Here is a 141,416-nt window from a genome sequence, read left to right on the forward strand (position 1 = left end):
CTAAGCTTGATAAGTTTATGGAAGGGATAGTATGATGGGAGAGCTTAATTTTGGCAATTGATCTTTGATTATCTGCAGATAAGTATGCCCAGTGGTCTGTGATGGGATGTTGGATGGGATGGGATCTGAGTTACTGCAGAGAATTCTTTCCTGAGTGCTGGCTGGTGAGTCTTGCCCACATGCTCAGGGTCTAGCTGATCACCATATTTGGGGTCGGGAAGGAATTTTCCTCTGGGGCAGATTGGCAGAGACCCTGGAGGTTTTTCGCCTTCCTCTGCAGCATGGGGCATGGGTCACTTGCTGGTGGATTCTCTGCAGCTTGAAGTCTTCAAACCACAATTTGAAGACTTCAATAACTCGGACATAGGTTAGGGGGTTGTTATAGAAGTGCATGGGTAGGGTTCTGTGGCCTGCTTTGTGCAGGAGGTCAGACTAGATGATTATATTGGTCCCTTCTGACCCTAAAGTCTATGAGTCTATGAGGGGGAAAGGGTTCTATTCCTGCTATTTCCCAATCCCAAAGGCAAAAGGGAGCCTAAGACCCATTTTGGACCTGTGTCACCTCAACAAATATCTTAAGAAGTTGAAGTTTTCCATGGTCTCTCTAGTCGCCATCGTTCTCTACTTAGATCCAGGACACTGATATGTTGCCCTCAACTTTCATATTTCCATTTTCCAGGGCACAGGCGTTTTCTCTGCTTCATAGTGGGCCGGTACCATTTCCAATTCATTGCATTACCCTTTGGCCTCTCATCTTCCCTGAGAGTATTCACAAACTGCATGGCACCCGTGGCCGCTTACCTGAGGCGTTGAGGTGTACAGGTTTATCCATATCTCAACGACTGGCTCATCAGAGGAAGGTCTCAAGCCCAGGTGCAAAGCTGCCTCAGTCTGGTGCGCTCCATCTGTCATGATCTGGGTCTATTAATTAACTAAAATAAATCGACTCTTACCCCTGTGCCACATATAGAGTTCATAGGAGTAATATTCTACTCTGTGCTGGCCAGAGTCTCTCCCGAAGGCCTATTTCCAATCTGTCCTACCTGATCTCTCACATGAGGGCCCACCTTCTTACTACCAACTGCATGTGCCTCAAATTGTTAGGCTACATAGCAGCTTGTACTTATGTGGTACAGCACATACAGCTTCATCTCAGACCCCTGCAAGCATGCTTGGCATCGGTCTACGTCCCCAACAGACATGATGTGGATCACATTCGGTCATCTCTGGAGTGGTGGTTGGAGTAATCAGAGTTCCTTTTGCAGCCCCATCACCGACGGTGAATCTGGTCTTTGATACTTTGGACCTGGGTTCAGGAGCTCACCTTGGCGATCTCAGCACACAGGGTCTCTGGTTGTAAGACAATCGCTCTCTCCACATAAACGTCAGAGACTTCAGAGCTCTTTGGTTGTGGGACTTTTGTGTGCAGCATGCCATTCATCTCGTAGCCTTGCACCTTCCGAGGGCCAGGACCGTGTTAGCAGATTGCCTCAGCAGGACCTTCGCATCTCGCCACGAGTGGTCGCTCCATCCAGAATTGGTCAGCATGATCTTCCAAAGGTGTGGGACTCCCCAAGTGGACTTATTCGCATCCAGGCAAAACAGGAAGTGCCATGTCTTCTGCTTGATTCGCTGGATTGACAGAGGCTTCCTGTTCAATGCCTTCCTGTTCCTTTCGTCAAAGGAGCTCTGCTGTACGTCTTTCTGCCAGTACCATTAATTCACAGTGCCCTCATGAAGATCAAGCAGGACAAGGTGAAGGTAATCCTGATAGCTCCGGCTTGGCCTTGCCAGCACTGCTTTGGCATGCTGTGTAGCTCTCGGTAGCAGCTCCACTACAGCTACTGCTCTGGACAGGGGCGGCTCCAGGCCCCAGCACGCCAAGCATGTGCTTGGGGCGGCATGCCACGGGAGGCACTCTGCCGGTTGCCAGGAGGGCAGCAGGCAGGCAGCCTTCGGCGGCATGCCTGCGGAGGGTCCACTGGTCCCAAGGCTTCAGTGGACCTCCCGGGACCAGTGGACCCTCCGCAGGCATGCCTGCAGGAGGTCCACCGGAGCCGCAGGACCGGCGACCAGCAGAGCGCCTCCTGCGGCATGCCACCGTGCTTGGAGTGGCGAAATGTCTAGAGCCGCCCTTGGCTCTAGACAGACTTGTCTTCCCAGAACCACAGCCAGCTATTGAACCTGAATCTACCAGGTCTGCATCTGATGGCTTGGCTGCTGCATGGTCGAATGTGGAAGAGCAGGCATGCTCGGCCCGCATTCAATGGGTCCTGATGGGTAGCAGAAAACCCTCCACCAGGGTTACCTACCTGGCCAAGTGGAAGTGGTTTACATATTGGGCCTCGGACCAAAATCTTCGGCCCAAACAGGCCTCACTCCAGTTGATTACTGCATTACCTTATGCACCTCAAGCTCCAGGGCCTGTCTCTTTTGTCAAAGTCCACTTGGTAGCTATTTCAGCCTTCCACCCTCCAATTCAGGGCCGATCAGTCTTTGCTCATGACATGACGGTCTAGTTTCTAAAAAGTCTGGAGCGGCCCTATCCTCAAGTCCTTGACACTGGCCCACTTGTGACCTGAACCTTGTGCCGTCCAGGCTCACAGGTCCCCTCTTCGAGCCGTTAGCTTCTTGCTCCCTTCTGCTGCTCTCATGGAAGGTCTCCTTTCTGGTGGCGATAACATCAGCCCGTAGGGTGTTTGAAATTAGAGCACTAACCTGGGAGCCGCCCTACACAGTGTTGTATAAGGACAAGATTCAACTGTGGCCACATCTGGCTTTTCTGTCCAAGGTAGTTTTGCAGTTTCATACTAACCAGGATATAGTTTTACCAATCTTCTTCCCAAAACCCCGTAAGTCAGACTAGGAGCATAGACTACATCTCTGAACATCAGGAGAGCGCTAGCATTTTTATATTGAAAGGACTAAGCTGTTCCGTAAGTAGATGCAGCTCTTCATCGTGGTGGTGGACAGAATGAATGGCCTTCCTGTGTCTGCCCAGATAATCCGTGGATCACCACCTGCATCCGATATTGCTGTGAACAGGCAAAGGTGCCACCGCCGGTGACTGTAATTGCCCATTCAACCAGAGTGCAAGCCTCGTCAGCAGCCTTCCTGGCTCAGGTGCCAATTCAAGATATCTGCAGGGCTGCTACCTGGTCATCCATCCATATGTTCATGTCCCATTGCGTGATCACCAAGCAGGCCCAGGATGATGCTGGCTTCGGTAAAGCAATATTGCAAATTGCACAGCCGTGAACCCTGAGACGACCTCCAGGGATACTGCTTGTGAGTCACCTAGAATGGAATCAACATGAGCGAGCACTTGAAAAATAAAAAATGTGTTGCTCATGTCCATTCCATTACCCACTCTCCTACTCCTTTGTGGGATTTACCGGCAGGAAGTAACGAAGAGGATATGGAGCCGGTTGCACTTCATATATCGGCATGTGAGCATGGGGCTCTAGAGGGTGCCAGAGCCAGCTCTATGGATACTGCTAAGGCTAAAAAAATCCAATAATGGTGCACATAGGCACGTACACAGCTAGAATGGAATGGACATGAGCAACGCATCTCAAAGAACAGTAGTTACAAAAGGTAGATAAGTGTTTTGTTTTCCCCGAGCTACTTCCTATCACAGTCTGGTCGGGCTTGGTAATCAAAATTCCTCTATCTCACAGGGATACTCAGAAGCCAGCAATCCTAACAGCTCCTCAGGATACTTGTCTGATGGCAATCCCAGCAGCACCTCAGGGTCCTCCTCTGGGGGAAGGGGTTGACATTGCTCAGTTTGTGCTGGAGGCCAGTGGCAAGGCAGAGGTGTCTGACTCCTCTGGTTCTGCCCCACCTGAGCCAGAGGCCTCTTATACTTCCTGTCTTGCCTCTCAGCTTATGGCGTGAAGGGTGGGCTTGGCCTGGCTCTGCGCCCCAAGGGACAGAGAACAGTCCCTCTCTGGCTCAGAGGGAGGCCACTCCGCCTCACTACAGTCTCACTGCCATCACAATGAATTCATGCAGTTCCACTGGACTGAGTCTAAGCCAACCACATCATTGGCTTAGATGCTGGTAGTGTGTGTGTATTTTCAACAGAGAGTACTTATGGAGTGGGCGGTTGAAGGACAAACTGCTGAATTACAGTTGTGTTATCTTACTTGGCGAAGTTTCACCTTTTGGAGATGCCTTCCTTGTTTACATTTGTTGGCACCATCACATGCTTGGCAATAATGCACTCTACAGGCTGTCATGCTGCCCAGACTCCCAGTGAGACAGTCCAAGCTAATTCCAGTAGAGGTAGCCCTATGGCAGCCACCTCTGGACCAGATGTGTAACAAAACCTCCCAGGCATGATTATTCAGGGAAGAAGAAGGAAAAAACGTGGCAGCCCTGCTTTCCCTGTGTTAAACAGTTGAAAATACACAGTGGCAGCCTCCTAATGGCCATCCTGTCACTATGTGAAATACTCCCCTTGGCTTGGTCCTTTGTGTTCATGCTTCTCAGCACTGCTTCCTACTCATACAAATCAACAGCAACTGAGCACAAAGCACAGAGCTTTCAACTCCTCTTGTCCTTCATCATCTGTGATTGACACTAGTCATGTCCACATCGAATTGTGATATCACCAAGAGTTACCAGGGCAAGCTCAGAGCAAGTCACTCATGTAGTGGTTTATGTCATTGGGAGCTGCTGAAATCTCCCTTCAAACTATGCATCTGCTGAACTCATGTACTATCTAGGCTGATCCCTGGTATGCCTCCTAATCCACAAATAATAAACTCTTCCTATTACACGTTTCCTCTGTAGATCTCAAAGCACTCTGCAAAGGAGGATCTGCTTTCTGCCCAAAGCTCCCAAACAAAGGGCTTCTGCCAGACCATATCCTTTTTCCAGGCACCTTTCTTGTAGGAAGATTTCCATGCAGGGAAGATGTCCTTCTTCTGCTCCCAGACTGACTCTACCTACTGAATTTCAGCCAACCCCACCGCCAACTGTTGGGAAGGTCACTGAAATCAGCCATAAAGGCTGGGGCAGTTCTGGGTATTCCACATCAAATTCCTTCCTGCACCTTGGCCCTTAGACTTCCAGCTGACAGCCTGGCTATCAGGAACAGACCAATTCCCAGAGGTAAAAATCCCAGGTTAGCTGACCACAAAGGTCATCTGTTTTGTTTTCACACACCACCACTCAGACAGCAGAGCTGGGGATTTAATTCTGGTACTTCCTGGTCCACAAATGAACATGGGGCTTTCACCTGAACCTAGACCAGGGATAAGCAACCTATAGAACATGAGCCAAAGGCAGCATACAAGCTGATTTTCAGTGGCACTCACACTGCCCGGGTTCTGGCCACTGGTCCAGGGGGCTCTGCATTTTAATTTAATTTTAAATTAAGCTTAAACATTTTAAAAACCTTGTTTACTTTACATACAACAATAGTTTAGTTATAGACTTACAAAAAGAGACCACCTAAAAACATTAAAATATATTACTGGCATGCTAAACCTTAAATTAGAGTGAATAAATGAAGTCTTAGCACACCACTTCTGAAAGGTTGTCGACCCCTGACCTAGACCATTGCATCCTCAACATGCAGATCTGCTGTAGAAAGTTCTGCCGCACCACCCATTCATCCTTCAGGCTACCTTATGGGAAATCAGATTGCCTCTGTGGACCTGAAGAATGTGTATGATCACATCCCCATCCTCCCAGCCCACTGGTAGCAGCTCCACTTTGCTCGGGGCAACTTACACTTCTTCTGCCTCTGTTTAGGCCTACCCTTATAGTCCTCATAGCTAATTTACATCAGCAGGGTATTCACATTAACCTCTCATTGATTCAAGCCTCTTCAGCCCAACCTAGATTCAGTCTAGGGACAGTAGCCTATTGTACTGTTGGTTCCACATCAACTAAGAGAAGTCATTTCCTTTCCTCCCAGATTATCCTACATTTAGGCATTAGGATGGAATCTTGTCAGCCTGGTCCTTCCTCTTAGAGGACAGAAACTAGTGTCTTCCAAGATCACATCCTCTTCCATACCTTGGTCAGACACATTCTGAAGCTGCTGGGTTGCTTTGCAGCCTGTCTGGATCTGGACTCATGGGCTGGTTTTCACTGGCACATCTTACACCACTTTCTGCTTGAGAGATAGCACTCTACCCTCCATGGAGGATCTCTTCCTTATCTCTATTGTGGCAGCTCTTCCCCCTCCACAATGATGTAGGCCTGAGCGTCTCAACACTATTAGCATGACCACAGTTGCCAAGCTTGAGTAATCTGTCAGTCTAGGTGGGGTTGCCCTCCCACCCTTTGTCACCAAACTTGAATGTCAGTGCTCCAGAGCTCCTCCGCGTCCTTCTTCTAGTGATGGTCTCTATCTGAATTCCACCTGTGGATGTACACCATGCACCTGAGGCCAGAATTTTTTAGTAAGGGTGATGGTGTCCCCAAGGTGCAACCTGTATTGAGGGACTGCTGAGCCCACCAAACCCACCAACCTTGGTTGCCTCTCATACTATGATGCTAATGTCTTGCTACAAGCCTCTGACAGGCACAGCACTTACACAGCCATCCACAGACAGGGACATACCCAACTGTGTTACTGAATGAGCTCTGAGCCACTCAAGAACCAATATTAGAGAGGTTCCAGCCAATACCCCCATAGTCCCTGTCTTCCACCCCAGAACTGTACCATCTTGCACTGGTCAGAAGCCTAGCCAGTGTAAGCTCGTTACCTAGTTCACCAATTCTTCATCGGAAAGTGGACATGCACCAGCCTTTGTAATCTGAGCTGATATTTCCCAAGCACTTCAGACAAACTCACTGGTAAGGATGTAACATTAAAATAAGTTTATTAACAACAAAATTGATTTTAATTGATTATAAGTGCTAAGCCTAAAGGTCAGAGATAATAAGAAAACAGGAAAATAAAAAGTAAACACACATTCTAAATCCTAAACTATTAGTATAAGCAAGAGTTGAAATAAACAGCCTTTCTCACCCTGACAGATGGTACAAGCAAGTTACAGTTCCTCAATACACAGACTGGACCCTTTGCCAGCCTGGGACCAAACTCCATCAGTTCAAAGTCTTTTTCTTCCAGACCTGCTTCTGGAGAAGAGGGGAAAGAGAGGCCAAGTGATCATGTCACTTTCTCTCCTTTTATACCTTCTTCCAGGTGCTTGAAAGATCCTTGCTGTGATGTGCGGGTCAGTCAATTCCCACTGGTCAGTCTCCATTGCCTTCTTTGAGAAGTATCTGGGATAATGGATTGTATGTTGATGGGCCATTTACAACCATCTGGCCAGTGATGGCTACTACTTTGTTGTAACTGAATGGCTGACTGTGGGTGATCCCAAGCTCACAACATATTTTTGTAACACATATAGCAATACTTCATAACTTCATATATAATGATAGCACATACAATCCAACAGGATGTTACCGTTCAACACATCAAGACTTTTAAAATTATACAGGTCTGTCACATCTTACATGCTTTTAACGTGCGATTTCAGCTTTACGTGGTCAGCAAAAACAAAAAAAAACAACAAAAAAAGAGAAAAATAACAATTTAATACTGTACCTGTAGTGTGGGCGATTCCACCCACCATTCAACTCAATGTAATTTTGACTATATGCGGTTTTCGCTTTACGCGCTAACCATGGAACCAAACCCCCGTGTAAGATGAGACTCGCCTGTACTTCACAAGGCACACTTTGCACAAAACATATCATAATCATATGACAGTAGTGAATATGGGGGGTTCAAGGATGCTACTTTGAGGTACATAGTGTCATAGTAAGCAGTGTCCATTGGTCCGCACATACATAGTTGATCTCCTCATGCTCCCAACCAAAGGTATGAAGGGCAGTGTGGATCAACGCCTCTCCAGTTCCTTCTCTCTCCCATGCAGCCTGAGTCAGAATCCTGTGTCCACTTCGATCTCCCTCTACTGTAATATGTGTGAATATAATTTGTAAAAATGTTTACTACTTTCAATAATTTAGACTGTTTGTAGTTTTTGTAATATTGATATAGTTAGATTAGTTTGCCTCACCCCGGACAACTTCCCTCTGTGGAGAGGCACTAGTCCGAGAGGCACCAGTCCAAGAGTCCCTAGGTTCAAGAACTGTCTGTTGCCCCAGTTCCTTCTCCGTCAGTGACAAACACCAGAGCTGCCTCTATTGCCTTGGGGAGGCTCACATCACGACCAAGTGCCACGTCTTCCCTTCCCAAACTCATGAGGGACAAGAACTCTGCCTGTAGAAGCCCCTCATGGAGCTGGGTATGAGGTCCCATTCGGATCCAGGCCCAGGCGATCCCCTTGTACAGCAGTCTCAGACTGCAAGCAGCACCTCTCCAAGCATGAATTCTAGAATAGAGAGTAAGACTATAAAACCCTCTCACAGGAGAAGAGGATATGATCATAGGCATAAGGCCAGGTCCCTGTCCAGATCTGCCTCTAAGAAAAGGGATCTTTTCCCACCTCGGTCCAAGCTGGGTGAATCCTTGCACATGGGTCCAAAAGAGGTCCACACAAACCTTCCATTCAAGAAGTCAAAGCACGAAGGAAGAAGGATCTGATGGTACCAATTCAGGCTCCATCCCACAAGCCAAAAGACTGGTACTTGCAGATCCCATCTGGAAGCTCCATTCTGAACCCCCATTTGATGGTTCTGACATACTCCCTGTGGAATCCTCTGCATACTCAACCATCAGATGCCCACCAGTCTCCTCAATAGCTCCCCAAAATGCCAGGAAGCACCAAACGCTTTACCTTGCCAGAGGATATTTTAATTCTATCCTACCCACAGTCTCCTCTTTTACCAGGCCTGGCTCTCCTTGGACACATCCTTATGCCCAAAGAAACCACCTTGAGAGGAAGAAGAATGCTCTCCTACTGCATCCACAACTCAGAACATCCTCCCACTGGTACTGACAGTGCTGCCACTAGAGCAGGAACCAATTATTTCATGGAGAGTATCAGATGATCCAGATGTACTTACACCTTGAGGGAAACAAGTCCAGACAGAACCACAGGAGATAATGGAATTGTCCACCTCCTTCAGAATATGGCTACCCAGTGGACCATTGGTACCGTATGCTTTGGAGCCCTCCCCCACTAGCCAGTCCTCCCTTACTAGACCCCATCAGATTGTACAGCAGACATCCCAAATCCATACAAGAAGCACCTCTCCCAGTCAATATCAACCAGATTCATTGGAGTTTGAGGAGGAAGAAGTTGACCTTGACACTGTTCCACTGGTTCTGACAGCTGTGTCATCCTCTTCACCAGATAAGGTGGTTGTTCCATCATCCCCCTCCCCAGCCAATGGCCACAAGTAGTACAAGGAGATATTACAGAAGCCAGCAACCAAGTGTTGGTTACAGAACACACAATATGGTTTACTGGACATCCTCCAGCCTTTTGGCTCTTCTAGGGTAGCTCTTCTGTTAATCAAGTCATTTTGGAACCTGCCAGATCTTGCCTTTTGTGCCCCTCCCTTAAAGAGGACTGAAAAACTATATTTTGTGCCCACTAAAGGGACAAAGTTTTTATTAACTCATCCATTGCCCAATTCTCGAGTGGTGCAAGCAATTTCAGAAAGGTTGAGGACAAAGCATCTTAAGACTACTCCCACAGACATGGGTGCTAGACACCTCAACCCTTCTGAGAGGAAAATATTTTCATTGGCTAGTCTCCAATTCAGAGTTCCTAATTACCAGACACTGTTAGCAAAATAAGATTTCCTGAATTTTTCTAAATGTTAACACTTTAAGGACAAACTTACTCAGGAAGACAGGGCCCAGTTCCAAGTCCTCATTGATGAAGGCAGAGTGGTGGCCAAGACATCACTCCAAGGAGAAGTAGACACAGCTGCCACTGGAGCCTTCACTACAGTGGTAATCGTGAGCGTGAATTGTGGTTGCAATCTTCTGGACCTCCCTGAATACCATCAAGGACCTTCTCTCCGATGAGTCTGTGATGGGTTGGATCATAAGAACATAAGAATGGCAGTACTGGGTCAGACCAAAGGTCCATCTAGCCCAGTATCCTGTCTACCGACAGTGGCCAATGCCAGGTGCCCCAGAGGGAGTGGACCTAACAGGCAATGATCAAGTGATCTCTCTCCTGCCACCCATTTCCATCCTCTGACAAACAGAGGCTAGGGACACCATTCCTTACCCATCCTGACTAATAGCCATTTATGGACTTAACCACCATGAATTTATCCAGTTCCCTTTTAAACACTGTTACAGTCCTACCCTTCACAACCTCCTCAGGTAAGGAGTTCCACAAGTTGACTGTGTGCTGCGTGAAGAAGAACTTCCTTTTATTTGTTTTAAACCTGCTGCCTATTAATTTCATTTGGTGACCCCTAGTTCTTGTATTATGGGAATAAGTAAATAACTTTTCCTTATCCACTTTCTCCACATCTCTCATGATTTTATATACCTCTATCAAACCCCCCCTCAGTCTCCTCTCTTCCAATCTCTCATATGGGACCCATTCCAAACCCCTAATCATTTTAGTTGCCCTTTTCTGAACCTTTTCTAATGCCAGTATATCTTTTTTGAGATGAAGAGACCACATCTGTACGCAGTATTCAAGATGTGGGCATACCATGGATTTATATAAGGGCAATAATATATTCTCAGTCTTATTTTCTATCCCCTTTTTAATGATTGCTAAAATCCTGTTTGCTTTTTTGACCGCCTCTGCACACTGCGTGGACATCTTCAGAGAACTATCCATGATGACTCCAAGATCTTTTTCCTGACTTGTTGTAGCTAAATTAGCCCCCATCCTATCGTATGTATAGTTGAGGTTATTTTTTCCAATGTGCATTACTTTACATTTATCCACATTAAATATCATTTGCCATTTTATTGCCGAATCACTTAGTTTTGTGAAATCTTTTTGAAGTTCATCACAGTCTGCTTTGATCTTAACTATCTTGAGCAGTTTAGTATCATCTGCAAACTTTGCCACCTCACTGTTTGCGCCTTTCTCCAAATCATTTATGAGTAAGTTGAATAGGATTGGTCGGAGGACTGACCCTTGGGGAACACCACTAGTTACCCCTCTCTATTCTGAGAATTTACCATTAATTCCTACCCTTTGTTCCCTGTCTTTTAACCAGTTCTCAATCCATGAAAGGACCTTCCCGTTTATCCCATGACAGCTTAATTTACGTAAGAGCCTTTGGTGAGGGACTTTGTAAAAGGCTTTCTGGAAATCTAAGTACATTACGTCCACTGGATCCCCCTTGTCCACATGTTTGTTGACCCTTTCAAGGAACTCTAATAGATTAGTAAGACACGATTTCTATTTACAGAAACCATGTTGACTATTGCTCAACAGTTTATGCTTTTCTATGTGTCTGAAAATAATTCTTAACTATTGTTTCGACTAATTTGCCCGGTACTGACGTTAGACTTACCGGTCTGTAATTGCCGGGATCACCTCTAGAGCCCTTTTTAAATATTGGTGTTAAATTAGCTAACTTCCAGTTACTGGGTACAGAAGCAGATTTAAAGGACAGTTTACAAACCTTAGCTAATAGTTCCGCAATTTCACATTTGAGTTCTTTCAGAACTGTTGGGTGAATGCCATCTGGTCCCGGTGACTTGTTAATGTTGAGTTTATCAATTAATTCCAAAACCTCCTCTAGTGACACTTCAATCTGTGACAGTTCCTCAGATTTGTCACCTACAAAAGCCGGCTCAGGTTTGGGAATCTCCCAAACATCCTCAGCCATGAAGACTGAAGCAAAGAATCCATTTAGTTTCTCTGCAATGACTTTATCGTCTGTAAGCGCTCCTTTTGTATCTCGATCATCAAGGGGCCGCACTGGTTGTTTAGCAGGCTTCCTGCTTCTGATGTACTTAAAAAACATTTTGTTATTACCTTTGGAGTTTTTGGCTAGCCGTTCTTCAAACTCCTCTTTGGCTTTTCTTATTACATTCTTGTACTTAATTTGGGAGGAAGGATAACTCAGTGGCTGGAGCATTGGCCTGTTAAACCTAGGGTTGTGAGTTCAATCCTTGAGGGGGCCACTTTGGGATCTGGGGCAAAAATCAGTACTTGGTCCTGCTAGGGAAGGCAGGGGGCTGGACTCAATGACCTTTCAAGGTCCCCTCCAGATCTAGGAGATAGGTATATCTCCAATTATCCTATCCTGGCAAAGTTTATGCTCCTTTCTATTTGCCTCACTAGGATTTGACATCCACTTTTTAAAAAAAATTATCTCTCACTGCTTCTTTTACATGGTGGTTAAGCCACCGTGATACTTTTTTAGTTCTTTTACTGTGTTTCTTAATTTGGGGTATACATTGAATTTGGGCCTCTATTATGGTGTCTTTAAAAAGCGCCCATGCAGCTTGCAGGGATTTCATTAGTCACTGTACTTTTTAACTTCTGTTTAACTAACCCCCTCATTTTTGCATAGTTCCCCCTTTTGAAATTAAATGCCACAGTGTGGGGCTGTTGAGATGTTCTTCCCACCACAGGGATGTTGAATGTTATTGTATTATGGTCACTATTTCCAAGTGGTCCTGTTATAGTTACCTCTTGGACCAGCTCCTGCGCTCCACTCAGGATTAAATCTAGAGTTGCCTCTCCCCTTGTGGGTTCCCATACCAGCTGCTCCATGATGCAGTCATTTAAGGTATTGAGAAATTTTATCTCTGCATTTCATCCTGAAGTGAAATGTTCCCAGTTAATATGGGGATAATTGAAATCCCCCACTATTATTAAGTTCTTAATTTTGATAGCCTCTCTAATTTCCCTTAGCATTTCATCATGACTATTACTGTCCTGGTCAGGTGGTTGATAATAGATCCCTAATGTTATATTCTTATTAGAGTATGAAATATCTATCCATAGAGATTCTATGGAACATGTGGATTCGCTTAAGATTGTTATTTCATTTGAATCTACATTTTCATTCACATATAGTGCTACTCCCTCCCCGCACGACCTGTTCTGTCCTTACGATATATTTTGTACCCCAGAATGATTGTGTCCCATTGATTCCTCTCAGTCCACCAGGTTTCTGTGATGCCTATTATATCAATATCCTCCTTTATCACAAAGCACTCTAGTTCACCCATCTTATTATTTAGACTTCTATCATTTGTGTACAAGCACTTTAAAAACTTGTCACTGTTTATTTGTCTGTGTCAGAATCTTTTTTATGTGACTGTTTATCATCTGATCTGGCCCTTACATTATCCTCTTCCATCCTCTGCTCCTGACTATAACCTGGAGATTCTATCTAAGAGAAGTCTGTGTCCGATCCACATGCTCCTCTGCAGCAGTTGGCTTTCCTCCTTCTCCTAGTTTAAAAACTGCTCTACAACCTTTTTAATGTTTAGTGCCAGCAGTCTGGTTCCACTTTGGTTTAGGTGGAGCCCATCTCTCCTGTATAATCATAGAATCATAGAATATCAGGGTTGGAAGGGACCTCAGGAGGTCATCTAGTCCAATTCCCTGCTCAAAGCAGGACCAATTCCCAACTAAATCATCCCAGCCAGGACTTTTTCAAGCCTGACCTTAAAAACCTCTAAGAAAGGAGATTCCACCACCTCCCTAGGTAACCCATTCCAGTGTTTCACCACTCTCCGAGTGAAAAAGTTTTTTCTAATATCCAACCTAAACCTCCCCCACTGCAACTTGAGACCATTACTCCTTGTTCTGTCATCAGGTACCACTGAGAACAGTCTAGATCCATCCTCTTTGGAACCCTCTTTCAGGTAGTTGAAAGCAGCTATCAAATCCCCCCTCATTCTTCTCTTCTGCAGACTAAACAATCCCAGTTCCCTCAGCCTCTCCTCATAAGTCATGTGCTCCAGCCCCCTAATCATTTTTGTTGCCCTCCGCTGGACTCTTTCCAATTTTTCCACATCCTTCTTGTAGTGTGGGGCCCAAAACTGGACACAGTACTCCAGATTAGGCCTCACCAATGTCAAATAGAGGGGAATGATCACGTCCCTCGATCTGCTCGCAATGCCCCTACTTATACAGCCCAAAATGCCGTTAGCCTTCTCGGCAACAAGGACACACTGTTGACTCATATCCAGCTTCTCGTCCACTGTAAAGCCTAGGTCCTTTTCTGCAGAACTGCTTCCTAGCCATTCAGTCCCTAGTCTGTAACAGTGAATGGGATTCTTCTATCCTAAGTGCAGGTCTCTGCACTTGTCCTTGTTGAACTTCATCAAGTTTCTTTTGGCCCAGTCCTCTAATTTATCTAGGTCCCTCTGTATCCTATCCCTACCCTCCAGCGTATCTACCACTCCTCCAAGTTTAGTGTCATCTGCAAACTTGCTGAGAGTGCAGTCCACGCCATCCTCCAGATCATTAATGAAGATCTTGAACAAAACCGGCCCCAGGACAGACCCTTGGGGCACTCCACTTGAAACTGGCTGCCAACTAGACATGGAGCCATTGATTGCTACCCATTGAGCCCGATGATCTAGCCAGCTTTCTTATCCACCTTATAGTCCAATCATCCAGCTCATACTTCTTTAACTTGCTGGCAAGAATACTGTGGGAGACTGTGTCAAAAGCTTTGCTAAAGTCAAGGAATAACACATCCACTGCTTTCCCCTCATCCACAGACCCAGTTATCTCCTCATAGAAGGCAATTAGGTTAGTCAGGCATGACTTGCCCTTGGTGAATCCATGCTGACTGTTCCTGATCACTTTCCTCTCCTCTAAGTGCTTCAGAATTGATTCCTTGAGGACCTGCTCCATGATTTTTCCAGGGACTGAGGTGAAGCTAACTGGCCTGTAGTTCCCCAGATCCTCCTTCTTCCCTTTTTTAAAGATGGGCACTACAGTAGCCTTTTTCCAGTCATCCAGGAACTCCCCTATTCGCGATGAGTTTTCAAAGATAATGGCCAATGGCCCTGCAATCACATCCGCCAACTCCTTTAGCACCCTCGGATGCAACGCATCCGGCCCCATGGACTTGTGCTCGTCCAACTTTTCTAAACAGTCCTGAACCACTTCTTTCTCCACACAGGGCTGGTCACCTCCTCCCCATACTGTGCTGTCAAGTGCAGCAGTCTGGGAGCTGACCTTGTTCGTGAAGACAGAGGCAAAAAAAGCATTGAGTACATTAGCTTTTTCCACATCCTCTGTCACTAGGTTGCCTCCCTCATTCAGTAAGGGGCCCACACTTTCCTTGACTTTCTTCTTGTTGCTAACATACCTGAAGAAACCCTTCTTGTTACTCTTAACATCTCTTGCTAGCTGCAACTCCAAGTGTGATTTGGCCTTTCTGTTTCACTCCTCCCTGGTCATTTGTCCAAACTTCCACTTCTTGTAAGCTTCTTTTTTGTTTTTAAGATCAGCAAGGATTTCACTGTTAAGCCAAGCTGGTCGCCTGCCATATTTACTATTCTTCCTACACATCGGGATGTTTTTTTCCTGCAACCTCAATAAGAATTCTTTAAAATACAGCCAGCTCTCCTGGACTCCTTTTCCCCTCATGTTATTTTCCCAGGGGATCCTACCCATCATTTCCCTGAGGGAATCAAAGTCTGCTTTTCTGAAGTCCAGGGTCCGTATTCTGCTGCTCTCCTTTCTTCCTTGTGTCAGGATCCTGAACCCGACCATCTCAAAGTCACTGCCTCCCAGGTTCCTGTCTACTTTTGCTTCCCCTACTAACTGTTCTCTGTTTGTGAGCAGAAATTTCCTGGATTGTCTGTGCACCGCTGTATTACTCTCCCAGCAGATATCAGGGTGATTAAAGTCTCCCATGAGAACCAGCACCTGCAATCTAGTAACTTCTGCTAGTTGCCAGAAGAAAGTCTCGTCCACCTCATCCTCCTGGTCTGGTGGTCTATAGCAGACTCCCACCACGACATCACCCTTGTTGCTCACACTTCTAAACTTAATCCAGAGACTCTCAGGTTTTTGTGCAGTTTCATACCGGAGCTCTGAGCAGTCACACTGCTCTCTTACATACAATGCAACTCCCCCACCTTTTGTGCCCTGCCTGTCCTTCCTGAACAGTTTATATCCATCCATGACAGTATTCCAGTCATATGAGATATCCCACCAAGTCTCTGTTATTCCAATCACATCGTACTTTCTTGACTGTGCCAGGACTTCCAGTTCTCCCTGCTTGTTTCCCAGGCTTCTTGCATTTGTGTATAGGCACTTAAGATAACTTGCTGGTTGTCCCGTTTTCTCGATCTGAGACAGGATTCCTCCCCTCTTGCACTCTCCTGCTCATGCTTCCTCCCGGTATCCCACTTCCGCACTTACCTCAGGGCTTTGGTCTCCTTCCCCCGTTGAACCTAGTTTAAAGCCCTCCTGTCATGGTATAATCCCCACTCTGAACCTTAGCATCCAAAAGATGGGGTACCAGCATGAATTCCTCTAAGCTTAATTAGCAGCTTAGAACCTGTAGCGCTTCCACCAACCAGGAATTCCAGTGCCTGGTACACTCTGGTCCCCCAAAAAAACCTTGCCCGGGGACCCCCCAAGACCCAGACCCTCTGGATCTTAACACAAGGAAAGTAAACCCTTTCCCTCACCGTTGCCTCTCCCAGGCTTCCCCTCCCTGGGTTACCCTGGAAGATCACTGTATGATTCAAACTCCTTGAATCACAAAACAGAGAGGACAATTCACCTTCCTCCCTCCTTCTCTTTCCCCCTTCCAGATTCTCCCTGAGAGAGGAAGTAATCCTAACACAGAGAGAAATTAACTTTTCTCTCCCCCTTCCCTCCTTTCTCCCCACCAATTCCCTGGTGGATCCAGACCCAGTCCCCTGGGGTCTCACCAAAATAAAAAAAAATCAGGTTCTTAAACAAGAAAAGCTTTTAATTAAAGACACAAAAACAGTAAAAATTATCTTTGTAAATGTAAAATAGAATATGTACAGGGTCTTTCAGCTACAGACACTGGGAATACTCTCCCAGCCTAAGTATATCAGTACAAATTAAAATCCTTTCAGCAAAATACCAATTTGAACTCCTTTCAGCCAAATGCACATTTGCAAATAAAGAAAACAAACATAAGCCTAACTCGCTTTATCTATCTAGTATTCACTATTCTGAATCTATAAGAACTTGTATCGGAGAGATTGGAGAGAAACCTGGTTGCACGTCTGGTCCCTCTGAGCCCACAGAGTGAACAACAACCAAACACTAACAGCACACACAAAAACTTCCCTCCCTCAAGATTTGAAAGTATCCTGTCCCCTGATTGGTCCTCTGGTCAGGTGACAGCCAGGCTCACTGTTCTTGTTAACCCTTTCCAGGCAAAGAGATATGAAGCATTTTTGTTCTATTAACTCTTACTTATCTGTTTATGACACCTCCTCACTAGGTTTGCCAGCCTACTTGCGAAGATGCTCTTCCCTCTCTTCATTAGGTGGAGCCCGTCTCTGCCTAGCACTCCTCCTTCTTGGAACACCATCCCATGGTCAAAGAATCCAAAGCCTTCTCTCCGACACCACTTGCGTAGCCATTCGTTGACTTCCACAATTCGACGATCCCTACCCACACCTTTTCCCTGCACAGGGAGGATGGATGAGAACACCACTTGCTCCCTCCATCCCAAAAGTTTCCCCAGTTCCTAATGAATGTAAGCCCCTCCTCTCTACACCATCGTCTCATTCACGCATTGGGGCTCTGGAGCTCTGCCTGCCTACCTGGCCCTGCGTGTGGAACTGGGAGCATTTCTGAGAGTGCCACCATAGAGGTCCTGGATTTCAGTCTCTTCCCTCTCACCTTCCCTTCCCTATGTCATTGGTACCTACATGTACCATGACCACCGGCTCCTCCACAGCACTACACATCAGTCTGTCTAGATGCCTTGAGAGATCCGCAACCTTCACATCAGGCAGGCAAGTCACCATACGGTTCTCCCGGTCATCACAAACCCACTTATCTACGTTTCTAATGATCGAATCTCCCATTACTAACACCTGCCTTTTCCTAGCAACTGGAGTTCCCTCCCCCGGAGAGGTAACCTCAGTGCGAGAGGCAACCCCAGCACCATCTGGAAGGAGGGTCCCAACTATGGAAAGGTTTCCCTCTGCTCCCGTTGACTGCCCGGATTCCCTGGGCCTTTCATCCTCCTCAACAGCGCAGGCGCTGTCTGACCAGAGGTGGGACAATTCTACAGTGTCCTGGAAAGCCACATCAACATACCTCTCTGCCTCTCTTAGCTCCTCCAGTTCTGCCACCCTGGCCTCCAAAGTCCATACATGGTCTCTGAGGGCCAAGGGCTCATTGCACCGAATGCACACATACGCCACCTGCCCACAGGGCAGGTAATCATACATGCTACACTCAATGCAATAAACTGGATAGCCCCCACTCCGCTGCTGGGCTTCTGCCTGCATTGTCTCCTAGTTAATGAAAGGGTTGTTTAAAGCAAGACGTTTTTGAATGTAGTTTGGTTTATAGGTTTTACGGGGACTAAAGGGAAACAGATAGAACCTGCAAGGGACCCCCGGTTCCTTCCCGCTCCCCTTCCAGACTCCCTTGCAAAACTCCCTGTTAGCAGCTCCTGTTTGCAAATCACAGAAACCCCCTTGGGAGCTGCCACCTGATGTGCCAAGACTACCTCTGCTCCTGTTTTCCCTGCCAGCTCAGGACTCCAGCACCTGTCCTGCTGAGCCAGACACTCCCGTCTGCTCCAACAAAGACCCAGGGTCTGAATTACTTGCCCCAAAGCTGCAGGTTTACCTGAAAGCAGCTAACAGAAGTGTTCTTGTCTTTAACACCCAGATGCTCAACTCCCAGTGATGTCTGAACTCAAATAAATCCGTTTTACCCTGTACAAAGCTTATTCAGAGTAAACTCATAAATTGTTCGCCCTCTATAACACTGATAGAGAGAGATGCACAATTGTTTGCTCCCCCAAGTATTAATACATACTCTGAGTTAATTAATAAGTAAAAAGTGATTTTATTAAATACAGAAAGTAGGATTTAAGTGATTCCAAGTAGTAACAGACAGAACAAAGTAAGTCACCAAACAAAATAAAATAAAACGCGCAAATCTATGTCTAGTCAAACTGAATACAGATAATCTCACCCTCAGAGATGCTTCAGTAATTTTTTTCCTCAGACTGGACACCTTCCAGGCCTGGGCAAAATTCTTGCCCCTGGTACAGCTCTTGTCCCAGCTTAGGTGGTAGCTAGGGGATTCTTCATGAGGGCTCCTCTCTCCTTGTTCTTTTCCACCCTTTTATATATCTTTTGCATAAGGCGAGAATCCTTTTGTCCCTCTCTGAGTTCCCACTTCCTCCTTCTCAATGGAAAGACAGCAGGTTAAAGATGGATTCCAGTTCAGGTGACATGATCATATCACTGCAAGACTTCTTTACCCACTCGCCAGCACACACATATAGAGGAAGACTTACAGGTAAAACACAGCCATTTGCAGACAATAGTCCTAGTTAATGGGAGTCATCAAGATCCCAAACCACCATTAATGGCCCACACTTTACCTAATTACAACAGGCCCTCAGAGTTATATTTCATATTTCTAGTTTCAGATACAAGAGTGGTACATTTATAGAAATAGGATGATTACACTTAGTAGATTATAAGCTTTGTAATGATACCTTACGAGAGACCTCTTGCATGAAGCATATTTCAGTTACATTATATTCACTTATTATTAAATTTTTATAAAACCATATAGACTGCACAACATCACAGAGTCTAACCTTTTTCAAGAAAAGACCGATGAGTCTCTATACTCCCTTAAAGACTCTAGTCTTGGACAACTTTCTTCCCCCTGGACATTTACTCCGCTGCCCTGAAGAGGCGACATAAGCAGCAAATCTATAGACCCAGACCTCCCTCTCAGGCATTCTATCATCAGCACCCTTATGAACCCCAACCCCCTCTGCAAAAGCCTAAGGGTTCAAAAACCCAGATATGTGGCTTCTTCTACCGCTACAATCAATGTCTGGCCTCACCCACTGTCCAAGGCATTCTTTTGATGGTACGCTTGATGACTGCATACCGATATTGATGGCATACCTTATTGCCCGCCCAAAAAACTTTGGTGGCTGCCACCACTGGAGGGCAATAACAACAGACAAGTGAGTACTAGACATCATGCACCAAGTCTACACCATTGAGTTTCTCACCTTCTCACCCCAAACCCCCTTCCTAGGGCCTTTCCAGGGACCAATCTCGCACAAAGATTTTTCATCTAGAAGTAAGTTCTCTACTCCAGAAATGGGCCAGAGAACCCTCAGCACTAAAGAAAGGGGTCCTACTCCCCATATTTCTTAGTCTCCCAAAAATCCTGTGTACAGAGACCAAGTCTCGATCTATGCCAACTAAATGTATTCACCCAAAAATTAAAATTCACCATGGTCACATTGGCATTAAAAATTCCTCCCAGTGCTCGGCAGAAGATGGGAATGACTTGGCTGAGTCACTCCCATGTCTGCCCAGGAGCCCTGACTGACCTCACCGAGGTCGGCTAAAAGAGCACCCAGGAGTACGATGATGATGGCTACCAGTTGTAATGCACCGTCTGCTGCTAAAAGGCAATGAGCTGCTGCTGTGTAGCAATGCAGTCCCATATCTGCCAGCACCCAGGAGACTTATGGTGACAGTCCATGCTTGCAGTGGTATGGCGTCTGCACAGGTAACCCAGGAAAAAAGGCGCAAAACAATTGTCTGCCATTGCTTTCACGGAGGGAGCGGGGGGGGGGGGAGGCGGGGGCTGATGACATGTACCCAGAATCACCCGCGACACTGTTTTTGCCCCATCAGGCATTGGGATCTCAACCCAGAATTCCAATGGGCGGCAGAGACTGCAGGAACTGTGGGATAGCTACCCACAGCACAATGCTCCGGAAGTCAATGCTAGCCTCAGTACAGTACCGACTTTATGCACTTAGAGCATTTTGGGGGGGGACACACACAATTGACTGTATAAAAATGGATTTCTTAAAAACTGACTTCTATTAATTCGACTTAATTTCGTAGTGTAGACATAGTTATTAAGTGAGCTATTATCAGCAGGAGAAAAAAAATTTTGTAGTGATAATCAGGAAGGGTTTTTAAAAAATTCTTTTGTTCAATACTCCAACAAAGAACTTCAAAAATAGACTCCGAGAAACTGCAGAATTGGGGAATTAATTTGCAAACTAGACACCATTAAATTAGGCTTGAATAAAGACTGGGAGTGGATGGGTCATTATACAAAGTAAAAACTGTTTCCCCATGCTATTTTCCCCCTACTGTTACTCACTCCTTCTTGTCAACTGTTGGAAATGGGCCATCCTGATTATCACTGCAGTAGTTTTTTTCTCCTGCTAATAATAGCTCACCTTAATTAATTACTCCTGTTACAATTGGTATGGCAACACCCATTTTTTCATGTTCTCTGTCTACATAGATCTTCCTACTGTATTTTCCACTGCATGCATCCAATGAAGTGGGTTTTAGCACACAAAAGCTTATGCTCAAATAAATTCGTTAGTCTCTAAGGTGCCACAAGTACTCTTTAAGAGCAGCAAAGAATCCTGTGGCACCTTACAGACTAACAGACGTATTGGAGCATGAGCTTTTGTGGGTGAATACCCACTGTGTCGGATGCATGTAGTAGAAATTTCCAGGGGCAGGTATATATATGCAAGCAAGCTAGAGATAACAAGGTTAGTTCAGTCAGGGAGGATGAGGCCCTGTTCTAGCAGCTGAGGTGTGAAAACCAAGGGAGGAGAAACTGGTTTTGTAGTTGGCAAGCCATTCACAGTCTTTGTTTAATCCTGAGCTGATGGTGTCAAATTTGAAGATGAACTGCAAACCTCCCTTGGTTTTCACACCTCAACTGCTAGAACAGGGCCTCATCCTCCCTGATTGAACTAACCTTGTTATGTCTAGCTTGCTTGCATATATATACACCTGCCCCTTGAAATTTCCACTACATGCATCTGACCGAGTGGGTATTCACCCACGGAAGCTCATGCTCCAAAACGTCTGTTAGTCTATAAGGTGCCACAGGATTTTTGCTGCTTTTACAGATCCAGACTAACACTGGTACCCCTCTGATACTTGACAAGTACGCCTTGTTCTTTTTGCTGATACAGACTAACAGGGCTACCACTCTGAAAACTGTAGGCTGTAGGGCAGCTATCCTACAGTGGAGCTCTCTCAACAGATCTGGGGGGAAGGTGAGCTGAAGACATCCTGGGTCCCTGATCAGTACCTCGTGCTGCCCTACTTCCTTCTTGGCATTGTTTTAAATGTCCTGCTGTCTGGCTGCTTTCCCTGCCACATGTACAAAGGGAGCGTCCGGCTTACAAGGGGCGAGGCGGCTAGGACCAGCAGAGATGCTGGCCGGCGTGCTCGCTCTTTGAACGTTGGGATATCCTCCGGCTGCCAAAAGGTGTTTGCACCGGTAGGACGTGTCTTTGCGGTCACAGCAAAGGGGAAGAGCTGCAGGCCTTTGGGAAGGGGGTTTTCTTTGCACAAGGTCGTTAACCGGTGCAGACAGTCCCCCAGGTCTCGGCGTGACACGGGACTGTGGTGATTTAAACAGTTCGTGCAGACACACCCCTCGACGCCAGAGTTAACCCCGGGCGCTGGCTGAGCCTGGGCCGCTGCCTCTTCCCGCGCGGCGGCCCGGCTCCCCCGCCCGCTCCTTGGGGCTCGGCTGCCCCAGCCCGAGCAGGCGCTAAGCGCTGCCTCAGTCCCCGTCTCTCTCGAGACAGCTGGGGGCGCGCGCGCTGCAGGGGTCGTGTCGCCTCTCGGGAGCGCGCGCGGGCGACGGCTGCGCAGGACGGCGGTTGGCGCGCGCTGTCTCAGTGTCAGGCCCCGCGGGCAGCACTGAGGGAGCCGAAGCGGGGGACGCTCGCGGCCACCACTGGAGGCCCCCCCGCCACTTCGCCCGCTCCGCGCGTTCCCGATTTGTTTTGTTTGGGGCTGCCCTGTGCGGGCCGATTCCCGCCTCGCTGTGCGCCTGCGCTCTGTGCCTCGGCGCTGATTGGCCGTCAGCTCAGGGTGTTTCTGAGTGAAGGGCCGGGCTGGCTTTGGAACGGTGCTCGGGGGCTTCGATTGGCTACGGTGCGACTGTGCCCGCCCCCTCCCCTGTCTGCCCCGGGTTTCCCAGCGCCGCCATTAGAGGGGTCGCTTTGTGTCCGCCGAGTCTGCCGGTGAGTAGCCCCCCGGCCCCGCGGAGGGGTGGGTGCCCCGGGGAGCCGGGCCGGGCCGCTGTTGCTGGGAGGGTCGGACGAGCGCTTATCGGCTGCGTGGGGGGAGGGGCAGGCAGCGGCCCCCTGGTGCCTCGCGCCGCCGGCCTAGTGCCCGGACCGGGCGGGCCGGGCCGGGCCGGGACCTGGAGCTGAGCAGGCTCCGGCGTGGGGCGTCCCGGCGCGGGCAGCAGCTCTCAGCTGTCAGCGGGGCGACCGGGCATTGGAGGAGCTGCGGGTAGCGAATGCAGCGCCCTGTTCCCGCCCGAGCTGGTCAGAGACCGCCCGGCCCAGGGACTGCGCTTTGCAGCACAGCAGCCTGCAGTGACAGCGGTGGGGGATCCCATCTGCCTCCAAGGCTGGGCTGGGGACAGGCCGCGCTCTAGAAGTGGAAGAGCCCCATTCACTTCTCTGGGTAAACTCCCTGACCGCAGCATGTTGCTGGTCTTGTCCCGGGTCAGTCACACCCAGAGACGAGCAGGAAAGCGGCAGAGTTGAGTGAAACGAGACGTAGAAGGAAGCGCCGCCTGAATGCCACTGACAGTGCGGTTTGTAACCCCTCACTACCTCTCTCATCTGTAGCATTTGTGTATTGGGAGGGATAAAAGACTGAACCTGCTGGTATCCAGTATTTGAGAGGCCTTTGAGAGGAAGTGATACATGATACCCCCTGATGGATTGCAGTGTTGTTCATGCTAGACACTAACAATCATGGACTCGGTAAAGACACCGGGTTTATGGCTCACTACAACAAACTGTAACCTACCAACCCTTCTTTGTCCTGCAATTACAGAGGTGTTAACTGCCTACTTCACCTTGAGCAGCCTCTGGAAAAATGCATCAACTCCTTAAACTGAATGCTATTCCACTTTCTATTTAGCTGACACTCTGAGTACCTTTCCCCGACCGGAAGAAGAGTTCTGTGTAAATTTGAAAGCTTGTCTCCCTCTCAATGGTAGACGTTGGTCCAATAATATTATTTCATCCACCTTATTTCCCTAAGGTTGATGCTGTTCGATGTTGCTGACAGATTTAACAAAATCAGCATGGGCCCTGTGAAAGTGTAGTCGCTTGGGGTAGCACAACCACCAAAAATATCAGTAGCCTCTCTGTCATAAATCCTAAATAAAACTGATGAGGACTTAAGGAATTTCTTAACACCAGCTGCCTTAACACCATTTTCACCACTGTCTTTGCCAGTACAAGGAGATTTTAAATCCAATGGTAGCTCTCTTAATTGCCACTGTTGGGATGGTTTCTTGAGCATTGGCCCAACTCTTCACGGTGGCGTGGCATCTAGTTGATTATGTTTCCAAAAGAAAAGCTCTCATCCATGTTGGAATGTGTTTAGAGACTGTTAGAAGCTATGGTTCAAATCCTAGAATAGAAGGCACCATTCCTTGTGCGTTCTCCATCTCATTGGAGAAAAAAACTTTTTCTTTGGTGAGGTTTCAAAATCTAAACCTTTATCTTCTCTCCTCTCCCACCTAAAAAGTAGTGGAGGCTGTAAATTCTATAACCAGAGAAAATTGGACTGTTCCAAAGTGGAAGCATTCTGGATTTATTAGCCTGTCCACCCCTCTGGACTGTGTTCTTGGTTGAAACCTTATGTATGTTCTTGTAGACAAGAGAACAGAACAGTGAACACATTTTTAGCTGGTGCAAATTGGCATAGGTCCATTTAAATCAACAGAGCAGTGAGAGTTTACATCAGTTGGGAATCTATTGACTATGGCCTTTTCCACATCTGCAGCTTGGGAACACAAACTCTGTCATAGTTGACCCTGCTCAGAACAAATTTCCTATGTGATAACTGCTCATTGGCAACAAATCTATAAGTCATGGAGACCTGCTTGTCATCAGGGAGGAGATGTTTAGCTAACACCCAACCACAAGCATCACATTTATTTCTGCTCTGTGACTCTCAGCTCACCTATATCAGCATTTCACGTGCAAGTTTGTGTAGTCAGGCATCTGACATAGCTGCTAACCTTCATTCTAGGTTAACAAGCATGTGAGTTGTCGCTCATAGCAGGCTTCTTAAACACACCCAATTTGCGTGTTTAAGAAGGCATGTAGTGTTTATTTTTACTAAAAATACACAATGTTTTCTTCATTTTCCCTCTCTTCTAACAAAAAAAAATCCTTTGGCAAGCATATCTTTACTGTATGGAAAAAGATACTTAAATATTGATGTTTTATAAATAGGGCCCTACCAAATTCACGGACATGAAAACATGTCATGGACTGTGAAATCTGGTCTTGTGTGCTTTTACCATATACTATGTAGATTTCATGAAGGAGACCAATGTTTCTCAAATTGTGGGTCCTGACACAAAAGGGGGGGGGGGGGCGTATCATGTCACAGTATTGCCACCCTTACTTCAGCACTGCCTTCAGAGCTGGGCAGCCAGAGAAGGCGGCTGTTGGCCAGATGCCCAGCTCTGTAGGCAATACCCAACCACCACCAGCAGTAGAGAAGTACGATACCTTGCCACCCTTACTTCTGTGCTGCTGCTTTTAGAGCTGGGTGGCTGGGGAGTGGCGACTGCTGACTGCCGGCTCAGCTCCACAGGCAGCAGTGCAGAAGTAAGGGTGGCTGACTATTTATTTATTTACACACGCTCTCTCTCTCTCTCTCACTCTCACTCTAAGTTTTAAACAAACAATTTAATACTGTACACAGCAGTGATGATTGTGAAGCTTGGTTGGGGTGGTGAAGTTAGAGGGTGGAATAGAGTGGCATATTTCCCAGGGAATGCCTTACTGCTAAATGATGAGCTAGCATTTCGCTGAGACCTCAGGGGTTAACACGTTGTTAATGTAGCCTCATACTCTACAAGACAGCACGAATGGAGAGAGGGGAGACAGCATGGCAGACCGAGATGCACACCCTGTGTGTGGGAGAGAGAAAGAGATGTGCATTGCCCTTTTAAGTACATTGACACCACATTCTAAATACATTACCTTTAAAAGATCAGGAAGTTGAGACTGCAGCTGTCTTCTCCCTGCTCTGTATGGAGAAGGGGTAAGTGGGGGGAGGGGGACACCCTGACATTAGTTTCCCTCTCCTGCGCAGGAAGCAGGAGGCTCTGGGGAACAGTTCCAAGGCAGAGGGCAGGAGACAGCTGAACTGCTGGCAGTTGGTAGCCTGCTGGGCAGCTGCTGCACAGGGAACTTAGGGGAGAAGGGAGCTGATGAGGATGCTGCCGATCTGCCCTGGTTCCAAGCCCCCACCAGCCACCTGCAACAGGCTGCTCTTTCTGCAAGCAGTGGACAAAGCAGGCAGCTGCCAAACAATGTTATAAGGGAGCATTCTGCAACGAGCATATTCCCTAATCAGCAACGTAACAACGTTAACCAGGACGACTTTAATTGAGGCGTTACAGTACCATGCCATCCTTACTCCCTTAGCTGCCCAGCTTTAAAGCAGTGCCACCACCAGCAGCAGCGAAGAACTAAGAGAAACAGTACCACAGTTTCCCCTCCTCCACGATAACCTTGTGATTTCCCCTCCTTCTCCCCAAACTCCTTTTTGAGTCAGGAGCCCTACAATTACAACACATGAAATTTCAGATGCCTTTTTTCTTTTTTTTTTGCTTGAGGCAGCAAAAATGGTAGAGCCAGCCCTGTGGCACAGCAGCGGGTGCATGCTCAAAATTTTTTTACTGATGGGATGCGTGATCAAAAAAGTTTGGAGACCACTGGTCTAGGGTTTAACAATCTCTTGCTCCTGAAGTTGTCATAAGTGTTATGCATCCAGGGAGCCGTGATGAGTTGGAGTTGGGTATTGCCATTACAACACCTATTTTGATCTGTTTAACTTATCTTCACTCACTAATGAACTGTAAAGGGAGAGCCATCCAGTTCCCTTCCACCAGAAGGATGGCTGTTAGAAGATATGATCCAAGGGTATTGGAGAATAAAGTGGAAGGTCTCAGTAAATCAAGGATGCACAGGACATAAAACTCTTTTCCCACCCTACATTCTGTAGTTCCATGGAGATAACCCAGTAAGAGTACACTGTAAATATATACTCTAGCTTTTACAATTTCTCATAATTATTCTTAAAAGTTATTCCTAAGTATATAACCACTAGTGCAATTCAGGAAAATGCAGAGTTAGGTTTTTTTTCGTAATTTAGACAAATATGGGAGCTGTTTCAGTCTTTAGGGTATAATTTTTTTCACATTTTCCTTTTTGGTTGAAACTATGATGGCTGTTGCTGATGTCTTTTATTGTCTGTTTACAAGTGACCTAAGATGTCCTCTTATAACCTTTTGAGAGAGAGAATATAAGTAAAAAATTTCTTTACATAAAAAAAAAAAATATGAGTGTTAGTGGATTATGTCAAGAACACGCACACTTGTTAGTATTAAAAAAAAACCTCTATAAAATGTTATGCAGTTAGCATGAATTTAACAGTCCTATTTCTCACTTGTAAACATCTCTCCCTGATACATAGTATTAGTGATAAAAATCTCCCTTCAAGTGTCAGTAGTATATCAAATTTTGAGTGACGTATGTATTCCAGTATCCATCTTTTGCCCATAACTTCAAGTGTTTCCATAACAAATTTTCCGTTATACTAGCTTTAAGCTTCTGACCCAAACATACAATAAACTTCAAGTTGAGACACTGACTTTTGAACTCAGGATATTGTGCCCTCCAAAAGTCTCCAGCCATAGCAAAGATTAGGATTCTAGTTCGTGAACTATAGCTAAAACTGTTTGAAAACAGTCCTCATATGGGTCAAGTGGTTTTGTGCTCCAATCCAGAGGACAAAAAATACCAGTGCTGTTTTTAAACAGCCATGGAAGCAGAAACTTCTGCTCTGTGCTGAACCTTTAGAGTTCTAGAGCAGTTCCTCAGCATGGTTATAATATTACCTGTAACTTCCTGATGCAAGTGCTGGAGGAACCGACTAGGGGCCATGCTCCTCTTGACCTGCTGCTTACAAACAGGGAAGAATTGTTAGGAAAAGTAAAAGTGGGTGACAACCTAGTCAGCAATGACCATGAGATGGTTAAGTTCAGGATCCTGAACAAAGGAGAGTAGCAAAATACAGACCTTGAACTTCAGAAAAGCAAACTTAGACTCCCTTGGGGAACTGATGGGCAGGATCCTCTGGGAGGCTAATATGAGGGGAGGAAAGAAGTCCAGGAGAGCTGGCTGTATTTTAACGAAGCCTTATTGAGGGCACAGGAACAAACCATCCTGAAGTGCAGAAAGAATAGTAAATTTGGCAGGCGACGTGCTTGATTTGGCTTAGCTTAGCTTAGCTTGAAATCTTAAACTTAAAAAGGAAGCTTACGAGAAGTGGAAATTTGAGCAGATTACTAGGGAGGAGTATAAACATATTGCTAGAGCATGCAAGAGTGTAATCAGGATGGCCAGGCACAATTGGGGTTGCAGCTAGCAAGGGATGTGAAGGGGAACAAGAAGGGTTTCTACAGGTATGTTAGCAACAAGAAGGTGATCAGGGAAAGTGTGGGCCCTTTACTGAATGGGGGAGGCAACCTAGTGACCGAGGATGTGGAAAAAGCTAATGTACACAATGCTTTTTTTGTTGGCCACTGTCTTCACTAACAAGGTCAGCTCCCAGACTACTGCACTGGGCAGCCCAGTATGGGGAGAAGGTGACCGGCTGTCTATGGAGAAAGAAGTGGTTCAGCACTATTTAGAAAAGCTGGATGAGTACAAGTCCTTGGGCCTGGATATGCTGCATCCGAGGGTGCTAAAGGAGTTGGTGGATATGATTGCAGAGCCATTGGCTGTTATCTTTGAAAACCCAATGGCCATCGGGGCAGGTCCCGGGTAATTGGAAAAAGGCTAATGTCGTGCCCATCTTTAAAAAAGGGAAGAAATAGAACCTGGGGAACTACCATTCAGTCCCTGGCAAAATCAAGGAATCCATTTTGAAGCACTTGGAGGAGAGGAAGGTGATTAGGAACAGTCTATGTGGATTCACCAAGGACAGGTCATGCCTGACCAACCTAATTGCCTTCTATGATGAGATAACTGGTTCTGTGGATATGGGGAAAGGGGTGGATGTGATATATCTTGACTTTACCAAAGCTTTTGATACAGTCTCTGACAGTATTCTTGCCAGCAAGTTATAGTAGTATGGATTGAATGAATGGACAATAAGGTAGATAGAAAGCTGGCCAGATTGTGAGGCTCAATGAGTAGTGATCAATGGCTCGATGTCTAGTTGGCAGCCGGTATCAAGTGGAGTGCCTCAAGGGTCAGTCCTGGAGCCAGTTTTGTTCAACATCTTTATTAATGGTCTGGACGATGGGATTAATTGCACCCTCAGCAAGTTCACAGATGACAGTAAGCTGTGGGGAGAACTTTATGTGCTGGAGTGAAGGTAGAGTCCAGAGTGACCTAGACAAACTGGAGGATTGGGCCAAAAGAAATCTGATGAGGTTCAACAAGGACAAGTGCAGAGTCCTGCACTTAGGAAGAAAGAATCCCATGCACCTGTACAGGCTGGGACTAACTGGCTAAGCAGCAGTTCTGCAGAAAAGCACCTGGGGATCACAGTGGACAAGAAGCTGGTTATGAGTCAGCAGTGTGCTCTCATTGCCAAGAAGGCCAGTGGCATATTGGGCTGTATAAGTAGGAGCATTGCCAGCAAATTGAGGGAAGTGATTATTCTCCTGTATTTGACATTGGCGAGGCCACATCTGGAGTATTGTGTCCAGTTTTGGTCCCCACGTTACAAGAAGGATGTGGAAAAATTGGAAAGAGTCCAGCAGAGGGCAATAAAAATGATTAGGGGGCTGGGGCACACATGACTTACGAGGAGACGCTGAGGGAACTGGGATTATTTAGTTTGCAGAAAAGACGAATGAGGGGGGTTTTAATAGCAGCCTTCAACTACCTGAAGGGAGGTTCCAAAGAGGATGGAGCTAGGCTGTTCTCAGTAATAGAACAAGAAGCTATGGTCTCAAGTTGCAGTGGGGAAGGTCTAGGTTGGATATTATTAAACACTATTTCACTAGGAGGGTGGTGAAGCACTGGAATGGGTTCCCTAGGGAGCTGATGGAATCTCCATCCTTATAAGTTTTTAAGGCCTGGCTTGACAAAGCCTTGGCTGGGATAATTTAGTTGGTGTTGGTCCTGCTTTGAGCAGGGTGAACTAGATGACCTCCTGAGGTCTCTTCCAACCATAATATTCTATGTAACGGAATTGTACATAATGCTATAACCATGTTTAGATATTATTTTAATCACTGGCATCCCTAGCATGGAGAGGGCCAGAAAGGTTTAATGCTGCTGTACCTGGCTCTGGTCATCAAATTAGAAATAATGGATAACACCAATTAGGTTTTGATAAGTTATCTTCTCATCCAATAGAAGTGATCTGTAGAGTCCTGCAAATCTGTGTTTATCCGCCTTATATTCACTGATATCTGCATCCGTGGATGCAGTTATCTGTGGACTATGTTTGCGGATTGGATGCGGATACAGATTTTGTATCCATGTAGCGCTCTAGTGATCTGTTGCTGAGCTGCTTCTCTAGAATTCAGAAGATTAGAGGATGGATGGAAATAGAGAAACTGGAGTTTATGGTGTTTTTTGCGGGGGTAGGGAGTGGGGGAGATAACGCTGAGAGAACTCGCTTGGACTCGGTGATCCAGGGAGGTCCTTTCTAGTCCTAAATTAAGATGCAAAAGCCTAGTAGAGACAAGGTATGGATAGTTTTTTAGCTTCATAAAGCTAGTTGAGATTATCAGTGCCTTGTAAAAGCAGCAAAGAATCCTGTGGCACCTTATAGACTAACAGACGTTTTGGAGCATGAGCTTTCGTGGGTGAATACCCACTTCGTCAGATGCATGTAGTGGAAATTTGCAGGGGCAGGTATATATATGCAAGCAAACTAGAGATAATGAGGTTAGTACAATCAGGGAGGATGAGGCCCTGTTCTAGCAGTTGAGGTGTGAAAACCAAGGGAGGAGAAACTGGTTTTGTAGTTGGCAAGCCATTCACAGTCTTTGTTTAATCCTGAGCTGATGGTGTCTAATTTGCAGATGAACTGAAGCTCAGCAGTTTCTCTTTGAAGTCTGGTCCTGAAGTTTTTTTTGTTTCAGGATGGCCACCTTAAGGTCTGCTATAGTGTGGCCAGGGAGGTTGAAGTGTTCTCCTACAGGTTTTTGTATATGCCATTCCTAATATCTGATCTGTGTCCACTTCTCCTTTTCCCCAGAGGCTGTCCTGTTTGGCCGATATACATAGCAGAAGGGCATTGCTGGCATATAATGGCGTATATTACATTGGTGGACGTGCAGGTGAATGAACCGGTGATGGTGTGGCTGATCTGGTTAGGTCCTGTGATGGTGTCGCTGGTGTAGATATGTGTGCAGAGTTGGCATCAAGGTTTGTTGCATGGATTGGTTCCTGAGCTAGAGTTACTATGGTGCGGTGTGCAGTTACTGGTGCGACTGTTTCAAGTTGGCAGGTCCTCTGTGGGCGAGGACTGGCCTGCCACCCAAGGCTTGTGAAAGTGTGGGATCATTGTCCAGGATGGGTTGTAGATGGAGGGGTTTTAGCTGGGAACTGTATGTGATGGCCAGTGGAGTCCTGTTGGTTTCTTTCTTGGGTTTGTCTTGCAGTAGGGGGCTTCTGGGTAAACGTCTGGCTCTGTTGATCTGTTTCCTTATTTCCTCGTTCGGGTATTGTAGTTTTGAGAATGCTTGGTGGAGATTTTGTAGGTGTTGGTCTCTGTCTGAGGGGTTAGAGCAGATGCAGTTGTAACTCAGTGCTTGGCTGTAGACAATGGATCGTGTGATGTGCCCAGGATGGAAGCTGGAGGCATGAAGGTAGGCATAGCGGTCGGTAGGTTTTCGGTATAAGATGGTGTTAATGTGACCATCACGTATTTGCACCGTGGTGTCTAGGAAGTGGACCTCCCATATAGATTGGTCCAGGCTGAGGTTGATGGTGGGTGGAAGCTGTTGAAATCGTGGTGGAATTTTTCCAGAGTCTCCTTCCCATGGGTCCAGATGATGAAGATGTCATCAATGTAGCATAGGTAGAGAAGGGGCATGAGTGGACGAGAGCTGAGGAAGCATTGTTCCAGGTCGGCCATAACAATATTGGCATATTGTGGGGCCATGCGGGTGCCCATAGCGGTGCCAATGATATGGAGATATATATTGTCATCAAATTTGAAGTAGTTGTGTGTGAGGATAAAGGCACAGAGCTCAGCAACCAGTTGTGCTGTGGCATCATCAGGGATACTGTTCCTGACAGCTTGTATTCCGTCTGTGTGTGGGATGTTTGTCTACATCCATGGTGGCTAGGATAGTGTTTTCTGGAAGGTCACCAATGCATTGTAGTTTCCTCAGGAAATCAGTGGTGTTATGGAGATAGCTGGGAGTGCTAGTGGCATAGGCTCTGAGTAGAGAGTCCACATATCCAGACAGTCCTTCATTGAGAGTGCCAATGCCCGAGATGATGGGGCATCCAGGATTTCCAGGTTTGTGGATCTTGGGTAGTAGATAGAATAACCCTGGTCGGGGCTCTAAGGGTATGTTGATTTTTTCCGGTCTTAGTGTAGGGAGTGTCCTGAGTAGATGGTGCAGTTTCTTAGTGTATTCCTCAGTGGGATCTGAGGGAAGGGACTTGTAGAATTTGGTATTGGAGAGTTGTCTGGTGGCCTATTTTGGTAGTCAGACCTGTTCATGATGACAACAGCACCTCCTTTATCAACCTCTTTGATGGTAATGTCAGGGTGGTTTCTGAGGCTGTAGATGGCATTGCGTTCTGCACGACTTAGATTATGAGGCCTTGTGTCCAATATGAACTTACATCGAGAAAGCTTCCTTGAGTTAGCGATCTCAGTGTACACCGACAGGTTTTTTGCAGTGAAGATTAGCGTATGTGTAATCACAAATACAGCATTTAACCTGTATGTCCTGATTTTAGTTACTACTGCTGTTAATGCTATTGGGACTCAGATGTCCAAATTTTGGTTACGTTTGGTTACATTTTCATTTCAGTGCTGTATCGCTCAGATTTACAATGAAGCTCCTTCTGTAGTATTTTGTATGTTTCTTCAAGTGCTTACTCATGTCGATTCCATTCTAGGTGTGTGCACACTCACGTGTGTGGCCGCTGGAGATTTTTGCCTTAGTGGTACCTGTAGGGCCAGCTGTGGCACCCTCTAGAGTGCTGAACTCACGCCATGGTATGTCAGGCAACACTGGCCCTACGCCCCCTCAGTTCCTTCTTACTGCCCATGATGGTCAGTCGGAGCACCTCTCTTGCTTGACAAGAGCTAGCGGTTGTCTTCCATTTTGAACTCGGGCCTTAAGGCCATTGTGTATATAGTTCACTTGGTTGTTCTTAAGTAGACTGCTACCTCGATATAACGCCACCCGATATAACACGAATTTGGATATAACTCAGTAAAGCAGTGCTCCAGGATGGGCAGAGCTGTGCACTCCGGTGAATCAAAGCAAGTTCAATATAACATGGTTTCACTTATAACGTGGTAAGATTTTTTGGCTCCCAAGGACAGCATTCTATCAAGGTAGAGGTGTAGTTGGTAAGTAGTTAGTGTCCCAGTGGGACTTTGCCCCAGGAGGGGCATGCCCTGGTCTCCTGGGTTCAAGCACTGCTCAGAGTGCAGCAGGCTTATGCCTGTGAGTGACCGCCACAGCAGCTGCCCCAAGTGCCTGGGGAGTCGCACGTTAACAAGCGGTGCCAGATCTGCAACAACTTTTGTCCCTGTGCCCAGAAGGAATGGGACATCTGCCTCAGGGCTCTCCTCATGGAGTCCACCTTCCGCCCGGCTTCTGAGCCGTCTGGGCAGGTCGCACCAAATGCCTTGGCCTCTGTGAAAAGCGCACCACCAGCACCTAACTCCTCCTGGCTCCATTTGCCATTGCTAGTGTTGAAGTAATAGTCCGGGAAGCGCTCCATGACACCGAGCAAGAAGAGCCAGGGGTCATCTATCAAGGGACCTGGCCTGCCCACCAGACTGCTCCGGAGCCACGTGATTGTGCCTCCCCGGCTGGGTCACCCAGCCCCCTGAAAGGTTTGCCATAACTCTTGGGAGTGGTTTGGGACATGCATGCCTGCCTGCATCTTCAATCAGCCCAGGCTCCCATGGTGCAGAGAGAGCACAGGTCTCCACCTGCTCTGACAATGACCCCAGTGCTGCAGGACCCGGCTAAGACTCCCGAAGAGGGCAAGCTCGCCATTAAGACTCTTAGGGAAGAGGGGGCCAACATCAGTCGCCAGACAGAAGGAGTCTATCTTCTCTGCTTCATCGGGTATCGTGCGGCAGATCCCCATCGTGACGTCAGTTGCCCAAGTGAGCTTCCGGATTCCCATGGGGCTGACCCTCCCCTTACAATTCCTAGCACTGCTTACTGAATCAACTGTCGTCCTCTAGGTGTCAGTCCCGATCACCAGCATGATGAGAACGTTCCCCATCAAGTACCGTTCCCCTCGGCATCGGTACCACTCACCACACTGCAGTTACAGTTCAGTTATGCCTGGGCAATGGTCACCAGTAGACATTACCAGCAAACAAACTCAGGCATTGATGGTTCCTCCCTGGTCACCGGAAGGTGGCTCCTCCAGTATAGAGGTCCAGGTCAGCCCGTCGTTACGGTCTGATCGACCTTGCGGGGCACCAGAGCCCGCTCCCTCGTTGGCAGCACCACAATGGCAGCATGACCAGTGGCAAGTGCAGTGGCAGTATTGGAGAGCATGGGGTGTACCAGTCGTGACGATGCCTCCATAGCACTCCTTGGTGGCCATGACAGAGCAGCAGCCCCACCGGCACCGGATCCAGTATTGGAAGTCTGTTCTGAGGATGGTGCAGAAGAACCTGTGCCCACCCCAAAGCCTCTTTCTCTGGCCATCAAGATCCCAGAACCCCCACCCGTGGTCCACTCTTCCTCGTCGACCCCGTCGAGAACTGGTGCTCGAGGTGCAAGAGGTGTTGGAGTAGGAGGACACCCTCTTCAACGTCCTCTTGGCTTCTATGCACGGCCGAGTCACCCTGCCCATGCATGAGGGGGTCCTCACAATAGCCAAGGCTTTGTGGCCGACCTCCTCCTCCATTCGATCCACCTTTAAAAGGACTGAGAAAAAATACTTTGTGCTGGCCTTTATACGCACCAGCCGCCGGCTCACTGGTTGTATCTGTAGCCAACAAAAAGAACAAGCAGGTCCCCACCTCCTTGACTCCCAAAAATAAGGACGCTGAAAAACTTGACTTATTTGGGAGAAAACTTTATTCTACTGCCAGCCTACCGTTTCGGGTGATGAATCATCAGGCTTTGCTGGGCTGCCGGCACAATTTTAATCTCTGAGATGGTCTCAGAAAGTTCCAGGAATCCCTTCCTCAGGGGTTGGCCCAAGAGTTTGGCACGCTGGTGGAGGAGGGCATGGCAGCGGGCTCCCTGTAAATGGCATGGGACACGGCATATTTGGTGGCAATGGCTGTTGCATCCACAGTGGTCAAGCAACATAGTCCCTGGCTCCAGACTACAGGCGTCTCTCAAGAGATGCAGGGCTCGATCTAGGATTTCCCTTTGACGGAATTGGTCTGTTCTCAGACCAAATGGACGCCAGGCTGCATGGGTTGAAGGACACTAGAGCTGCCTTTGCTTGTGGGGCATGCACACTCTTCAATCAGTCAGGAAACCCTTCAGACCTCTGCCACCGCTAACACCCTGACAGCCTTATCTGGGACCTATGAGGAGAAGGGATGGTAGTTTTGGTCATCGTTGCCCTTTGTCTTCACACTCGCCAGCCCAGCCTGGGGCAGCCAAACACTGAGGGGCTGACGGTGCCTAATATACAGCGCCATGAGTGCAGCACTTCAGAGAGCGCCACAGCCGGCCCTCCAGGTACTGCTTAGGCAAAAATCTCCTACGGCCATGCACATGAGCACGCGCACACCTAGAATGGAATTGACATGGGCAACACATCTTGAAGAACAACAGTTACTAAAGGCAGGTAAGTGGGTTTTTTTGTTTTGTTTTTGTTTTTTTCTTCATAATGTATACATCACATCCATCTATTCCAAAAAAGCCTGTGATGTATAAATTTTCTTTCGCTCTCTCCTAACTACTGATTAGAGATTAGTAATTAGGAAAATGTACTGGGACTGGAAGAATTTATATCTAGACAGACTTGTGTAGTGCTGGGGAGGAGCCGGTGGGCGTGGTACATGTAGGTACCAATGACATAGGGAAGGGTAGGAGAGTTGTCTTGGAAGCCAAATTTAGGCTGCTAGGGAAGAGACTGAAATCCAGGACCTCTATGCTGTCGTTCTCAGAAATGCTCCCAGTTCCACGCGCAGGGCCAGGTTGGCAGGCAGAGCTTCAGAGTCTAATGCGTGGATGATACGATGGTGTAGAGAGGAGGGGTTTACGTTCATTAGGAACTGGGGAAACTTTTGGGATGAGGGGAGCCTGTACAGGAGAGATGGGCTCCACCTAAACCAGAGTGGAACCAGGCTGCTGGCACTAAACATTAAAAAGGTTGTAGAACAGTTTTTAAACTAGGAGATGGGGAAAAGCTGACTGCTGCAGAGGAGCATGTGGCTCGGACACAGACTTCACTTGAGGGAGAGTCTAATGATAGAGATTCTCCAGGTTATAGTCAGGAGCAGAGGATGGAAGAGGATAATGTAAGGATAATATCAGATGATAAACAGTCACATAAAAAAGCTTCTGACACATCAGAAAAGGGCAGACAAATAAACAGGAACAAGTTTTTAAAGTGCTTGTACACAAATGATAGAAGTCTAAATAATAAGATGGGTGAACTAGAATGCCTTGTGATAAAGGAGGCTATTGATATAATAGGCATCACAGAAACTTGGTGGATGAGAGCAATCAATAGGACACAATCATTCCGGGGTACAAAATATATCGGAAGGACAGAACAGGTCGTGCGGGGAGGGAGTAGCACTATATGTGAATGAAAATGTAGATTCAAATGAAGTAACAATCTTAAGCGAATCCATTTGTTCCATAGAATCTCTATGGATAGAAATTTCATACTCTAATAAGAATATAACGTTAGGATCTATTATCGACCACCTGACCAGGACAGTAATAGTGATGGTGAAATGCTAAGAGAAATTAGAGAGGCTATCAAAATTAAGAACCCAAGAATAGTGGGGGATTTCAGTTATCCCCATATTGACTGCGAACATTTCAGGACGAAATGCAGAGATAAAATTTCTCAATACTTTAAATGACTGCTTCATGGAGCAGCTGGTATGGGACCCCACAAGGGGAGAGGCAACTCTAGATTTAATCCTGAGTGGAGCGCAGGAACTGGTCCATGATGTAACTATAGCAGGACCGCTTGGAAATAGTGACCATAATACAATAGCATTCACCATCCCTGTGGTGGGAAAAACATCTCAACAGCTCAGCACTGTGGCATTTAATTTCAAAAGGGGGAACTATGCAAAAATGAGGGGGTTAGTTAAACAGAAGTTAAAAGGTACAGTGACTAAGGTGAAATTTCTGCAAGCTGCATGGGCGCTTTTTAAAGACATCATAATAGAGGCCCAACTTCAATGTATACCCAAAATTAAGAAAAACAGTAGAAGAACTAAAAAAGCGCCACCGTGGCTTAACCACCATGTAAAAGAAGCAGTGAGAGATAAAGACTTCTTTTAAAAAGTGGAAGTCAAATCCTAGTGAGGAAATAGAAAGGAGCATAAACACTGCCAAATTAAGTGAAAGAGTGTAATAAGAAAAGCCAAAGAGGAGTTTGAAGAACGGCTAGCCCATAACTCCAAAGGTGGTCATAAAATGTTTTTTAAGTACATCAGAAGCAGAAACCATGTGGCCCCTTGATGATCGAGATACAAAAGGAGCACTTAAAGACAATAAAGTCCTTGCGGAGAAACTAAATGGATTCTTTGCTTCAGTCTTCACAGCTGAGGATGTTAGGGAGATTCCCAAACCTGAGCCGGCTTTTGTAGGTGACAGATCTGAGGAACTGTCACAGATTGAAGTGTCATTAGAGGTGGTTTTGGAATTCATTGATAAACTTAACATTAACAAGTTACTGGGACCAGATGGCATTCACCTAAGAGTTCTGAAAGAACTCAAATATGAAGTTGCGGAACTATTAACTAAGATCTGTAACCTGTCCTTTAAATCGGCTTTGGTACCCAGTGACTGGAAGTTAGCTAATGTAACGCCAATATTTAAAAAGGGCTCTAGAGGTGATCCCGGCAATTACAGACCGGTAAGTCTAACGTCAGTACCGGGCAAATTAGTCGAAACAATAGTTAAGAATAAAATTGTCAGACACATAGAAAAGCATAAACTGTTGAGCAATAGTCAACATGGTTTTTGTAAAGGGAAATCGTGTCTTACTAATCTATTAGAGCTCTTTGAAGAGGTCAACGAACGTGGACAAGGGGGATCCAGTGGACGTAATGTACTGAGATTTCCAGAAAGCCTTTCACAAGGTCCCTCACCAAAGGCTGTTACACAAATTAAGCTGTCATGGGTTAAAAGGGAAGGTCCTTTCATGAATTGAGAACTGATTAAAAGACATGGAACAAAGGGTAGGAATTAATGGTAAATTCTCAGAATGGAGAGGGGTAACTAGTGGCGTTCCCCAAGGGTCAGTCCTAGGACCAATCCTATTCAATTTATTCATAAATGATCTGGAGAAAGGGATAAACAGTGAGGTGGCAAAGTTTGCAAATGATACTAAACTGCTCAGGATAGTTAAGACCAAAGCAGACTTTGACAAACGTCAAAAAGATCTCACAAAACTAAATGGGCAACAAAATGGCAAATGAAATTTAATGTGGATAAATGTAAAGTGATGCACACTGGAAGAAAAAACCCCAACTATACATACAATAGGATGGGGGCTAATTTAGCTACAACAAGTCAGGAAAAAGATCTTGGAGTCATCGTGGATAGTTGTCTGAAAATGTCCACACGGTGCGCAGAGGCAGTCAAAAAAGCAAACAGGATGTTAGGAATCATTAAAAGGGGATAGAGAATAAGACTGAGAATATATTATTGCCCTTATATAAATCCATGGTATGCCCACATCTCAAATACTGTGTACAGATGTGGTCTCCTCACCTCAAAAAAGATATACTGGCACTAGAAAAGGTTCTGAAAAGGGCAACTAAAATGATTAGGGGTTTGGAGAGGGTCCCATATGAGGAGAGATTAAAGAGGCTAGGACTCTTCAGCTTGGAAAAGAGGAGACTAGGGGTAGAGATGATAGAGGTATATAAAATCATGAGTGATGCGGAGAAAGTAGATAGGGAAAAGTTATTTACTTATTCCCATAATACAAGAACTAGGGGTCACCAAATGAAATTAATAGGCAGAAGGTTTAAAACAAATACAAGGAAGTTCTTCTTCACGCAACGCACAGTCAACCTGTGGAACTCCTTACCTGAGGATGTTGTGAAGGCTAGGACTATAACAGTGTTTAAAAGAGAACTAGATAAATTCATGGTGGTGAAGCCCATAAATGGCTATTAGCCAGGATGGGTAAGGAATGGTGTCCCTAGCCTCTGTTTGTCAGAGGATGGAGATGGATGGCAGGAGAGAGATCACTTGATCATTGCCTGTTAGGTCCACTCCCTCTGGGGCACCTGGCATTAGCCACTGTCGGTAGACAGATACTGGGCTAGATGGACCTTTGGTCTGACCTGGTACGGCTGTTCTTATGTTCTTATGTACTCATGAGGCCAAATAACTTCTTTCTAGTCTGGCAGGTTGTGAGTTGTTAGATCTTCATATTGGACCGTTATTCTTTTTTTAATTGAAACAGGAACTGCTTATTATGCATGCATGGACTTGAATAGTCTGTAAGAGATTTCTGGGACGGGGAATCTCAAGGGAGTTACAGATATGGTCTTTGCCTCTTAATCAGGAGCTACTTAACTAGAAAGGGGATTGGTCCTGCTTGGAGCAGGGGGTTTGACTAGATGACCTGCTGAGGTCCCTTCCAACCCTGATATTCTGTGATTCTACGTCTGCTTAGGTAGGACACCTTCCAGGAAACCTGTACAGCATAAGGCTAGTCAATGGCAAAGTCTGCTGCTTAATTGGGACAAAATGAGCATAAAAGTTGCTTTATGGAGGTGACTGGTGGAGGAACCTATGGTGATGTGGTGCTTAACCAGCTATTAAATAGAAATGAAATTCTGAGTTAGTTTTAATATAGACAGGTTTCAGAGTAGCAGCCATGTTAGTCTGTATCTGCAAAAAAGAACAGGAGTACCTCTGGCACCTTAGAGACTAACAAATTTATTTGAGCATAAACTTATGGGCCCACAAAAGCTTATGCTCAAATAAATTTGTTAGTCTCTAAAGTGCCACAAGTACTCATGTTCGTTTTAATACAGAAACTACCAAATAAACACCTGATAGAACACAGAGAATAAGTGTGTGTTCTTCCTCTTTATTTAGTAAGGTGTTTTAGCCTCGTAATTTTTTTGAGCTGACTTGAATGGCTTTATTCTACTGGACCAGCTTCCTTATCAGGACAACAGGCTGTGCACCCTGTTCTCCAATTAAAGGTGAGCTGCAAAATAAAAATGGAAGCAGAGTGAAGATCAGTAATGATCACTGTGCCTCTCAGAATTTGGTTAGAAAGGCCTATTCAGCAAAGAAGTGAATTTTAACTGTTCCCTTTGTGAAACTTTTTTTTTGGTACTGAAGGTATTACAGGGATGCAGCATTCTGTGATGTGGCAGATATCCTGAGTTGCAGTCAGATGTCTTGTGTTTGTGAGTTGCGTTTTGTGACATCTTCAGTGAACCAGGAAATATCTAGAGGATTTCAGAGGGGCAGTAGTCTGTTGAAGACTAGTTTAAAACTTATTTCTGTGCTGGTTTTAAATTACTTAGTGGATAGCATGTAGCACATTTCTGTGCTACAATACTTAAAACTCAAATTTTCACTTTTGCTTTGCAGCGCATCTTGTTTGGAACTCTTGAGCAATATCTACCATTCAATAACCAAGTATTGGAAAATTATTTTACTAAAATAAAGTGATATCCATGGCTTGAGATCAATTCATTCTGATTATCTTGCTTTTTAATACTTTAGTTCTGATCATAGACTCTTGACTTCCTATGTACCCGGGAGGTGCTCGATGACCCCCCTCCACACACACACCTTTTTCCTCCCTCCCAGCACCTCCTGAATGCTGCAGAACAGCTGATCGTGGTGGCGGGGGGGGGGGGGGAATGAGTTGATCAGCATGGCTACCGGCAGGCAAGAGGTACCCGGGAGTGAGGAGGAAAGCTTGGCTGCAGGTGTTTTCCATGGTGCTACAGCCCTGGACCCATGTTGTTGGCACCTATGGTTCTTATATTTTTTTAAACAGTCGATACCTCTTGAACTGCTTTTTAGAGGTTGGTATTCTTTATATCCTCTAAAGCAGGACTTCTAATCCTTCAGATGTTATAAAACACTTGTGTCTAGCTTTATTGGTTTGAGTCTCACAACGACTATGAAGATAGAATGTAAAAGTCTTCACTAACCAGTATATCTTTTAGTCACTGGTATTGTGTGTTGCATGATCGTATTAAGTAGGTGTGCCTTCCTTGGCAGAACAAGACTGAATGCCATGCCCCCTACCTCACCCCACAGATTTTTTTTTTTCTGTTGCACATTTGGTTGCAGCAAACTTACCCTGTGTGCTTAAAACTGCTTTAAAAAGTATTTCCTTATGTGTCAAGACATCTCTAAGTCAGCATTGTTGACAGCACAACCCTGAGAAGAGTTAACTTGTGCTGTAGAATCTGCTGAGGGAAGGTGAATGATACTTTACTCACCCATGTTGCTCTATTTAGTTGTTGTTTGCCTCAGACAAGAGTCCAAATTGCTACCCAGGGCAGTTGCAATTGCACATATCTACTAATAGTGTTTTTACTGGTAGCAGGGATTCTGTTATCCCTGTTTGAGACTGATTATTCTTTTACCCTTCTTACCTTATTTTATTATTTTTTCATGCTTTTCTTCTCTCTTCCTCCGCCTCCCTGCAAAATCCACACGTTCCTGATTCACAGCAGCTATCCTCAATGGAATTTTGTTTATGGATGTTAGGGGTAGCCCTGGCTGTGAGTTTGAACAGTTTTGGGTGTAGAGGGGAAACAAGGTGGCTCTGGACAGATTACCTGACCAGAAATAAGGCTAATGGCAAAGTGTTAGTGATTTCCCTTTCAGAATTGTCTTGCCCGAAAAATTTATGTACAATAACTGAACTTCCTCCCTTCCTTGCCTCTTCTATCTGTCATCTTGCCAGCCTTTATTGGTTGTCAGTTTGGGGTCACTGCTTGAAACTGAAAGTCTCTTCCATGACTGATCAGTCCTTAAAGTCCTCTAATAATGCCTGCTATGTTTTCACTGGTGAAAATTACTGTTAAACCTGTTTTTTTTGTGAGCTCACTAGGGTTTGTGTAAGAAGAGCATACCTTCACTCCCTCCTTTCTTTTCAAGCAGAGATGGAAATGTTTTAGTAAGGGGAGACTAGAGATATGGAAAGACTCCACTTAAGGATAGTGAAAAGACTTGCAAACACCTTTAGGTTAGAGAGGAATGGAATAAGAGGGCATGATAAATACATAAAATAAATGAAAAAGACAAATTGGGTACTATTATTTACACTTAAAAAACAAGGGGATATCAATGACATTGAAAGGCAAGATGTTTAAGATGTACAAAGAAATGCTTTTATACAGTGCATAATTAACCTATGAACTTTGGATTAAAAAACAGTTATAGGTTTGTGGATGTTCTCATCTACAACTAAGATACATATTTATTTTTGTATGTATATAAAACACACACTCACATAGTATACAAACCCTCATGTTGCGTGCAGGACATAAGCAGACAACTAACTGACCAAAGTTAGGCAGGAACTTCTCTGTAGGTAAAGTTTTCCACAACTTCACTATGGCTTCTTGTACCTTTCACTGAACAATCTGGTACTGATGTGTGAGAGAGAGGGGGGAAGAGAGAGAGAGATGAATGAATACTGGACTACATGGGCTAAGCCATATATCATTTATTATGGATAACTTAAATGAACAGTAGCTCTGTGTGTGTAAAAATTGTATGCATTTCCAAAGCAATTTTTAGGACTCTCACTTAGTATCTGTTTTGTTGAATCATACTGGTATGTCTAGTAGGGATCTGAGGTTTTGATGGTAGTTGATCAGATTAACAAAAATTACCTTGTAACCATTTTGAATGGTGATCTATGTTTCTTGTCCTAACCTACATCACTGGTTTTGTTAATAATCTCTTAAATATAAAAAAATTACTGCTTTCCAAATTACCCTTGCCATAAAAAGCAATGATAGGAATATCTTCTGTGTGTCACTGCAGCTTTTCTAAACACTCCTGACTATTAAAGATCCCCTGGTATTCAGTGCAAGGAGTTTGGGTATCTTGGTCAAATTCAGTTTGGGTAACTTGACTTTTGCCTCTAAATCCACCTGCCATTTAATTGAAAACAGTATTCTTGTTCACTTCCAATCCTCAATTTCTGTGCAGAAGAGTTGAATTTCAGTACTGTATGAAGGTTTCTGTCTGTGGTCTGTAAAATGCTTTTGGATTAAAGGTTCTTTTAAAGTGTAAATTAATAAAAAGTTGGGGGAGTGTCTGCTTTCTTTTCAACTGGTCTGGCCTTGCATGAATTTTTGATAGAAATGTGGCTTTTGCTGAGACTTGTTACTTGCTTCAGTGCTTTTTGATAAACTGATTTTAGACCGTTTCATCAGCTGCCATCTCTCATGCTCAATCCAGAAAGTGATGTTTTGGTTGGTCCTTTCTCTCCTGGTGTAATCAATCTTTAGCCTGATTCCTTGGGCAGGCAGATATATTTGTTAAGAGTGGGTTGTTTTTTCATATTTGAGTGGAAGGGGCCATCACATATAGTCTGATCTCCAGTATATCACTAGTCCATTAAATTACACCCACCCACATACCTTTTATATTAAGTCCAAAAACTTTATTTAGACCAAAGCATTTCAGTCCTTGGGAGACTAAATTGTGTGCTAGAGGGAGAGAGCAGAATAGACTAAGGTGCCACTAATGCCTAAGGCCCTACAGTAGCATGGAATTGATTAGGTAAGATATGCCCAGATGATTCCAGCTGGCAGACCTTGAACTTTGATTTGAGAGGACCAGAAGCACTTGTGACCTTGTCTCCCCTATCAGAGCTTTAAATTCAGCAGACCTCTATTCTTTCCATTCTCCCTGCATTTTGCATTTTTGTAGGAACATCTATATGAGAGGAGCAGAGTGAAATTGACATGACTGTCAGTTTCAATCTACCTTTCTTTGAACTGCCTGTTAAGTAATGAATGGTAACCAAAAGGATGTAGGAATTCTTTGATAGCCAAAGCTGATGATAGTTTATAGTAATTAGATTAATAATTGAAAGACTCTCTGAAATAGATTCCAAAATTTCATTAGGTGTTCTCTCTCCCGCCCCCCCCCTCCATTTGATGGGGCCTCCCATCCCAGACACAAATGAAATTAAAGTGCTGGACATAGGGCAAATGATTTAGTGTGTGTTGAAATTCCAGGAGAAGAGTGGAATAATGACACAGGAAAGTTCATTTTCCTTTGTTTGTTTGTAATGCAGCATTTTATGAACTTAGCTTTTTACCACTGCGGGGGGGGCAGGGCGGAACAAACCTAGTCTACTTCATTCACTTCCATTACTGTAAAGACCACAACACTTTTAAATGACACTTACATTTTTAAATAAAAATTGTCCTGAAGAGCATCAAAGGAGGTTTACATTGTAGAGGAAGTGGATAAATTGTATTTAATCATCAGAAACACCTGCCTTTTGCAGCTGCCTGCTAAAGAAATGTCTCAGGGTATGTCTCCTGTTGAAATGCTGCCTGCTTAGATTCATAGATTCTAGGGTCAGAAGGGACCAATGTGATCATCTAGTCCGACCCCCTGCACAAAGCAGGCCACAGAACCCTACCCATCCACTTCTATAACAAACCCCTAACCTATGTCTGAGTTATTGGAGTCTTCAAATTGTGATTTGAAGACCTCAAGCTGCAGAGAATCCACCAGCAAGTGACCCATGCCCCACGCTGCAGGGGAAGGCGAAAAACCTCCAGGGCCTCTGCCAATCTGCCCTGGAGGAAAATTCCCTCCTGACGCCAAATATGGCGATCAGCTAAACCCTGAGCATGTGGGCAAGACTCACCAGCCAGCACTGAGAAAAGAATTCTCTGCAGTAACTCAGATCCCATCCCATCCAACATCCCATCACCAACCACTGGGCATACTTATCTACAGATAATCAAAGATCAGTTGCCAAAATTAGGCTCTCCCATCATACCATCCTTTCTATAAACTTATCAAGCTTAATCTTAAAGCCAGATATGTCTTTTGACCCCACTACTCCCCTTGGAAGGCTGTTCCAGAACTTCACTCCTCTAATGGTTAGAAACCTTTGTCTAATTTCAAGTGTAAACTTCCTAGTGTCCAGTTTATACCTATTCGTTCTTGTATCTACATTGGTACTAAGTTTAAATAATTCCTCTCCCTCCCTAATATTAATCCCTCTGATATATTTATAAAGAGCAAGCATATCCCCCCTCAGCCTTCTTTTGTCTAGACTAAACAAGCCAAGCTCTTTGAGTCTCCTTTCATATGACAGGTTTTCCATTCCTCGGATCATCCTAGTAGCCCGTCTCTGAACCTGTTCCAGTTTGAATTCATCCTTCTTAAACATGGGAGACCAGAACTGCACACAGTATTCCAGATGAGGTCTCACCAGCACCTTATATAACGGTACTAACACCTCCTTATCTTTGCTGGAAATACCTCGCCTGATGCATCTTAAAACCGCATTAGCTTTTTTCACGACCATATCACATTGGCGGCTCATAGTCATCCTGTGATCTACCAATACCCCAAGGTCCTTCTCCTCCTCTGTTGCTTCCAACTGATGCATCCCCAATCTATATCTGAAGTTCTTATTATTAATCCTTAAGTGCATGACCTTGCACTTTTCACTATTAAATTTCATCCTATTACTATTACTCCAGTTTACAAGGTCATCCCGATCTTCCTGTATGATATCCCGGTCCTTCTCCGTGTTAGCAATATTCCCCAGCTTTGTGTCATCCGCAAACTTTATTAGCACATTCCTGCTTTTTGTGCCAAGGTCGGTAATAAAAAGGTTAAATAAGATTGGTCCCAGAACCGATCCTTGAGGAACTCCACTAGTAACCTCCTTCCAGCCTGACAGTTCACCCTTCAGTACGACCCGTTGGAGTCTCCCCTTTAACCAGTTCCTTATCCACCTTTCAGTTCTCATATTGATCCCCATCTTTTCCAATTTGACTAATAATTCCGCATGTGGAACCGTGTCAAATGCCTTACTGAAATCGAGGTAAATTAGGTCTACCGCATTTCCTTCGTCTAAATAGTCTGTCACCTTCTCAAAAAAGGAGATCAGGTTGGTTTGGCACGATCTACCTTTTGTAAAACCATGTTGTACTTTGTCCCAATTACCATTGACCTCAATGTCCTTAACTACTTTCTCCTTCAAAATTTTTTCCAAGACCTTACATACTACAGATGTCAAACTAACAGGCCTATAGTTACTCGGATCACTCTTTCTCCCTTTCTTAAAGATAGGAACTACGTTAGCAATTCTCCAGTCGTACAGCACAATCCCTAAGTTTACTGATTCATTAAAAATTCTCGCTAACGGGCTTGCAATTTCATGCGCCAGTTCCTTTAATATTCTCGGATGAAGATTGTCCGGGCCCTCCGATTTTGTCCCATTAAGCTGTTCAAGTATGGCTTCTACCTCAGATGTGGTAATATCCACCTCCATATCCTCATTCCCATTTGTCATCCTTCCATTACCCCTAAGCTCCCCATTAGCCTTATTAAAGACTGAGGCAAAGTACTTATTTAGATATTGGGCCATGCCTAGGTTATCCTTAACCTCCTTTCCATCCTCAGTGTGTAGCAGTCCCACTTCTTCTTTGTTTTCTTCTTATTTATATGGCTATAGAACCTTTTACTATTGGTTTTAATTCCCTTTGCAAGGTTCAACTCTACTTGGCTTGGTTCATCTGGGAATAGTTCGTTATCTTACTACATCCCTTTGGTTGGCCTAAGGTTGAATTGGAGATACTCTTAGCCTTGCACATTCCTAAATCAGCATTACACCCCCTTGTACTAGGGCTGAATTTGTTCCACCAAATTCTGAAGGGACGATCATTTGTTTGTTAAACTTGAACCTAGTTGTCCGTATTTAGTCTTCAGGAATCATCATTTCCTAATATTACATGTTCCTCTCAAGTCCTCCCTCTTTCTCTCTCCTCACCCCCCAACTGTCACCAATTTTGTTTGTATGAATGTTGCTCATTTTGCTCTATGTATCTATTACTTCTGTGTGCGCAGAATTCATGTCCCCCACAGATTTCTTTGCTTCCCTGCAGAAAAATGATTTTCTGACAGGGAAGCTGCAAGAGCAGTTATGCACTACTCCCTAGCATAAGAACATAAGAATAGCCCTACTAGGTCAGACCAAAAGTCCATCTAGCCCAGTATCCTGTCTTCCAACAGTGACCCATGCCAGGTGCCCCAGAGGGAATGAACAGAACGGGTAATCATCAACTGATCTATCCCCTGTCACTCATTCCCAGCTTCTGGCAAACAGACACTAGGGACACCATTCCCGCTCATCCTGGCTAATAGTCATTGACGGACCTATCCTTCATGAACTTATCTAGTTCTCTTTTGAACCCTGTTATGATCTTGGCCTTCACATTGTCCTCTGGCAAGGAATTCCAAAGGTTGACTGAATTGTGTGAAGAAATACTTCCTTTTATTTGTTTTAAACCTGCTGCCTATTAATTTAATTTGGTGACCCCTAGTTCTTGTGTTGTGTTGTTTACTACTTCTCATATTTACTTTCTCTATACCAGTCATGATTTTTTTTTAGACCTCAATCATATCGCCCTTTAACCGTCTTTTTTTTCCAAGCTGAAAAGTCCCAGTCTTATTAATCTCTCCTCGTACGGGAGCCATTCCATACCCTTAATAATTTTTGTTGCACTTTTCTAAACCTTTTTCAATTCCAATGTCTTTTTTTTCTTTTTTTCTTTTTTTCTTTTTTTTGAGATGGGGCAACCACACGTGCACATGGTATTCAAGATGTGGATGTAGCAACGCAGGTACATCATTTCAGGCAGCCGGCAGAGAGGCATATCACTGTGGCTCCTATCCTGAGCTGGGATCAGCTGCTAGTTCTGGCTGGGCTGGAGGCAGAAGAAGATGGACTTCATCTTCCCCTGCAAGGAGTGGCTGGGGCTGTGTCAGACCCATCCCCAAAAGCCTCCCCCAGATGCAGGAAGCTTAGCATCCTCCCCTAGTTACTGCCGCTGTCACTCCTCAGCTGTGGGTGGAAGGGTCGCTGTATGGGGAGCTGCTCCCTCAGCCACTCAACCCCTGTGCATTCGAACCTCCCGTACCCAGACACTTCTGCCAAGCCTCACCCAGTACATCCAGAACCCCACCTTATTGAACCTCAACCCCTGCATCTGGAGCTGCCCTGCATCATACCCCTTGCCTTTGAACCCCCATCCCTTCACTCCCACTGAGCTCTCAAACCCCCACCCAGGTGCCCTACCCTGAGCCCCCACATCTGGACCCCCATGCCACTGACCCTCAATTAACTGCACCCGCCTTCACCTGGAACACCCCCCCCCATATGAATCTCTGGGCATCCAGATCTCACCCACACCTAGACCCCCACTGAGCTGCCTGCACCCAGGTTGTCCCACACAGAATTCTCTCCCCTGGATCCCCCCAGACTGAGCCCCTCCACACTTGGATCCTGCCTGGTTGAGCCTGCCTGTCCCATATCTGGCACAGAGGAGCAGGGGCCCAGGATGTTTCTGAGGCAGGCCTAGGCCTTTTGCTGTGTTAGGGTTGGGTGCAGCCTCACCGATGAGTCCGTGTCATGGGCGTAGGGGGTGGGAGGCCTACAGGCTGATCTCCGATCTTCATCCAACCAATGGCCTGTGCTTCCCACTGCCATGCTGGAGCCTCTGCATTTATTGACAAATAAAACTTGCAGAATTTTTACATTTTTTTTTTTGTGCTGAATTTTTAATTTTTTGGCTTAGAATGCCCTCAGAAGTAACCTGTGTAGAAGACCCAGGTTGAGTTGCTTGGGAATGTGATGGAAACAGAACTTTGCTCTAGTGACAGAGAGAATCCTTTTAATTGTCTAGGGCAAACTACACCTGCGGGCCAGATCCGGCCTGTCAGGGCTTTCAGTCCGGCCCATGGAATAGAATATCAGGGTTGGAAGGGACCCAGAAAGTAAGCTAGTCCAACACCTTGCTCAAAACAGGACCAATCCCAAACTAACTAATCGCAGCCAAGGCTTTGTCAAGCCTGACCTTAAAAGCCTCTAAGGAAGGAGATTCCACCACCTCCCTAGGTAAGTAACCCATTCCAGTGCTTCACCACCCTCCTAGTGAAAAAGTTTTTCATAATATCCAAGCTAAACCTTCCCCTTTGCAACTTGAGACCATGGCTTCTTGTTCTGTCATCTGCTACTGTTGAGAACAGTCTCGTTCCATCCTCCCTACTCCCCAGGTAGTTGAAAGCAGCTATCAAACCCCCCCTCATTCTTCTCTTCTGCAGACTAAATAATCCCAGTTCCCCCAGCCTCTCCTCATAAATCATGTGCTCCAGCCCCCTAATCATTTTTATTGCCCTCCTCTGGACTCTTTCCAATTTTTCCACATCCTTCTTATAGTTTGGGGCCCAAAACTGGACACAGTACTCCAGATGAGGCCTCACCAATGCCAAATAGAGGGGAATGATCACGTCCTTCGATCTGCTGGCAATGCTTCCACTTATACAGCCCAAAATGCCGTTGGCCTTCTTGCAATAAGGGCACGCTGTTGACTCAAATCCAGCTTCTCCATCCACTGTGACCCCTAGGTCCTTTTCTGCAGAACTGCTGCCTAGCCACTCAGTCCGTAGTCTGTAGCAGTGCATGGGGTTCTTCCGTCCTAAGTGCAGGACTCTGCACTTGTCCTTGCTGAACCGTATCAGATTTCTTTTGGCCCAAACCTCTAATTTGTCTAGGTCCCTCTGTATCCTATCCCTACCCTCCAGGATATCTACCACTCCTCCCAGTTTAGTGTCATCTGCAAGCTTGCTGAGGGTGCAGTCCATGCCATCCTCCAGATCGGAGTGGGCATTCTTTTTGGGCCAAGGGTCACATATGGGTGGGGAAATTATATGCAGGGCTGGAACAGGGGGTTGGGGTGCAGGAGGGGTGCAGACTGCAGGAGGGGGCTCAGGGCAGGGGTTGAGGTGCAAGAGGAGTGCAGGTATATGAGGGGGCTCAGGACAGGGAGTTGGGGTGCAGGAGGGGTGCAAGGTGCGGGCTGGGGGCTTAGGGGAGGGAGTTGGGGGGCGGGATGCAGGAGGAGTTCAAGCTCCAGCCTGGCGCCGCTTACCTAAAGTGGCTCTGGGGTGGCAGCGGTGTGCATCGGGGCCAGGGCCTGCTGCCTGCCTGCTCACCCGTCCTGTCCCCAGCTCTGTGCCTCTCCAGGGAGCGCTGCAGCCTCTGGCCACAGAGGGCTTTGTGTATGCTGCCCTTGCCATACCTGCAGATACTTCCCCTGAAGCTCCCACTGGTCGCAGTTCCCGATTCCCGGACAATGGGAGCTGCAAGGGGGCACAGTGCATGCAGAGTCCTCTGTGCCCCCGCCCAGGGACCGCTTCTGAGAATGGTGCCAGGCCTGCAGCACCACAGGGGCAATCCTGTGGGCCAGATCCAAACCCCTGAGGGGCTGGATCCGGCCTGCAGGCCATAGTTTGCCCACTCCTGCTCCAGATCATTAATGAAGATATTGAACAAAACGGGCCCCAGGACTGACCCTTGGGGCACTCTGCTTGATACCGGCTGCCAACTAGACTTGGAGCCATTGATCACTATCTGTTGAGCCTCATGATCTAGCCAGCTTTCTATCCACCATTCATCCAACCCATACTTCTTTAACTTGCTGGCAAGAATGCTGTGGGATTGCCAGCCCTGTGGTGCAGCGGGGCTAAGGCAGGCTTCCTGGCCCCGTGGCGCTCCCAGTGCAGAATCCCCTGAAGAATATGGGGTGCTGTGCAGGTGTGATGGTGGGACTGTGAGGAAGGTGGTGGGCAGTGGCAGAGGCACTGGGAAAGGGCATGCTGACAGCACAGGGCTGGGCAGGGCAGTGTGTGTCTGGCAGCTGCAGGTTTGTAAACAGTGCGCTCCTGCTGGGCTGCGCAGAGCAGGACTGCTCCCGCCACGCTGTGCCTCATTGCCCCCAGCCTGCCCTTCACTCTGGAGACTGACCATCCCGCCCCCCTGCACCTTGCCCATGGGGGCTCACAAATAGTTAATCTGGTCCTGGATGCCACTGGCTATTTCTCTGGACATGAAGGGAGGACAGAGGCCTAAGTGTTACTGCTCCTTTAACAGTATATGAGGAAAGTGAAAGAGGTTCAGCCCTGGTTTTGTTGTTTGCTGGTTGAGTATTCTTAAAGGAGATGGTGGGGGAGGAAAGGGAATGGAGAAGTTAAAACAATTCCATCTTTTAGTGGTGAGAGGGGAGTGAGGCTATCCATACCACAGAGGGAGAATGGGATCCTGTGGTGATGGGGAACTGATAATGAATGTGAGGTGTGTGAAATTAAGGAGATAATGAGTAAATACAAATGCGGAAAAGATGGAGGGTGTGGGAGAGACTATGGTCATTGGCTCTTAAACTTGAATGGATGTTCATTACACCTGCACATGGACGTTAGAGGGAATGCTGCTGCCAAGCATTAATTTATAGTGGGTGATAGCCACCAATAAATCAATGTATATTTTCTTCCCAGTAAGTTGAGTTGTTTGAAACTCTGTTTTATTCCTCCTAAATGTTAAGGAGTGTGGCTTAGGAAAGGTATAGCTTGGGTCACCGGTATATTTCTGCCTGTCTAATAGACTTCATTCTTGGGTTAGTACAGGGGTCGGCAACCTTTCAGAAGTGGTGTGCCGAGTCTTCATTTATTCACTCTGATTGAAGGTTTTGCGTGCCAGTAATACATTTTAACGTTTTTAGAAGGTCTCTTTCTATAAGTCTATAATATATAACTAAACTATTGGTGTATGTAAAGTAAATAAGGTTTTTAAAATGTTCAAGAAGCTTCATTTAAAAGTAAATTTAAAATGCAGAGCCTCCAGACTGGTGGCCAGGACCCGTGCAGTGTGAGTGCCACTGAAAATCAGCTCGTGTACCGCCTTTGGCATGTGTGCCATAGGTTGCCTTTCCCTGGGTTAGTAGGTACTGGGTAACTTTTTCAAGTCCTACCCTAGCCCTGTTACCTTGAAGCTTTATCTTTAGCCATCTGGTGCTTTAGCAGGGTGGATTTGATTTAAATCACTAGTCAGGAAGACTCGATTGAATCATGGATTGCTACATAAAAGTGCATTCTTATTGATTGTTATAACCTTAATGCATATTCTTCACAACTCAGAGATGTAGGTTTCATTTTTAAAACGTACACACAAATTTAAAAATGTGTAATTCTGAAAACTTTTCAGATTAGTTTTACAGCCATATCAGAAAATGAATGATTGTTTGGATATTTCATTTACCAAAGGTAATTGAAGCAGATATTTGTGAAGTAATTGGGAGGTGAACTATCTCCAATTCAACAGGTTAATCATTAATATTTGGAGGATTTTCTTGCCATGCGGTATTAGGAGGAGAACATCGCGAGACAGACATTTAAATTGTTTTATTTAACTTAAACAACGTTATGTATTCTGGATTTTTTTCTTCAAGAGAAAACATAAATTTTTTTAACAAAACAAACACATGGATTTTTGAATTTCATTAAACCTGAATTAAAAAACTTGGTTTGTTTTTGTTAAAATTGTTTAACTGAAATAGTTAAATGAAATATTAAAAAAAAATCAACTCTGTCAGCCAGGTCAGCACGAGAAACTTAAAATATTGGCTTCTAATATTAAAATGTTAGCTGCTAACTCAGTCGTCTTCACCTTCATTTTCCTGTTTGTTCCTAATCTGGAAAAGAAAAACAAGCTTTCCTGCTTTTTCAAGTCCCAAACCATTTTTCAGTTTGGAATGAATTAGTCCAAAGGAAAAAGATATTTTCTACACCAGCAGAAGAAGCTACTGCTGTTAAAATTGAGATTATCACTTCAACGTTCTCTGAATCCAAGTGCTTAATTGACTTCCACCAGTTCACTGATGTGACTTTCTTTAAAACATCGTCAGCAAACATATATTTCTTGAATGGTTCTTATTCCCAAACTGGGTCTCTTTTACGGCCTGCTGCCATTACAGGTTTTCCCTTCTAGTGAGAGGATGGTATGGTAGATCTCAAATCAGTTTATTTATTTTAAAACAATTTTGCTGTTAACAAGCCTATTATCTCTGGAGACACAAATCCACAGTTTGAGAACTGCAAAATTAAGCATCTCTGATGGTATCTTCTATACTGAGCACCGAGTCCCATTGGCTAGATAGAAAGATTATTTAGGTTAATCTATTCACAGCCCCTGGAATCCCATAAGATTGGGTCTCTAATTCATGAACTATTGGAACTCATTTACAAAACTTTTCTTGAACATTATATGAATATATTGTCTCATACTATAGAATTAGAATTTGTAATCCTTATTCCATGATGATATATCTTTGAGCTATAATGTATCTTAATTAAAACTATATTTTTAGGTAGATTTTTTTCCTCAAAAAGCATTTTATAAAAAAAATGATTTAAACTAAATCATTGATTTTTATCTACCCTGTGCTTTAGGCATAGTGTATTGTGGTGATTCTATTTTTGAATGTTTCTTCCTTTGTGGTCTCCTTTTTCCCTCAGAAGATGCCTTTACAGAACAGACTGCTGCTATAGCTTCCGCCTTTGTCCTAGCTATGTGTAATAGTTTGTGTGTGTTGATGTTGTGGCATCTTTATCGAACATGAAGTCCGTACTCTCAGTCATGTTGATATAAACAGTAATTCATCCATTTATTTTTTTTTTTAAATCTTTAGTTTAATAGAAGTGGTTGCTTTTTTTTGTTTTTTGTTAATCATACCAGATCTCTTCTGTACTTTAGGTTGATTCCTCACTGCACTGTGAAAACCATTAGGAAAAAATCTTTGTGGTTAAAACCTGGGGCTCCACAGTGTTACCTGCACTTGGGGCTAGAAATTAATTTAAATGGCGACTGATCTGTCTGAAGCTGAACTCTTACATCATAAGGCGCTTCCATTGTTAACGGGAGCTCAGCTGATCCACACGGACAAGTTAAGTGAGGTAGGGTCTGACCCATTCTCCAAGCTCGCCCTTGGATCAGTCCTTGACTTCCAGCCCTGCTAAGGGTTATTTTATATTTTTCCTCCCCTGCTTGTAGGAAATTAGGTTGGGAGTCTGATTAAAACCCTGTAGGCACGCTTCCTTCCCTCCCCTGATTTCCGTGAGATGTGTCTGGTTTGCCAGAATCCTCAAATGCTCTCCTCATTTAACTGAATTGAAATAAAAAGATTCTGTCTCATAAATTGTAAACTGAAATAAAAAACGTGAAACTCTTTTGTCTCCGAATGTGCTTCAGTGTAGCTGGTTTGGGTTTTACCTGTAGATTTAGAAAGCTGATTGCATCAGATCTTGCCTGGAAAATTTCTCCACACACTTCTTCCAGTAGCTTCTAATACTCTGCTTTAGGCCCATTTCAGGAACTTTCTCAGACTCTCTCATATTTGCTTGATTTTCTTATTCTGTTTCTTAAAGAAGGTTGAAGACGACACCATGCCGATCCGTCGTGCTGTGAATTCTTCTGCTCGGGAAACTCCTCCCAAAAGCAAACCTGCTGAAGGTGAGGAGGCCAAACCAGGTAAAATGAAATGATGATTGTATTCTGAGTTACCAAAAAAACCAGCAAAGAATCCTGTGGCACCTTATAGACTAACAGACGTTTTGGAGCATGAGCTTTCGTGGGTGAATATCCACTTCGTCAGATGCATGTAGTGGAAATTTCCAGGGGCAGGTATATATAAGCAAGCAAGCTAGAGATAATGAGGTTAGTTCAATCAGGGAGGATGGGGCCCTGTTCTAGAAGTTGAGGTGTGAATACCAAGGCAGGAGAAACTGGTTTTGTAGTTGGTAAGCCATTCACAGTCTTTGTTTAATCCTGAGCTGATGGTGTGAAATTTGCAGATGAACTAAAGCTCAGCAGTTTCTCTTTGAAGTCTGGTCCTGAAATTTTTTTGCTGCAGGATGGCCACCTTAAAATCTGCTATTGTGTGTCCAGGGAGGTTGAAGTGTTCTCCTACAGGTTTTTGTATATTGCCATTTCTAATATCTGATTTGTGTCCATTTATCCTTTTCTGTAGAGACTGTCCAGTTTGGCTGATGTACATAGCAGAGGGGCATTGCCGGCATATGATGGCGTATATTACATTGGTAGACATGCAGGTGAATGAACCAGTGATGGTGTGGCTGATCTGGTTAGGTCCTGTGATGGTGTCGCTGGTGTAGATATGTGGGCAGAGTTGGCATCGAGGTTTGTTGCATGGATTGGTTTCTGAGCTAGAGTTACTATGGTGCGGTATGCAGTTACTGGTGAGAATATGTTTCAGGTTGGCCAGTTGTCTGTGGGCGAGGACTGGCCTGCCACCCAAGGCCTGTGAAAGTGTGGGATCATTGTCCAGGATGGGTTGTAGATCCCTGATGATGCGTTTTAGGGGTTTTAGCTGGGAACTGTATGTGATGGCCAGTGGAGTCCTGTTGGTTTCTTTCTTGGTTTTGTCTTGCAGTAGGAGGCTTCTGGGTACACGTCTGGCTCTGTTGATCTGTATCCTTATAAATATAAATCCATGGTACGCCCAGATCTCGAATACTGTGTACAGATGTGGTCTCTTCACCTCAAAAAAGATATTCTAGCACTAGAAAAGGTTCAGAAAAGGGCAACTAAAATGATTGGAGGTTTGGAGAGAGTCCCGTATGAGGAAAGATTAAAGAGGCTAGGCCTCTTCAGCTTGGAAAAGAGGAGACTAAGGGGGGATATGATAGAGGTATATAAAATCATGAGTGATGTTGAGAAAGTGGATAAGGAAAAGTTATTTACTTATTCCCATAATACAAGAACTAGGGGTCACCAAATGAAATTAATAGGTAGCAGGTTTAAAACAAATAAAAGGAAGTACTTCTTCACACAGCGCACAGTCAACTTGTGGAACTTCTTACCTGAAGAGGTTGTGAAGGCTGGGACTATAACATTGTTTAAAAGGGAACTGGATAAATTCATGGTGGCTAAGTCCATAAATGGCTGTTAGCCAGGAAGGGTAAAGAATGGTGTCCCTAGCCTCTGTTCATCAGAGGATGGAGATGGATGGCGGGAGAGAGATTGCTTGATCATTGCCTGTTAGGTTCACTCCCTCTGGGGCACCTGGCATTGGCCACTGTCGGTAGACAGATACTGAGCTAGATGGACCTTTGGTCTGACCTGGTACGGCTGTTCTTATGTTCCTTATTTCCTCGTGCGGGTATTGTAGTTTTGAGAATGCTTGGTGGAGATTTTGTAGTAGGTGTTGGTCTCTGTCTGAGGGGTTAGAGCAGATGCGGTTGTACCTCAGTGCTTGGCTGTAGACAATGGATCGTGTGATGTGCCCAGGATGGAAGCTGGAGGCATGAAGGTAGGCATAGCGGTCGGTAGGTTTTCGGTATAGGGTGGTGTTAATGTGATCATCAAGTATTTGCACTGTGGTGTCTAGGAAGTGGACCTCCCATGTAGATTGGTCCAGGCTGAGGTTGATGGTGGGTGGAAGCTGTTGAAATCGTGGTGGAATTTTTCCAGAGTCTCCTTCCCATGGGTCCAGATGATGAAGATGTCATCAATGTAGCATAGGTAGAGAAGGGGTGTGAGTGGACGAGATCTGAGGAAGCATTGTTCCACGTCAGCCATATAAATATTGGCATATTGTGGGGCCATGCGGGTGCCCATAGCGGTGCCACTGATCTGGAGATATATATTGTCATCAGATTTGAAATAGTTGTTTGTGAGGATAAAGGCACAGAGCTCAGCAACCAGTTGTGCTGTGGCATCATCAAGGATACTGTTCCTGACAGCTTGTTTTCCATCTGTGTGTGGGATGTTTGTGTAGAGAGCCCCTACGTCCATGGTGGCTAGAATGGTGTTTTCTGGAAGGTCACCAATGCATTGTAGTTTCCTCAGGAAATCAGTGGTGTTATGGAGATAGCTGGGAGTGCTAGTGTCATAGGGTCTGAGTAGAGAGTCCACATAGCCAGACAGTCCTTCACTGAGAGTGCCAACGCCCGATATGATAGGGCGTCCAGGATTTCCAGGTTTGTGGATCTTAGGTAGTAGATGTGTACACCAACACAGACTTCAGTTCTGTAATTCCTACATAGATATTACCGCCAAGGTTAGAGCAGTCACTGACAAAGAATTTCCATTCATATGCCTTTATTTTTTGGTAGTTTAAAAGTTTTTTGGCTTGCAGCCATCATTTGCAATCTGAAGCCATACCTCACTTACTTACATGCACCAGTACAAAACCACATAAACTAAATTTGTTTTATGATTAATATAGTTCTGAGTTTACTGCATTGCATGAACATATAACCAATAATCATGGTCTCTTATGATTGCCTGTTGGTTGTTCAGGGTGAAAGTGGCTTTCACTGGTGGAAGGAAAGCACTTTGAGATTGAGTAGGGGGGCTGATGAGTGGAGTGTAGACAGGATGCTGAATGAGTTAGCTGCACGTTTTTCTGCTTTTTTCTGTTGTGTTGATGGGCTATTCAGTTTAGCAAGGTGTAACGCGTTGTGCTCTGGGGACCCGCATCACTGCTGGGCTACGGCGTCCTCTTCAGGGCATGGCCGTCCAGCTGTGCCCTAACTCCATAGTTTCCCTGGATGCAGGGAGACAGTCAGTCCTTTGCCTGGCCTCTCACCGCAGTGGCTAACTGCAGCCCCTAGTCCTGCCCCTCACTCAGGGGCATACTGCAGTCCTTTAGCTGACCACTTCCCGAGGTCTGCCTGCTTCTTTGGGCCTCGATGCAGGGACTGTATAGCTGGCAGCCACTCACTCCTTCCCCTCTGCCACTACCTGCTTTCCCTCGGCCACTTCCCCATAGCCCCAGCACCTACTCGGCCCCTGTATCAAGGCTTCCGTCTGGGAGCCAGCCAGGCTGGAACTCCACTTACACCCCTGACCTTGCTCAGCACTGCTCTGTCCTAGGCACTTCTCTCTACAGGCAGCCAGTCCTTCTCTCTCAAGCTTCAGGGAGAGACTGAGCTCCTCTCTGCTCTGCAGTCCTTCTTATAGGGCCCAGCCTGGCCCTGATTGGCTGCTTCTAAGCCTTCCTCTGGTTGGCTGGGTTCTGCACAGCCACTCCAAGGTCAGCTATTAACCCTTTGCCAGCCAGTCAGGGGCAGCTGCCCCGTCATACTACCTCTTTGTAAGATTGATGTAAGTTGCATCTCTGATCATATCACTTCTGCTGAATTTCTTGGCAAAATGATTCTTGGATATCCTATTCAGTTAATCCCACTGATTCCTTTTACCCTCTTTCTTATGGGAAAAAAATGAAATTATGCAAAAATAGTTGTTAATGCATTTGAATTGATATTTTAAATTCACAAAATTTCAAAGAAAATTGTGTGCAGCTGAAAGTCACTTGAGCACACTTCTTAAAGGGAGAGGGAAGATGGCTTTCTATAGTGCACAGAGGAACTAGAGTAGATTAGGGGCTCTCCATCCAAACAGGTAACGAATGGACAGTTGAAATGATGAATTTGCTAGTTTAATCATAGGACTGGAAGGGACCTCAAGAGGTCATCTAGTCCAGTCTCCTGCACTCATAGCAGACTGAATATTATCTTCTAGACCATTCCTGACAGGTGTTTGTCTAACCTGCTCTTAAAAATCTCCAATGATGGAGATTCCACCACCCTGACAGGAGGTTTTTCCTTATGTCCAACCTAAACCTCCTTTGCTGCAATTCTAAGCCCATTGCTTCTTGTCCTGTCCTCACAGCTTAAGAAGAACAATTTTTCTCCCTCTTCCTTGTAACAACTTTTTATTTACTTGAAAACTGTTATCACATCCCCTCTGTCTTCTCTTTTCCAGTCCAAACAAACTGAATTTTTTCAGTCTTCCCTCATAGGTCATGCTTTCTAAACCTTGAATCATTTTTGTAGCTCTTGTCTGGAATTTCTCCAGTTTGTCCACATCTTTCCTGAAATGTGGTGCCCAGAACTGGACATGATAGTCTAGTTGAGGCCTAATCAGCACAGATTAGAGTGGAAGAATTACTTCTCGTGTCTTGCTTACAACGTTCCTGCTAATACATTCCAGAATGATGTTTGCTGTTTTTTGCAGCCATGTTACACTGAGTCATATTTAGCTTATGGTCCACTATGACCCCCAGATCTCTTTCTTCAGTACTCTTTCCTACAAAGTCATTTTCCATGTATACAACTGATTGTTTCTTCCTAAATGGAGTACTTTGCATATGTTCTTATTGAATTTCATCCTATTTATTCAGACTATTTCTCCAGTTTGTTCAGATCATTTTGAATTTTAATCCTATCCACCAAAGCACTTGCAACCCCTCACAGCTTGGTATTGTCTGCAAACTTTATAACTGTACTTTCTGCCATTATCCAAATCATTGATGAAGATGTTGAGCAGAACCGAACCCAGAAATGAAAACTCTAAGGCCCTGTCTAGAGCCATGCATGACTAGTGAACATTTAGGTAACATGTTAACATATTTAAACACTACTGTTTAGTATAAACAAAGACTGTGATATTTTTAAAACAGTAGTTGGTCATGATCAAACCTGTTCTTGAAAACAAAAGAACTCATGGGTACGTTTATATTGATCACAAGTTGATCTCTAAATGTCAAATTTTAACTGGCAGTGTCTCTTCATTATTAAGGTGTGTAAGGATGCCAGAGATCATCTCAGTCTAGGCAAAAACCTTTCCACTTCATTTAGAGTTAGCACAAAACAGAGTTGATAGTGGCTTCTTCTGTGGCATCTCACTTGAGTGACCGCAGTGATAGTAAACTTCCATAATCTAGGAAAAGGGGATGTGGGACTGGGGGGCGTTGGGGAAGTGGGTGAAATAAGAAAAGTGAGTTAATTCAGTTTGAGAATTTTTATGTAATGTCTGTTTTGAAGCTTACTCAGGCATTTTACTCCTAATTACGACATACTGAAGAGATTTAATAAGTTCATAGAACTATTTAAAGTTTTAGTTTAAATGGATAATTTGCATTTTTCACAGAGATTGTCTAGGGAAATGGCTGCTTTTGGGTGTTTTTATAAACTCTCCCTGTGTCTTTTTTTGTAAAGAGTACAGTTTTGTTTTGGATACAGACTTTTTGTATTTCCAAATCTTTCATAGACCCAGAAGTCAGCTCTGAGGAATCTGCTTCTACTGGAGAGGAGCAAGAGAATGAAACTCCACCTGCTACATCCAGTGAGACAGAGCAGCCAAAAGAACCAGAGAGTGAGAAGGGAGAAGCAAAGTCTTCTGAAGAAACCAAAAAGGAGTAAGACATACTCCTTTCTGAGTGCCTGGAATTGGGGTGGGATTGTAGGGGAAGTTTGGAATTTTTTTGTAAAGGATTTTAGTGAAAAAAGACTACTAAAATTTTCTCAAAAACTAAGGATGGAAGCCAAAATGCAGCTGCTGTTTTTGAAGTAAATTAATACAAAGTCGAGTATTTTGTTTTGGGGTGGAACAAATACCTTGGGTTCATCCAGTAGCAGATAACTTTTCCCAGGAAATGATTTGTGTGGAATTTTTTTTCCCCTGCAAACCAGAATTGCCTGGAAAATACATATGTTTTCTGCAAACGGGTTTCTAGTCTGAATATATTGAACATATTCTCCATCTTTTGGGTTTCCATTAGTGCAAGGAGAGGGATATACTTAACGTCACTTGACTGCTGACCTGAAATGAGCAATTCTTCTTTGAGGTGGTTCTGCATATTACTGTTTGTGGGATGTACATACGCACAAATTCCTGTTTGGACCCAGAGAATCTACAGTTAGTTGTGAAAAGGAAGGCACTGAGAAGGATGGGAACTGTGTGTACTCTCAGGGCACAGAATGCTTGCTTGTGGTCCCGACAGGTTTTTCTAGAAGATTCCAAAATGCAGCTGGGCTGTGGGCAGATCCTACAAATGTAAATAAGTCAGAGTAATATTCAGTCAACCTGTCTTTCCTGTCCTAGTTACATAGATTCTGTGTAATGGGCTCCACTGTTAGCACTTGTTCTGTTACCGCATTCCCGGGGTGTGAAGTAAGTGTTTTTGTTGCACTTAATGCTGTTTCCCAAGAAGAGAAGCCTTGAGGTTGCTCCAGACTGGTGTCCCTGCCCCACTTTGTGGTTGCAAATAATTCCTTGCTGCAATTCAAAATTAGTTTTGCTAGACTGATAAGTTCGTGTTTTAAATGTGCTGTAAGGTCATATTCCTGTAACCTTCTTGTGACAGTTACTTTGTCTCTTCCCTGATAAGGCAGAGCCCTTACAGAAGTTTTATTGATCAGCCCATATGCCATGTTAGTATGCTGTAAGGGTGCTATCAGGAGTGCAAAGCTTTCTGCATTATCTTCTGACTCTGACTGTCCATCACAGGGGGCTAGGTATATACTAGGGGTCTGTCTTCACTACCGGCCGGATCGGTGGACAGCGATCGATCCAGCAGGGATCGATTTATCGTGTCTAGTCTAGACGCGATAAGTTGATCCCCGAGCGCTCTCCTGTTGACTCTTGTACTCCAGCTCAGCGAGAGGCGCAGGCAGAGTCGACGGGGGAGTGGCAGCAGTCGACTCACGGTAGTGAAGACACCACGGTAAGTAGATCTAAGTATGTCAACTTCAGCTACGTTATTCATGTAGCTGAAGTTGCGTAACTTAAATCGATTTTCCCTCTCCCTTCCCCTCCAGTTTATACCAGGCCTAGGAGCCCTATGACAATGTAGGTATACTACTATGCTGTACTGGCAAAGTGCTCCCAGTGTGGACACAGCTTATTCTAATAAAACTGTACTTTTGCTCACATAGTTCCTTGTAGGTATCGTGTCTGTTCTCTCACACCCTCCCCCTCCAAAAGCTAACCAAGCATCATTGGCAGAAGTGTAATTTTGCCAATATAACTATCTACATTAGGAACTAGTACAGCTGTGCTGGTCTCACGTCACACCCCTGTCTGACACAGGTATGTCCACAAAAGTTTGTGGGGTAGACCTGGCCTGCATATGGGTCTCCATTCTGTCTTGGAACCCTGTGTTATCCTAAGGAGAGTTACAAAGTTGTGTGATATACTGTGTGAATCCTTCTGGCTGAAGGGACAAGGGCAGATCTCTAGTTCCTTGTGTCTTTGTTGGTTTTGAACACGTCTGTTAGTTATGCAATAAATGAATTGGTCTTTTGAGGGGTTCTGGATTTATCCTCTGGTACTGAACTATCATGGTCTATGCTTCAAAATATATCAATTTAATATAAAGTCCTCAGTGCTTTATCTACTTAGCCTCTTCCTATATTTTTTAAAAAGCCCTTCCTTTTCAAGACAACCTTTTGAGACTTTTATTTTTTTCCGTTTTGCTTTTTTGCTCTGTGGGCTGCCTTGGTGCAATATCTGTCTTACTGTCACTATTTTTTTTTCCTAAGTGAGAAGGATCAGTCTAAAGAAAAGGAGAAGAAAGTGAAAAAGACCATTCCCTCATGGGCAACACTTTCTGCTAGCCAACTAGCTAGAGCACAGAAGCAAACACAGATGGCTGCCTCCTCACGCCCAAAAATGGATGCTATCTTAACTGAGGCCATCAAGGCAAGTGGAAGACTTCATTCCCTTTGTTTGTATGTCAGATATCAAATATATTATGAATCTGAAGATTCTTAGGATTCACAGTTGCATCCTCACAGTTTCTTATCTTGGGACTAATATATACTTAATTCTGACTGGGGGTAAGCAAAATCACCTTTAGCATGTGTTAAGGCATGGACAAGTAGGTGCGCAGATACTACAGGGAGTATGTTAATGAGTGTGTAGATAAGGCAAGAGATTGTGTATCTGTGTTAACATAATCGTGCTGCTGTGATGGTGGGGCAGGGAAAAATAATCATAATACGAGGTCCATATTTGAGGTCTTCAAACCAATTTTGAGGATTTCAATAACTCAGTCCTGGGTTAGGGGTTGTTATAAAAGTGGATGGGTAGGGTTCTATGGCCTGCCTTGTGCAGGAGTTCAGACTAGATGATCATATTGGTCCCTTCTGACCTATGAGTCTATGAGTCCAGAAATCCTGCTGTGATGTTGTGCCCTTGTGTTCAGGTCGGCTTTCTGTATAGACATGAATAATACTGTACACTTAAAAGGAAACTTCCTTTTGTCGTGTAGTCATACTATAATATATTGTATACTGTTGGACTTTGGTGACAGAAATTCCTTGTGATCAGATGTTGGGTGCGTGCGTGTATTTTCTCTCTCTCTGCTGTCTCAGCTCTGCGCAGATAGCAGAGATAACAGACTTTGATTGAGCTGCCCACTAAATCCACAGACTCGGTTTTCAGCAAAGGAACTTTGGTCAGGTTTATTGCCAACAAACGGTGCTAATGCCCTGGCTCCGTGGTACTCTTAACACATCTATGCTTGTGACAATGGACTGGCTCAGTGAATGGCTGGACTTCCCATTCTCCCCTTGGCCAAACAAAGACACTCCCTCTGAGATGCATCTTTATACACAGCTACAAACAAGTTACGTGTTGCCTCCTTGACGTTGCTAGTTACTGCCCTTTGACATACCTAGATACCACCCTGTGACATAGCTAACCACCACCCATTACCATGTATCTGTTGGTTCGATCAAAACATCTCTATCCATCATGCTGTTATCCTGACCTTATCTTTGATAGGTTAGCATGTTCCTGTTATCTTTTGGGGAATGTGTTGGTATCAAGGTCTTCTGGTACCACCCTTCTGGAATGGGTTTGCATGCATGGCCTGTGCCTAGCACTACTTAGGAATGTGTGTTTCTGCAATATCAGCCCTGTTCTTGCCAGATTCTGTGAGCTGGCCCTGCCTAGCTCACAGCCTGACTCTGCTTTATATCAGCACAGTTTTGACCACTATTTTAGCTCAGGCCTCTGATACAAGGGCTTATGTTTCAGGTCCTCTTCCTACTACACTCTTGACTCCTGGCACTTGAGTTTTGTTTCTCAGTCAGTGTTGTAACTGAGGGGGGCTCTTGACTAACTTTTCTCTGTCTAGACTTTATACCTCTTCCTGCTTGACTCATTAGAAACTCTTGCATTGACTTTGGTTAACTGCTGGCATCAGTTAACTAATCTGCTGTGCTTCTGCTTCTGTGTTCTACCGGACTTATATTGATTGGCACAGCAATTTGCTGTGTGTCTTTCAAAGCTTTTTCAAAGCTCAAAATGGATGAAATACTGCAAATTAAGTCCAAAAGTGTCAGTGGTCTTAGGTCTACTGCATCCCCACTTCTGGCTGTGGCCCAAGATCCTTTTTGTAGCAGTAACACTGCCACCTTCACCTTAGAACTCACTCAATGCACGCTCCCTTCGCAGGGAGTCTGGGCTCCACCAGCTGTGGTTGCAAAAGACTCTACTTCTCCTGCCACTGCAGTCTACCAAAGTTTTGTCCAAATCCATTGGAGGAAGAGAGAAGAAATGCTCTAAACTCTAGGTTGCTTTAAATCCTAGATTGCTGGCCGTTGTTTAAAAGAGGCAGGTAACGGTGTAGATTCTAAGGCCCTTAACTGTGCTCTGTGTAGGTTAAATTCATCCCACGTTACATGACTGTACGTGTGGGTGGTAGTCCTAAATCTCCCTAGACCTGCAAATTGACTTTATACCCAGAGTTTCATCAAGTTAAACCCTTGGAACTACCAATTAATTGATTTTAAATAAGATTTTTTTTTTAAGTAATTGATTTAGGATAACTGGGCTACAAGACAAGCAGAATTATAGTATTGTTATAATCTCATAAGATCTTATACTTAACAAGCAGATTTAAAAGTAGCACTTGGTATCCTAAACATGAATCTCTGAAAGAAGCAACTTTAAAATGTGAATTTGTAGCTTAGTTTCTGTTTTTAGCCTACTAGTTTCACTCTCAAAATTCATGGCAAAAAATTGGGAGCAGAAATTTGGCAATTAATTCCGTAACCAATGATTAACTCGGTCTGACATGGGTGGAACACATTAACAGTTGTGCAGTTGTTGCTTTGCTGTAAGGAGTGACTAGCTCTGTTACAACAGAAATTGGTACTCCATGTCACAGGACAAGTGAGCTCTCCACCTGTTTACTACGCTACTTTTATGTTGTCTGCTGTTCAGTCAGTCTGTGAAGGGTAGAAAGATGTGATACTGTTAGTGCTATTCTTTGCCTCTGAAACCAATGTGGGACCAAGGCACCCCTGGCATGTTGGGCCACTGTGCTGTCATATATGCAACAGTTAATCTCTGCCTCTGGTCCAATGGAGAGATAGTTCTGTTGCATGTGGTTTGCTAACTTGTTGGTTCTGTTTCAGGCGTGCTTTCAAAAGAGTGGTGCATCAGTGGTTGCCATACGTAAATACATTATCCACAAATACCCTTCCCTGGAGCTTGAGAGGAGAGGTTATCTTTTAAAGCAAGCACTGAAAAGGGAGCTCGAGAGGGGAGTCATCCGACAGGTAAGAGCCACTTTGAGCAGCCCTGCAGAGGTGAGTGAAAACACCCATATTAACCCAGTAGTGAGACACTCAACAGTCATGTCATTTGGATGATCTTGTTCTCCCTCATGAACAGTTACTATATCTTTGTCTCAGCTTCTTTGGTCATTGACAGGGTGTTAGCATTGTTCTAGGAACCATATACTAAATAAGTTTCTGTACAAGATACAGTTGTTTATATCTTGATGGTGAACTGTGGTTTATGGCATTGCAACAGCTTGTGTTTTCACTGTAAGTTTAGCTGCCTCACCTTTGCATCAGCGTGTCTTATTTAAAAGTATGTTTTGTCCTGGCAACCTCAGATTTCCAGCATCGCAGGATCATCTGCTCAAGGCATACCGATTATACTATTATAATTGCCTTTTTATACCAACTAGCTCCTTAGTCTTACAGAAAGGTCAGTCCCTATTTTTTAAAATCACCATTGTCTCTGAGGTTCAGTATGCTGCTCTCTATGGCTAAGATAGAGGACTCAAATCCAAGTCTCTGGATTTGTGGCAGTCTGCTGCTAGGATGCCTTCCAATCTAAGACTGTGTCTACACTGCACTTTTGTCAGTAAAATTTTTGTCAGTTGGGGTGTGTGTGGGGGGAAATCCCTGACTGACAAAAGTTTTACCAATGAAAAGCACCGGTGTGGACAGCCTTTTGTCAGCGTGAGATGCTCTCCTACCGACAAAGCTACCATCCCTCATTGAAGATGGTTTTATTTTGTTGGCAGGAGAGCTCTCCTGTGTCACTGTAAGGTGCACAGTGTAGAGGTAGTCTAATTCTTTGGCACAATATACTACAGCCTCTCTCAACTGGCCATTATTGAAAGTTAATTTATTGCTTACTGGGGAGTGAAATGAAAATTATTCTTTTAAAATAGGTGAAAGGAAAGGGAGCCTCTGGGAGTTTTGTGGTGGTCTCTAATGCAGGGAAAACTGTTCCGAAATCCAGAGACAGAAAGGTAAGATGTATCAGTTTTAATAATAAATATGGTCTCAAAGGCCTTTGAGGTGCCCAGCAAAATACGACAAAAAACATATGTACAAAATGCAGTATGGCCAAAAACCAGACCCCCCAACAGCTGCTCTTTCCCAAATATAATCCAGTAAAACATTCTCACAGTTAATTTTTTCCTCTAATAGGAATCATTTAGTTGGTCTGTCTAGTCCTTAATGAGACATGGTAGGTTACATAATATCTCTTACTGGATCAACTTCTGTTGATGATGGAAGGTACAAGCTTTCAGGCTTCATAGAGCTCTTTTTCAGCTCTGGAAAAAGTAATCGGTGTCAGTTAAATACCAGGTGGGGCAGATTGTTAAGCATAAGGGGTTAACACATTGCAGGAAACCATTTAAAATGATTTTAGCAATAGTACCTCTACAGTCATAGGAAAAGAGGGTTAGTAGGTTACAAATTATAATTAGCCATAAAACCAGTGTCTTTGAGTCCATAATTTTTAGTGTCTAACAGAGTTATGAATTTATGGTCCCAGGGCCTTCTTTTGAAGATGGCGTGCAAGTTTCCTTTGAGGATGAGGACTGAAAAGTCAGATATGGATATTTGAAAAAGTGTTCACCCACAGATGTATAGTATATATATGTATAGTATATATTTGAAAAAGTGTTCACCCACAGATGTATAGTATTTTTTTTTTCTTCCTGTGAGAACTCATTTGAGAACATAGTGGTGGTCTCACTTCACCCACATAGTTCTTATAGGGGCATTTGGTGCACTGGCAGAGATACATCAGACATGGTAGGTGCATGTAGGACACATGGATCTTGAAAAGTATGTTCTCGGGGGTGTTGATGTCTGCAGGTTTTGCATTTGTCATGATGGCAGAGTCTGGTGCTGCTTTGACTTGATGTGACCTGGTCTGAAGATGAGCTTGGTGAGTCTTGGAGGCTATTTAACGGTCACAAAAGGGGGTTTGGGTATTTTTGGTCCATGATGAAGCAAGTTTCCTCAGTATTTGGGTACCCTGTTCCATGATGCTTTTGATGTCTCTGGTGCAGTGTCTGGTGAAGGTTTTAAATGAGTTAGAGTGTGTTTCCTGGACTTTCTCCTCAGAGTATATTCTATGGTATCTGAGTGCCTGGCTGTAGACAGCAGATTTCTTGATGTGTCTGAGGTGGTTACTGGATCTGTGGAGGTAAGTGCGTGGTGATCTGTGGCTTTCTTGTGTATGGTTGGCTGTAGGGTTCCATTATTGAAGCTGATCATGGTGTCCAGGAAGTTGATGCTGGTGTGGGAGTGTTCTAAAGAGAGTTTGATGTGTGAGTGGTGGCTTTGAAGTTGTGGTGGAAATCTATTCAGGGAGTTTAGAGTGTCTGTCCAGAGGATGAAAATTATAATCGATGAATCTCAGGTATATCGTAGGTTTTGTGGTGCCTTTGTTTTGAGAAATTTTTCCTCAAGGTGGCCCAGGAAGAGATTAGCATATTGAAGAGATATCATAGTACTCATGGCTGTTCCCGTGAGTTGGATAGAGTGTTAAATGTAAAGTTGTTATGGATAAGGATGAAATAAATGAGTTCTTTTGTTTTTAAAGTTTTTGGTATGGCTATGTAAGTATTGTGTATTGTCTTATAGATATTTGAGTGAGGCAGCGATATGATGAGGGATGTTGATGTATAGTGATATGACATCTGGTGGCAAGGATGGTATTCTGAGAGAGGTTGTTAATTTTAGAGTTTCTGGAGTAAGTCAGTTATGTCCTTTAGGGAACTGGCCCTTAATGTGGTGAGTAGCTTGAGGATGGGTTTGTGAGAGTCTTCATATTCCTTCAGTAAGAGTGCTGTGGGCAGATATAATGGGTCTTTCTGAGTTCCCTTGTTTATGTATCTTGGGTTGTGTATATAAGGTCCCTGAGTTGTTTGTGGGGTATAAGGTTGTCGAGTTTCTCTTGAAGCTGTTTGCGGAAGGATTTGATGATCTCCTTTAATTTCTGTGTGAATTGTAATGCAGGGTGGTCTTTGAATTCTCTGTAGCAGGTGGTTTGGAGAGTTTTTTTTTGGCTGGTGGTCTTCTTCTCATAGTCATCACAGTTGTTAGTGGACAGCTATCTACCTAAAATCACCATAGAGAGGTTGAAGAGTGAATGGCCATGAGAACTGGGCTTCTCTCCTTATTCTTAGAGGTGGATCCCTCCCAGGGCTGTGTGAGGGGAACCTTTCTTCTGTGGGATAAATAGAGGACTTTCAGTCTCCAGGGCTGACAGATTGGACCCCTTACATCAGCAGTGAGGCAGAAAGGGAATACAAATGTCTTAGTTCTCCTGAAAGGAGGCCAAAGATGCAATGTGATGTATATTGTATCATGTCCAAAAATCAGGTATAGTTCTTGAGCTCAGATGCCTTTGCTAATAGTAGTTCCATCTTAGCTTTCCCTCTCTGTCCTTGCTGTGGTAATGGCTGTGCAGCATTTATGCTTTAGGTGCCAACTAAGTGATATCCAACCCACAAAAATGGGATATCCATTGATGTCCCAGACATGAGTCCAGATATTTTTAAAGATGGTATTGCACTGAGTATTTGAAGATATTGAAGCTTACTTCCTGTCTCCCAAAGAAACCAAGAGACTTAGGAAAGATGATGATGATATTTATGGGTACTTATGGTGTGAGTAGGAACCTACTGCCGAGTTGTTTCTTTTTTTAAATAAAGCTACGTTGCTGCATTAAAGGCTACTGCGGCTGGTCCATGCTATTATGTTGCTTCATGTCCTTGCAGAGCATTGAAGCAAATCAGTATTTCTCATCGCTGTCTGATTTCTTCATGTAGGATAACTTAGCCTGCTGCTGCAGCAGCAATTAATAATCTAATTAAAAACAAGTAGCTAGCAACCTGACCTGTTGTGAAAACTGTCTGGATGTGCAGTTCCTACGCGTGAATAACTATTCACAAATCTTCTGCATTTTCTTCCCTTTGATTCTTCACCAGGATATTTCTGTGTAAAGAGCAGAGCTCCCCTTTCTAATCATCCATCTCCCACTACTGTGGAACTGATAGGGAAACCAACGTGTGAAGGCTTGATTAAAAGGAACACCGACTTAAAAATTACACTCTGGTCTATTTTGCTCCTACAGATTAATAGAACTGATGCAGAATGCGTGGGGGAACCTTACCTTTTCAGTTTTGCTTTTGTGCATTTGGTGATAATGTAAAGTTAGATTCACATAAGCAGATAAAAACTTTCACACAGCAATTAGGAATGGGAGAAGAGACATTACCCGATAAAAAGGAAGATATGACTAAACCCACATGTGGTCAAGAGCATTCAGGGCAGGTGTATTAACTCCATTATTTAAAATTGGGATTGTAAGTGCCCAGCTCCATTAGGCTCTTTTGAAAATCCCAGACAAATTGACTAAATTTCATGTAGACAATTCCCCTTTAACTTGTTGATGCATCATAAAGTTTGAAAAGCTGCCTTATTGTAACTTTTTTTTATTAAATATGTAGCCAGGTTCTTCAAGTGCTGATCCCTATTCATTGTGAGTGTGCACACTCTCTGTGTACCTGGTACTGGAAATTCTTCAGTACCAGTGTCCATTGGTCCATGCTTGCACTTCGCGCCTCTTTGTGCCCCCAACCAAGAACATAAGGAGTAGTGCGAATCGACAGCCCCTCCAGTTCCTTTTCTACAACTTGTGGTCTGTGATGGAACCCTCCTATGTCCGATTCTGCTCTTCAGTGCTCTGCTTCGTCAAACCTGTAAATATTGTAAATAGTTGTTCAACATTTTTTAAATAGCTTGAGCCTATTATGCCCAAAGTTCCAGGCTTCAAGCCTTGCCTGGCTAGATCTTCCTACTGAGCAGCCCACATGAGAGCTGCCTGTATTACCTCAGGGAAACACACATCCCTTCAGAGTGTGGCATCTGCCACACTTCTCCCTGTGTACCAGGAAATCTCACTAATTCAGGCTCAGAACCTGTGGAGCTCTCCATGAGGCCCTGTTCAGAACCTGGGCCCTCCTACTCCCCAACTACCTATTCAGAGCGTCCGGGCAACACCCTTCCAGTGTCTTGTCCCAACAGATGGAAGGCCTCGAGAAATGGTCTATGAAGCAGAAGCATGAGGAAGGCAAGGGCCAACAACCTCACAAGAAGAGGGACAAATCTCCCTGTAAATTCTCTAAAAATGGGTCTCCTTTGCCTCTTCCTCCTGCTAGACTCTGTGCCCCAGAACAGGTGCACCTGGACTACAGGAAGAAGATTACATTCACGGTATTGGGAGCTTCCAGGGTGCTGAAACCTTGCAGTGAAAGGACAGCAACAACTCGTGCACTGCGTAGAGACAGAAGGGATCATTCTCTCTCTGCACTGGTGGTACTGGCCCTGCATAAGTCCTCCACTTCTAAAGTGAGATGGACAGTTCAGGCCAAGCCCAAGACACCTGGCAGGCTGGACCTCGATATGCCCTCTTCTAGGATCTAGCCATCTATACAGATCTGGAATCTTCAGTCATTCTTAGATCCAATCCTGCTATAGGATGTCCTGACTCAGGCAGGCCAACATCCACCAGTAGCTTTCCCCAGCTGTGAATTGGAAGCTCCAGTGCAGTCATGTGCTCCTCATCTACTCTTGTTCCTGATAGGTCCGGGTAGGATCTCGTGGTACCTTTTGACTCCAGTGTTGGAGCATGACATAAGAATGGCCATACTGGGTCAGACCAGTGGTCTATCTAGCCCAATGTCCTGTCTCCCAATAGTGGCCGGTGCCAGATGTTTCAGAGAGAATTAATAAAACAGGGCATTAATCAAGTGATCCATCTCTTGTCATCCAGTCCCAGCTTCTAGCAGTCAGAGGTTTAGGGACATCTTGAATATGAGGTTGTCCCTGACCATCATGGCTAATAGGAGAATATTAGGAGAATGTGAAGTAAATAGGGTGAAGACTGAACAATAATAATCTTGCTTCTGGCCTTGCTTTTAGTTTAAACAGGCAGAATAAGCAAGCAAAAGAAAGTGAAAACACAAGGCTACACTCCCCTCCTCCCCCCAGCTGGTAGCCTTACCTTTCAGTAACAAGAGAAGCTCAGGGGGCTAATCAGTTGCTATGGTAACCAAGCAGCTGGAGGAGCAGGGAAGGTGTAAGGAGGAGATGCAAAGTCTGCAAGAAAGTGATTATGGCCAAAAGTAACCTCGCTCCTTACCCCTCCCTTCAGGTACATAAGAGGTGGGCTCATCGCCCCTAGACACAAGACCCTCCCAGAACAGAACATGACCGTATATTGGAAGGGGTGGTACCGGGGAGAGGCACTACAAGTATAATTAAGTTTACCAGTGGGGCAGAAGCAAATTCCATTCTCTCTCTACACTCTCTCTTAACCCATATGACTGGAATTGGTTCTCATTCCTCTTCCCCCTTCATTAAATCACAGGTGGGTATTCAGTGAATGGTTACACCTCTGTCCTGGGTTATTAAACATCATCCCATTCGCATCCACAGGTATCATTTACCTTTCCACATTTTAGCGTTGTTGATTTCTCTCCATTCCACCATCCTTTGCATTTTGTTTCTGTAAAACAAATAACATTGTTGTTTCCTGTTTCTCATCTTTTGTGTGCTTGTACTTCTTCTTTATTTGTGTATAATGAACCCACTCCTGTTGCCAGTAATAGTAAACTAGGCCCTAAGTGGTTAAGGACCAGGTAAGGGCCCTTCCATTTATGGATGGTGGTTTCCTCGAATCATAGAAGATTAGGGTTAGAAGAGACTTCAGGAGGTCAACTAGTCCAACCCCCTGCTCAAAGCAGGACCAAACCCATCTAAATCATCCTAGCCAGGGTTTTGTCAAGCTGGGAATCTGGTATCACTCACTCACTCACTCACTGCGGTATATTGTGTTCTCCAGGTAGATTATACCATGTTTTGACTTTTGCTGCTCCTTGCTCATTTTGCCAGGCCACTGCCCTCTGGTTAATTAGGCTTAAAACCCATTATTGTGTTAATCCATGTGTAGTAACCTCTCCAGGTACTGGAGTAAGCCCAATTTCCCACTGTTCCATTGGCTTTCCCATAAGAGTTTTGGGGGGAGGAGGGGGAAGAATCCTGTACTTTTTGATTCTCGGGCCCTTATTCTCATTAGAACAAAGGGTAACAATTGTGACCAATTTTTCCCTCCTTTTTCTACCCCCCTTCTCAATTCACTTTTAATAGTGCGGTTCATGCGTTCCACCTGTCCCACAGCCTGCGGGTGATAAGCAATATGGAGCAGCTGTGTGATTCCGGTGAGTGCTGTGAGCTCCCCCATCAGATCTGATTGGAAAGAGGCTCCTTGGTCAGAGTCAATTATTTTTGGAAAACGCCCCACAAGTAAATACCTTTATTGACCAGATTTTTAGCTGTCACCTTGGCAGTTTGGTATCCTGTTGGGAATGCCTCCACCCCACCTGCTAAAAGCATCTGCCACCACCAGCATAAATTGATTTTGTTTTTTGTCTCCCCCCCCCCCCACCACATAATTTAATGTCAGGGGTCCTACATAATCCGTCTGTATCTTTCCCAAGGTCCCCACGGGACTTGTCTCATTAAGCTCTCTCCCAACCACCATGTGAGCCTGTGACACACACCCGCCAGGTATCAGAGGGGTAGCCGTGTTAGTCTGGATCTGTAAAAGCAGCAACGAGTCCTGTGGCACCTTATAGACTATGACACACACACCCCAGAAATTGTCCAGCATGGCTGGCATCCCACATTGTTGCACTCTACTGTCTTAGCTGCCTCCAGAAAGTATTTTGATGTGATACATGAGGGCATCTACCAGTCTCTGCGCTGCTCACTATCACCACTTTTGGTGGTTGGCTGGCCCATTGTCTCCTAGTTCTCTCGCATTATCACAGTGGACAAATGGGTCCTGGATGCTATCAAACGGCTACACACTAGAGTTGCACTCTCCCCATCCCAGTCCCTTTTCAGGGACCTGTCTCATTAGAGGATTCTCAAAATAGAGCCCATACCACCCCCTCATGTAGGGAAGGGCTTTTTGCTCAAGGTACTTCTCACGCCTAAAAAAAGGAGGACTGAAGACCCATGCTGTACCTCATACAGCACTCAAAGTTCAGGATAATCACCCTGGCCTCTGATACTCTCCCTTAACAGAGGTGACCGGTTTATGGCCCTTGATTAGAAAGAGGCATAGTTTCATTTGGACTTCCCTTTCCTTCCTCCTCCCCCCCCCCCCCCCCCAAAAAAAAAGTTCCTCTTGGTGGCCCTGAGGGTCTTTACAAAAGTGCTTGTAGTGGTAGCCAAGGCAGACCAACATTTTCCTACCTGGATGATTGGCTGCTCGTGAGTTGGTCATGTCAAGAAATGTAAGCAGCAACCCCTGCTGCACTTCAACTCCTTCATTCCTGGATTCCAGGTAAATGTAGACAAGTCAACTTTAATGCCCATGCAAATCATATAATTAGTTGGGATGGCTCTGAACTCATTCATAGCAATGGCCTACTTACCTCAAGACTGATTCCTTGCCATGAGGGATCTCATTATCCAGCTTTATCTCAGTCCTCAGACTACAGTATGATCCTGCTTGGTCCTGTTAGGTGCACACTGCCATGTGGCTTATGTCACCCTGTTTGCACAGCTGCACCTGCCATGCCTCCAAACATGGTTAATGATAGTCTGTGTCCCAGTCAAAGTTTCTCTTCTATGGAATGTGCTGATGTCACTCACCTGGTGGGAGAGCAGAGACATGGTTTTACATGGGAGTCCCCTTTGTTCCTGTGCCACTTACAGAGAGTACATCTCTATGACCAGACAGCCCACAACTCCTTGTCCCCAAAAAAATCCAGGCTGCATATCAACCTACTTGAGCTTCAGCCAATTCACAAAGCCTGTAAGATGTTTCTACCCTTTATCCAGTCTCCATACATCCAAGTCAAGTCAGACAGTATGAACACAGTCTAACATATAAACAGGGAGAAGCAAGATCCACCCCATTCTGCAGAGAGGCAATCCAACTTTGGAACTGGTACCTGAAGCCACCAGATCACCCTCTCAGCAGTACACATTCCAGCAATAATCAACTCCTTCTGCAGACACTTCTAGGTGGATCATGAGTAGGAACTCCTACCTGTTGATAGCGTAGTGCCTCTCATACTGCTCCCAGCCTGCCCAGGACCTCAGCTCCAGAGGGGATGCCTTTCTGATACAATAGTCAGACCCGTTTGATGTATGCCTTCGCTCCATCCCCCTGGTACCTCGTGTACTTGGGGAAAATCAAGCTTGTTGGGGTGACAATGATTCTGACTGACAGCCCCCTAGTGACTGAGGCAGTTCTGGTTCACCACCATCCTAAAGCTAGCTTCCCATCCCTATGTCCACCTACAACCATTCCTGGGCCTGCTGTCCTAGAATATGGGCAGGACAAACCACCCCAACCCAGCTTCCCTGCATCTGGCAGTGTGGTTTTTGGATGGACAACAAGCATAGAGAGGTCATACTCTCAGAATGTTCGGTCCACCCTAAACAACAGCAGGAGACCCTCTCAGTGGAATAGCATTTACACTGAAGTGGATACGATTCTCCCTTTGGTTCTGGAGTACCACTTACATCCTGAGGCATCAGGAATACCCCTCGTACTGGAATATCTTCTCTCACTGAAGAAGTCAGGCTTGTTTATCTACTCCCTATGTGTCCCCCACAATAGCTCTCAGTGTTTTGTATGCCCTGGTGGAGGGGTGCTCAGTCTTTACCCATCCTACCAGGTCCGGCTTTAAGAAGTGCAGGGCCCAATTCGAACATTTTGGCAGGGCCGCGGCAGAGATGACTTAAAAAAACAAACAAACAAAAAACATGTTTAAAAAAAAAAAAAAGCCTTTCATTTCTTAGCAACTGTTTCCCTATTAAAAAGTTCTGATTTAAGGGATGTGCCACTCACTCACTCACTCATGCCCGTCACCCCAATCGGGGTATGGGCCGCCAACAACAGATCTCCAGAGTCCTCTGTCCTGGGCCATTTGTTCTAACTGGTTCCAGGTATAGCCCATTTTTTTGCTATCAACCTGAAGGTCACATCACCGGGTGTTTCTTGGACGGCCTCTTTTCCGCTTGCCTTGAGGGTTCCACCGCAGTGCCTGTCTGGTGGTGATAGTTGGCTGCTTGCGTAGTGTATGTCCTATCCAGCCCCACCTTCTCCTTCTGATTTCTTCTTCCTCCTCTGGGAGTTGACAGGTCCTCTCCAAGAGGTGGATGTTACTGATGGTGTCTGGCCAGCAGATATGGAGAATCCTTCTGAGGCAGCTATTTATGAAGGTCTGGATCTTCCTGATGGTTGTTTTGGTTGTCCTCCAGGTTTCAGCTCCATACAGTAGGACTGATTTCACATTGGAGTTGAACAGTTGAATTTTTATTGCCAAAGACAGCTCTCTAGAGCTCCAGATGTTCTTGAGCTGTAAGAAGGCTACTCTTGCCTTACCAGTCCTTACTTTGATGTCTGCATCTGTGCCACCCTTCTGGTCGATGATGCTACCTAGGTAGGTAAAGGACTGCACTTCTTCCAGGGGGCTTCCATTCAGTGTGACTGGGTCATTGCTAGTGGAGTTAATCCTAAGGATCTTGGTCTTGTCCTTGTGAATGTTGAGGCCAACCTGTGATGATGTGGCTGTCGCTACGTTGGTCTTCTCTTGCATCTGCTGTTTACTGTGCAAAAGGAGTGCAAGATCGTCAGCAAAGTCCAAGTCATCAAGCTGGGTCCACAACGTCCACTGGATTCCGTTCCTACGCTCGTAGATGGATGTCTTCATAATCCAATCGATGACAAGAAGAAAGAGAAGTGGTGACAACAAGCATCCTTGCCTGGCTCCAGTTTGCACCTGGAAGCTGTTAGTAAGCTGCCCTCCATGGATCACTCTACAGTGTATACTGTCATATGAGTTCTTGATCAGGTTGACCACCTTTGCTGGGATGCCGTAGTGCCGAAGGAGCTTCCAAAGGGGGTCTCGAGCCACGCTATCGAACGCTTTCTCATAGTCAACAAAATTGATGTACAACGAGGAGTTCCGCTCTATAGACTGCTCGACTATGATGCGAAGCGTTGCTATCTGGTCCGTGCATGATCTGTTCTGTCGGAAACCTGCCTGTTCATCTCATAGCTGTGGATCGATGGCATCCTTTATTCTCTCGAAGAGGACTCGGTTGAAGACCTTCCCTGGCACTGACAGGAGTGTGATTCCTCTATAATTGGCACAGTTGCTAAGGTCTCCTTTCTTTGGGGATTTTGATGAGATATCCCTCTTTCCAGTCTACCGGAATCACTTCTTCTTCCCATATCTTCTCAAAGAGGGGGTACAGCATTTCCACTGAAGCATCCAGGTCTGCTTTCAGGGCCTCTGCTGCGATGTCATCAGGTCCAGCCGCCTTCCTATTCTTCATCATGGTGATGGCTTTTCTGATCTCATCTCTGGTTGGTTTATCGCAATTAATTGGGAGGTCCTCGTTAGCTGAGTTAATATCTGGTGGATTTGGTGGTGCTGGTCTGTTCAGTAGTTCCTCAAAGTGCTCCGCCCATCTGTTCATCTGTTTTTCTATTCCTGTTATAGACTTTCCCTGCTTGTCTTTAATGGGACGTTCTGGCTTGCTGAACTTTCCAGACAGTCGCTTAGTAGTATCATACAGCTGTTTCATATTACCGCTGTATGCTGCCTGCTCCGCTTCTGCTGCCAGTTCATCCACATACTCTCTCTTGTCCTTCCTGATATTCCTCTTCACTGCTCTGTGGGCTTCAGCATACTCTTTTTGAGCTTTGGCCTTTGCTGCTCTAGCCCTGCTGTTGTTGACTGCTGCCGCCTTCTTCTTTCTGTCTTTTATCTTGATCAAGGTCTCTGCTGTGATCCACTCTTTCTGCTGGTGTTTCTTAATTCCAAGCACTTCCTGGCATACTGACCTAAGTGTCTCTCTCACTTTCTGCCATCTGTTTAGTACACTGTCTTCCTCTTCCTCAGACCGATCCTGTAATACTGAAAACTTATTCTTCAGCCTCAGTCCAAAATCTTCCTTGGTCTTATGGTCCTTCAGAAGGCTGACGTTGTACTTCACTCTTCTGTCTGACGTGTCTATCCAGTTCTTTTTCAGCTTCAGCTTCAATCTGGCCACCACTAAGTGATGGTCGGACGCCACGTCTGCTCCTCTTCTAACTCTAACGTCCTGCAAGGATCTTCTAAACTTCTTGCTAATGCAGACATGATCGATCTGATTTTCTGTTGTGCCTGCTGGTGATACCCAGGTACTCTTGTGGATCCGCTTGTGAGGAAAGATGCTACCTCCTATGACCAGGTTGTTAAGTGCACACAAATCCACAAATCTCTCTCCATTCTCACTCATCTCTCACAGAGCATGGGTCCCCATGACTTGTTCGTATCCTGTGTTGTCAGGTCCAATTTTGGCATTAAAGTCTCCCATAAGGATGATGATGTCTTTATCTGGGAGAATCTCTAATATTTTCTGGAGTCTGTTGTAAAAATAATCTTTGTCCTCCTCTTCACTGTCATTAATTGGAGCATAGCACTGAACAACATTCATCTTAATCCTCTTCATTTTAGTTCTGAAGGATGCTGTGATGATCCTGGGACCATGTACCTCCCAACCAATCAGTGCTCTCTGTGCCTGCTTGGACAACATGAAGCCTATTCCCTGCGTGTGGGGTGCGTCGCTCTCTTCATGTCCTGAATACAGCAACAACTCTCCTTCCAACAGTCGTCTCTGCCCTGCTTGCATCCATCTTGTCTCGCTAATGCCTAATAGGGTCAGGTTGTTGCTCCTCATCTCTGCTGCAACCTGCGCCGTCTTTCCTGACTCGTACATGGTCCTCACGTTCCATATGCCTATGGTAATCCTTCTGGCTGCAAAAAGGGTAATCGGCTTCCTCACGGCTATTACCACCCAGCGTCATGCATCTTCGAATTGAAGACCCTTCTTTTTCCAGGGTAAAAGTCTCTGTTGTCTCTATTGTTGGCGTTTCTGTAGCAGGTTGATTTTTTTACGGGGTGGAGTTGCTAGCCCCACACCCAACCCTCCTCCTTTATCCTGACTTGGGACAGGCAGATGGCCCCAAAAGACATCTCTGGTGGAGCTGATGTGCCACAGTATGTATTATTTGTACCAATAGGGTTACCATACATCTGTATTTTCCCGGATGGCAATTTAAGAACCAAAAAGCCTGACATGTCTGGGGAAATATGGATGTATGTTAACCCAACCTAAAGTTGTTTTTTTTAAAGATGGGCCTGAACTAGAAATGAGCTCTGTTTCACATGTGTGGGTCCTCGCCACTCCCTGGGGATGTGCTCGGGTGACCAGATGTGACCAGATTTTATAGAGACAGTCCGGATTTTGGGGTCTTTTTCTTATATAAGATCCTATTACTCCCCACTCCCGTCCCGATTTTTCACACTTGCTGCCTGGTCACCCTAGGGTGTGCACATGTGTGGGTCCCAGCTGCTCCCTGCCCCATTGAAGCAGATGTGCAGGTTACTGGCCTGGGAACTGCAGGGCACCAGTGGACATGGGGCTGGTTGGAGGCAGGGCAGGGGCTGACTGAAGGTAGGGGCTGGCAGCAGGCAGGGCAAGGGGGGCTGCGGCATGGGTTGGCAGGGCTGGAGACAGGAGTGCGGGACTGGCTGGCTTCAGGCAGGGGGGTGCGGCAGGGGTGGGGTGCGGGCAGGGGTTGTGAGGCTGGCTGGAGACGGGCTGGTGTGGGCAGGGCAGGGGGTGCAGGGCTAATGCAGGCAGAGGTGCAGCAGGGGCTGGCTGTGGCAGGGGGTGCGAGTACAGCCCAACCTGTAGAATAAGTGCCCCCTCCTTCTCCCTCCCCCACTGGGATAGCAGCAACAGCAGCAGTCCTGAGGCTCGGAGGCTATTTAAAGGGCCCAGGGCTCCCCTGCTTCTACCGCCCTGGTCCTTTAAATAGCCGCGGGAGCCCTGGGAAGCGGTGGGGCTCTGTGGGCTATTTAAAGGACCGGGGTGGCGGAGGCAGCTGGAGCACCCCACCCCACGGCAGGGCCTGCTGGGAGCCCCAGGCTCTTTAAATTGCCCTCTGGGGAAGCCGGGTTACCCCGGTACTGTGCACCGGCCCTTGCCAGTATGCCGTACCGGGACTTGGGCACAGAGCCATCTTAGGGACAGAGCCTGATTCAAGGGAATCGGTGAAATCGGCCTAAAGCTGGCCCTGCATCCTAGTACTGTGAAATTCCTGAAGGGCAATATAAGGACAGTCCCATCCTATCCCCCACTCCCCTTCCCCCTCCAGTTTCAAAACCTGTCCCTGCCAGGGCGCTGAAGCTTGTCCTTTTGGCTCTTATGAGACCACCATTTGAACCCTTGGTCTTCTGCTGTCTCTTCCAGCTTTCTTTGAAAAGTTGCCTCCTTGACAGCGATTACCTTGGCTAGAAGGGGAGAGAAGGTTGGGGTCCTTATGGCACACCTACCTCATACAGTTTTTCATAAAGACAAGGTTCTTTGAGTGCTTGCTCATGTTCATTCTGTTGTAGGCTTGTGTGCTTGCCACATGCACCAGTGCCAGAAGTTTTTTCCTCAGTAGTATCCATAGGGGACCGGCTCTGGTGTCCTGTAGTGTGGTTCCTGTATGCGCTAATATAAGGAGCACTGCTGGCTTCCCCTGCCCCCTTCAGTTCTTTTTTAACCACCAATGATGGTGCTGGAATTTTCCCTTGCTGCAGCAAGCTTTACCTTGTTATACAGTTACAGTGTTCCTATTTGTGATTATACTGTATATAGTTGTTAGTGTTTTTCTGTTTAGTTTTTAATAGTTCCCTTAATGTTTAGTGTAGAAATAGTACCCTACAGGACTTAGCCCAGGGATGGGATATTCTCCAGTCCCCAGACTTCGAGCCTTCTGACTGCTACAAAAAGCCTATGCCTATCAGTGATCCCTACCAAAGCTGTCTCAAGTGCTTGACGGAAATCCACGTAAATGACAAGTGTTGCATCTGCAAAAGTTTCATGCTGCTCACCAAAAAGGAGCGGAACATTCGGCTTCAAGCACTCCTTATGCCGTTGTCCCCTGCACTTGCCTCCGAGCTGGCCAGATTAGACTCCACCCTGAGCACTGCATGTCAGTGCAGTGTGTGCCACCAACCTCTGGGACCTCCCCATTCCCAGCGCTGGATAAGAATCAGAAAAAGCTTGGGAGAGGGCAGTATCATCTATCCCGTAAGAGGAAGAAGAGAGCTGCAGGTGAGCAAAGACTTCTGCGAGGCAGCTCACCCCCTCTGGCCTGTAGCCAGGCTCTAGTGTCCACAGAGCTATCGAGCTTCCTCTGAGACCTGTCCGCCACACCAGGAAATGGCCCTTACGCCTTCCAGGCTGCTTCAGCCTTCTGTTACCGCTAATGCCTGCCAGTGAGGTTGCCCGTTCTAGGGGCAAACCCACCATGGGGCCCATTTAGCGATCTCTGACTCCGCAGCACCGATCCCCAGCACCATCGCAGGTGGCATTCTGCCAGCAGTCTCCAGAGCAATGCTGCCGGCCCTCCAGTATGAGCGGATTACCTGCCAGAGTTCCTGGCTCCACTCCCTGGACTCTAGGCACTGCTGTCTGGGATCCCGATGTTGATCACCAGCTGTCTGGCAGAGACCAACAGAGGTGAGTTGCCAGTCCCGAGAGGCCCAGCACCGGTCCCCTGAGCATCTGCATCACTCTTCGGACTCGCAGCACTGGTCTCCGGAGTCTTGTCACTAATCTCCAGATTGTCAATACAGGTCTCCAGAGGCCCATCGCTGATCTCTGGAATAGAGACGAAGGTCTCCCTGCTCCTGGTCAATAGAGAGGCACCACTCTGAGTGCGAGGCATTGATTGCCGTATTACCCTCACGAATCTACCATCACCGGAGACACAGCACCAAGTGTCAACATCCCAGCACTGGTGCCCAAGAGAAGAATGTGGGGACTGCCAGCATGGAAAGGGCAGACAGGCGAAAGCAGTACCTCCTTGGTCCTGGAGACAAGTTTCTTCCTCCTCAAGCTGGGAAGGCAAGGAAGGTACATTGCCTACGGGCCAAATCACCCACTGGAGGCATCAGGATTCCCCTGGTACCGCCTGGCCTCTGAGCCAGTGGCCACCTCCGTGGCAGTTCTGGAATCCTTGGGGGGTTTCCTCAGATTTTGGAGTCAGTCTCAGAGAGATCTGAGAAGCAGTTGGCGACAGTCACCCACCTGCCCACTGAGGAGGAATCAGAGCACAGTCCCCAAGAGCAGCCAGCCTCAGCCGAGGCTCCCCTGGCAGGGGAAACGAAGTTGACTGACCCGCCTATACCTAACTTCTCATCCTCTTCACCTGATGAGATAATAGTGAGGCCTTCATCAAGAGCTACTTAAAAGGGTGGCAGTGAACTTGGGGCTAGGGGCCAAGGAGTTGTTGGAACCCTTCACCCTATTCAACATTTTGAGTGCAGCTGCCCCCTCTTAAGACGGCCTTACCCGTCCATGAGGGAGTGGTAAAACTGATCAAGGCCTTGTGGCAAACCCCCTCCTCCCTGTTCTCCATCTCCAAGCTGGTGGAGAAGGAATATTATGTCTCTGGCCAAGGGCTTTGAATACCTTTTTATACCCACTCCTCCCTGAGCTCGCTGGTCATATCCATGGCCAATGAGCGCGACAGACAAGGGCAACTGGATTCGACCCCTAAAAACAGAGAGACGAAGCGCAATCTCTTTGGCAGAAAAATTTTATTCAACTACCAGCTTCCAATTGAAAGTGGCCAATCACCAGGCCCTACTTGGCCACAATGACAATAACGTTTTAATGCTTTATAAACATTAATAAAATGTTTTGATTGAACCAACATGTACAAGGTAATGAGCAATAACTAGCCACGTCGAGGGAAGTAACTCTGTCAGAGGGGCTGTACGTAACTTGTTTGTATCAGGGTATAAAAATGTATCTCGGAGTGTGTCTCGCCTAGGGAGGAATGGAAAGGCCTGCCGTTTAACGAGCTAGTCCATTGTTACGGGTATACATGTATTAGTGGTCCGGTAGAGTCTATGGGATACTAGTACCGTGCTTCGTCAACAATAAATCTAGCCTGGTGCTTTCGTACCTTGGTGGAGTTTGTGATCATTGGGCAGTTTGCTCAAGGTCTGCTGTGCCAGCTCTCTGCACAGAGCTGGGCAACACCCAGGGAGAACACAAAGGAAACACACACATGCAGCTGAACATCTAACACTGGTGAACCATGATCACTGATTTGGTAAGTAAGCAAGCTGTCCTCTGTAGGAATTGCGATCTAACATAACAATAAAAACAAAGCTAGGAAAAATCTCTTATCCCCTCCCCGCAAATCCCCACAAAGAAATTTGGACCCGCTGGATTACCAGCAGGAGAGGCCCATATGAATTTTAAAAAGACAATAGCACGACAGTGGCAAGGACTGCCCTCCAAGCAGCCTCGGACATGGTGGACCCTGCAGCCAAGACTGTGGCTTCAGCCATTTCCATGAGGAGCGTGTCTTGGCTGCAATCGTCTGGGGTGTTGGTCGAAGTAAAGGAGTCAATCCAGGACCTCCTCTTCAATGGCCTGGCACTGTTTTTGGAGCAGACCATGGATTATATGGCCTGAAAGATTCTAGGGCTACTTTGCACTCCACCAGCTGCGTAACAAACAGGTATTTTTGAGGGTGTGGTCGAGGGTGACCTTCCAACCAGTATCTTGGATCAAACACCCCTTTTGTTTTCTAACTGTTTATTGCCTTACCTCCCTGCTTGGACTTCTGTAACATCAGACCAGTGGGTGCTCACCACTGTGGCAGGGGGTTATACCCTCCAATTCCTTTCTATCCCTCCCTCCCACCCCCGCTCCCCGTCCCTATTCAGGGACCCTACTCATGAGCATCTGCTCGCTCAGGAGGTGCAAGGCCTCCTGTGTGTGGGGGGCTATGAAGGAAGTTCCACAGCATTTGAGAGAGAGAGGGTTTTACTCATTCAAACTTTTTATTTTACGCCCCATCCTCAACCTGCAAAGCCTCAATGAGTATCTCAAGAAGTTGAAGTTCAGCACAGTCTCCCTGGCCTCCATCATTCCCTCCCTGGATCCGGGAGACTGGTACACTGCCCTCAATCTGAAAGATGCTTACTTTCATATTTCAATATTTCACGGCCACAGAAGGTTCCTACAATTTGTCATCCGGAACACCCACTACGAGTTCGCAGTGCTCCCATTTGGCCTAGCGATGGCACCAAGGATATTTACAAAGTGCATGGCAGTAGTCTCAGCCTACCTCAGACGTCCGGGTATCCAGATCTACCTGTACCTTGATGACTGGTTCATCAAGGGCCGCTTCAGGAACCATGTCCAATGCAGTTTCATGACAATACAAGCCACCTGTCAAGCACTGGGCCTGTTGATAAACAAAATTGAACATTGGTACTGGTGCAGAGGATAGAGTTTATCAACGTGGTTTTCAACTACCTAAGCCAGAGCATTCCTGCCAAAAGCCAGATTCAGGGCAATGTAAGATCTGATCGCCCAGGTCACTGCTCACCACAGCCCGAGTCTGTCTCAGGCTATTAGGGCACGTGATTGCATGCACTTACATTGTCCAGCACACGAGACTCTGGCTCCAACCTCTTCAGATGTGGCTGGCATCTATCTGCTCCCCGGCCAGACCTTAACTGGACAAACTTCTCACGGTCCTGCAGCGGATACTCACCTCGCAGCAGTCGTGGTGCAACCCAACTCCAGTGTTGGAAGGTGTGCCATTTGTGAATCCACCACCCATGTTGTCCCTGATTTCAGATGCATCCAACCTCGGTTGGGGAGTGCACCTCAGTACACTCATAACTCAGGGTCTATAGTCTCTGCACATAAACATCAGAGAGCTTAGGGCCATCCACCTGGCTTGCGAATTGTTCCTTCCCCATCTGTCCAGTTGTGTAGTGCAGGTGCTGACAGACAAAGTGGCCTCTGTGTTCTGTCAACAGACAGGGAGGAGCTCAATCATCGGCCTTTTGTCAGGAAGCTCTTCCTCTGTGAGACTTCTGTATCCAGCATGCTACCCACTTGGAAGCCTCACACCTCTTGGGTGTCCAGAACTTGCTGGCGGATTGCCTCAACAGGTCCTTCTTCTCTCCCCTCGAGTGGTCCCTCCATTTGAAGGTTGTCAGGATGCTCTTCCAGAAGTGAGGAGCTCCCCAAGTGGACCTGTCCTCCACCAGACAAAACAGAAAATGTCACCAGTTCTGCTCTCTGCAAGGTCTTGACAATGGCTCGCTATCCAATGCCTTCCTCCTGTTGTGGTCAAGTGACCTGATGTATGCCTTCCCACCAGTCCCACTGATCGGCCCATGGCCTTCTTGAAGATCAAGAGGGACAAGGCATAAATCATTATGATCACCCCGGCTTGACCACGCCAGCATTGGTTCAGCAGCCTCATGGACTTAGCAGTGGCAGCCCCGTGGGCACTTCCCAGCTGCTCAGACCCACTCTCTCACAGTCACTGACCATTACTGCACCCAAACTTCACCTTTCAGCATGGTTGCTGAGTGGCTGAATCCCAAGAAGCAAGTCTGCTCTAGTCAGGAGTAGAAGGTCCTCTTGGAAAGCAGAAAACCCTCTACCAGGGCGACATACCTGGCAAAGTGGAAGCGCTTTTTCTGCTGGGCGTTGGAATGGAATATCTCTCTAATCCAGTCATCTCTACAATCCATCCTAAGTTATCTGCTTCACTTAAAGCACCAGGGCCTGCCTTGTTAATCGATGATATGGCCAGTAAGTGTACCTTCAGCCTTCCACCCTCGTGTCCAGGGTAGATCGGTATTCTCACATGAGATGATGATGATCAGGTTCCTGAAAGGCTTATTCCAGACCCAATTCCCCAGTGGGATCTCAACCCAATTGTCCCTAGACTCACTGGCTCTCCCTTCGAACCTCTGGCTTCCTTCTCCTTTTCACATTTGTCATGGAAGATTGTGTTCCTTGTAACTATTACCTCAGTGAGGTGAGTCTCCAAGGTTAAAGCTCTGGTGTCTGAGCTCTCATATGCAGTGTTCTACAAGGACAAGATCCAACTGCTTCCCCATCCAGCATTCCTGTGTGTGATGTTGCAGTTCCATGTGAACCAGGATATCTTCCTCCCCATGTTCTGTTCAAAGCCTCATGTGTCCAAAGAGGAGAGGCCTCTGCACATCCTAGATGTCAGGTGTGCCCAGGCTTTCTACCTGTAGCGCACCAAGCCCTTCCGGTGTCTTCTCAGAGGATTTCTGCCTGGATCACTACCTGCATCCATATTTGCCACCCATTATGCCCTCAGTTGGAGGCATAGGTGCAGGCATGGACCAATGGACACTGCTATTGAAGAATTTCCAGTCCCGGGTGCACATTGCATGCCCACTCTAAATACCTATAGAGCAGGGGTCAGCAACCGGTTGATCGCGATCGACTAGTCGATCCTGAAGACTCTCTCCCAGTCAATTTGCGATCTCTGGTGCTGCATCGAGTCTGCCACTAAGGTAGGCTCCCTTCCTGCCCCAGCCCCCCGCCGCTCCCAGAAGTGGCCAGCAGCCCTACAGGCCTCCGTGGCCTTGGGGGAAGTGTGGGGGCAGGAGTCTCCGCACGCTACTCCTGCCTGCAAGCACTGCCCTGCAGCTCCCATTGGGGAACTGTGGCCAATGGGAGTTGTGGGGAGCAGTCCCTGCAGAGAGAGGCAGCATGCAGAGCTACATGCCCCCTCCCGAGGGGCAGCAGGGGTGCGTTGGCCCATTCCGGTAGTGGGGAGGGGTTGGGACCACCCGAGGTAAGTGCCGCCTCCTTCAGTGGGCAGGTTCTGAATGGCTCTGCACCATTAGGACCAGGTGTAGCATAAATACAGCAGGACCAGCATTTGTCTTCCACCACCCAACCTGCAGCCTCCCGGAGCCAGCAGCCCGTGTCCCCTCATGCACCCCAAGTCTCTGCCCCAGCCCTGAGCCCCCTCCCAGAGCCAGCACCCCATACCCCCTCCTGCATCCCAACACTCTTCACCAGCCCAGAGCCCCCTCCTGCACCCATACTCCCTCCCAGAGCTTGCACCCCTCACGCCCTCCTGCACCCCAGCCCTGGGCTCAGCCTGGAGCTTCCTCCCACACTGTGAACCCTTCGGCCCCAGCCCAGAGCCCGTACCCCCTCCCGAACCCCACCCCCTGCCCCAGCCTGCTGAAAGTGAGTGGGGGAGAGGGGATGGAGTGAGCGGGGAAGGGGCGAGGTAGATCCTGGGTTGCCCTTAAATTCAAAAAGTAATCTTGGGCGTGTAAGGTTGGAGACCACTGCCATAGAGACTACACATCTTGCAGAACTCCAGTTACTGTAAGTAACTTTTGTTTCAACAACGAGGCCATCCTACAGCCCTAGTACTGTTCTGATTTTAGATATATTTTGAAAAATATATTTCAGAGAAGTACCTCCACATCCACTCCAGAGCAGCAAGTCAAGCTAGAAGACATCCTTCCGTTGGCATTCACCCGCCTTTGTGAACCTAAGGAAGCTTCATACAGCCTGATCAAAAAATATGTGTCTCAATATTACCCCAAACTCAAGGTGGATGTAAGGTAGGTGCAGGTGGTACATTTTGGTAACGAGTGTGTCTCTCTGTTTTTGAAACACTAATTTCCATTGGTTTTCCCTTGTCTGCTCTGTTAAAGAGACTGTAGATGGCATTTTTAGCTCAACCTTGTAATATCCTCCTAGAAGCAGAGAATAAAATGCTTTTTCCTGTGACTTTTTTTTTTCTTTGTGACCCGTATGAAACTCTTGATCCCTAAGGTAGCATTGTTCATATTGCACATCCACCAGTAACATAAATGTAATCCCTTTAGTTTTTGGGATTTGAATATTTACGAGTTCTTATTCGAGTGATTGCTCATATCCATTCCAGTTAGGTGTGTGTGCTGCGCGTGCACATTCATCGGAAAACTTTTACCCTAGCAACTCGGTGGGCCGGCAGGTCGCCCCCTAGAGTGGTGCCATCATGGTGCTCGATATACACCCCTGCCGGCCCACCCGCTCCTCAGTTCCTTGTTACCGCCCGTGTCGGTCGTTGGAACAGTGGAGCGCGGCTTAGCTGACCTCCACTTCCCTAGCTACTCGTAGTTCTCGTATATAGTTATGCAGTTATAATCCTTTTATATATATATTTGTATAGTTATACGTTTTTTCTTTGCTAACATAGTTAGTTTAGTAATAGTTAGCGGGGTTCAGGAAGTAGCCCCTTCCCTGCACTCTGTGCCGGAGCCCATGCACGGCTCACCGGGTTTTAAAATGGGCTCAGCCTGCCAGAAGCCGATGCCGAAGGGAGATCCACACGACTCCTGTTTGAAGTGCCTCAGGGAATCACACTTGACAGCTAAGTGCCCCATTTGCAAGGCTTTTAAGCCAAGAACAAAAAGGAGCGGGACTTTCACTTACCCCTCCACCTTTGGCACCGAGCGATGATCAAGTGGCTGGCAGAAGCGCCTCCTCGGCACCGGACCCCGCCGGTACTGCCAAGGCCTTTCGACACCGGCCGTCGCCGGCACCGAAGTCGACTCGGCACTGCTCCCTCCCTCCGAGGTCGAGAGAGCCTGCAATTCCTGCTGGTGCCTGACGGCTCCCCGGCACGCGCCGTGGTTGAGCCCCCTGCTCCTGCTGCTTCCATGCCACTTGCATCGCAGCCAGAGAGCTCGTCTAAGTCGGATTGCCCGGCACCGACACCTGCAGAGGCACCGAGGACATCGGCACTGTCGATACCAGTCCCCCAGGGCCATTGAATCCAGTACCTGACAGCTCCCCGGCACGCGCCGTGGTAGAGCTTACTGCTCCCGCTGCTTCTGTGCCAACTACACCGCAGCCAGAGAGCTCGTCTAAGTCGGATTGCCCGGCACCGACACCTGCTGAGGCACCGACGACGTCGGCACCGTCGATCCCGGCCCCACAAGGGCCGTCGAATCCGTTGCCTGACGGCTCCCCGGTACGCGCCGTGGTTGAGCTTACTGCTCCTGCTGCTTCTGTGCCAACTGCACCGCAGCCAGAGAGCTCGTCTAAGTCGGATCGCCCGGCACCGACACCTCTGAGGCACCGACGACGTCGGCACCGTCGATTCCAGTCCCGCAAGGGCCGTCGAATCCGGTGCCTGACAGCTCCCCAGTATGCACTGTGGTTGAGCCTGCTGTTCCCTCCACGCCGGAGACATTGCCAACGGCGAGGGATCTCATTGCCATGACAGAGTCAATGCTGCCTGACCCCGGCACCGCCGGTGCGGGTAATACAATGACCGTCCTCTGTCAGCACAGCAGAGCGGCACCGTTCATGATCACGGTCCCGCAGACGCTCCAGGTCCTGTCGGCACACCCGACACCACTTGCAGTCCCGGTGCTGTTTTCCTCATCGGTACTGGTCGCACTCGCCGCACCGGTCGGTATCCCGTTCGCCGACCCGCTACTATCAGCACCGTTCCGACTCCCGGCACCGCGCCAGGTACCGTGACATCCGTAGCCTCTCCCCGAGCCTCGAGATCTCGGTCGACCTCCCGGCACCGTTCTGGTTGCAGGTCTGGATCTCGTTCCAGGTACCGGTACGCCTCCTGGTGCCGGTCCCCGGTGCCGAGTTGGGCAAGGTCCGACAGAGTCAGAGACTCTGCCCATGCCTTCTTTTAGTACCTCCATGGCCATCCAGACAGGCATCCGTGTCATCCCACTTATGCTCAGGACCACGATTCTGATACGCCCCCCGACAACCTGAGGTGGAGGAGGTCCCAGAGGTAGAGGACCCGGTATGCGGCCCTCTAAGGGGTACGACTACTCGTCTGTCCGCTCTCCTCTCTGCTCACTAGTCTTTCAGTCTGTTAAGGAGAGGTATTAGTGTGGCCAGCGGGCGCCAGCCCCGAAACTGAAGGAGGCTTGGCGAATGAACCTACTTGGCCACCAGGTGTACTCTGCAGAGGCCCTGCAGCTCTGGGTAGCAAAGCAACAAGCCTTGCTCAGTTGCTATAATTATAGCACCTGGGTGAAGGTAGTTTAGTTTATGGAGTTTCTCCCTCAAAACTCCCGCCAAGAGTTCGCTGCCGTCTTGGAGGACGGGGGAAAAAGGTACCCAGAGCGTCCCTCCAGGCCTCGTTGGACGCAGCAGACTCAGCAGCCAGGACTCTGGCCTTTGGTGTCGCCATGAGGTGCATCTCATGGCTTCAGGTTTCAAACCTCCGGCCGGAGCTGCAGTATGCCATTCAAGATTTACCCTTTGTTGGTAAAGGCCTCTTCGCGGCAAAGACAGCCCCAGGCTGCGAAGCCTGATGGACAATAGGGTCCTAATGCGCTCTCTCAGCATGCATATGCCAGCGACCAAACACAGGCCTTTCTGTCCCCAGCCGCCATACTCTGTGCCTAGCCAGAGACAGGACTTTGGCAAACGGCGAGGCCAAGGTGGTCGCAGACGAACGTCAGGACCCCTAAAGAGCCAAGGTCAAGGTCCCTCGCAATTACCACTGAGACCAAAGACGAACCTTCCAAGGTGCGCCTGAGGGCAGTGTACCAGTCACAGGCCGGGATCCCAATCCCGCTTTCTCCTGGCGTGGCCCCAGTTAATTTCAGATCGCTGGGTCCTGCGCACGGTGGAGCATAGGTACCACCTCTAATTTGTTCCAGCCCTGTCCCCCTTCAGGGACCCCTCTCACGAGCAATTCCTCGTACAAGAGGTGCAGACGCCGACTGATGAAAGGGGCAAGGGGGTTTACTCCCGTTATGCCCTAGTCCCCCACTCGAACAGAGGTCTCAGACCTTCCTAGTCCTGCGCGGACTCAACCAGTTAGGATAAGGTTGAAGTTCCGCATGGTATCCCTGGGAACCATTATTCCATCCTTGCCTCCTGGGGGCTACTATGCCGCCCTCGATATGAAGGACGCGTACTTTCGCAACGCCATCTTCCCTCCGCACAGGAGATACCTCCGCTTTCTAGCCAACCATCAGTACTTCTGGTTTACGGCTATAGTCGCCGCCTACCTTCGCTGATGTCGGATATGCGTTTTTCCATATCTGGACGCTTCGCTTATCCGAGGAGACTCCGAGACACAAGCCACTCAGCACGTGGGCATCGTCACGGTCTTATTCACAGGTCTAGGCCTGATGATTACTATAGAGCAATCCACTCTGGTTCCCACGCAGAGGTTGGACTTCCTAGGGGCTATCCTGGTCTCCGACCTAGCTGGAGCCTGCTTATCACAACTGCGGTTTTAGGCGATGGCAACAATCATCCGAGGTCTGCAGACTTTCCCAGCGACCTTGGCTCGTACTTCTCTCAGTCTCCTGGGTCCATGGCTGCCCGCAAATTTGTAACCAAACATGCCAAGCTCCGCCTCCGTCCTCTCCAAGTCTGGCTCACCTTGGCGTACCACCCGGACAGGGAGCCAATGGTCATGGTAGTCACCGTTCCCTCGAGCACCTTAGGCTCCCTAGAGTGGTGGCTAACTCCCTCCCTGGTGTGGGCAGGGATGCGGTTCCATCTGCCCCAGCCCTCACTGCCCCTGACGACGGATGCATCATCTCTCTGCTTGAGTGCTCATGGTCACCTCCGAGCTTAAGGCCTTTGGTCTTCTCGGGAGCTGGCATTCCACATCAATGCCCCCAAAATGAGAGTAGTCCGCGTGGCGTGCCAGGGGTTCCAGCGGCAGCTGCGAGGCCGTGGTATCTCGGTGTTTACAGCCAACACAACGGCCATGTGCTTCATAAATAACCAGGGAGGGACATGGTCCTCCCCCCTTTTGTCAGGAGGCCATCCATTTCTGGGACTTTTGCATGGCCCACTCGATGGAGCTGGTGACATCCTTTCTCCCAGGCGTTCAGAACGTCTTGGCGCTTTGACTCAGCAGGTCTTTCCTGTCTTACGAGTGGTCACTCTGCCCCATGTGAGGCGTTCTGCTTTCCAGAAGTGGAGATTTTTCCTCATATTGACCTGTTCGCTCACCGCGAGAGCAGAAAATGCCAGATGTTCTGCTCCTTCCAAGGTCTCTCCTCGGGATCAATCTTGGACGCATTCCTGATGCCGTGGAAAGGCCAACTCCTTTATGCCTTCCCACTGTTCCCACTGGTTCATTAGGTCCTACTCAAACTCCGCAGGGGCAGAGCGCGCATCATCATGATCACTCCAGTGTGGTCCAGGCAGCACTGATATACCACGTTGCTCGGCCTGTCAATAACCGACCCAATTACCCTGCCACCCCACCCAGACCTCATCACTCAGGGCCACGACGGGCTTCGTCACCTGGACCTGCAGCCTCTTCTCCTCACGGTGTGGCTGCTGCGTAACTGAGCCGGGGTGACAGGAAGCCTTCCACCTGGTCAACATACCGGGCCGAGTGGAAGCGTTTCTTCTACAGGTGCAATACGCTCGATCTTGCTCGTACTGAGGTCTCGATCCCCTCTATTTGGCCTGCCTCTGGCCTTCAGCGGCAGGACCTGGCGGTATCATCGCTGAGGGTACACTCGGCAGCCATCTCTACCTTCCAGCCAGGCTAAGGTGAACGTTCCGTGTTCTCACACTCTATGGGTTCGAGGTCCCTCAAGGGCTTGGAACGCTTGCACCCTCGGGTGCGCCGCCCAGCCCCAACCTGGGACCTCAACCTAGTTTTAACCAGACTTATGTCTCCCCCATTCGAGCCGTTCGCGACCGGCCCTCTGCTATACCTGTCTTGGACGACAACTTTCCTCGTAGCTGTTACATCGGCCAGACGGGTCTCGGAGCTCAGAGCTCTTACGGTGGTTCCGCCGTACACTAGGTTTCACAAAGACAAGGTGCAGTTATGACCGCACCCGGCTTTCCTCCCTAAGGTGGTTTCGGCCTTTCATGTTACCCACAGCTCAACGCAATGGGCGCAACAATTGCACTCCCTGGACATCTGTGGAGTGCTCGCATTTATATTGCGCTGAGAGAACCATTTCGTAAGGTGCCCCAGCTCTGTCACAGTAGCAGACCAAAGGGAAGGCTTGCTTGTTTTCCTCTCAGAGGATCTCATCTTGGGTGATGGCGTACATCCGCACTTGTTATGATTTGGCTCATATTTCCCCAAGCCACATCACCGTGCATTCTACCAGGGCTCAAGCTTCATCTGCCGCCTTGCTGGCTCGTGTTCCTACCCACGAGATCTGTCGCGCAGCTCCATTGGTCTTCGGTCCATACCTTTGCTTCGCAGTATGCCCTGGTTCAACAGTCAAGAGATGCTGTAGCCTCTGGCTCAGCAGTTTTCATTCTGCCACATTTCACTCCGACCCCACCGCCTACGTAAGGCTTGGGATTCACCTAACTGGAATGGATATGAGCAATCACTCGAAGAAGAAAAGACGGTTACTCACCTTTGTAACTGTTGTTCTTCGAGATGTGTTGCTCATATCCATTCCACACCCGCCCTCCTTCCCCACTGTCGGAGTAGCCGGCAAGAAGGAACTGAGGAGCGGGTGGGCCGGCAGGGGTATATATCGAGCACCATGATGGCGCCACTCTAGGGGGCGACCTGCCGGCCCACCAAGTTGCTAGGGTAAAAGTTTTCCGATGAATGTGCACGCGCGGCGCACACACCTAACTGGAATGGATATGAGCAACACATCTCGAAGAACAACAGTTACAAAGGTGAGTAACCGTCTTTTTCCTCTTGGCATCTTATTCCACTTCCTTTTTTATGCTTTAAAAGGCACACAGCCTGCCAGCTAGTTCACCTGTGTGGGTGGTTTCAAAAAACGTGATGTTATGTACAGTCTTTTAATTTGTGAACGTAAAGAGCCTTCTGTCCATTGACTGATTGGTGGGTAAGTCATCCACCTTGTCCTGTCAACAGATTTGCTTTACACTTGAGTCAAACTTTTAAATTGAAACATGAAATTTGATTTTTTTCTGGATAAATTGTAGAACCAGAAGACAACGTCAATTCACCTTTAAATAATGTCCATTACTCCTTGCTCATGTCACTTGCTGATAGTTACTCTCATGCCCTGGGTAAAGTATCAGAATTGCTAACATAGTTCCTATTTTTAAGAAAGGGAAAAAACGTGATCTGAGTAACTATAGGCCTGTTAATTTGACATCTGTAGTATGTAAGGTCTTGGAAAAAATTTTGAAGGAGGAAGTAGTTAAGGGCATTGAGGTCAATGGTAATTGAGACAAAATACAACATGGTTTTACAAAAGATAGATCATGCCAAACCAACCTGATCTCCTTCTTTGAGAAGGTAACACATTTTTTAGACAAAGGAAATGCAGTGGATCTAATTTACCTCGATTTCAGTAAGGTATTTGATACTGTTCCACATGGGGAATTATTAGTTAAATTGGAAAAGATGGGGATCAATATGAAAACTGAAAGGTGGATAAGGAACTGGTTAAAGGGGAGACTACAACGGGACGTACTGAAAGGTGAACTGTCAGGCTTGAAGGAGGTTACTAGTGGAGTTCCTCAGGGATCAGTTTTGGGACCAATCTTATTTAACCTTTTTATTACTGTCCTTGGCACAAAAAGCGGGAATGTGCTAATAAAGTTTGCGGATGACACAAAATTGGGAGGTATTGCTAACACAGAGAAGGACCGGGATATCATACAGGAAGATCTGGATGACCTTGTAAACTGGAGTACTAGTAATAGGATGAAATTTAATAGTGAAAAGTGCAAGGTCATGCATTTAGGGATTAATAACAAGAATTTTAGTTATAAATTGGGAACTCATCAGTTGGAAGTAACAGAGGAGGAAAAGGACCTCGGAGTATTGGTTGATCACAGGACGACTATGAGCCGCCAATGTGATATGGCTGTTATAAAAGCTAATGCAGTTTTAGGATGCATCAGGCGAGGTATTTCCAGCAAAGATAAGGAGATGTTAGTACCGTTATATAAGACACTGGTGAGACCTCATCTGGAATACTGTGTGCAATTCTGGTCTCCCTTGTTTTAAGAAGGATGAATTCAAACTGGAACAGGTTCAGAGACGGACTACTAGGATGATCCGAGGAATGGAAAACCTGCCTTATGAAAGGAGACTCAAAGAGCTTGGCTTGTTTAGCCTAGCCAAAAGAAGGTTATGGGGGGATGTGCTTGCTCTTTATAAATATATCAGAGGGATTAATATTAGGGAGGGAGAGGAATTATTTAAGCTTAGTACTAATGTAGACACAAGAAGGAATGGGTATAAACTGGACACTAGGAAGTTTAGACTTGAAATTAGACTACTGTTTCTAATGGTTAGAGGAGTGAAGTTTTGGAACAGCCTTCCAAGTGGAGTAGTAGGGGCAAAAGACATATCTGGCTTTAAGACTAAGCTTGATAAGTTTATGGCGGGGACGGTATGATGAGAGAGCCTGATTTTGGCAATTTGGCAATTGATGTTTGTTTATCGGCAGGTAAGTATACCCAGTGGTCTGTGAGGGGATGTTAGATGGGTTAGGATCTGAGTTACTACAGAGAATTCTTTCCTGGGTGCTGGCTGGTGAGTCTTGCCCACGTGCTCAGGGTTTAACTGATCGCCATATTTGGGGTCGGGAAGGAATCTTCCTCCAGGGCAGATTGGCAGAGGCCCTGGAGGTTTTTTGCCTTCCTCTGCAGCATGGGGAGAATCCTTTGCTGGAGGATTCTCTGCAGCTTGAGGTTTTCAAGCCACAATTTGAAGACTTCAGTAACTCAGACATAGGTTAGGGGTTTCTTATAGAAGTGGATGTGTGAGATTCTGTGGCCTGTATTGTGCAGGAGGTCAGACTAGATGATCATAATGGTCCCTTCTGACCTTCAAGTCTATGAGTCTGAGTCATCTCTCCACCTCCCCTTTAAAGTTATATTGCCCATTTTTTTCAGACCCCAGCTGTTGAAGAATGCCCTGCAGAGAGCAGTAGAGAAGGGCCAGTTAGAGCAGATCACAGGCAAAGGAGCTTCTGGAACATTCCAGGTAAGAGGCCAGAGTTAGTCTTACTTTACCTTCTGTTGTTGTTTATACCATACATAATCCTTCTATTTTCTCCCCCCATCTGATTTTATTGGGCTGCAACCTTGTCTAGCAGCCTATCAAATAGGATTCACATGCAGCAGTTCTCAGATGGTGGAATATTCGCATTCTTAGATTGGTCTGCGTTGTTGGAGCTGGACACCTAGCTATTCTTGCTGAGATTTATAGCCTGTTTGTTGTCAGTAGTGCTCCACATACTGCTTCAGCTCTGACTCACTAGAGTGATGAGCAAGGTGGTCAAGTAAGTTTTTGGTTTGGGTTGGTTTTTATTTTTTTTAACATAAATAATTTTGCTGGGTGTGTGCATCTGTCCCATCCATGGCAGAGACATAAGGAAGACTAAAGCCAATGGCGATCTGGTCTGTGGGATGGAGGAAGGTCATAGCATGTTAATTTGCCTGTGGTGTTAGTTTCTTCAGCTCAATATAAATCCTAGGGCTGGAAGGGATCTCGAGAGGTCATCTAGTCCAGTTCCTTGCACTCAGTACAGTACTGAGTATATTAAAAAATATATCTACTGTGCATGTTGGAGATAGGACAGTGGCTCCAATAAACAGCATTTCTGGCTAATTGACTAAAAAAAAATCTGTCTTCTCCTTGTGGGTGGGAAGGAAGTATTCCCTGTGCAACGTTTTAATGTAAAAAGTATCTGTGCTAATGCACCTGGTGCAGAGGAGTCTTATCCCGAGCTGGTTTGGGAGAATTTTGTCTTGATTGCTTTTCTCTTCCTCCTTGGAAAGTAGCTGAAGAAATCAGGGGAGAAGCCCCTACTTGGTGGGAGTCTGATGGAAGATGCCATCCTGTCTGCTATTGCTGCCATGAATGAACCGAAGACTTGCTCCACCACAGCTCTGAAGAAGTATGTCCTGGAGAACCACCCAGGGACCAACTCCAACTTCCAGGGTATGACTCCAAATCTACATAGCTGTTAGTTTCACAGAGACTAAGTGAGGAGTCCCAAAAGCCACAGAACTCTCTGTACTCCCTGTTAAAAATGTACTGTTTTACTTACCAGAGGCCAGGCAGCTGCTGAGCACTATCCTGTGTGAAAGAAGCACACTACAGAGATTCCCAGGATTTTAAAGTCCCATTATGTCCATTGAGTTCCAAGGTTTATAGCAGCCTGGTCCATCTCTGAACCATAATGGATTCTTGGGTCATCTTGCTCTAAAGCCCTTTTCTAGAGGAGGAAAATAGTTTATTAAAGCAGTCTTAATCTAGAGAGTCCATTCTTATTTGTCTTAAGCCAGTTAAATTGATCTTTTTTGACAGTCCTGTGGCACCTTATAGACTAACAGACGTATTGGAGCATAAGCTTTCGTGGGTGAACATCCACTTCGTCAGATGAATGTAGTGGAAATTTCCAGAGGCAGGTATAAATATGCAAGCAAGAATCAGTCTTGATTATACCTGCCTCTGGAAATTTCCACTACATTCATCTGACGAAGTGGGTATTCACCCACGAAAGCTTATGCTCCAATACGTCTGTTAGTCTATAAGGTGCCACAGGACTCTGTCGCTTCTTACAGATCCAGACTAACACGGCTACCCCTCTGATACTTGATCTTTTTTGTTACTTCTGGAAAAATTCTTGGAGACTATAGCTCAACAAAATAAATTCAGTTCCAAATTTACTTCCTACCCGGAGATGTTGCACAATCCTAGCCCTTGAAGCACCCATGCCCCACCTTGAGCAGTTGGCTTGTTTGTGCTTCCCCCACTTCTCCCTATTTTATAATCTTAAGTCAGATAGATAACTGCTTGAGGAAGAGACTGTGTGTTAGTTGTATTTGAAAGAGGCATAGCACATCTTGGTTGCCAGAAACAAAATAAATATCTTTCCATGGGATATTATAATTTGATTGTGACTTGTAAACCATTCTGTATTAAGAGTAGTGGTGATGCCTTAGGGACTCAAAGGTAGATTTCTTTTCTAACCATTCACTTGCAGAGGAACTATAGTATGTGGTGTTGATCTGAGCACTTCTGGACAGTGTGATTGTTTCACCTGTGCTGGCAGTCATATGAAGCAGATGTCAACTCACTGCCAGACCCAGAAGCAAATCTCCAGGCACATTAGCATTTTTGGTTCTTTGTTTCAAAATTTTTGTGATGCTTGGTGTCTTCTTGTAATGCTTACAGGAGGCAGGGCCATGGATAGCACAGCCCATCTTGTACATCTGCATCAGCATAATCAAATCTTTGATTCAGGGCTCTCTGATCCATAAGAGGGCCTAGCAATGAGGACAAAAGGGGATTGACTAAGGCGACTGTTCTTGTCATTCAGAGATCATGATGTCAGGTTCTTTTTCAAGTAGTGTCCTATGGGTGTTCCACTGTAGGTATGCTTGCGTCCCTGTGCTGCTGAGCAGCGAACAATCCACTGCCTTTTCAGTTCCTTCCTTCCATCTGTGGCAGTCGCTGGAACACTCATATCTCTTGCTCAGCAAGTGATCCCAGTAGTGGTAGTCTTCCTGTAAATATATTGTAGATAAGTGTAAATACTTAGTTAGCATAAGTATAGTAGTAGTTTAGTTTTCTGGTAAGCACCTGCCCTTTGGGGCTTTCCCACCTGAGCCCCAGGACATGCTTCGGTTCCAGGACTTCAGATTGTGTGGTGTGCTACAAGCACATTCCAGTTAGTGACCCTCAGAAGAGCTCTGTAAAGTGCCTTGGAAGGAGTCATATCCAAGATGAGTGCAGATCTATAGTAACTTCAAATTAATAAAGAGAGACAATTAAAATTCCTACTTATGGAGGCAGCACTCCATCCCACTTCAGAGTGGCAACCTGATCCAGCACTGAGTACTTCCTCTACCAGGAGCACGCCAACGGCCATTCAGAACACCCAGCATAGCATGGGCTCCCTGGTGATGGCCTCCTCCCGACACTGGCTTGCTTCTTCAGCACCCAAGAAGTCAGCAACAATTACACAATACCTTTTGGGGAAACAAAGAAGTCTGAACGAGGGCATTCCCCCTGGAGAAACATTATGGAGAGAGTGCGAAATGTGGTGGTCCACTCTCAGTTGGGTGCAATTCAACTGGCTCCGTTGACTCTGGCCCTGGAAAGGGAGGCATTGAATCCAATACTCCCACGTAGGGTGAGCCAAGGAGGGGACACACCCCTGACAGCAATATTGATGCAGATGTGTACGAGGCGGTGCAGAACCTCGTAACTCTCCCGGCACCACCTTCCTTCCAGGCCTCAGTTCAGGGGACAAGTCAGGCTCCGCAAGGGCCGGCACCACAGGGGCAAGCCCGCGATAATGGCAAGGCACCACCCCCCATCCCACTCATAGTCAGGAGACTTAGCAGCAAGGCCACGCTCACCTCACTGGTGTCACATCTCCATTGCGGCAGGATTATTTGGTTCCATGGCGTGGCACTGCCCTGGTTGCCTAGAAGCAGGTCCTCAATTTCCGAATTGCAGGTGGAATCATATGCCTTGTGAGGGACTGGACCCCAGGCAGATCAGAGACTCTGCATTGATATGGCCTCAGTGGATGATGTGAACCCCTTGGCTGCACATGGTCCAGGGCTCCCATGGGGGACATTCATTCTCTGCACTCTCTTGAGACGAGGGCGTCCCCATTGGAAAGAGGATCTGTTCCTGGTGCAGAAATCGAGGACACTCAAGCCACGCTGGCAGGAGACCCACCAAGACCAGAGGAGGTACAGGCACCAGTGGCAGTCCAGGCCACTTTCTCATCTTCTCCTGACAAGGTATGGATGGGTGTGGCCATAGTCCCGATGCAGGGTGACACCAGGAGCTCCTGTGTCAGATGGCTCAGAACCTTAACTTTCACATGGAGGAGATCGCTGAGTGAGCCCTGGCTTTAGTAGACATTTTGACTTCAGGGCCAGGAAGAGTTGCCTTGCCCGTGAACAAGGCCATCCTACAGCTTATAAGGGTGTTGTGTCAGACCACAGCCTCCGTCCAGCCTATGGCCAAATGGGTGGAAAGGAAGTATTTCATCTCCCATAAGGATTATGAACATCTGTACGCTCATGCTCCACTGGGCTCCTTGGTTGTCACTGCCAATAAGAAGGAGAGGTAACAGCAGCAGGATCCATCACGAAGGCTAAAGAGGAGGCCAAAAAGCTGGACTTCCTTGGGAGGAAAATTTACTCCACGGGGGCCTCCAGCTAAGAATTGCAAGTCACCAGGCTCTATTTAGTCACTACAATTTTAATTCCTGGTCGGTTATTGAGAAATTCAACGAACTCCTGCCATCTGAATAGGGCAGAGTTTACGGCCATGGCAGAAGAGGGCAGGGCCATAGCCCTCCAAGTGGTCCTAGACACTGCAGATGCAGCAGCCCAGGTGATGGCCACCGGAGTTGTAACGAGGAAAAGTTCCTGGCTGCAGTTGTCGGGCCTCCCCTATGAAGTCCAGCAGACAGTTCAGGACCTCCTGTTTGAAGGGTGATCCTTCCTTATTTCCCGAACAAACGGATGCCTGGCTGCATAGCCTAAAAGAAATCATTGGGCCTCCACAGTTTGACCCCATCCCGGAAATACTATAAGCTGCAGCCCATGGGCTGTTTTTTACCAGTCCCACCAGAGGCAAGACTTTTTTAGCAGAGGAGGAATAGGGTTTCAGGAAAAGACAAGCCCCTCACTTCTCTGTGGCCTCAACATCTGCACCCGCAAAACAACCACTAGGCAATAAGCAAAACTTTTGAGGGTGCACCCAAAAATGGTGCACCAGACCAGAACCTGGATCTTACCCCTATGTTTGTGGACTGTTTTTTTGTCCTACTTTTATCAGGTGTGGGGCAACATCACACAGTGCTTTGCACAGTAATAGTGTGATACACGATGCAGTTTATTTTCTCCCCTCCTTCCAACCCCGCTACCCCATCCCTCTTCAGGGACCCTTCTCATGAAAATCTCCTGGCCCAGGAGGTGCAGTCACCTCTAAGGGTGAGGACAGTGAAGGAGCTGAGAGGCAAGGGGTTTACTGCTATTACTTCCTGATCCCAAAATCTAACAGGCATCTCAGGCCTATCTTAGACCTCAGAAACCTCAACAAGTTCTTAAAGAAATTGAAGTTCCTCGTGGTCTCCCTGGCCTCGATTATTCCTTCCTAAGATCCGGGGGACTGGTGTGCCCCCCTCAACCTAAAAGATGTGTACTTCCATATAGCTATCTTCTGAGGGCACAGAAGATACCTTCGGTTTGTGATAAACCATAACCACTATCAATCAGTTCAAGTTCTACCCTTCAGCCTATCAGCAGCTCCAAGAGTTTTCCCAAAAATGCATGGTGGTGGTGGCAGCCTTCCTCAGGAGGAGAGAGGTGCAGGTCTATCATTATCTGGATGACTGGCGGGTAAGCAGTTGGTCCAAGGTACTAGTGGAACAACATGTGGACTTCATACTGTCTACTTTCAAGAGCCTGGGACTCCTGATCAGCGAACAGAAGTCCACCTTCACGCTGTCCAGCGGACAGAAGTCCTCGAGGTGAATTGGGCAAGGCCTCACTACCACAGTGCCACTTAAGGGCCCTCTCAGCTCTTACACAAAGCCCGAAAGCGTGCCCCACCGCCACAACAAAGAATTGTCTAAAGCTCCTGGGGAATATGGCCTTCTGCACATATGTGGTGCAGCATGCATGTCTCAGACTCCACCCTCTCCAACTGTGACTGGCATCAGTATACGTACCAGGTGGTCACCAGCTAGACAGAGTAGTTACTCTTCCTCTGACTCTCGAAGCCCTTCAGTGGTGGCAGGATAAAGGTATACTGTGTGCCGACATTTCCTTTGCAAGACTCACACCTTCAGTAGAACTGGTCACAGATGCCTCGGTTATGGGCTGAGGACCCCAGCTGGGGTCTCTTAGGACACAGGGTCGCTGGACACCAGAGGAGTTGCACCAGCAGATAACAACAGGGAACTAGGGGCAGTGCACCTTGCTTGCCAAATGTTCTGCCTCAAGCTCCGAGACAGATGTTTGTCCGTCCTCATAGACAACACCACAGCAATGTTCTGTGTAAACAACAATGGGAAGCCCAATCCTCTCACCTCTACCGTGAAGTGTTGAAACTCTCGGACTATTGCTTAGCCCACTCCATTCACCCAGAGGCTGCTTATCTTCCAGGCTCTCAGAATGGGCTAGCAGAGTACCTGAACCTTAAAACCTTAAAACCTTCACCAGTCATCACAAGTGGTCTCTAACCTCCATCCTGGAGGCTATTTTCTGGAAGTGGGGATTTCCCCTGGTGGACCTGTTTGCAATTGGAAGCAACAGGAAATGCCCCCAGTTCTGCTCATATCTGGGGCACAGCCTGGGCGTTCTCTCGGATTCCTTCTGTCTGCCGTGGGGTTGGAGGGAGCAGACTCCTTTACACCTTTTCCTCCCACACCCCTCATCCACAAGATGGTCCTCAGGGTCAAAAGAGGCAAATCGCACACATAATTCTCATAGGGCCGACGTGGCCACACTGGCATTGGTTCACAACGTTGCTGAACCTCTCGATAGATACCCTAATCAGTTTTCCACTGTGGCCAGATCTTATCTCCCAGGACCACGGCCACCCGCTCCACCCAAATCTGGAATTCCTGTATCTGACGGCTTGGCATCTTTGTGTCTGAGCGAAACAAAACTGGGATGCTTGGGCACTGGTTCAAGCAGTCCTTATGGGCAGTAAACCATTCTGGTTGATTGCTTTCTATCTAGCAAAATGTAAGAGGTTCTCACTCTGGACACTTCAGAAAGGGAGTCCCTCCCTTGGAGGCCACACTCCCCTTTATCCTGGACTACTTGCTCCACCTGAAGGGGGAAGGTCTTACAGTATCTTCCATCAGAGTCCACTTAGCTGCAGTCTCAGCATTCCCTCCTACCGGTGAACGGCAGTGTTATAAACATACAGCTAAGAGTAGCATAAAACCCCTCCTTTACCTGTAAGGGGTTAAGAAGCTCAAATAACCTAGTTGGCACCTAACCAGAAGGACCAATGGGGAAAGAAGATACTTTCAAATCAGGGTGGGTGGAGGGGGTATTTGTGCTCTTTTTTTGTGTTCCCACTTGAGACCGAGAGAGACCAAGCAAGTAATCCTGCTCCTACTGAAATGATGCATCTAAAATTCCAGAAACTGTAAGTAACAGCAAGGAAATGTGTTAGATTATCTTTTGTTTTAGTTGTGAATTTTCCCTGTGCTAAGAGGGAGGTTTATTCCTGTTTTATTTACTTTAAAGTTAAGCCTACAGGGGAATCCTCTGTGTTTTAAGTCTTTTTATTACCCTGTAAAATTACCTTCCATCCTGATTTTTACAGCAGTGCTTCTTTTGTCCTTTATTATTAAAAAAAAAAAAAAAAAAAAAAAAAAAAAAAGTTCTTTTAAGGACCTGATTGGGTTTTAGGACACTAAAAACCAAATGGTCTGGTCTGTGCTCATCTTAATAACCAATTTGATTGGTATTCTTCTCAAACCTCTCCAGGAAAGGGGATGAAGGTGCTTGGGTGGGACATTTTGGGGAGGATAGGGCTCCAAGTGGCCCCTCCCTGAATGTCTGTTTAAATCACTTGGTGGTGGCAGCAATACTATCCAAGAACAAGGAAAAGAATTTGTGCTTTGGGGAAGTTTTTAACCTGATCTGGTGGAATATAAGCTTAGGGGGTCTTTCATGCAGGTCCCCACATCTGTACCCCGGAGTTCAGGGTGGGGAGGGAACCCTGACAGGTGATCGGTATTCTCCAACCCAGTTAGCTCTTGGTTCCTAAAGGGCTTGGAGCGCCTGTATCCGCATGTGCAGCAGTCTCTGCCTTACTGGGTTCTCAACCTGGTACTATCTCCGTTGATTGGGCTGCTGTTCGAGCCATTAGCAACTTGTCCCTGTGTTAGACCTGCAGCAGGAGTCTCCCTAAAGGATAGGGGAGCAGGCAGATACTGGACACAGTGTTGGTATATAATCCACAAATACTCTTTGTTGTCTACAAAATAAACCATTCACTCCACATTCATAACCCAAGCATACTACACCAGAGTCTGAAGATCAGAACTGAAGTCCCAGTGGCCAGTCAACATTCAGTCCAGTCACAGGATGCGGGGAGCCAGCGTTACACATCTTAATCTAAACAGGACTATGAAGTCATGAACGACTCCAAATTGTGAGTGTATCGAACCTCCTTTATAAGCCACTCCGTCACATCATCAGTTGTCTGGGCAATTTCAAAGAGACAGTTCTGGGCAAATTGCCAAAACCCGAGCTGTTTAGAAACAGTCCCAGACCAAAGTTGTTCCTCTATCCCCAGTTCTTGTTTACAACTGCAGCAGGTACATTGCAACAGGTACATTATTATGGCAATGCCCCCAATGTTATTTCTTTTCTGGTATTTCTTCATCTTTCTCATAACAAAGTTATTTTTCACAAACAGCCCCTGACCGCTTAAAACCTCAAATTCTTGCTTCGGTTGTCAACACGCAACTCACATCAAGCACACTTCATCCACACTAGGCCTGTAACATATTACATGGATATATGGATTATGTATGGAGATATATTCCTGAGATAAATGCTTTGTAGAGAATTGCAGGTGTTGAGGGGAAGAGATGTTAAAGAGTGCTGGATTTCGAGTCTTACAGTGTTGGGGGAGTCCTTTATTTGTGGCATTTGTGAGGGGAAAAAATTACGCATGGGGAGGATATCACATGGAGAACTAGCATTACAGTGAGTGTGTGTGTGTGTGTGTGTGTGTGCGCGTGTGGTGTTATTGTAACAATGTTTAAAACACTGCTTAAGAAGAAAAGTAAAGGGGTGGGGGAGGCACCCCAGTGGACTAAAGTTAAAGCCCCTTCTCTGTTAAAAAAGGAGATTGTTGCATTTGGGACATGCCCTTGGATGGACGGTGCAGTGGAGCCTGGGGAAACAATTGAGACCTTAGAAAACATGTTTGAGAAATATGTACAGCTGTACAAGTCTAATGCCAGGAAAAAGCAAATGGCCGTAGTGTGGCTGTTGTAGCAGGCTGTAAAAAGGCAATTGTATGTAAGGGGGAAATCTGTTCAAAGCTACAGCTGCTACAAGAGAACTCTGACACTTGGCAGGAAAACTTGTAGTGGGAAGGAAAACAGGCACGCACAGATAATGCAAACCCAGTTAGACCAAATGGGGAAACACAATAGTGAATTAGAAAAGAAGAGGATAGGTTGGGAAAAGATTAAGGCAAATAAGGATAAATTAGAAAATCAAGTGGTGGAAATGAAGGCGTTAATTCGAGAATTGACTAAGAAAAAGGAAGAGAAGATTGTAAGTGCTTCTCACAGTTGGGGGGTGTCAGAATACCATTGCAGCATTAAAAAGAGAATTGAAAATGAAGGGACTATAAGTGGTAGCCGTGTGCCAAGGAGACAACAGAGATTGAGATTTCAGTGAAAAGTGCAATGGAGACGTGGTATGGAGAAGATCTAGTGGGTCAAAAGGAAAAACCTCGAGAGGGGCTTTATACTAAGCTGAGGAAAGAGATAAGAAACTGGTCAGAAGAGCCTAAACCAGAAAAGACAGCTGATCTCCTTTCTATCACTGTTATCGCTGCTACAGTTAGGGATGCAGTGGGGGATATACAGTCAGAACAGACACACATAATTCCTGTGAGTTCATCAGACTTACAGTTGATGGCAAAGTCATTAGACCCAGTGAATATGAAAAATCTAGCTATATGGCTAGTACAGTGGGCAGAGTTAAGAGGAATAGAGAATTTAAATATGAATTAATATTATAGGTTGATCAGGGCAGCTACCACTAGAGAGGCAGTAGATTGAGTGAAAAAGGCTTTGGACAGGCAGCCAGAAGCACACCGGCTGATACTGCAGTTTATTATGTTGTTAGGGAAAGAGAGAGGTCAAAGACACATGAAAGTGCTATCCAGTGCAGACTACATGAAGCCTGGGGATTCGCCTAGGGATTACCTGTTAAGTAGAATAACATTGGGGTTATTGGCTGGAGAAATACAACTGGTGACTAACCCCAGGACAGAGGTTGCCAGACACATCATAGCTGATTCTTTAATGTCAGTTTATTTGAATCAGAGGGAATTTTGGAATGATGCATTTGAGGGATTGGAGAGGAATTTATTAGCAATGTCTACTAATTTGGTGAACCAAGCAGCCCAGGACAAGGGGTTAACTGTTATGGATGCACTGGATAATGTGCCATGGAATGATGAAAGGTAGAAGGATTGAAACCCAGAGTACCCTTTGTTGAAGCAATAACATATTCAAATAAGAGTGCTTATAGATCAGGATTCCGTGAGAGAGAGGCTGTGGTAGAGGATGTAATAATCAGAATGAGTTCCAGAAGGGAGTAGATGTGATTTGAAATATTGCTTGGAGATATTTGAAATTGAGGGGAGTAAATATGGATCAGTGGAATGGTAGACATACTGATGAATTAATCAAAGAAATGCAAAGGATGGAAGAAGAAATGTCTAAGGAGCAGAAAAGAGTTGCAGCTGTGCAAGTTGAGGATTCAGAGAAACCTATAGGGGAAGCCCCGATGACAAGTTGCTCCCACAGCAAATGGGTCCCCAGGAGTGGGAGATAACTAGATTAAGATGGGACTCAAACGGGAGGCCTAGAATAACTGTCATTGTGGGAGATAATGGACCCAAAGATGACCTATCGGATAGCAGGGCTGGTGTAAATATTGTAAATAGAAGTTGTGATTTGACTTGATATGTGTCTGAAACCATTACAACAGCATCCTTTATTGGGGAAGGAGTGACAGGAAAGATAGATCATTCAGTAGAAATACTTATACCCAAAGAGAGTGGGGGATTTTTGTTGTAAAGAACAAATGCTAGAGATAAATCAGGCAGCTGAGCCACTAATATTAGGGACTCTTTTTTTTTTTTTTTTTTTTTTTTTTTTTTTTAAGAGGAATTGGTTGGTTTTGGATTTAACTGAGTTCTGTGGCGTGTGCCTGGCTCAACAGAAGGCAGCCTGACAGCAGGGTACACTCCAAGACTATATGCTGCAGAAGCAATGGAAGAGATTACACTGAATCGACTGGTATGTGGATAAAGGAGTTTCCTGATAGATGGACTAAGAAAAAGCAGAATGTGGTAAAATTGTGGGAGAATGAGTGAAACCGCAGAGACAGTATAAATATTCTGTGCAAAGCAGAGGCAGGAATTGAAAAAATAGTTGAATCATAAGAACAACAGGGAGTGATTTGAAAAGGGGAATTCTGCATACCGTAGCCCAATTTGGTCTGTACTAAAAGCTTCAGGGGATTGGAGATTTGACGGTGGATTTTAGACAAATTAATAAAGCTCCCCCCGCAACATCTCTTCTCCCCCCTACCACCACCATGGCACCAATGATAGCAGATCTGCCTCAAATGATGGCATGAATACAGGGGGGCCCTAAATGGGTTTTCTTTTATAGATTTGGAAAATTGTTTTTTTGCCATTCCACTGCACCCCGATCCTTGGGCCTGCTTTGCATTTACCTTTAAGGGACAATAGTACTTATTCAGAAGAATCCCGCAAGGTGTACGTTGTGCCCTGTCTATTGCCCACCAACATGTCATGCTAATGCTGGATCAGTTATCCAAAGAGGATTGGGAAAATGTCACCTCATATGTAGATGACCTATTAGTTTGGGGGGAACACTGAGGCGGAGGTGACTAAAAGGGTGTTGAGACTCAGCCTTAAAACCTGTTTCCTAGATAATAAGAAAAAGCCCAATTAGTGCAAAGGAGGAGGAATTATTTGGAGGTGATCCTAGGGGAGCAAGGAATTCAGATAGATCAATAAAAGGTGAAGTCATTGTTGAATTTATCCAGGCCAGAGGACTCTCATGCATTGAGGGTAATGTTAGGAGGATTTAAATATTTAAGGAAACACATTTGGAATTTTGCCATTATAACTGGACCCTTGTGGCGTTATTGAAAAAAGAAAGTAGAATGGGAGTGGGGACCCCGAACAAGAAGAATCTTTCTGTGATTTAAAACAAGCTCTGGTACAGGCTCCAGGATTGAAATTCCCTGAGATAAACCAGTTGTTGGTGATTAAATTTGCAGCGACCCAACAAGGACTTACAGCAGTGTTGATGCAAGAAATGGACAAGGGGAAGTCAATACTGATTGCCTATGAATCTAGAAGGTTAAGCCCCACAGAGCAGCAGAACTGCTGCTTAGCCAGTCAGATAGCACCGTCATAAATTGATGAGGCGCCAGGTCGCCCTCCGTTTGTGCAGAGGTGATGAGACTACGGAACTGGTGCATCTCCCATGACATCACACTATCAGCAGCCTGCCTTCCAAGCACACATCCAGTTGCAAGTACTCCTACAACCATGAGTGGGAGCTAGATCCAATAGTACTTCATGATCCATTCAGGTGATGGATGCTGACCACAGACCTATTTGTCATTTACCTGAACAAGAAATGTCCACACTACTGCTCCAGAGCAGGGATAGAACAACACACTCTGAGTGGTGCTCTCCTCCTCCCCTGTCTGGGAATCTCCGTGCCTTTCCTTCCTTTCCTCTACTGTCAAAAGTCCTGCTGAAATAAAGAGATGGCGTGATCAATCTTGCTCCTACTTGGCCAAGACAGACCTGGCACCCTTACCTGTCACAGCTTGTGATGTGCCTGCCGATCCCTCTCCCATTCCTCCTCTCACAGAACGGAGGACGTACCCTACATCCCAATCGTTGGATTTTCTGGCGCTGGCTCAGGGCATGGCTCCTACTTGGTTCCAACACCAAAAAAGCTCCTGTTCAAAGGAGATGCAAGAGGTATTACACAGTCCTCAACATGACGTATTTATCTGCAAAAGTAGTCCAGGTTTTGGATTTGGTGTACTTCCCAACAAATTTCCCTGATATCATCAACTCTTCCACATATCTTAGATTATGCATTGACCCTAAAAAGATCAGAGAGCCCACCCAGTGGCTGTAGCAGCCTTCCACCAACCAGTAGAGGGATACTCACTGCTGTTGCATCCCATCACTTCCTCAATTTCTTACTCCCATGTGGGACCTAAACCTGGTATTGAAAGGATTGACTAGGCCTCCCTTCATACCCATGGCTACCTGTTTGTTTGCATGTCTCTCAGTGAAAACAGTCTTCCTGATAGTGATTACCTTGGCTAGGAGAATAGGAGAAATAGCAGCTCTGATGGCACATCTATCCTACACTGTATTGTTCTGGGACAAGGTTATGTTCAGACCACACCTGAAATTCACTGCCATAGTAGACTCCCCATCTCATGTGAATCGGTTGATTCACCTTCCAACCTTTTACCCCAAGCCTCACCAAAACAACAGAGATGCTACACAACACACTCTAGATGCCAGGAGAGCCTTAGCCTTCTACCTAGACAGGACAAAAGTTTTCAGGAAGTCCCCCTAGATTTTTTTTCTCTCCATTGCAGAAAGATCCAAAGACTCAGCAATATTAGCCCAAAGACTGTCCAAGTACATCCTGAACTACATCAGACAATGTTATCAAGTTCACTATATAACCCCTCCAGATACTACTTGTACACACTCCATAAGGTCAATCTTCATCTCTCATTTTCTTCAAGAATGTCCCTATCTCAGAGATCTGTAGTGCGGCAACATGGGCATCAGTCCACACTTTCAGAGAACATTTATGCAGTCGCTGGGAACTCCACCCCCAATGGCATCTTTGACTCCACAGTACTGTCATTTTTAACTGACCTTACTCCAAAGTCTTAGCCCTCCAATGGGGATACTGCTTGGGAGTCACCTACAGTGGAGTAGCCTTAGGGACACTACTAGAAAAAATAATACAGGGATTGGCAACTTTTGGCACGCAGCTCGACAGGGTAAGCACCTTGCCAGGCCGGGACAGTTTATTTACCTGCCGCATCCGCAGATTCGGCCAATCGCGGCTCCCACTGTCCGTGGTTCGCTGCTCCATGCTAGTGGGGGCTGCGGGAAGTGGCTTGGGCCCAGGGATGTGCTGGCCACCACTTCCCGCCACCCTCCATTGGCCTGGAATGGCAGTTGGGAGCTACAATCGGCCCAACCTGCGGGCGCGGCAGGTAAACAAATCGGCCCGGCCTGCCAGGGTACTTACCATGGTGAGCCACTTGCCAAAGCTTGCCGATCCCTGAAATAGTAGTTACTCACCTTGTGCCATAACAATGATTCATTGAGATGTGTCCCCCTATGAGTGCTCCACAACCCACCCTACTCCCCTCTACTTGGAGTTCTTGTCAGTCACTGTCGTAGAAAAGGAAATGAGGGGGTTAGACCACACATGCTGACTAACCTCATGGTAGGGCATGAGAGGAGACCAGCGTATGTGCGGGCCTAACAGACACTGCTGCCCAAGTTCTCCAACCTGCAACGCATGGACACAAGCACATCTACAGTGGAGTACCCATAGGGGGACACAAATTGAAGAACCATTGTTACTGCACACAGTGAGTAACTTCGTCTTTTGACCCATGACTCGGCTTGAATCTCTGCTGTGGGAAGAATATCCAGGCTAGTCTAATATGTATTTAGCACTGGCATTATTTGGTTTTAGAGCATTGCTGTAGGAAATTTTAACTCTGGTTGATAAGGCGTACATAATCAATCTATCCCCAGTGCCTGAGAACATTTGATCATTGCTTGCAGATGTATGATATCTGTTTGCTACTGGTCATATGTGGAAACATTTCAGCATGCCATCTGTTAACTTACATCCCCTACCACTAGGTGGAAATATCTGTAATGATCTCACTCTCTTTCTGGACTATCCAGAGTGGGAGACCCGAGGAAATGTAGAAGCAGACAGGGAGTTATGTTAGGAGTTCTGTGCTCTGCCATGGTTTTCATTTTGGTCCTTGCACTCCTTTTGCTGCCCCGGTTTAAAAATAGCCTTATGAGACATATTATAAAACTAAGTGTTTTTTCTTTTAAATAATTATTTTGGACTCTTGCGCATCTAACATGGACAAAGCTAATAGTTTAATGGAAATGAGCCATTCAGTTAATAAAGCAAGCTCTTTAAGTGCTATTTTTAATTAAAACTATTCAGTGGGAATGGTCTGTAGTCTGATAAAAGGATGGCTTAGTCCCAAATGATTTTGTTACAGTGAAATGTTATCTCTCTAAAACCCCACTTCCGCAATATTGTGGAAGCTGAATGGAGTGAATACCTTTCCATTTATTATACTTACTAAACAGTATATTCCTTTTTATGCTATTTTTCTTTCCCTTCCCCACCCGAGTCTCTCTTCTGAATCTGCTAGACGAAAAGGCTCTTTCCTGTCTGTCAGTGGTTTGGAGGGAAGTTAACATATGGAAATGTTCCATCATAATTGAAACTGAAAACTGTCTCATGACAAACTGTTGAACCAGCTGTGCTCGTCTCCTATCTGCCAGAGAGGCAAGTTCCCTTTATATGTGCAGTAGGCTCCATCAGTGCACACAAGTGCCAAGGAAAAGACTGGAGCAAAAACATGTCTTAATTTTTTTCCTCTGGTACTTGATCCCTCAATCTTCCCCTAGCAATTCACTGTAACAAGGTGGAGCTAAGAAGGTGCCAGATCACAACTAAGGATCTGAAAACAAAAGATAGGGAAGGATGGGGAATGAAGTGTTCAAACTAAGGCAAAAATACTTCAAAGAACAATTGGAACAGAACAGAGACAAAAGGTCAGTGTACCTAAAATGAATTATGTTGTATTAGGAACATTTATAAAAGAACTGTCTCCAGTCTTAATATTTCCACCAACAAGCCTTGACAGTTAAAATCTTTCCAAAAGGAGATTAAACCAAGGCCTGGAGGGGATGTAAGATACGCAACTTCAGCTACGTAGGAATAGCGTAGCTGAAGTTGACGTATCTTATTTCGACTTACCTCCCATCCTCATGGCATGGGATTGATGGTCGCGGCTTCCCCAGTCGACTCCGCTACCACTGCTCGCACTGGTGGAGTTCCGGAGTCGACGGGAGTGCATTCGGGGATCGATATATCATGTCAAGATGAGACATGATATATTGATCCCTGATAAATCTATAGCTACCCGCCGATCCAGCAGATAGTCTGGATTTACCTAACGTTTGTTAACTGTTTATGCCCAACACTTGAAATCTACCTAATTGCCCTGTAAGTTCTACATACCGTACATATGTAGTAAACCTCTTCTAAAGCAGCTCTTTATCTGAGTCCTACACAGAAGCTGACTGCATCGAGAAGGGGACTGTATAGAATAGTGAGGTCAGGGCTTGTGGCTGGATAACGTTACTGACACACCCTTACTTAACTTCCCGCAGTGCATCTACTGAAGAGAACCCTGCAGAAATGTGAGAAGAATGGCTGGATGGAGCAGATCTCTGGGAAAGGTTTCAGTGGCACCTTCCAACTGTGCTTCCCTTATTACCCCAGGTAAAGAGCTCTCCGTTGACAGGTGGTCATGCAAAGCATTTCACAAACCGTTAGCCTAGCCATGTTGTTTAACGTTTTGATGTTCACAGGACCAATTTTTTTTTTTTACCTTGGAAGATTTTGTTTGTGTGTTTTTTTTGTTTTGTTTTGTGTTTTAATAGGGTTTAGCAACCTTGATTATGCCCTACATTGTATAACCCATATCATTCTAGGTTCTGATGATGATAAATCTGATTAAACATTATGATGGCTTTACCAACCAGGAGACTCTCTTAAGGAACATATAAAATATTGGGTCTAGTAGTCTCAGATATTCTGTCCTTTTATCTTCTGTAGTACCCATCATTATTTAAGTGCTTCCAAGATAAAGCAAATCTGCATGGCCCTCAGTTTCCTTGCTTCTTAACACAAGAATGATCATAAGGTAAAATATCCTGGGTCCAACTATCTCACTATCTGTAATACCATAAAACTAGCCTCTTCTCTTTATGGAGAGAAGAGAACAAGTCCCAGCTCCACCATCTTTAATTTCTTCACATTCCTACCTTTAAGCTGAGCCACATGGAGCATGAAGAGGGTGATTATCTTGAGAGCCTCTTCTGAGGAGACATGTGGCAGGATGACTTCTCAAAGGCTGTACTCTCAAGCTTGAATCATCCCATTAATCTTCAAGTCCATCATGGCTTCAGCACAGCTGCCTCGGATCATAGAATCATAGAAGATTAGGGTTGGACGAGATCTCAGAAGGTCATCTAGTCCAACCCCCTGCTCAAAGCAGGACGACCCCCAACTAAATCATCCTAGCCAGTGCTTTGTCAAGCCAGGCCTTAAAAACCTCTAAGGATGGAGATTACACTGCCTCCCTATGTAATCCATTCCAGTAATTCACCACCCTCTTAGTGAAATAATTTCTCCTAATATCCAACCCAGACCACCTCCACTGCAACTTGAAAACATTTATCCTTATTCTGACATCTGCCACCACTGAAAACAGACTAGCTCCATTCTCTTTGGAACCCTTTTCAGGTAGTTGAAGGCTACTATCAAATCTCCGCTCACTCTTCTCTTCTGCAGACTAAATAAGCCCAGTTTCTTGAGCCTCTCCTCATAAGTCATGTGCTCCAGCCCCCTAATAATTTTTATTTCCCTCCACTGGACTCTCTTCAATTTGTCCACATCCTTTCTGTACTGGGGGGCCCAAAACTGCCCCCCCACTACAGAATAGTGGCAATACTCCAGATGTGGCCTCATCAGTGCCGAATAGAGGAGACTAATCACTTCACTCGATCTGCTGGCAATGTTCCTACTAATGCAGCCTAATATGCCATTAGCCTTCTTGGCAACAAGGGCACACTGCTGACTCATATCCAGCTTCTTGTCCACTGTAATCCCCAGGTCCTTTTCCGCAGAACTGCTACTTAGCTAGTCAGTCCCCAACCTGTAGCAGTGCATGGGATTCTTCTGTCCTAAGTGCAAGACTCTGCACTTGTCCTTGTTGAACCTCATCAGATTTCATTTGACCCAATCCTCCAATTTGTCTAGGCCCATCTGGACCCTATCCCTACCCTCCAGCATATCTACATCTCCCCCCAGCTTAGTATCATCCGCGGACTTGCTGAGGGTGCAATTCATCTCATCATCCAAATCGTTAATGAAGATGGTGATCAAAACCGGCCCCAGGGGGAGATCATATCAAAAGCTTTGCTAAAGTCAAAGTAAATCACATCCACCACTTTCCGCATATCCACAAAGCCAGTTATCTCATCATAGAAGGCAATCAGCTAGGTCAGGCATGACTTGCCCTTGGTGAATCCTTATTGACTGTTCCTGATCACCTTCCTCTCCTCCAAGTGCTTCAAAATGGATTCCTTAAGGACCTGCTCCATGATCAGTGAGAACCTTGACTTAAACCGCCATCCCCCTGCTGTGCCTGCAGTGGGAGGGAGCAATGTATAAGAAAGCTTGAGGCAGGACTGCTTAGGGGAGAGGTGGGGCTGTGGCATGTCCATTAATTTGCAGCCAGCTTGACTTCATCCACCTTGGTCCTTCCCTAGCAGCACGTCACTAATTTCTACAATACTTAGCACCATGCATGGAAATCAGCATCGTGTGTAAATCCAGTGTGTGGAAGCTCAAACTAGCTAGGTTTTACTGTAACGAAATGGGCAACTAGCCCTGGCAATGTAGGGTCAATCAGTGGCTCCTTTTCAGCCATCTGACACTGAACTTTGTATCCTTTGACATGAGTTAACAAGATTACTCTTGCAGCCCAGGTGTGCTGTTCCCAGAGAAGCAGCAGGAGGAGGATTCTGAGGAATCTGAGGAGGAGGAAGAGGAGGCAGAAGAGGAATCTGAGGAGGAAGAAGAGTCAGAGGAAGAACCACCCCCTCCAAAGAAAAGGTATAGAGCTGAAAACAAATGGGCTTGTAAGCCTGCATGGCCATTCCTACTGGTCCATCTCTCAGGGAGGCCATGCCTCCTTGCTGTCACACACCTGTAAAGGTGATCTCAAAAGGGGAAATTACCTTGCATCTAGTATTCAGGCCCTCAGGCCAGGCAGAGCAGTATGGCAGTCTGAGTCCGTATCTTACCGTAAAGACTCAGACTGCCTTAGTATTTACTTGGCTCTCTTCTGGCTGGTGTATTTACTGTTCTAAAGCCAAATGAAACTGTTCTTGCTCCAAATGTACATTTACGTGGAGTGGCTATATTAGTAACAAACCCAACACAAAGGAAAGCTCTTTGATGCTTGGGTTGCGTGACTCATACACCTGAGCGACAGACACTATTCATAGGGTTATATGCTAACAAAGGTGATACAAACTTAGATCACCCTGGGGACTGTTAAGAGCTTTACACTGTGATCTTGCTTAAAAGATTTTCTTGCTCTTGGGGTCTGGCTACTCAAATTGAGGTGGGTCCTCCACATTAAAGATGTAGGCTGAATTCTGCTCCATTTTATATCAATTAACCCTTGTGCTTTGGTGCCTTGGTACTACATTTTCTTGTCCTTCCTGACAGGATGCAGATGCGATCCCCCCCCAAATCCCGGAGCAGGGCCCCCCCTGTGAAACGAAGAGAGTCCAAACCCAAGCCAAGAAAGGCCCCTGCAGCCCGCCGGGGAAAAGCAAAGCCCCCGCCCAAGGTCAAAACCCCTGCCAAGAAAGCCAGACCAGCAGCTACATCCATCAAGAGGCCCTCTGGTAGCAGCTCTTCCAAGAAACCAGCAGCAAGCGGGAGAAAGGAAGCGAAATCCCCTGCCAAGGGCAAATCCACCATGAGGAAGTCTCTCCGGGCAAAAAAGTAAACTTTTCCAGTGTGTCAGGGAATCTCATGGTCAAATCCACAATCTTGTTTTATAACGTCAATGTGCATTTGTATTTTAGTTCTAATTTTGTATTTTAGTTCTAATGCTTTAACACTTAATTTTTTTTTCTTGAATGATGGGGAAAAGCTGAAAACTAAGTCACACCAACCCGAGTTAGATCTAGATGCCCTGTGCCTGCCCTCCCCCTGAAACAAGTCATCTTTGGTTTTTGCAATAATTTTAGGGCTTTTCTAGAGTGTTGTAATCTGTACACTTTATGGTGAGTGTTTGGGGTTTTTGCTTTTAAAACTTGTTCAAAGAAGATTTTTATATCTTTACAGAGCAGGAACAGGATCATTGGGGAAATGTAACTCTGAAGTGAAAAGGCAAAACTGCAGTAGTTTTCTCCTTAGATTTGCTGCATGGTAACTAACACAAAGGGTTCCTAATGCTTCTGTGGAGAAGCAAAATATATACAATGCTCACACTGAATTCTGAAGGTGCTTCTCTCTGCGTGGCCATGGTAGTGATTTGCTAAGGAGATCTTTTGTTTGGCCATTTCAGACTGGCAAGTTCCCCTTGAAAATGAGTTGGATCTCGGAGTGAATGCAAAACATTCTGACCCATCTGATGTCAAAGGGGTCCCATAATGGGCAATCTCCTGATTTTCAGTTAGTCGGGTTGTCATGATTTGAGTAAGCGATTCCACACATCCTCCATCTGTTACCTGATACCAAAATATATACAAGTCGTCTTGAATTCAACTTTGAAATGTTTTTTAAAAGATGAAAAACCTGAGTTTTCACTTCTTGTTTGCGCTTTTTAAAAAAAACAACAAATGGAGAGTTCTGTAACTCCTAATGTAGAGATGTTGATAAGTGATGAACATGCAATTTGCTAAAATAAAATGAAATTAGATTCCAGCCCTGTCTTGCGTGCTGCTTCCTCTCCAAGGCTTTCTCAGGTTCTTTAGGTGACATCTAGGAGAGTGGGGTAGGGATCAATGTGGAGGCCCATTTTATTTAACATTTTGTTAAAAGGATACCATCAGCTTGAAATCTGGTCCTTGTTAATGAGTTTTGGATACCTTTCTCCTCCCTCACCCCCACACCCTTCCCAAGTCCCCTGCCAAACTCAGTAATTTTACACTCGCTCTTTAAAACATTCTTCTCCCCCTCCTTTGGGAAGACCAGTGTGAACTGAGGAAATTGGTACAGTCAGTCTCCCCTGTAAAGTCAGTGTTGAGTGAAATGAACTCCTGCAGGAACTGAGGACCATCTCAGACCTCATCACCTTCCACTCCAAATGCATGGTGCATTTTCTTCCAGCTGCCTTCTCTAACAAACTCTGAACATACACAGCATGTACATTTGAAAAACTAACTCTTATAAAACACTGCACAAGCAATCGTCTCCTGGAATGAGGATGAGAGAATGAATGAAACTTACGTGACAGATAATGATTGATAGGAAGGCGCTTGAGTGCATGATGGTGTTGATGGTATAAAACCTGAAAACAATACAAAATAAACTGAAAAAAGTGATATTCTCCATTCCTTTACAAGTAACCAGGGCTGCCTGGGGAGTGGGGTAATTTGCCCCGGACCCTATGGGGGTCCCCATGAGAATCTCTGAGGCTCCGCCTTCCCCCATCCACCAGTGCCTCAGCGTGGCGCGCCCTGGACAGAGCTAAAGCGGCGTGGCTCCAGCGGGGCCTGAGCTCCTGCTGCTCGGAGATGCATGGTAAGGGGGCAGGGCTGCAAGCTGAAGCCGAACTAGGCTGCTTTAGCTCTGTCCATGGGTGCTCCTGGACCCAGCTTGCTGAGGCTCCGGGAGAGAGGAGAGGCAGGGGTAAGCGGCATGGTAAGGGGGCCGAGGAGGGGGTTGGATAAGGGACAGGGAGGGGGCAGAGGTTCAGGAGGTCTGTCAGGACTCCATGGGGGAGAGTGGACAGGGGTTGGGGCATCCAGGGGACGGGGGGGTCCTGGGGTGGTGGTTGAGAAGGGTTCGGGGGGGGCAGTCGGGACAAGGAGTAGGGTAAGTCAGGGATTCTGAGGAGCAGGGGCAGGTCTAGCTTTTTTGCTAGACAGCAGGCAGGCTGACTGCCTTCAGCAGCATGCCTGCGAGAGGTACACCAGTCCCATGTCTTCGGCGTATCCACCGCCGAATTGCTGCCAAATCAGCCGGACCGGTGGACCTCCCGTAGGCAAGCCCCCGTAAGCTGCCTGACTGCTGCCCTCGCAGCACGTGCTTGGTATGCTGGTGCCTGGCTGGAGCTGCCACTACTGAGGGGGGGGTGTAGGATATTGCTCTTCTGATGTGCCCCTCCACCATGGCTCTCTTGGCTGTTAATCTAAAGTGGCTAATTTTAAATTAAGCAACCCTCCCCTGACATGAATCTCCCTATGGCACTGAAATTAAATCTAGACTATAATTTGCCATTTGAGAAGTTAGGGCTACCATCCCTTTAAGAGAAAAGATAACAGCTTGGCTCTTTGTGTTAAATAACTGTCTGCAAGCCTCAAACTGCTGAATGAGCTTTAGGGTAGGGAAGGATGTGCCTCTCCAGACAGCCTGACTCTGCCCCCTATCTGACCCCACCCACCCACTTCCTGCCCCCCTGACTGCCCCTCTAAGCAGTGGCGGCACCAGCGCACCAAGCAGGGTGAGGTGTAGGCTGACAGCTCACAACCTGCAGTAATAACCTTGTGACCCCCCCAGTTTGAGAACCCCTGGGTTAATTTTATTTTAGCACGCTGTGTCCATGCATAGGCATGTGCTATTTTGAGCATTTCATTTTTCACATCCTAGGCTCATCCCAGATTCTGGAACATGCTCAGATGCTCAGTTCATGGAGTATGTACATAGACTATACTAAAGACAAACCCACAGTAACCGTCTCCAGTTTGTGAGGAAACAGATAAATTCATGGAGGTTAAGTCCATTAATGGCTATTAGCCAGGATGGGTAAGAAATGGTGTCCCCACCCTCAGAAGGGGGAGATAGATGGCAGGAGAGAGATCACTTGATCATTACCTGTTAGGTTCACTCCCTCTGGGGAACTTGACATTGGCCACTGTCGGTAGACAGGATGGACCTTTGGTCTGACCCAGTATGGCTGTTCTTATGGTCTAACCTAAATGAACCCAAAGTTATGGAGACAGCTATGAGTCAAGGAAGCCAGAAGAGTATCAGAAACATGGGAAAAAAATCTCTGGATGGGCTCAGGCATTTGGTCACAAGCTGAGGTGGTTCAAAAGTTTTGGATTTTTTTAAAGCAGAACTTTATTGTTTCTTTAAACAATCAAACACAGCAAGCAGCAAATATTTGGCCACATGCTTCTGAAACCGCAAACCATGTTCAGGTTGTGGCAGACATTGTTCTTGATTTTTTTCTGCTTTTTAAAAAAACCGGTGATACTTTGTAAAGGGTCCTTGAAAAGAAGTTCTCAAAACTGTGTTTGTGCCGAGATGCGGAAGATTTTTAAATGTTTATTTTTCCCAGGGCCGCCCAGACCCTGCAGGAACTCCCATGAGAATATAGTATTCTATAGTATTGCAACTTTTTTTTTTTAGGGAAGGGGCCCCCAGAATTGCTTTGCCTCAGGCCCCCTGAATCCTCTGGGTGGCCCTGAAAGTTACCAAAGCAACAATAATGGGTTTAAAAAAATAGACAAAATTGACTTATGTTGTCAGTGTCCCTTTAATTGTCAGAAAGGCTGTAAACAGCAGGTTAATGAAATTCAGCTGATACTTTCAACTTTTCCCAGTTTAGTATCTGTGAGAACAAAACAGTCTACAGGTGCATAGAACAATCAAATCAAGGTTAGTAAATTACAAAGAGGGTGCAGGGGAGTAGAAACTACTGGACAAATGCCAAAAGACAGAAACTCAGTGGGAGGGAGAAACTAAAGAAGCTTAATGCTAAAACAACAGAAGTTAGAGGTGTGTGCATTGCTTGAAAGGGAACTGGAGGTTTTGAGCGAGGTGAAGGAACTCTTATTTTCCAGCAGATATTCACACTTGTGATGGTGTTGCTTGAAGTAGTTACTCAGACTGTGTGCCTGCATTACCCTCTGATGGGGGAAAAGGTGTGTGTTTTTGGGGGGTAGCCGACCCATTGTCAATTCTGCTTCTGCAGGAAAGGGGGACAAAAGGAAAGTACAGTTGATCTCACTGCCTCCTCCCAAACAGTTGTTGGGCTTCAGTTGACCTTGGCTTTTTCAGTGGGATGGTAAAACTTGACTACTGGCAAACTTTTTATAACCTTACTCTCGCCCATATATGTTGCAGACACTGAATTGTGCCATCACTAAGCAAATCTAGTAGAAATCTGCTGCTAATGGAGACCACCTCTGTTTACACACTGCTAGGTCTTAAGGGGTGGCGCTATCATGTCTGCAATGTAGTTCACGCTCAAGATTGGTAATGTCCATAGCTCTGAAATCTGCAGAGCGCCCACTTGGGCCTCTATTCATACCTTTGCAGAACACTATGCGATTACTGGGGACTCTACTTCCAGTGCTAGCTTTGGCTCTGCAGTATTTCAGCGCCAAAGCCCCAAACTCCCACTGGAGTCAGTTACAGCGCAGCACTCAGAAGGACACTACTTGAAGAAGATGAGGAAGTCGCTCAACTTGTGCTCCATGACCAACCCTCCTCAGCTCTAAGGAGGATGAGGACTCATCAGTAGACAAGGATGTGAGTGTGGTTTGCCCATGCAGCACTAATCAGCCTTGAGGGGGAGCACATATATGGGCTGAATGGACACTGCTACCAAAGAGCTCTGATCAGAAGTGCAGGGAAGCACGTACACTTACATGGGAGCAGCCATAGGCGGACTGTGATGGGGTGTACAAACCCCACACTGGGCAACATGGGGTTGAGGGATTATTTTGGGATCAGCCACTCCTGACCACCTGCAGCAAACGCTCCATCTGCTGGAGGACTTAAAAGGCAGGGAATAAATTAATTTGGGTGACAGAGCTGGGAGTAAGAAGCTCTATAGCCTACAGCTCCAGCAGTACAGTGGGAAGCCTAAAAACTCTGACATAGCTACCCAAAGGGCCCTCCCTGAGGGAAGGGAGGACCCATTGCAGGGAGAGCCAAAGAGTATCCTGTGGCCATTGGTAAGACCCTCTCAATTATTTTGGTTTGGCTTTCCCCACCAGAGAACGTCTTGGACTAAGCTGACTGGTGGGGAGGAGGGGAACGAGAGGAAGCACCTTGGAGGGGGACAGCCTTAGTTGCCAGATTACTGGTAGCCCAAAGAGTCAGAGCTCAGTGGAGTGGGAGGGCCCGGGCTCCCCTCCCACAAGCTCCTTGGCAGTCAGGGATTGTGGCCGTGAATACTAGGCCATGCTCCCCAGCAAGACCACAAGTGAGGACCATTACAGGGACACATATTGAAGAACCATCATTTCTTCTTCGAATGCTTGCTCATGTCCATTCCAATTAGGTTTTTGTGTGCCACATGCACAGTAGCCAGAAGTCCCACACACACACACCCCACAAGCAGTACCCAGTGGGTCAGCTCAGGCACCCGCTTTAGTCACGCATCCATGGCACCATATATAGGGCCCTGCTGACCCGTCACCACTTCACTGCCTTCTTACCACCTGTGATGGTTAGCTGGAACACTCATTCTCTTGCTTCAGCAAGCCCTTTCCCCTTCATTTTTTCAGACTTTTTTATTGTAAATAGTTAATTCAGTAGTTATTAATAGTAGTTAGAAATCCAGTAGGTACACACACCCCCTGACCCCTGGACCAGAGCATGCATTGGTCCCTGGGATTTAAACCCTGAGCTTGTAGCTTGTAGCAAGGGGTGGAATGTCAGGCTCTTCGGCGGCAATTCGGTGGCGGCTCCCTCAGTCCCTCTCCGACTGGCCGTCGAAGAAAATGGCACGGTGGAGTAGGCGCTGATCGCCACCTTTTTTTTCCCCGCTTGGGGCGGCACAAAACCTGGAGCCAGCCCTGCTTGTAGCAAGTCTATGCCCAGAAGTGACACCCCCCACACACACACTCTCTCTCTCTCCCCCTGCTTGAAGTGTCTGGGGGAGTTGCATCAAAAAGACCATTGCAAGATCGATAGGGGATTTTGCCCCAGGCCTCAGAAAGAGAGTAATCAAAGATACTGCTGATGGAAGGTTCAGTTCATCCTCACTCAGAGCTGGGATCAGCCGATCTGGCACCGAGCACCTGGGCACAGTGCTCTGACATTGACATGAGAAACTTCAGCACCAAGAAAGCTCCTCGGCACCAACAGGGCTCCCTGCACAGTGTCCCTGCCCATAGCAGCACCGTTCCTGGTCTCTGGTACCCGGCAAAAAGCAGCTGGACGAGGGGGCAGGGGCTCACCCACACCAAGACAAGCATGGAATGACTTGAGTGCAGTGAGACCTGCTTTGGACTACATAAGCGTGTCACTGCCTAGCCTGGCACCATTGAGGGTGAGGCCAAGGTCGAGTCTGGTTCTCAAAACACCCTTCCCTGGGAGGGTCGTACAGAGGCAATGGCGTTTCCCTTCACTCCAGAGACCTTGAGGTAGTGAGAGAACTTAGGACACTCATATCACCACCTACTCCACCTACACAAGACAGGGCACCAAGCTCAAAAACAGTGGCAACCCAGAGACCCATCACTCACCATCCCCTAGGGAATGGCCACTAGTACCTTTTCGCAGCGGAACAGGCAAGTGTCAAAGTTAGATTCAGGACTCACAGTTTGCCAGACCACTCTGTTTTATTAGCACAGTGCTCTGCTCATAACACCCAGATAACGTGAGCCCCGTGCAATACCCAAACAGTATTATTTATACAGATAAAAGGGCGCAAACTAAACAAAGGGACAAAGAGAGAAATTGTAAAATTTACCTGGGGCACTGCATGCATATCCTACTTCCTTACTAACTCTAAGGCTAATACCTACATAAAGAACATAAGAATGGCCGGACCAGGTCAGACCAAAGGTCTATCTAGCCCAGTATCCTGTCTACTAACAGTGGCCAATGCCAGGTGCCCCAGAGGGAGTGAACCTAACAGGCAATGATCAAGTGATCTCTTTTCTGCCATCCATCTCCATCCTCTGACAGAGACTAGGGACACTATTTCTTACCCATTCTGGCTAATAGCCATTTACGGACTTCACCACCATGAATTTATCCAGTTTCCTTTTAAACACTGTTATAGTCCTAGCCTTCACAACCTCCTCAGGTAAACAGTTCCACAAGTTGACCTTGTGTTGCTTGAAGAACTTCCTTGTATTTGTTTTAAGCCTGCTGCCTATTAATTTCATTTGGTGACACCTAGTTCTTGTATTATGGGAATAAGTAAATAACTTTTCCTTATCCATTTTCTCCACATCAAACATGATTTCATAGACCTCTATCATATCCCCCCTTAGTATCCTCTTTTCTAAGCTGAAGAGTCCTTGCCTCTTTAATCTTTTCTCATACGGGACCCTCTCCAAACCCCTAATCATTTTAGTTGCCCTTTTCTGAACCTTTTCTAGTGCCAGTATATCTTTTTTGAGATGAGGAGACCACATCTGTATGCAGTATTCGAGAAGTGGGCATAACATCGATGTATATACGGGCAATCATATATTCTCTGTCTTATTCTCTATACTCTTTTTAATGACTTCTAACATCCTGTTTGCTTTTTTGACTGCCTCTGTACACTGCATGGACATCTTCAAAGACCTATCCATGATGACTCCAAGATCTTTTTCCTGACTCGTTGTAGCTAAATTAGCCCCCATCATATTGTATGTATAGGTGGGGATACTTTTTCCAATGTGCATCACTTTACATTTATCCACATTTAATTTCATTTGCCATTTTGTTGCCCAATCACTTAGTTTTTTGAGATCTTTTTGAAGTTCATCACAGTTTGCTTTGATCTTAACTATCTTGAGCAGTTTAGTATCAGCTGTAAACTTTGCCACCTCACTGTTTGCGCCTTTCTCCAAATCATTTATGAGTAAGTTGAATAGGATTGGTCGGAGGACTGACCCTTGGGGAACACCACTAGTTACCCCTCTCCATTCTGAGAATTTACCATTAATTCCTACCCTTTGTTCCCTGTCTTTTAACCAGTTACCAAAGGACTTTCCCTTTTATCCCATGACAGCTTAATTTACATAAGAGCCTTTGGTGAGGGACCTTGTCAAAGGTTTTCTGGAAATCTAAGTACACTATGTCCACTGGATCCCCCTTGTCCACATGTTTGTTGACCCCTTCAAAGAACTCTAATAGATTAGTAAGACACGATTTCCCTTTACAGAAATCATGTTGACTATTGCTCAACAGTTTATGTTTTTCTATGTGTCTGACAATTTTATTCTTAACTATTGTTTTGACTAATTTGCCCGGTACCGACGTTAGACTTACCGGTCTGTAATTGCCGGGATCACCTCTACAGCCCTTTTTAAATATTGGTGTTACATTATCTAACTTCCAGTCATTGGGTGCCTAAGCCGATTTAAAGGACAGGTTACAAACCTTAGTTAATAGTTCCACAACTTCACATTTGAGTTCTTTCAGAACTCTTGGGTGAATGCCATCTGGTCCTGGTGACTTGTTATGTTGAGTTTATCAATTAATTCCAAAACCTCCTCTAGTGACACGTCAATCTGTGACAGTTCCTACAGTTCCTTTTGTCACCTACAAAAGCCGGCTCAGGTTTGGGAATCTCCCTAACATCCTCAGCCGTGAAGGCTGAAGCAAAGAATTCATTTAGTTTCTCCACAATGACTTTATCATCTTTAAGCGCTCCTTTTGTATCTCGATCATCAAGGGGCCCCACTGGTTGTTTAGCATGCTTCCTGCTTCTGATGTACCAAAAAACATTTTGTTATTACCTTTGGAGTTTTTGGCTAGCCGTTCTTCAAACTCCTCTTTGGCTTTTCTTATTATACTGTTGCACTTAATTTGGCAGTGTTTATGCTCCTTTCTATTTGCCTCACTAGGATTTGACTTCCACTTTTTAAAGGAAGTCTTTTTCTCTCTCACTGCTTCTTTTACATGGTGGTTAACCCACGGTGGCAATTTTTTAGTTCTTTTACTGTGTTTCTTAATTTGGGGTATACATTGAAGTTAGGCCTCTATTATGGTGTCTTTAAAAGGCGCCCAGGCAGCAAGCAGGGATTTCACTTTAGTCACTGTACCTTGTTTAACTAACCCCCCGTCATTTTTGCATAGTTCCCTCTTTTGAAATTAAATGCCACAGCGTTGGGCTGTTGAAATGTTCTTCCCACCACAGGGATGTTGAATGCTATTGTATTATGATCACTCTTTCCAAGCAGTCCTGTTATAGTTAGGTCTTGGACCAGCTCCTGCACTCCACTCAGGATTAAAGCTAGTGTTGCCTCTCCTGTTGTGGGTTCCCGTACCAGCTGCTCCATGAAGCACTCATTTAAAGTATAAAGAAATTTTATCTCTGCATTTCATCCTGAAGTTAAATGTTCCCAGTCAAAATGGAGATAATCGAAATCCCCCACTATTCTTGGGTTCTTAATTTTGATAGCCTCTCTAATTTCTCTCAGCATTTCATCATCACTATCACTGTCCTGGTCAGGTGGTCAGTAATAGATCCCTAATGTTATATTCTTATTAGAGCATGAAATTTCTATCCATAGAGATTCTATAGAACAGGTGGATTCACTTAAGAGTTTTACTTCATTTGATTTTATATTTTCTTTCACATATAGTGCCATTCCCCCCTTCCCCCCACACGACCCGTTCTGTCCCTCTGTTATATTTTGTACCCCAGAATGATTGTGTCCCATTGATTGCTCTCAGTCCATCAGGTTTCTGTGATGCGTATTATATCAATAGCCTCCTTTATCACAAAGCACTCTAGTTCACCCACATTATTTAGACTTCTAGCATTTGTGTACAAGCACTTTACAAACTTGTCACTGTTTATTTGTCTGCCCTTTTCTGATGTGTCAGGCTTCTAGCTTTCAGACCTTCCATTGAATCTCACAGCCTACAAGTGCCAGCCACAGCACACGGTCCTTCAATCAACCAACCAGACAGACAGACAAACACAAGTTCAGCAAACAGCAAGTAACCCCAAACACAGTCACTTACCCTAAGGATGCTGTATTTCCTCCTCCTTCACCTGGAGAACTCCCTTGCAACACTCCATTAGTAGCCCCTGTTCACAAAGATGCCTGATCACTTAGGGTTAGGATTAGGATTAGGGTTAAGGGTTAGGGTGAGGGGTTCAGGTTCGGGTTGAGGGTTAGAGTTGGGGAGGCCTGGGTTAGGGTTTAGGGTTAAGGTTTAAGGGTTAGGGATAGGGGATAGGGTTAGGATTAGAGGTAGGGGTTAGGGTCATGGTCATGGTCGGAGTTAGGGTTAGGGTTTAGGGTCAGTATCAGGGTCAGGGGTTAGGGTTAGGGTTTAGGGTCAGTGTCAGGGGCAGGGGTTAGGGTTTAGGGTCAGTATCAGGGTCAGGGGTTAGGATTTAGGGTCAGTGTCAGGAGTCAGGGGTCAAGGGTTAGTTTTAGGGTTAGGATTAGGGTTAGGGGTTAGGCTTTAGGGTTAGAGGGTTACGGATTAGGGTTAGGATTAGGGTTGGGGTTAGGGTGAGGGTAGGGGGTTAGCGTTAGGGGTATAGGGTTAGGGTTGGGGTTAGGGGTTGGGTTTAGGGTTTACAGTTGAGGTTAGGGTAGGGTTTAGGGGTTGGGTTTGGGGTTAGGGTTGGAGTCAGGGTTAGGGTTTACAGTTTAAGTTTAGGGTCAAGGTCAAGGGTGGGGGTTAGGGATTGGGGCTTAGGGGTAGGGGTAGGATTAGAGTTAGGGTGGGGTAGGGTTAGGGCTAGGGGTAGGGTTAGGATTAAGGTTAGTGTTAGTGTTGTGGTTAGGGTTAGGGTCCAGGGTTTAGGGTTAGGGTTAGGGTTAAGGTTTAGGGTTGCGGTAGAGGTTAGGGTGAGGGTGGGGGTGAGTTCAGGTTAGGGTTGCATTTAGGGGTTAGGCTTAGGGGTGAGGGTGAGGTTAGGGGTTAGGGTCAGGTTAGGGTTTAGGGATTATGGTTATGGTGAGGGTGAGGGTTTAGGGTAGGGGTTAGGGTTAGGGTGGGGGTTGGGGTTAGGGTTTAGCATGAGGGTGGGGGGGTCAGGAGTCAGGGTCGGATTAGGGGTGAGAGTTAGGTTAGGGTTAGGGGTTGGGGCTTAGGGTTGAGGGTGAGGGTGGGGTTGGGTAAAGGGGTTAGGGGTAGGGGTTAGGGTTAAGGGTCAGCGGTCAGGGTTAGGTTTTGGGGTTAGTGTTAGGGGTAGGGTTTAGGCTTAGGGTGAGGGGTTAGGGTGAGAGTGAGGTTAGGGGTTAGGGTTTAGGGATTATGGTTATGGTGAGGGTTTAGGGTAGGGGTTAGGGTTAGGGTGGGGGTTGGGTTTAGGGGTTAGGGTTTAAGGTGAGGGTGGGGGTCAGGAGTCAGGGTCAGGTTAGGGGTGAGGGTGAGGTTAGGGTTAGGGGTTGGGAGTTAGGGTTGAGGGTGAGGGTGGGGTTGGGTTTAGGGGGTAGAGGTAGGGGTTAGGGTTAAGGGTCAGGGTTAGGTTTTGGGGTTGGGCTTAGTGTTAGGGGTAGGGTTTAGGCTTAGGGTTGGGGTTAGGGGTTAGGGTTAGGGTTAGTAGGAGCTCTGGCACAGAGACCAAGTGAGGGGTGTTGCTCCCCCTCGCTGATCACATTCTGACTCTGTGTAACAGGGCTCTGAGCTTTGCCATCTTGTGAGGTCTGAGTGCTGAGCCCCCTGGACCGTTCTGCTGGGAGCATGGTGAGTGCACAACAGCTGCAAGGCCTTTTCCCATCTCCTTGTCCTCCTCGGCTTCCCCAGACCTTCCCCACAAATGGTTCTATCAGGCGCTGGAGGGATCAAAGGACCTGCAGGTTTCCCTCACCCATCTCTTAAAGCAAATAGTGATTCTCTTCTCTGACACTCCCGAGTCTGGGCTTCTTTTAAGTTTTCCCCAAGGGGGAGCCTGATTCCCTGTGAAAATGTGTGTGTGGCACCAGCTTGTCTGCCCTTTTCTGGGAGCCGAGAAACTTTTTCAGACTCTCCCCCACTAGATGAGTCCAACAGCACCTCCCCTTGCTGGGAGAATACTAAATTCCGACCTCCCGCCCTGGTTACTCTGACCAGCTGATGGCGGCAGCATGCTAAATCAACCCCAGCTCTCTGGTCTAGAAAGCAGCATCTAACCAGCCTTGTGACAGCTCCGGTTTGCTCGCTGGAGACATAACAAACCAGGAAAGAAGGCGAATGTCAGGGCTGGTCCACACTAGAGGGGGGAAATCGATCTTAGATATGCAACTTCAGCTACGTGAATAATGTAGCTGAAGTCGAATATCTAAGATCGGATTACTCACCCGTCCACACCGTGCGGGATCGATGTTCGCGGCTCTCCGTGTCAATTCCAGAACTCCGTTGGGGTTGATGGAGTTCCGGAATCGATATAAGCGCGCTCGGGGATCGATATATCGCATCTAGATTAGACGCGATATATTGATCCCCGAGCAATCGATTTTAACCCGCCGATACGGCGGGTAGTTTGGACGTGGCCTCAGACAGGGAACCTCAGCTCGCAAATAAACACCCTCAGGGCTCCTTCTAGATAGAGACTGGGCAGCTGAACAGATTCAAACCTGGCTACCTCAGCTGGTAGCACATAACACTTTAAATCCCATGGTTATGCATTAAAGCCTCACATTGGGTGGTAGTGACAGCCACTCTTCCGCTTATATTCACAGCCCAAAATGAAATAAACTCTCTATCCTCTCTACCTTCTTAGGCAGGTGATGTGTCTTCCTCCCTGTAAGCTTCAGTAAAACATGAAGAGAGAACAAACTGACATTTGCATCCTCTGTTGAGACAGGTTTTTCTCCTCTTCCATTCTACCCCAGGCAAAAGAGGGGGGATAATAACCATTTAATGGATAATTCCAGAGAGAAAAGTTTGGTCATTATAAATAGGATGATCCTTTGAATCATATAGTAAGGTGAGGCAGGGAGGGATCCCGAGAGTCAGGACCAAGTATCACTAGGCCATCCCTGACAGGTGTTTGTATAACCCCTTCTTAAAATCCTCCAATGACAGAGATTCTGAAAATTTCCATTGAGGCCTCTGCCATGCAACCAGCAACGCTTGGCTTGTGGTTAAAGGCCAGGCTGTGATTCAGAAAATTTGGATTCAGTTCTCAGTTTGGTCCCATTATTTTCTGTGCAAACATGGACAAATTACAGCACATCTTCGGGCCTCAGTTTTCCTATATGTAAAATGGGAACTGCCCTCCCACACTTTGTCTATTTCACCTGTGAGCTGTTGGCAGTAAGGACTCTCTCTCTCTCACTCTGAGTTGTATAACACCTGGCAGAATCAAGGGCCCCACCCTCAGTCAGGGTCTCTGCAGTGCTTGGCACAACTGGGGCACCCACTCTTGGATGGGGTATCTGCAGTGCCCAACACAATGAGGCCCCAATCTAGGAGCCTAATGAGGATACAAAAATCTCCCCTTTCATTTGTTTATTTTAAAAAGTCCATTTTTAGCCTTCAAGTTCAGGCAGAAAACATGGCCCAAGAGTCTCAGAAAAACCAAGAAAATAATAACATTACCCCCAAAGGGAGCATTTTTAAACAACTCATGATTTTTAAGCTGCCCTCTGGATGTTTGAGTCCAGACTCCTAGTTATTGTTCTCAGTCTAACCTTGGCTGAACTTTGGACTGTAATCATTGGCACTGAACTAGTAAGTGGAGTTGTACTAACAATTTTCCTTGGGCCATTGGTCATCATAGCTTCCTTTACTGGGGTGGAAACCAAGAACTGAGTGTGTGCTCTTTCCACCCTCGTTTTTTCCAAATCCTTGGCCTTGGTTAGGGTAAATTTACAATTCTCCGAAGTAGAAACCTTTAAAAAAACACTCAAAATTTCAGCTGTGTTAGTGAGCAATGGCTTCCTGAAACATGCCCAGCTTTTCTTTAATTTGGTGGCACAGTTCCAGGCAAGGGACTGGATACAGGGCTGGATCATAATCTTTCTTTGTTACCAGAGCTGGAGATTCTATTAAAAATAGCTATTTTTCTGCAGCTATTAGATTTCCAACACTGATTTTATACACATTTTCAAAGGATAAATTCAACAAAAAAACCCACTTCTATTTCCTCAACATCTGTGTCAAGAAGGGCAGCATTGCACATAACATAGGATTAGCTAGGAGAGATCTTTTGTAGGGCCTGGGCTACAAATCATTTGGGAACCAAATATACGGGCATTTTGCCTAGTTCAAAATCACCTAATGTGGAATTCTATCCCCAGATCAGCTGAGATAATATTGACTGCAACAATTGAACTACACTGTGATCATATGTACTTCCTTCAGTTAGTTCGGGTTCTGCTGCTGTTCACCATTTCTGAGTGGAGATTTTAAATCACTGCTGTGTCTTTGTTAGCATGCCCAGTAAATTGGAGAGTTCTCCCCTGTTGACAGAACTGCACTTGAATTTTCTCCATGTCATCATGGAGGGGTGGGGAAAAAGCAAAGCTGAAATGAGAAATGATGACTTTAGTAAATGGTCATTTGTCTTAAGTTCCCAATAAATCTGAGCTACATCCCATCAAACTGAACTATTATCCAACTGGTGAACAAACAGCCTTCAGGAGAAATAGAAACCCACATCACAGAGAGAGAGAATACATGACAATGGAAGTGTCAAGTGAAATTCCAGAGCAGGTTACATCTGATTATTCAGAGTCAGGACAAGAGATTCTCCCATCACATTCTCCTCTGATCCATTGAAACCTGCTTCACTCAGCACTGTCTCAATAGTCAGTTATGTTATTTTCAACATGTTAAGTATCCTAGTATCCCCATAATGAGGGACAAAACAGCTACCTTGTAAGAAGTGGCTTTACCAATAGATGGAACCTGGGATTTAAACTCCCAATGATCACACTGTGTTTGGGATCCATTTGAATTCCCCTTACAGGTCTTTGGCTCTTTCATCTCCAGTCATAGTGACTCTGATATAGGATTAAAGAAATCTAACCATCATGTCCAAGCACAGACAACGGAGAATGCTTCATCACAGGACACTTTGAGAAGTGGATGGATAGAATGTGATGACGATAAACTCTGCCTGGCTCAGACAAAAGGTAACAGTTCTGCAGTGATGGGGAAGGAGGGAATCTCTGAGTGGCCCCATCTCCTTCCCGTGTCACAGAGGCTGAAATGACACCTTTTTTCCTGCCTCTGCTTTTCTTCATTTACATAGAATTTGAAAAGTTTCCAATAAAACTGCTCTTCAGCACAACTCAGAGCAATGTGAGAACAACTGGCAATGATATAATCTGTATTATTTGTGACTCTAATAATAACTTTGCAATAGGAGGAATGGTATAAACGTGATGCTCCCTGGTTCCTGATAGGAAGGGCACAGTCGAATTACTCATGGGAGAATGGAGTTGATAGAAAGGACAAATGGGCCCACCTGAAAACAGGGCAAACTGCAAAAGGCAAAAATGGGCCACTCATCTGGACAAGCTGAGGGATAACAGTGCTGCAAACAATTCAAGCAGCTTTAAAAGTTACTATGTCAGAATCAGGAAAAAATATTAAAGAAAAAAAGTATTGATAGCCCTAGAGGTTTTTATGGTGTTGATCTCCCTTGCAGATTCTCTGATGGCTAACATGGGCTGAGTGCCAATAGAAGCTTTTCCCACACTCACTGCATTCATAGGGCCTCTCCCCTGTGTGGATTCGCTGATGCTTTATATGGGTTGAGTAGTCGCATAAGTTTTTCCCACACTCAATGCATGTATTTTTTCTCTTGCCCCTGTAGATTTCCTGATGTTTTGTGGTTTCCTTGAGGTCCATCTGAGTTCCCCAACAGGAAATACATTTAAACACTTTCTCCCCTGGCTGGTTTCCCTGCTCTCTTTCTGGTCTGTACTAAATGTCATGGGATTTTTCCTGCTTATGACTCCTGGACACATTCCTTTTCAATCTTTGCGATAATTCTCTGTGTTTATCCACTTGCTCAACATTTCCCTGCTGAGAATTCTGCTCCTCTTTCTCACGAACCATTGCATCACCTGCTGTGATAGAGACAGAAACCTCAGACAGGGATGGAAAGGGGAAGGCCAAACCAAAACAAGTGCTGGAGAGAGGTCAAATAAAAACCAGGAACTGAACTCCCCCAAACTCTTCCCCCAAATGTTGTTGTAGGATTTTATGTTTATGTTTTATCTGATTTAGAATGAAGGATAAAGAATAATTATGTACCATGCATTAAGTGTATTGGTGTATGAACTGAGCACATCCTGCCAGCCACCCTTTTTGAGTAACAGAAAGGAATGGCTAAAGGGCCAGTGGGTAGAGATACATCAGCCAGTATCTGTGTCTGGACTGATTTCAAGGCAGTAACAGACCTTTGAGGATCACCAATTTGTTGCAGGTTTAGCATTTTAAAATAAGTAAAAGAATGCCATGGCTGTTTTCTTTTGCATTGCAATTTGATGTTCCTGTTCAAAATGTTGTGTGTCAATTAATTCTGGTTTGTGTGTGAATGAGGAATGTGTGTGTTAAGAGGTAAGTGTGAAGGCCATCACTGAACCAAAAGTACGAGGGAGGAAGTGGCAACAGACACAAGGGTGCCAGGAAGCTGCAACACGCCCCTGTTGAAATGCCAGAGGAGGGCTGATTGATGACTCTAAAGATGAGACAGGCACCTATCAGTGGGACAAAATAGCTGTGATCAAAACCAACTTGGGATAACTCCCTGAGGAACTACTTGATGAAAGATCAAGATGAAGGATGAAAAGGACAATTTAAGAAAACAAGCACTTATCAAACAATTCATTACAACATGATGGTGCAAAACTCATTGGTCCCAATGAAGGAAAATCACTATACAACCAGGGTGCCTTGCCATGAAACTCTGGGTTCATTCTGCCAAGACTTCCCCAGAGGATCGTGTTGCAACTGACAGAACCTGGCTCCTCCTACCCATGATCAAACTAGCTGGCCATTAGGTTGCTCCGGCCTCTGGACTGGTAACTAAAACATCGACTTGCGGGACAGTGTGTGTGTGTTTGTAGTGTGTGATTGAATGCATATGCTAATTGTTGTAGCTCCAATGCGGCATATTGCCTTTTCCCCTGAAAAAGATCCCATGTGCTTCTTATAAGCATAACAGGGTAATGCCCACAAGGTAGCTAGCTAGCACATCTTGGAAAGACTATTCAAATTAAGCGGTTCATCAAGACACACTTGGTTGACAGTGGATCATGGGAGAAGCCCAGCTACACTGAGTGGACTGTCATGGAAATGTGCTGTCTGGAATCTAGGTAATGGCTTCCTGCAATGACTGAGGGAAATTGGGCATGAGCATGTGACTTGCCCATGTGACTCCAAACTCCATCTTGTTGCTGTAATTTTCCACAAGAAGAACCATGGGATGCCCTTCACATGGCAGAAGTATAAAAGGCCCTGGAAACACCTCCATTTTATCTTCTGTCCTGCTTCTTACCTCTGGAGGAACTTTGCTATAAACTGAAGCTCTGAGCAAAGGACTGAATGACCCATCCCATCTGTGGATGTACTCCAGAGACTTGACTTAAACCAGCAGGTTATTCCATCACTGCTACAAGCCTGAACCAAGAACTTACCCATTATTGTATGTAATTGATTCCCTTGGATAATTTTAACTCTCCCCTTTCTTTCTTTTTATGAATAAACATTTAGATTTTAGATACTAAAGGATCAGCACCAGCATGATTTTGGGTAAGATTTAAGTTGTATATTGACCTGGGAGTGGCTGGCCCTTTGCGATCAGAAGAAACTATTATTTAATGACACTGCTTGTAAAGAACCACTCATCTCTGAATCCAGTATTTTTGGTGGTGTTACAAGAACCGGAATGCCTGAGAAAACTGCCTTTCTGTTTTCTTGTTAGCCAGTGTGGTGAAACAAGAGTTTACTTTTGTGGCTGGTTTGGTCTGTCTGATAAAAGAACAGGAGTACTTGTGGCACCTTAGAGACTAACACATTTATCTGAGCATAAGCTTTCATGGGCTACAGCCCACTTCTTCGGAAGGATGCTATGCTCAAATAAATTTGTTAGTCTCTGAGCTGCCACAAGTACTCCTGTTCTTTTTGCAGATACAGACTAAAACGGCTGCTACTCTGAAACGTATAAAATATCCACCATCAGTTTTGGGTTGTGTTTGCCCTATTTCTCAGCAGTTCGTCCTGAATTTGGCATCCTCAGTTGTGACCCACTAAAGCTGTGACAGGATGCCAAGGGAGGGGGCTGGGTCATGGATTTACAGGGAGTTAGGTGACCCAACCTTCATACAGTCTCCCTTAGGACCGCTCTCTTTAGGGTATGTCTAAGGTGCATCAGGAAGTCAGCTGCCTTTCAGGCTGGGTCTCACACTAGTGCATTAAAAATGGCTGTGGAGACATTGCTTTGATGTCAGGGCTCTGCTTGGAGTTCAGACCATCCAGCCCACCCACCCCCCTCAACCCCTGGCTTTAGAACCCAAGCTACAACCCAACCAACAGCACCTACACTGTTATTTCTAGTGAGTCAGCATGGACTCTGGCTGGGAGGCAGCTTCCAGACGCAGTGCAGACATCCTCTTAATGAGTGACATGCTCCCTTTAGCTTTTTCCAAGGGTGAACCCCAGTTCCCCTTAGAACAGGCCTGCACAACTCATATAGGGGCGAGGGCCACATTACTCCAAAGAAAACAGCTGAGGGCTGAAACCCCCCAGCACCACGGAAACACCCCCCCGCCCCGGCCCAGCGGAAACACTCCGCCCCAGCACCGCCCAGCCCTGTGGAAACAAACCCTCCTTCCCCAGCGCCGCCCCACCAAAACAGCTGTGGGCCAAACAGGAAGGTTGGGGGTGGGGAGGTGATACTTGATTTTAAATCAACCAGGGGCTCCCAGCTGAAGAGCTGGCTGGGAGCCCTCAGGGTCAAATTAAAGGGCCCGGGGCTCCGGCGGCTGCGGGAACTCGGAGCTTTGTGGGGCAGGGATGTAAAGGTCCCAGAGCTCCTGCCACTGAGGGGAGCCCGAGCCCTTTAAATCCCAGCCCCAGCGCATCTACTGGAGCCGCTGCTGGGATTCAAAGGGCTCTGGGCTGCCAGTGGCGGCGGGGAGCCCTGAGCCCTTTAAATCTCAGGCATGGCCGAGAATCTCTGCAGGCAGCTCAGAGCCCTTTGAATCCCGGCCACAGCTGAGATTTAAAGGGCTCTGGGCTCCCCATGGTTGTGGGGAGCCCAGAGTCTTTGAATCCCGTTCGCAGCTGGCAGGGCCGGCTTTAGGAAGTGCGGGGCCCAATTCAAACATTTTCAGCGGGGGCCCAGGCAGGGATGACTGAAAAAAAACAAACAATACATGTAAAAAAAAAGCGCCTTTCATTTCTTAGCAACCTGTTCCCTATAAATAGTTCTGCCACAGTATGTATTTTTTGTACCAATAGGGTTACCATACGTCTGTATTTTCCTCCTGGATGGCGATTTAAGATCCAAAAAACCTGACATGTCCGGGAAAGTACAGATGTATGTTAACCCTACCTAAAGTTCTTTTTAAAAAAGATGTGTCTGAACTAGAAATGAGCTCCGCCACTCCCTGAGGGTGTGCTAGGGTGCACGTGTGAGTCCAAGCTGCTCCCTGCCCACCTCATTGAAGCAGATATGCAGGGTTACTTCCCTGGGAACTACAGGGCACCAGTGCACATGGGGCTGGCTGGAGGTGGGGGGGACGTGGCTGGACGTAGGGTCTGGCTGCAGGCTGGGCAAGGGGTGTGGGGCAGGCTGGAGACGGCGTGTGGGATGGGCTGGCTGGCTTCAGGCAGAGCCACGGATGGTTGCGGCATGGGTTGGCAGGGCTGGAGACAAAGGAGTGCTGGACTGGCTGGCTTCAGGCAGGGGGGTGTGGCAGCGGTTGGCTGGAGATGGGGGTTGGTGCAGGGCTGAAGGCAAGGCAGGGGGTGAGGGGCAGGCTGGAGACGGGCTGGCTGTGGGCAGCGGGTACAGGGCTGGCTGCAGATAGGAACTGGTGCAGGCAGGGAAGGAGGTGCGGCAGGGGTTGGCTGCGGGCAACTGGTGCAGGTACAGGGGGTACAGCTCATCCTGTATGGTGAGTGCCCCCTCCTCCTGCCTCCCCCACCAGGGTAGCAGTAGCAGCCTGTGGCTCAGGAGATATTTAAAGGGCCTGGGACTCCCCTGCTTCCACTGCCCCAGCCCTGTAAATAGCTCAGGAGCCCTGGGGAAGTGGTGGGGCTCCGGGGGCTATTTAAAGGACCAGGGCAGCAAAGACATCTGGAGACCCCCCCTCCGCTATCCCAGGGCTCTGGGGGCTATTTAAAGAGCCCTCGGCTCCCCTGCTTCTACCACCCCAGCCCTATAAATAGCCGAGGGAGCCCTGGGGAAGCGGTATGGCTTCAGCAGCTATTTAAGGACCGGGGCAGCAGAGGCAGCTGGAGCCCCGGCCCTTTAAATAGCACACAAAGCCCCCCGCTACTCCAGGGCTCTGGGGGTATTTAAAGGGCCCGGGGCTTCCCTTCTTCTACCGCCCCAGCCCTTTAAATAGCCGCGGGAACCCTGGGGAAGTGGTGGGGCCCCGGTGGCTATTTAAAAGGCTGCGGCGGTAGAAGCGACAGGAACCCTGGACTTTTTAAATAGCCCCCAGAGCCCCACAGCCCTACCCCAGGGCTCCAGCAGTGGTGCTCTGGTGGCAATTTAAAGGGCCTGGGAGCCACAGGCCTTTTAAATTGCCCCCTGGGGAAGCTGGGCCACCCTGCTACCTTTGCACTGGCTTTTGCCGGTACATCGTACTGGGGTTTGGGCATGTGGCCCTCTTAGAGGCGGGCTGATTCAGGGGAATTGGATGAATTGGCCTAAAGCTGGCCCTGGCGGCTGAGATTTAAAGGGATCTGGGCTCTCTGCGGTTGCGGGCAGCCCAGAGCCTTTTGAATCCCGACTGCGGCTGAGATTTAAAGAGCTCTGAGCTCGCGGGTACCTGCAGCTCAGAGCCTTTTGAATCCGGGCTGGGGCTGAGATTTAAAGAGCTCTGAACTCCCCACTGCTGCGGGCAACCCAGAGCCCTATGAATCCTGGCTGCGGCTGAGATTTAAATGGCTCTGAGCTACCCGCCACTGCGAGCAGCCCAGAGCCCTTTGAATCGCGGCCACAGCTGGGATTTAAAGAGGACTGAGCTTCCCGCCACTGCGGGCAGCCCAGAGCCTTTTGAATCCCGCCGCGGGCTGCACAGTGAGCCTCTGCGGGCTGCATGGCCCGCGGGTCATATGTTATTCAGGCCTGTCTTAGAACCATAGAGTTAAAAGGGACCACAAAGGTCATCTAGTCTAACCCCCTGCCTTTTGAAAACCTCCAGTGAATAACCTTCCACCACCTTCCTAGGCATCTGTTCCATTGTCCTACGGTTCTTCCAGTTAAGAAGTTGTTCCTCAGATTTAATCTAAATCTGCTGTGCTGTAGTTTGAACCCACTGCCTCTTGTCCTTCCCTCTGTGACAAGAGAGAAGAACTGTTCTCCATCCTCTGTATGGCAGCCTGTAGCAGGGAAGACCAGCAGGGACCACAATCCGCCCGTTGGGCTACAGAGCCAGGAAAGCCACCTCCACTCCTCTGGAAGCTGAGGGGCGGGATAGCAAGCAGAAGTCCAAAAGAGGGGGCCCTGCAGCTCAGTTGGGCTGGAGCTGCTGAGAGAGACAGAGGCCATGTCTACATCTAAAATTTTGCAGCGCTGGTTGTTACAGCTGTATTAGTACAGCTGTATAGGGCCAGCGCTGCAGAGTGGCCACACTTACAGCAACCAGCGCTGCAAGTGGTGTTAGATGTGGCCACACTGCAGCGCTGTTGGGCGGCTTCAAGGGAGGTTCGGGGAACGCGAGAGCAAACCGCGGGGAAGCTGGTCTCCTTTCCCGGTTTGCTCTCTCGTTCCCCGAACCCCCGAGCAAGCAGGTCTCCTTCCCTGCGGTTTGCAGGGTGGTTCGGGGAACGCGAGAGCAAACCGCGGCGAAGCTGGTCTCCTTCCCCGGTTTGCTCTCGCGTTCGTCGAACCACCCAGCAAACCGCAGGGAAGGAGACCTGCTTGCTCGGGGGTTCGGGAAACGCGAGAGCAAACCGGGGAAGGAGACCAGCTTCGCCGCGGTTTGCTCTCGCGTTCCCGGAACCCCCCTGCAAACCGCAGGGAAGGAGACCTGCTTGCTCGGGGTTCGGGGAACGCGAGAGCAAACCGGGGAAGGAGACCAGCTTCGCCGCGGTTTGCTCTCGCGTTCCCGGAACCACCCAGCAAACCGCAGGGAAGGAGACCTGCTTGCTCGGGGTTCGGGGAACGCGAGAGCAAACCGGGGAAGGAGACCAGCTTGATTACCAGAGGCTTCCTCAGGTATGCTGGGATACCTGCTTATTCCACGGAGGTCAAGAAAAGCGCTGGTAAGTGTCTATACTTGATTACCAGCGCTGGATCACCAGCGCTGGATCCTCTACACCCGAGACAAAACGGGAGTACGGCCAGCGCTGCAAACAGGGAGTTGCAGCGCTGGTGGTGCCCTGCAGATGTGTACACCTCCTAAGTTGCAGCGCTGTAACTCCCTCACCAGCGCTGCAACTTTCTGATGTAGACAAGCCCAGACACTTCTCACCCGCTGCCAGAGCGGGACACCGAGGACCTGCTGGGGCTGCCGCCAGAGGACTGGCCAGAGCTCCCAGGGTCACCAGCCAGTCGAGGTGCCAACGAGCTGATGGGCTACCACAGACCACCAACCCTGGGGAAACGGAGGCCAGAGGTACCAAACCCTGGGGATTGTTGGAAGTTGCTCAGGGAAACTAGACCATCATCTGCCTGAGTATTGGCCTGACATTAAGTAAGGGTGTTGTGGGTGGATCCCCGCTGATACAGTGGCGGATTACACTGCCACTGCTAGGGCCTGGGGCTGGGACCTAGTGGAGTCAGGTGGGCCAGGGTTCCCCTACCTCCTGCCACCCCACTTTTGGCCAGGAGGCCTGTGTTGGTCGACCATCCGCCGAGCTAGGATGCTAGACTGGTGCTTGCCCCTGCCTAAGCCCTAGACTGTTTGGTGCTCGCCCTGGGCAAAGCCCCTAATTGTTTGCTGCCCCACCCTGCCTGAGGGCTTGGGCTTGGAGACTTTGCAGCTCTGCCCTGAGACTGACCAGAAGGGACGGCCACACACGCTCACACAGCCTTTCGAGTATTTGAAGACTACTGTTATATCCCCCCATTAACTCTTTTTTCCAAACTAAACACACCCAGTTCCATCAGCCTTTGCTCACTGGCTTGTGTTCCACCCCGTTGATCATCTTTGTCACTTGCCTCTGGATTCTTTCCAGTTATTCTACATCCTGTCTAGTCACTGATGACCAAAACTGGACCCAGGACTCCCCCTGAGGCCTTACCAGTGCTGAGTAGAGCAGTATTATCACCACCTGTGACTTATATGCTATGCTTCTGTTAATGCATCTTCTTTTTGCATTATCATCACACTGTTGATTTCATGTTGAGGTTGATCCACCACAACTCCCAGATCCTTCTCAGCAATGCGGCTGCCATTTCAGTTATCGCCCAGTCTGTATTTGTGCATTGGGTTTTTCTTCCTGAAGTGTAGCACCTTACACCTGTCTTTGTTCAATTTCATTGTTGTCTATAGCCCAGTTTGCCAATTTATCAAGATAGCTTTGAATTCTTGCTCTAGCCTCCAAAGTGTTGACAATCCACTCCCCCCAGCTTAATGTCATCTGCAAATTTGATCAGTATGCTCTCTATTCCTACATCCAGGTCATTAATGAAGATGTTAAATAGCAGCAGACCCAAAACAGATCCCTGTGAAACCCCATTTGAGAAATCCCTCCATTCTGACATCATTCCAATAATAGTTATTCTTTGCTTGCGGTTGTGTAACCAATTATATATCCACTTAATGGGAGTTCTGTTGAGCCTGCATTTCTCCAGCTTACTCATGGGACTGTGTCAAAAGCCTTTTTGAAGTCCAGGTCTATTTTAGCCACCAAACCAGTTACCCTATCAAAGAAGGATATCAGGCTGGGTTGGGTTGTCATGCTACGTTCTTAGTAAATCCATGCTGGCTGCTACTGATTACCCCTTCGGTAGCAGCCAGCATGGATTTACTAAGAACGTAGCATCCTTCGGGTATTCACAAATTGAATGTTTTATACTTTGTTCTAGTAGCTTCCCTGGTACTGAGGTCAGGCTGACTAGTCTATAGTTCCCCAGCTCCTCCTTCTTCCCCTTTGTAAAGATGGGCACTATGTTAACCCTTCTCCAGTCTTCTGGGACCTCTCCTGTCATCTGAGTTTGCAAATATTGCCAGAGGCTCTGAGATTTCATCAGCTAATTCTGGGATGAACAGCAAGAAAGGAGGTGAGGGCTGGATTGGGGGATTAAGAGCTCTGTTATCAACATTTGAGCTGTTGAGCTTGAGTTGATGGCTGGCCATCCACGAGGAGTCATCTGAGGGAGGCGGAGGTTTCAGTTTGGACAGAAGGAGACAGGTCTGGAGTAGGGCGGTAGATCTGTGATTCATCAGCATACGGACAGTAGCTGAATTTGTGTTTGGGGATGAGATCTCCCAGAGATAAAGTGCAGAGGAAGTGACCAAGGACTGAGCCCTGTAGAACCCCCACAGAAAAATGGAGTAGGGGTGAGGACAATCTTCCTAAGGACACGCTGAAGAAGTGGTTACAGAGGCAGGAGGAGAACCAGGAAGCAGGCAAGATGTCACGAACACGACCATGGTCAGTGGTATTAAAGGCAGCTGACGGGTCAAGAAGAATAAGGGTGGAGCACTGGTTCAGAGCTTTGCTTAGGGAGAGGTCATTAGAGACTATGGCAAAAGCATTCTCAGTGGAGGGCCCCAAATATCTGCCTTCCTGAAACCTTCCCTTCCCACTGCCACCAGATCCTTCCTGGTCCTTGGAGCAAACACTCCCCATCCCCTTCCCACTGTCCTCAGTCTTTTCCACTTCCAAGGATCTCAGATCTCCTACCCAATCCCTCCCACTCCAACAGCACCACTGCTGGGACCGTCACCCCCTTTTCTCCATTCCCAGGCTCCCACTCCCCCAAACCACCACACTCCCTGTTCCCAGGAGATTCTGTCTCTGATTCTTCACCTCCTCTTCCTTCCATGGTACCCATCCCTCCCTGATTCCCTCTAGTCTTCCACATACCTATCCCTTTCCTCTCACTACACTCAGCTTCCCTACCTTGTGGCACCCCACAACGACTAGCTCCCCCATCATCTTCTCCCCTCCCACGCTCCCTGCTCTCCTTTCCCCCTACCCCCCAAGAACTCCTGAACAGGAACCTCACACTGCTCTCACAGTCATTGGTTGGATGGGTCAAGAGGACATGCTGTGGCCACTGCCTCTGAGCTACACCCATTCATCTGAGCCGGAGCCGTACCACTGTTAACTTTCAGACTAGGTGTATTGTGCGTTTTGTTTGCGTTCTGAAGAAGTTCCTCTGAGACGTTTCCCCCTGATTCAAAAATTTCAGAGCTGAGAGCAATATTTTAAAGTATTTTAAAATCCACTTGCAGGCTCTGGCCTCTTCTGAGCTGCAAAGTTTTGTCAGCATAGCTCTGTTAGGGATGCAAAAAAACTCATTCTTAATTGATATAATTATGCTGGGAAAATCTCTCATGCAGACACAGAGTGCTGAAAAAGTCTATTAAAAAATAAGGAAACTAAATGCCCATAACCTACATAAATACCAAGT

General features: G+C 46.5%; 1 protein-coding gene across 1 annotated transcript; it reads left to right on the forward strand.

The window, feature by feature from the left end:
- Positions 1-23,064: 23,064 nt before the first annotated feature.
- On the forward strand, positions 23,065-115,712 carry HP1BP3 (heterochromatin protein 1 binding protein 3). The gene is made up of 13 exons (XM_050931299.1): positions 23,065-23,148; positions 54,373-54,572; positions 55,044-55,146; positions 60,694-60,841; positions 62,967-63,126; positions 65,853-65,996; positions 66,905-66,985; positions 87,411-87,565; positions 95,811-95,901; positions 96,702-96,861; positions 112,207-112,318; positions 114,587-114,718; positions 115,340-115,712. The coding sequence occupies exons 2-13, from the start codon at positions 54,477-54,479 to the stop codon at positions 115,623-115,625; spliced, it is 1,668 nt and encodes a 555-aa protein (XP_050787256.1). The 5' UTR covers positions 23,065-23,148; positions 54,373-54,476; the 3' UTR covers positions 115,626-115,712.
- The last annotated feature ends 25,704 nt before the right edge of the window (positions 115,713-141,416 follow it).

The sequence above is a fragment of the Gopherus flavomarginatus genome, chromosome 21 (assembly GCF_025201925.1).
Source record: "Gopherus flavomarginatus isolate rGopFla2 chromosome 21, rGopFla2.mat.asm, whole genome shotgun sequence".
NCBI classification, from domain to species: domain Eukaryota; kingdom Metazoa; phylum Chordata; order Testudines; family Testudinidae; genus Gopherus; species Gopherus flavomarginatus.

Bases quoted from the DNA above. Each gene is read 5' to 3' on its own strand.
- HP1BP3 (XM_050931299.1), top strand. From the start codon at position 54,477: ATGGCGACTGATCTGTCTGAAGCTGAACTCTTACATCATAAGGCGCTT. The intron at 63,127-65,852 runs GCAAGTGGAAGA...GTTCTGTTTCAG, and splicing joins TCTTAACTGAGGCCATCAAG to GCGTGCTTTCAAAAGAGTGG. The intron at 112,319-114,586 runs GTAAAGAGCTCT...TTACTCTTGCAG, and splicing joins TGCTTCCCTTATTACCCCAG to CCCAGGTGTGCTGTTCCCAG.